This window comes from Alosa sapidissima, chromosome 18, assembly GCF_018492685.1.
Source record: "Alosa sapidissima isolate fAloSap1 chromosome 18, fAloSap1.pri, whole genome shotgun sequence".
Taxonomy (NCBI): domain Eukaryota; kingdom Metazoa; phylum Chordata; class Actinopteri; order Clupeiformes; family Clupeidae; genus Alosa; species Alosa sapidissima.
This window is the reverse complement of record NC_055974.1, coordinates 11,532,127-11,658,328: the sequence shown is the minus strand read 5'-3', so window position 1 is coordinate 11,658,328 and position 126,202 is coordinate 11,532,127. Positions and strand designations below refer to the sequence as shown.

Below are 126,202 nucleotides of genomic sequence, written 5' to 3'. Positions count from 1 at the left end.
TTATTTATCCTCGAAAGTTTGTTGTGGATAGTCCTCATTTTCAGTGATGCCGAGACACAATCCTGCCAAATGTCTCGTGATATGTGAGGAGCTAAACAGACCTGTGTGGGTGTGTTCTTGTGCCGTAGGTGTGCGAGCTGGATATCATATTTAACTTTGAGAAGGCCTACTTTATCTTAGATGAGTTTCTGATGGGAGGTGAAATCCAGGACACTTCCAAAAAGAGTGTGCTGAAGGCCATCGAACAAGCAGACCTGCTACAAGAGGTGTGTGTATAAACAAAGGTCAAAAACTCAGTTTTCATATGTGTGGGACACATTAAAGGGGTGTGTATCTAAGAGTGGTAAAGCCATAAGTGTGTTCAGGAGAATGTGTATACATGGATGTGCTATACAAATAAATTGACGTTGACGTTGACGTTGACATAGTCATAGTGTTAGAGCACTACAGGAAACTCTTGTGTCTGTGCTGACGTGTGAGGACATGCTTGAGACGACGTTGACATTGACATAGTCATAGTGTTAGAGCACTACAGGAAACTCTTGTGTCTGTGCTGACGTGTGAGGACATGCTTGAGACGACGTTGACATTGACATAGTCATAGTGTTAGAGCACTACAGGAAACTCTTGTGTCTGTGCTGACGTGTGAGGACATGCTTGAGACGACGTTGACATTGACATAGTCATAGTGTTAGAGCACTACAGGAAACTCTTGTGTCTGTGCTGACGTGTGAGGACATGCTTGAGACAATTTCCTCCTACTATTCCCCCTCCCACAGATGCTGATTTCATGGCATACTGTGGTTGCTAAGCCGCATCTCTGCTGCCATACGTAATCAATGGGATCAGGGGCTGGGTGTTCGTGAGACTTTGTGTGACCACACTGAGACCGCGTCACTTCCTTGTCTCTGTCTTCCTCCCCAACAGGAGGACGAGTCTCCCAGGAGCGTGCTGGAGGAGATGGGCCTGGCGTAATATCTGCCGGCAACGCAAGGGGTACAAGCGGTGGACTTGACGTGTCTGTGCTGAACTTGAGAGGACTGAAACCTTGTCACACGGACGGAGAGAGATGGGGCGTTTAGCACTGGAGTATGTGGTGAGGAAGGGTTGGAAAGGGAAAGGGATGGTGAGGGTAGGGGGGGAGGGTAGGGGGGTGGGGGATTGAGTGATTGTAATTAGGCTCTTTTGATGCTACTGAGTTGGGCATGTGATTGTATTTTCAGCCTTTTGTCTTCATCCTGCTCGGCCGTGGGCTAGACAGCGTTGTGTCTGTGAAATCATGTTGCTGATATCCCCAAGCGCCACTTTGATTAAAATACTCTCTCGGAAATGCTCTTATCATAAGTCCAAATCATTTTTTTTTTTCTTTTTTTTTTTACGTGTTATTTAAGAGACAGACGGTGAAAACATATTTTGTCAATAAGAATCAGCTGTGAAGCTGAACAGCAGCAAAGTGCTGCATGCATTCAACCAACGCCTCTGCAAAAGACGAGCTTTTCCGCTTCTGTTACCCAGGTCATCACCTACAGTTCATTAGAATGACTCATAATTGATAATGAAGATTGTAATTTTCACCGCCTCTCAGGAAAATAAATGGAAATGCTACACTCTCCTGACATTTTCATTTTTTTTTTTTTGCTATTTTCTACAAGGGCAGATAGGAAATATTTGAACACTTTATTGTTGTTTTGGACCAGATTTGAGCCAGCCACCATTCTGTCAGCTTCTGAGGTTTTCATGGGATGTAATTGTTTTCTTTTCATCTTTGGGTTTCCATGTTATTATTAAGACATTTCCTTTCCTTAAGATGTCCTGCTGATGTTCTCTTGAAAGGGATGGACTGTTTTTAGTGATGCACTACTGAAATAAACAAGAGGACTTATTTCTCACATTTTCCCCTTCATTCCAGAGATGTATGTTTCCTGCTATGAAGAAGGATACAAAAAGAGGTTTAATATAGAAAAAGGGAACAGTTATATGTGAGACAATGATGTTTGGTACTGAGTGTGTTGTAATCAGATTCTATTAATTGAATACTCTAGTAATTTCCGAATAAAATAAAAAAGAATTAAAAACAAAAAAGCTTCCTTAAAAGTGGAATATTTTGAGTACAGTTTGATAAAATTTGTTTGTCTGTCTGAGTTTGAGATTAAATGAATAAGATTGTGATTCAGCATGTTGGCATGTTGTGTCAGTGTGCAGTCAGATAAAGTAGGTGTGTGTGTTCGTGTGTGTGTGAGAGAGAGAGTGAGATTTTATAAAGAAATAAATCATACGTTCAATGTAAGCACTGCGTCTTTGCATTTTTATTAAATATGGATTATTCTGTGGTGTTACTGAAATGGCTCCCCACCTTTTTCTTACTGGCATTTATTAGCCACACAAACAGGCTTGTTAGTATATTGTTTGGCCTCAGAGATTGGTCGACGACAGATGCATTGTTGGGAAATGTCTTTGTTGTGTGTGTGTGTGTGTGTGTGTGTGTATGCATGAGTGTGAACAGCAGAGATAGGGGGAGCATGCAAGTGAGGGAAAAAATGAGAGAGAGAAAGATGAGAGAAAGAGAGAATAAGAGAGTGATGGAGAGAGAAAGAGAGAGTGATTGAGCATGTAAGTGGATGAGTCACCAGCAGTCCTTTGTGACAGTGGTGCAGTGAAGCCGACTGCAGTCAGCGTGTGTGCTGAAGAACAGAAAAGGAGAAAGTGTGAGGGATGAATGAGATCCAGCCGACGCCGTCTATCTGTCTATAAGTTAGAACATCACCGTGAGTGTTTAGACGAAGGATGAAAAAGGACGTGGGGGGGGGGGGTTTGGTTCAAAGGCACATGTCTGAACAAGTGCAAAGGAGTCATTTGACTTGATTGGTCATGTACTTTAATGGATGTTAAGAGTGCCTGTGTGGGTATATACTTTAGAAAATGATTTTTCATTTTTTTTTCACGTTGAATCATTGTAGCAGCATTTTCTGGTCAATTTTGTGCCTTGAAAAGAAAATGGGGGAGAAAAATGGAAGGAAGAAAATTATACGAAAGGGTAGTAATCATCACCATTTTTGATTGATGTCAACCGCAAAGCTGGAGTGATATGAACGAGAGAGAACATAGGTCACTCATCTAAAAATAAGTCCAGGTGGAGGCTTGGCATCGACAGACCGCTTATCACCCCTTTCAGCCTCCCATCCCTCCGCCTGTACATTTCTTCCTCTTCTTTCTTCTACTCCTGTCTGGCTCGCCATTCATCAAAGAGAGCTGCTCTCTTCCACTCCCCATCTGACCCCCAGAACTGCCATTGTGAGGACATAACTGGGCCTCTTTAGTTGGTGTTCAAATAAATATATAAATAAATAATGAGTAGACTTGTATTATCCCAGGGTAGATACTGAGATGATATGCTAAATAGTTATGACACTTGTTAATAGAGGGTCATTCACTAGATATGTGTTTTATATATAAATGTTTCATATTCATTTGTTTTAAATGTGATGTCACATTGTACAGCATTGAGGTCAGTTAAACATTCAATCCCTTTTTTTTTTTTAAAGCAAGAGCATCTGAATGTCCTCTCAAGGAGGATGGGGTAGCTCTGCGGGCCGGGAGACAACTTGAATTGGTTTTCTCCTCTGCCGTCCTCCATGCCAATGCACCCCACCCCCCTCCACAGAGAGCCGGCATTTCAGCGGCCAAACTGTTGCCCTGAAGTCTGAAGTGCTGCCAAGTTCCTGCACCCCCCCCCCCCCCCCCCCCCTCACGTGGCCTAACCATCCCCTCGAACTCTGCATACATTTTTAATGAAATGTTTTCATAGCCGGTAATGCATTATCCCTGCAAGGCACCACCTCTTACAGCATAGCACTCAGTCAGCCAGAATAGGGGACATCCTCTTTTCTCGTATACTGCACCACTTCCCCTTGTATTTCTATTTTTGTGTTTTATTTATTCATTATTCTTTTGTAATTGCGTTATGCTTTCTCTGGGTTTGCGTTTCCATAAGGTCACTCATTGATGGCAATGCGACGCAAGAATGCCCCCGTCCCCATCCCCACCCCCTTTCTCTCTCTCTCTCTCTCTCTCTCTCTCTCTCTCTCTCTCTCCATGCCTCTGTATGTTTTCCTCCCTAATGAGCCATTTAAACCACTCAACACTCCCATCAGTATCCCTGAGATCAGACCACACCCACCCACCACAGCCTCAGCACAACATTTCTTGTGGGTTTCCGCAGAATCGTTTGCAAAAGGCTGTTGGGCTTTGAGTCATGTGGCATGTAAGACAAGATCAATATCAGATGCTGAGCACAGAGGAGCACTTTGAATTTCACTCTTGATTCCATTTGAACACGAGGTCTAGATGTTGTACTCTCTTTCTTTCTTTCTTTCTTTCTCGTTCCATTTCTCTCCGTTTCTCCCAGGCTGTCTGTCTATGTTTGAATAAACAGCCATAACCACAGTGTATCTGGTGAGGTACAGAAGTTAATATCAGTACAGCAGGTGTTGTGTAGAGCAGGTCTCAGAAGTTAGTATCAGTACAGCAAGTGTTGTGTAGAGCAGGTCTCAGTTGTTGTCTTCATTTATCAGCAGATCTTCTGTGTGTCGTGCCTGTGTTATACATTAGAATTAGATACCCTCCAAGTGAATTTGACAGGTACTCTGTGCAGAAACAGTGCCAGTGTAAGTGATTGTGACAGAGCAGCGTGTGTGTGTGTGTGTGTGTGGGTGGGAGTAAGGGAGGAGGCTGGGTGTTCTGCAGTAGAGAGAGATGACTCACACCTTAACCATGTGACTCATGATTCACTGCACTGTGGGCTGTGCTCCTCTCATCAACCCCTTTCTCCTCTCGCCTTATCTACTCTCTCTGTTTCTCTCTCTTTCTCTCTCTCTCCTCCCCTCCATCTAACCAACAGGCATTTTCTCCCTTGCTGTGCGTCCTTTCCCCTCTGCTATGTCTCTGTCTCTCTCTAGATGTTCTGCCTGTCATAATCCTACTCTGTTAGTATCCTCATATCCTTTCTCTTCTCTCCATCTCTCTCTGCACCTACTCTCTTTCTCTTGTCCCTATAGAAGCTTAAACATATGATGCATATGATGTCTCCCTTAATTCCATAACTAGTGGAGTTTAAGGCCCTGGTTCTGCACCTGAGGGATAGCAACAACCACCACAATGGTTTCTTTGTTGTTGTTTGTTTTGGGTTTGTTTTATTATTCATTCATTATTTGTAGACTTGCCATGTGATTGCTGGTGCCAGAAGACAAGTTGTGTAAGACCGTGACTCAAACATTAAGTATTTTCATGTGTGGAAACCATTGAGAGACATCCTGTTTTGGAAGTCAGAAGTTTGGGATCATCTGTTCGAAATCATGCTTGTTTTTGCTAGTCATTGACTAGAGGATATACAGTGGGCAGTGCTTCGATTTGGCCAGCTTCACTCGCGGTCCGCGCGTGGGATCACGCGGTATCACGCGACTTTAATTTGTATTTTTCCAGTGAGACGCTGCAACAACCCAAACAACCGGTAGATGGCTCAAGTGAGCAGGGTGTCTCGTAAAAAGAAATGGAGCCTGGAAAACCCTACACAGACTTCACTACAGACTTTAGCAGACTGGTTTAGAAATAATGTAATAGCCAGAAATATGCCTGCCCTGCCCTAATAAAGAAATATTTGGTTAACTGCGAGTGAATCCCGTTTGCAGCCGTAGAGACGCAGGACAAATTAAACATTCTGGTTTTCTCCGAGTGCAACGATGATAGACAGACATCATTTGGACAAAATATAGAGTATTAACCTCCGTTGCTCAGCCAAATGCCTTCCTGTTACGTCCTGTTATCACGGAGTTACAGGCGATAAACGATTTTTGATGGTCACAAGTTTACTTCATTAGGGACTGTTCGTTATTTATTTAAGGGGCTACCGGAGGAGTTTTGGGAGCATTAGTCCAAAAAGACGTGACCCTCCCTCGCCAGCAATACTACATTTTTCTATGACCCTCCAAAGTGATTATGAAAAAATCACTGTCAACTTTTTCCGGGTTTATCGCCTACTGTATTTTAACATTTTCACATATTTGGCCATAAGCCGTTTATCATAGGCTATATCACGAAACCAAACTACAAAGGCGAACACTTTAACAGGGGGAATTAATTGGTTCTCCCGAGGCTTTTGCAAGTCAGCATCTTCGACGGTAGTCTATTAAAAATATAAGTTTTCGATGTCCCAAACGGAGAGCCATACTTTATTGTTTTTAACGATCTCTATGCTACTCACAAAAATGTAGGCATGGGGACATGATGAAGTAGGTTATCCAACTGTCGTGTGTTAAATTATTGTGATTACGAGCCAGTGGTTTTCAAACATTATGCGTGACTCGGACATCTAACTAAATGCAACAGGCTCATATCGTCCTCGCATTCGCAAAATGAGGACCAGTGTTTTGTCAAATTGCAAATAGCTATTCGTTTTAACTATTTTTTATGATAGTAGCCTATACAAAAAGCACTTCATACTATCTTAATCTTGGAATATGGGGAGGGAAGTGGCGCGTCTGCAGTCAGCCAAATATGAATGTAATTCTGCGGCATAAAGCATGTAATTGTTTATTGTACAGAAAAATAAAAATGACATGTCAAGCAGTCAATTGACTACATTGCAGTCAAGAAGTAGGGCAAATTAATTTACGAAACCAAAACGTGGGTCATAGTTGTCTAAGCCTCTATTGCGTAGCCTGTTAAAAACGTCGCCAGATAGTATTAAATCGGCAACAACATTGTTTTCTGCAGAAGCCTACCCAAGGCTACAGATTAATTCTGAACAGTTATTTCTCTACTGGCTCAATTATCACACCACTGTTTTGATTTGCGTAGTTGCGTTAACCCCAACACTGACAATAATGTAGACAGCAAATTTCGATTTCGATTTTCGTAGTCAAGCCTTAAGCCATACCCAAGTAGCCTAAATCGAGGTAATGTTTAATTATGCATGATTTATTTTGTTATTGAATTCGTAGGCTGGGATTACTCTCGGCAACAATTATGTAAGGGACGGCAGGCAGAGCGATGTACAGTGGCAGAGCGACGCACAGTGGCTGAAAGTGGTACTAAAGCTTCACGCAGCTTCACGCCGCGTAATGCGCGAATGAAGTGGTCATTTGAAAGCGATGCCCACTGTACATGTATGTAGCATAACAACAGTTTAGTTCAAATATTGTAAAAAAACAAACCAACAGCAAACCCTATTATGGTTCAAGCACTTCATGGACACCATAAGAATATGAAGGCATGGCCACATAGTGTTTGCACCTCCTTGTATGATAACACGGCTAAATGAAAAGAGCTACTTTCATTTCTCATAGACATTTGTGGTATGATTTTGAATTTCATTGTAAACTCAACTTCCTTTTGTCAAAATCATATTTCTACTTGATTAAGGTCCAGGCTTGGCCTTTTCAAAGCCCATTTCCTCTGTCACGACTCTGACTGTTCCTACATGTATGATAGAGTGGTATGTGCTTAAACTCATTACATTAGCTTGTGAATATCTGACATACTCTGAATTTCCTGTCATAATGCAGAATTCACAGATCTGTCATTAGTAAGTAAATGATAAGTCGTCTAAATACAAAATACAGCCATAAACTGCAGTAAGTTACCTCCAAACATATATAGTTACATATACATAGTTATAACTAATACATCTATTGGTAGAATTTCTGCCTACAGCCCAGTTGGTAAAGGTTAGTTAAAGGTCAGCAAGACTGGGGTGTTTAAAAGACCATATATAAAAAATAATTTGAAGAAAACTAGTTGCTAAATTAGAAACTACACATACATGTTAAAATGGGTGCATCCAGACATATTGTATATCTTTCGAACTACAGTATATGCAAGAAGGCCTTGGATAGTCCTAAAGCCTCCAAACAACTTTCTATATCATATGGCTAGAAGAAGCTTTGATTGAAGTGTTTGAAAACTTTTTTTTATTTTGGTACAAGAATTGGGAAGTCTTATTCTTTGAGGTGGACAGAAACAAATCTCTTCTTCTGAAAGCCAACCCCATCTGTATTCTGTGACAGGGTCAAATGGCTTTTTTGGTTTGTTTGTTTGGGCTTTTCGCCTAGGACAGTGAAGAGTGACAGGAAGTGAGTGAGAGAGAGAGATGGGGTGGGTTCGGGAACCCGTGGGCACTTGGACCCTAACATGGTATGGATGCTGAGGGCAGTTGTGCCACACAGGCTTGTGCAAAATTCCAGAATTGAATTGAAACTGGCTCTTAAATTCCAATTCAATTGAGGTAGCAAACAGGAAGCAGAATTGCAATTCGAATTGTGCACAACCCTGGTGCCACAGCATCCCCGAAACGGTCAAATGGCTTTGAGAAACCTCACCGCGTTCCCCTGCTGTCTTTGTATGTTACACTCTGGGGCTCTGACAGAGGAACCGTGGTGATTATTCCTCCCTGCTGCTCATCAGCCCAAGTGCTCTCTGTCTCATTAGCTGAGTCTGCCCCCCCCCCGCCCTGGGATCTTAGTTAGCTCTCTGCCTCTCCTCTGATCTGCAGCTTAACATGTGATTACCTCAGTAAACTCTGTGTGATAAACCCATGATCCACCCATATCATCTCCACTGCATGTGAGTGTGAAAGATAGAAAAGAAGAAAGAAAGACAGAGAGAGAAAAAGAAAGAACGAGCCTTAGAGCTTAGGGATATCAGAACAGCCAACAAGTGAGAGGAAAATCTACCGAGCACACAATTAGTGAAAGACAAGATGGGGCATTGATCTGCCAGAGCCGTAGACAGTCAGCTGGCCTAACAGCTTTATTTGACAGGGGCTGAACAGCCCCGGGATTGCAGGGGATTTCCTAACAGAGTTCTGCTGTTGGAACTGGTCTGAAATGACTGAACTTATTTGACAATGGCTTCAGGGTTGACTGGCTTTTACAATTGAGCATCGCAGAGTAGGTGTCAAGCTGGGTTTCCCCACCCATGGTGATCAAGCAAATGTGGTGTTTGGAAATTGTCAGCATTACAGTGCATGCAAAGCAATGCAATGTGTGTTGCTATTACCACTGTTAACTATGGTGGGAAATCTATCTAGCCTAGTGAAAGTGATGTGCAGAGTAGCAAAAGCTCCATGTATATGATTGTTGAAGTTGAAGGATGTTGGTGCTGAGTGTATGTAAGTATCACCCACTATGTAAGTTCACAACCAGCGTGGTTTCCCAGAAAGGAATAAAAAAAAAAACAATCTTAATAAAAAATAGTCAATTTTATTTATTTCTCTCTGTGTAGCAAAACTAGTCATCAACATGCGATTATTTACATCCAGCAAACGCATGTTTATTACGATAAATACAAGATACATCTAGAAACGACATAAACAACATGAGTTTCCTCATACAAGACTTGACAGGTTTTACTCAGGTACGCTAGTCATTGTCTTATTTTTTTATACTTTTTTTGCAATGCTCATAATGTCTTCAAAGAAGCAACACATTTTTTTTGTTGTTTTGATGCAAGTACACATAAACGTGCAGACACTTTTGTTCTGCTTCAAGTCATGCTTTCGTCCCCTTCTCCCCCTTTCTGTCTGTCTTTGCAATTACTTTCCAGAGAATTCTCATTAATGAAAAAAACAGTAAATTAATCAAAAATTAAAACAGAACATCCTCACTTCCCCCTCGACCTACTCTCTGATGCTCTGTTACTTAGTTGACAATAAATCGGTCACTTTTGAGTTAAGATGGTTGTTTACAGTGCCCCCATGTTAGGTATTCCTAGTATGCCAAATGCAATGAGTTTGTTGAATTGGTTCAGTGATTCAATCAAATTAAACACAAGTAGCATTTTTACCTACTGTGTCTTCTATAACTGGGGATAAAACCATTTTCCGGCATCGTTTTAGAGTTGGATTGTCAATGCTACTTTTCAATTGAACACACATGTGGTGACCATTTAGTCTTTTGGTTTGTTTACTATGAACATGACAATGATGCACCTCACAGAGACATAAATATTAACATTTGGGATAAAATATGTATACATTCCTGTTAATCTCACAGTAGGCTCATATATTTCCTCGCTAATCAAGAGAAAGTATACCTTAAGTATTAAGCGTACCTACAGGCAAAAGTATTGGATCTGGGGCAAGGTATCTTTTGAGCCTTGTGATTTAGCTGTCAATATATTTCTAGTTTTCCTTGAAGTTTTTCACAACTGCTGGAATGCTTAAAAGTCTTGGAATGTGTCTTGTTTGGTAAACCAGGAGAAAGCTATACTAAAAACCACCTGCTTGAAAAATATTCAAGCTGTTGTGGTGAACTGAATAAGAAAACATTTATTTCATTAATATTATTTGTCATTACTCTGATTAGCTTAGCTTGAAGGCATATGCTTCTGATTTTCTTTGTCTTGGTACACAAGCCACTTGTGGTGGAACCATTGTTTCTCTGAAAATACTATCAGTTTTTTAAAACTATTATTGAAAACAATGTCTTACAATTTATTTGCTTTGCCTTTTTCTTTACTTTGCAAATCTGTAAAGCATTTTGTGATGGCATATGGCCAAATTATAGCCATTGTATTATGCTGCATATCCCACTTAATGTTGCATACTGAAGTGGAATCCTGGGGCACATGAACAACTTTCCTTTGGGAAAACTTAATTCTATGTCTATTTGAGTTCATCATCTGCATGGCCTATAGTTTTCCGTGCTTTCCAGCACAAGGTGACATCTGATGGCATAAATGCTATTCCTTATAAAGGGGGAAGAGTTATATGGTAAGGCAATAAACTTCTCTAATACTCAACACAGTTTCATTTTCATAAAGGTCTTGGAATGTATGAATGCCATTTGCAGTATATTATTGTATTTTTTATTTTATTTTATAAACAACTTAAAAATGTATAGGAAAATATGAAATCAATACTGCTCAGACAAAGCAATAAAAAAGTTCAACCCTATGTACAAGAATGAGTGTGAGAGTGTGTGTGACATAATGTAACTAGCAGAATACTTCAATTTCAAGAACAGCTGAACAAGACTTCTTGTTAAGAGTTAAGGTCCAATATATTCAGCCTATGTTCCTGCATTATGGCACCTTGATCAGGCATTAACCTGTTCACTTCATTAAAACAAAATATATGTCTTTTAAACTCAAAAGCTCTTTGCAGGATTGAAAACAAGTCATGTTTGTCTGACTTTTGGATCAAAGAAGTAACCGTCTCACTGTCCAAACTGTCCAAAACTAATCAAAACATTTAACACATATAAGGCTTACTTTGGATAGAATTCCTTCATGGTCGGTTGTTACAAAGGAGGTACCGACTAAATCAGGGTCATTTGGTGAAAATGTAGCTCCTGGATGGGACATACAGCCGAAGATGGACACTGCTTGGGTAACGCTCTTTCTGAACAGTCTCTCACAAGAGCAGGAAAGTGACGATGAAGATTCCAGTTCATTTTTGCCGTGTACCTTTTTTTTGTTGTTCTGTGTGCACCTCTTCAACAAGACAGAAGCTTTCTCTCTTTCTCGTCTGTCTACCTAGAGAGGTAGAGGATATAAGTCAGTGAGATGGACATATGGCTAGCGTGGCTATCACCATTGTCATTGAATGGAGATATAAGTAAAGTGCAACTAATTGAGAGATTTTACTCACCACACAGGTTAGTTTGTCGTTCAGATCAAAATGCTTAAATTAACAAGGGATTCATATTTTTAAAAATTCTGCTAAAAAAAACGGCATATGTCTGTGTGGGGAAAACAGTCTCATTTTCATCGCTCCTCTTGATTATCTCTTAACCATCTCTCTTTCTCTCTTCCTCTTCCTCTCTTCCTTCTTTCATTCGTCTCGGCTCCCTTCACTGAAACATCCGGGGACGTTTCAGGAAGACCTTTTCGATGAAGTTCTCGAGCTCTTCGTCGCTGTCCTGCTCGGAGGGCCTCCTTTGACCGTAGTAGTCCTGGCCACGGGTCACTAGAGACGCTGGGGGCGGGTAATAGAAGGCCGACCGATGACGCACAGGCGAGCGGGGCTTGGGCATGGGCACGGCGGCGAATGTCCGAGGATGGGGCACAATGTAGTTGGGGAAGTAGAGGTTTCGCTGTAGGGTGGCTGGCGTGCGTAGTCGTGGCTGGGCCCAGGTGCGGTACCTGCGCTTTGGGGTGAAATCAAAGTCATAGTCCAGGGAGTTTCCCAGGAGGTTGTTGAAGGCATAGGAGGGCTTGGCGTAATAGCGAGGCTTGGGTTTGGGTGGAGGGAAGTAGATGGGGTAGTAGCCAGGGTAGGTTTTTTGGTAAAACGGATAAGGGGGATAGGCTCGAAATGGCTGCTTCTGCGGCTTCAGCCAGAAGTCTTGCTTGTTGGGCTTCATTACGGCTCTGTCTTTGAACCAGGACTTGAACGGGCTGGACATGGGCGGAGGCTGTTTGACCGGCGTGGGGAAACGGGGAGCCGGCGCCACGGGAGCAGGGGCTGGGGGCGCCATGAGAGGCCGTTGCCACGTCAACGTCTCCGGGGCGTCCTTCTTCTTCTTCTTCTCAACGTCACTGATGATGTCCACCACGTCATCCGCCGGCAGATGGAGCTTGCTGGAGATCTCGATCAGCTTGTCGATGGTTTGCGGGTCAATGTCGTCGTCGTCCAGGTCCTCCTCTTCGTCCGAACGCTTGTCCTCTACCGCGTTCATCCCCAGGGTGTTTTTCTTCCTATGGTCCTGAGACTTCCGTCCATCTTGTTTCATCATGTACTGCAGCAACATGTCGGAGGCGATGTCGGCGAGCTTCTCCTCTTCAGCTTTGGCCCTCTGTGCCTCTGCCGCCTGCCTCCGCACCTCCTCCTGCTCCGCCTTGGCCCGAGCCTCTTCCTCCTCAGGACTTATGGCCTCCTCCTCCTCTTCCTCCACCTCTTCCTCCGCAGGGTTAGAGAGGTTATCGCCAAAGTCGTCCATGAAGTTACCGCCGCGGTATGCTGGCCGATTCTTGGCTTTGGGCTGCTCCGCCTCCTGCTGCTGTTTCCACTTCAGCTTCTTCTTGGACAGGCCCAGATTGTAGCCCCTGAACCCTTTGGGCCGAATATCGTTGTCTGTGTAGTCGTCGCTGTCGGGGTCGGTCAAGTGTCCTCGGCTCTCTCTGTGGCCTGTTTTCTCGGCGCTATGGCTCTCCGTGGTGGTGCTGTAGCTCTGGAACTCTGCCAGCATGTTCTGCAGGTTCTTCACCTCCTCTGGACTCAGCTGCTCCTCCTCCTCCTCCTCCTCCTCGTTGCCTTCTGGGTCATCACCAAATTTGATTGGCTCGTCTTTCGGCCCCTCCTCCGCTGGCTTTGGCTTCAGAGGCACCGTCTGACTGGTGGTGCGGCTCGTCACCTTCTCCGTCAGCCGCTCCTCCTCCTCCTCTGCCCTCTTCCTCTCCTCCTCCTCCTCCCTCTCGCGCTCCTCCCTGCCCTGAGCTGCCGCGGCGGCCATGACGAGCTCCAGCTCCTGCCGTCCGTCTCTGTCACGGTCCGAACCCTGCAGATCCCGCTCTTCCTCCTCCTCTCCCTCCTCCTCCTCCTCCTCTTCTTTGCTGCTCTCCTGCCCTCTCTTGACCTCCAGGCCCTCCTCTGCGCTCCTCCCCTGTCCGAGCTCCTCGGCTCCCTCACTGGTCCTCTCCCCCTGGGGCTTGTTGAGAGCCTCCAGGAGGACAGCTGCTAATGTCTTGGGGTCGACGTCTTTGAAGAGTTCATCTTCCTCTTCCTCCTCCTCATTCGGACCCTGTTCGTCTTCCCCCAGTCTGAGGGGCAGTGGTGGCTGAGCGAGGTCTCGGAAAGGCCCATTGTGGTCACTTATGGCCTGCCTGTCTGGGTTAATGGGACTGCACTGGGTGAACTTTGATGAGAGACTGAGCAAAACTAACAGAAGAAAAGAATGGGCACTTGATGTGTTTTGACACCGGACCATGACCATGCAAAATCAGGGGTTTAGGGCTCAGAGTGATGTTGCTGTGAGAGAGAGAGAGAGAGAGAGAGAGAGAGAGAGAGAGAAGGGGGGCAGAGGGACAGAAAGAGAGACATGGAGGAGGAAAGAAAAGAAAAGGAGTTAATCAAAAGGATTTCTTGCCTTTGTGCCACATAGTGACAGCGCATCTATGTCCATCATTTAAAAGAGCAAAGTCTATTCAACACTTTCCTGTTTCATGTTCACATGAAAAACATAAAAACAACGACAAGAATTCAATGCCATAATGTCAGATAGACTAAATATGCACAAAACACATATGCAGAGTGGGCAGCAAAAGGGACAGTCAATAAAATTCTTCAGAAATAGCATCGCAAAAACACCTAGACAGGTTTATCCCAATGACGTGACTAATGTTGTACTTTCGCTCACTTTTTGTACTTTTGCTCACAAACTTGTTGCGCATTCTTCAGTAAACAACAGCTTGCAATGTATGCTTTCGACACCGTGAGCTGATTTAATTTAAGCCACTTAATTGGTTTTTCTGCTCGAGCTCGTGTGTGAGCGCGCTAAGCAGCCTCCAGCATGTGAGCTAGAGACACGCGGAGCAGTGCAAACGAAGAGGAGAAAAATGCATAAGGGTGAGCCCACGCGCGGGGGTAGAAATATAAATGTCACGGCGTAATTTACATAATTCGGTGACCAAGGTAACAGTGAAAGTTTTAAGGGTAAATTAATTACTATGCGGTAAGTCACATTTCAACGCCACCAAGACATTTCAGAATAAAGGGATCAAGTGGATTGTGTTTATGAGACGGTTTAAACACTAATGCCCATGCAATTGCTTTAGTGGAGGAGCAAAAGCGATCCATCCCTGTGTAATATCCCTTCATTTATTGTTCAAGGCAATATCTGAGCCATCGTTCTAGAAAGGGTTCCATCAATTAAAGATTATGAATAAATAGCCTAATCAACAGGAGGTGCCAAACCAAGCGCATCGGCATGGTTGGGTATCTTGCCGATGTCGACATTCACCTGAACATGGAAATAACAAGCTGCCGTGGCAATATGACCCTGCATGGATCACAAGTAACTAGTTCATCAAAAGCATAAAGCATCTAGTTCTTCTTACATATTGTTTTAATTGGACTATAAACGGATTTCAATGAAGATGAAACTTCACATGGTGCTGTATAGCCTATTCAATTCATAGTACAAAGTTTTCCACGAGAAAATGTATATTTTACTTAAGTGATCAATATTCTTAAGACTGCATTTCTCACCGATATTACCCTACGCTTCCATCACTGGATGGATGTTTTATCTTTATTGAATTCTTTGATCTAAATACATTATCCGAGGTATTATCTCCAAAGCACATTGTAATCCGCTTTTTAGAAACCTGGCTTCCTCGCAATCTTGTAGGACCTACAGCTACTCATCTACAGGGCTGGAATCGTGATCTGTCTGAACATAGCCACTCATAAATCCAACCAATCTTCATCTAGGCTCTTCATTTACTAGATAGCCTACATAACTCAAATCTCAATTAATTGGCTGTTTCCCAATTCTCCCGAATCTCAAATAATTGGTTGTTTACGTTTATTTCACGTCATCTCGGACTTTCTTTATAATTGGATATGCAGTTGTTATTTTTATGATGAGGCGCCATGGTGACGATACAAAAGAATACAGGGAGGGGTAGAGAGGTGGATGATGTTGTTGATTATTAAAGATCGTTCAGATCATCGCCACAAATATAGCACACCATAAATTGTGGAATCTGTTTTATCATCTGTACCCTATTATTACTTGGATACATAACAGGAATGCATCCTGTTCCTAACAAATACCAGTAACAAAACTTAATTTTACCATTATCGGGATGTATAACCATAAAGTTCCTATTCATAAGAGTTTGTGGTAGAAAATAAGTTAAGACTTACCACAGACCAGTTGAGGGACAGCGCTGTCCGATATGTTTGGATATTTTTTTTTGCCTCTTCTGTATAGTTTCAATTCTTTATTTCGGACTGTAGCCTTATGAACCAGCTGCGATGATGCAGTCAAATATGAAGAAGTTATTGTCCCTGTCTTGTTTTCATAGACGCCGTTGTCTTCTCACGGCCCTAAGATATTTTCAGTACCTTGGCCAGCTCCTGCTTTATATGGCGGTCTTCCTCTAACCACGTGACGTTACGTCAGACAGCCACATTGACGTAAGCTTCTCCATTGATAAGAATTTGCTTGTCGATCGAACGACGTGTGTTCGCTACGCTGCAGTGCCCAGATGAATGAACGGAAGCAGGATGAATGAAATAGTATTTTTTTCACAGGAGGGAGTAGGAGAGAGAAAACATTACAGACAGGACATAGGATAGGTTTTTCCAGATGCAGCTGTGCATGATATGCTGAAACTCCCCAGCACACACAGTCAACCCATAAACTAGAATGCCCATAGCCTAAACAGATTTGTCAGTCGTTGTCAGCCTGACAACCGAGGAGAAGGCTAGAAAAACAAGGTTGATTTCGCTCAGATGGTTTAGAGTTCTAGTAGCCTAGGCTATAGGCTAATATAAGATCACATCACAATCAGCAACATCCAGTAGCCTATGCGCGTGCATGTGTCTCCGTGCAGACCTATGGAATGTTGCTGCCTCGTCATACTAAAGCCTTTCCCCATCAGTGATGTGGATATTCCCTTTATCAGAAATACCAAACCCATTTATGTTATTTCACAAAGTATTTGGCTATGTCTAATATTTTGCGCTCTTTCATATCTTGGTCAATAATTCCGGCTTTTAATGAGGCTATCCAGAATGTCCAGAAAATGTATTAGCCTATAACATGTCAGCCGATGGATTTGTATTTGACCTGTGACTTCAGAGTTTTGCAGATTGCTGAATTAAGGAAATGAACATATAAATAGGCTTTCACATCAGAGAAATACCGCACATTATCTACTTCCAAGGGCAGGCGCATCCAAATCAGCAAACAGCATATTTCGATTGCTGTCTGGTCATTTAGCTAGGCCTACGTCAGGTCCATCAATGTAGGCTAATGTAGTCTAATGTCCCAATATGATGACACGCAGGATAGGCACACTGTGACCTCACTGAGAGTTTGGTGGCGGCATCATTAGTGGTGTAATAGGCCTACAGCCCACATCATACTGTGACAGCATGTTGAAAGCCTGTCGACTTGGGTGAGATTTTCAGACACAGACCTTCAGCTTTGATGGGCATTGTAGCCTATAGCCTAATGCAGACTGATGGCCGACGAAATCAATGAAAAACAAACCAAAATGGCCATTTCTGATGTTCATGTTGCGCGGGATACGGTGATATTGAATTCGGTGACAGAATTGTTTGTATTTTCTTCCTCTTTGACTAGCAACGACTTTCCTTCATAAATGTCAAGACGTAGTCTACCCTCTGGAAAGAAACACATAAAATGAAATCATAATTGCACTTGATTGTGGGTGGTGATAGGGGCGCCTTTGACTTGATTAAACACTGAGGGTGTCTGTGTTGGAGTTTGCGCTGCAGAGAGAAAGAAAACTAGTGAGAGAAACATGTAGGCCTAGCCATGTTTAATTGTTTCTGTGTTCATGAGACCAGGGCCACGGTTCAGATGGCCAAGGTCTAACCAGGTGTTTGAAATGTCAGATTCTCTATAGGCTGTCACATAGCCTTTTGTGTCAGTTTTTAGGGGTCATTCCCAAGGTGTGAGTGACTCACTTCACCTGTCTCATATGTCTTTGCTTAAATAGAAAAGGGGCCTTAACAACAACAAAACAGGTATAAAAGATATCTAGCCTAAGTTTATCGCAAACTATTGAACGAATGGATTCATTAGGGCAAAATATTATTAACCCAACAATTTATAAAATGCAAAGCTTAGGCCACTTAAAGGTCAACACAACTTAAAGGCTAACATAACAACGACAAGTCTCCAGCAATTTAGCCTATGAACTACTGGCCGCTCGGAATAGCCTATGCCTTGAGCATTCAGTGACGCACGTCGCAATGTATCTGATTTCCGTATCTGAGCTAATACTGCTTTTTTGGCCGAAAGCACTGCATGCGTCCCGAGAAAGCTGACAGCTTCTGCACCAGGCTGTACTCAATTGCGGATGCAGGATGTGGCAGTCTGTCAGCAGCCGCGAAAAAATACATCGATCAACGTCTATCCCGGAGTTGATATGTGTGGACAACCTAAGTATTAGGCTATAAGCATATTCTGACTTTTTATTATTAAGCTTTGTGTTAGGAGGACCTCAGATAGCTCTCGCTATCAGTTGCTCAGACAAGTGGTGTGTATTTACAAAAAGAGGCTGTCTGTGATTGGCCAGTCACACATCCCTTCTAACCGGCTGTGTTTCATTCATAAAAACTGCGAGGGGACGGCGGCCCTGCTTGAAAAAAGGAAAAGACCTGACATGCTGAAAGATGACACGCAAAAGCAGTAGGCTACATAGTAGCATATAGACTAATTGTTCGCATGTTTTGATCGCCAACGTAGGTTTAAGCAATAAAGCACGACAGAGGAGGTTTGGTAAGGATGCCTAGCCTACACGGCCGTGGTGCGGTGTAGACACGAGGCCATCGGGCCTTAGATAGCCTAACTACAGGCGTGGATTTGGGCTTTATTTTACCAAATCCACGGCCGCGAGTGCCTACTAGGTTATACTACAACCATTCTACCACCAAATCGAGTTTAAATACATAATTTCATTTCATTTAATCCCCCCCCAAAAAAAGAAAGAAGTTCCAATCTTAGTCTGGTCGTCTCCTGCTGCCAAGCAGAATATCACTCGAGTGTCAAACTCAGTGAGAAAGACTGCATGTGCGTGCACACAATTTGTGTACCCTATTTCTTGTCTATATGCCATTGCTTTACATGCTAAATTGAACATTCATCGTACTCCATGCATTGATATCAGAACATTAACTAATCTATATTTGAATGAGCATAATTGTTTAAGATAATCATCAGGAAAACCATCCCATCCTCGAGAGAGCAGCGTTAGTGTTCCATGCGTAAGGCCGATGGTGAAGACTGATCGTTTGAGGTCCCAGATTTGACTCGGAGTTAATGAGTCGAGTTGTGCTGTGTTGGGGCTCTCCCTCGATCAATCTCCTACGCCCCTCAACATTTTAGCTCTGCGCTCCGTGTGAGGGCGCACTATTAAATTAGCCAATTTATAATCGAGGCAGACAACAAACCGTGGGAGGGTTGCCCTTAGTTCGGAAATGAGGCAGAAGCTTATCCACCCACATGCCTTGTCAGTGGATTGGTGCAGGGGTAGCACGCATACATGTATATCCTCCTCAGGTTATTGGGAAATACACTGTATGAGGATCTATACATGAGAATGTAACATAGTATAGCCTATTTTGCTCACAATACAGCTGCATAGGCCTATTCATTCAGTTTATCCTAACGAAAGTAATTGAGATGCAAGATAATTCAGTGATATGAGCTAGTCAGTCTTTGCAGACAGTTAATGCAGATGATGTTGATTATGTGGGATTTACTATACCTTTGCTATGTGCTCTCACCTCACTCTAAGGCACAGATGGTGCTTGGTGATTGGACACATTCTGTAAACAACACATTTCAGCATAACAAATAACAAACATGGCTTCTATTACGGTTTTCATGTCTAGTATTCCAATGACTGTCTCTTTTATCAACAAAGCATGTGTAGGTAGCCTAGGCTATGAATGGTGAGTGTCAGCTACGTGTTCAGATCTGGTGGAGTAGATTGTCATTATCTGCTCCAGCACAGCAGATGGGGAGTAATTTGAGGTCAATTCAATGTGCTTAATTTTCTAGGATGAGTCATAGCCTCGTCATCAGTAGCAGAACAAGACGAGTTTACAGAGGGCTGTTTGCTTGCGTGAATGCGCGCGCGCGTGTGTGTGTTTGTGTGTGTGTGTGTGCGTGCGTGCGTGTGTGTGTTGTGTGAGCAATTACCTGTGTGCATGTGTCTGTCACACTGAAAAAGGATAAACACGATACACTGGCACTAAACCAATTTTATTATCATGGAGATTTATAGGTCTCCTTGGTCATTAGGACCTTGGGAAAACCAAGGAAAGTTTTCACTCTTGGCCTCTGACAGAGCTAACTGCCACACAAGGAAAATGGAAGCAAGAGTGCCGTTGATTGTACTGTATATACTACATTTGCATTTTCATGTATTTGTACATTTGCCAGATGTTTTTTATTCAAAGCGACTTAGAGCAATAGAATAACATTTACATACTCTCTTCTGGAGACACTTATAGAGGAAATATATGTCAACACAGAGCCCACCACAACCACCATCAGTACTATTGCCTGTTTTCATCACAACAGATCCACAAAGTCAGGTTAACATGGTAGAAAAAACATACGAATGCTAGTCTTAAGCATGAAAACACATAGTCTTCTTGGACATGAAAGGGAAATTAATTTGGATTATTTCTTTCCTTGACCAAAATTAGTCTGATGGTATGGTATGCATTAGCCTACAGTGTATGATCAGCCAATTTACACAGCATGTTGTAGCTTAATATTTATCTTTTGCAGATTGACATATCTGTTGCCATGTGACGTAATTTTACACAACAGCAATAATGATAAAATGTTTTCTATCTAATTTGACTGATTTAGCAAAACTAGTGTTTTACAAATTGTAGGCAATATTTTGTGAAAATGATACAAATGTGGTAATGTATCAAGATGAAGAGAATCCTGACCTCCAAATCTTTCATTCATACCAGCCTGGTACCCCTGATTTCTTGTCCTTTTGACTGGCAGCATGTTTACCATCTTAGTAAAGATTAGCCCCGGGGCAGTTGTTGTTGAGCAGAGGCTAATGTTCTCACACCAGCTGCTAATTTGTCTGATGTGTCACTTGCGTCACAAGGACAGTGATAAACTGCACTTGTTTAGAGCTGTGTCCTTTTGCAGCTAAGGACTTTACTCCTCCCCATCAGTGGGGATCAGATCAAACAGATCATCATGCAGACACGAAATAAAGCCAAAACATATTAATCACAGAATTCAGGGGATGAATATCACTGATGGATATACTTTATCCACAGAAACACGATGGTCTCTACATTTGCTTCAGTGTTTTCTTTCATTTCGTGTTTTGGTTCCTCTTTGCCCCAAAGTCTTATAAGTAATCTAAATTGGTAAAAAGGGATTTTTTGAAAGATTGACCAGATTTAGCACTTTGTGCCTATCCTCCCTGGGTCTCCTGTAACATCCTGACTGAAGCTCGATTGTAAAACACTTGGATAACAGTATTGGGAAAATTAATAATGTAAATGTAATCACAGATTCAGTATTGTTATATTTGACTACCCCCCCCCCCCCATCCTTCTGTCTTTCTGTACTTCTTTCTCTGCCTTTTGCTTTTACCTTTTTATTTTTCTTACATTCTTTCCTTTTAATTTGATGCATTCACCTTCAATCTTATCTTGTCCTTCAACATATCAAACACATGACATGACTTTCTACCCCTTTCAGTCCACATTACGTTTTTCTTGTGTTAAATCCCCTTCTATGATTAGCAGATTTTACAAAAGCCTATTTTGCTAGATGTGAAGCCCAATGAGTGTAAATAGTGGGGAGAGGGGGTTTCAATTGGAAAGCCTTCCCCCCAGGCTAGAGAGTGATGAGGGGAGGGAGAGGGTGCCGTGGACTGTGACGATGGCAGAGAGAGAGAGAGGGGGGAAGCTCTGTAGTGGAAGTGATGAATGAAAAGTGAAGTGTAATTCAGAAAAGAGATAAATCCAGGCTGCGTGTGCAAATATATACAGGCACACAGACACACTGATTCACACAGTCTCCCTCTTTGTTCTTTCTCCAAAACATACACCCACACACACACACCCACATACACACACACACATCATCATCATCAAAGTGTTAAACTCCTAAAGGAAAATTAGGCTTCTAGGTTTATACTGTACATAGTTCTATACCATACCAAAGAGATATCACCTTGAGCATCCATATTGATACTGGGGGGGGGGGGGGGGACGTAATGAACAATGTTTGAATGTTAAAAGGAATGAAATGCCCGCACTCTGCTAAAACTCCCATATATTTATATATAAGTGTTGCAATGTTTCGACCCGGCTGGGTCTTCCTCAGGCAAAATCACTGCTACAACACTGCACACTTCTACAACTACTCAATGTTTGAATGTTCAAATCTTTCTGTTTAATATTTGTGATTTGTGATTTTTGCGTCTTCATCCAAATCAGTGTGAGTATGAGCAGCCGCCCTTCGCCCTGCTCTGTCTGCACTGGTGTGCCATTCACTCACTGTGCTCCGTTTGAATACTGATGTTATTGAACCTGACGATTTACTGCTTTGTTTGGTACAGTGGAACTGCTGGACTCTCCCACACAGCTTCACCCTCCACTGCACTCGCGTGGGCGTGCGGAGGAAGTGGCAGGATTAGAGGAGATGAGGGGGAGAGAGAGGGGGAGGGGAGGGGGAGGGGGCGATGGAGAAATGGCCACAACAGTGCCAGAAGAGGGCTGCAACGTTTGTCACTGTCAGCTCCTATCCTCTGGTGCAGATGCACCAGACACACACACATTCATGCGTATACGCACACACACACACACACACACACACACACACATGCGTATACGCACGCACGCACGCACACACACACACACACACACACACACACACACACACATGCGTATATGCGCACACACACACACACACACACACACACACACACACAGTCATGCGTATACGCACACACGCGTGCACACACACACACTCACACACGCACATGCATGCACACATGCTCATGCATGCACACACGCTCATGCACACACACTTAGCCTTAGATATTAACATTTCAGAGGATCTTCACATGCCTTCCATTACCAACGATTGTAATAACCATGAATCGTCATGAAATATTTATTTTCAGCTCTGTGCCTGATGTGTGAGTGTGTGTGAGAGAAGGTTGAGGGTGTGTGTGTGTGTGTTGGGGTGGGGGGTTGGGTTATGGCTTTGGGTTTCTGAGCATGTCAGTTTGTGTGTGTAGGTTTATGTGTCTTTCTTTGGTGCATCATCCATGAGCTGTTCATTTTTGTTTCAGCTAAGAAGAACAAACACACAGTTCTGGTCTAAGACTGAGGGACCTGAGTAGCTTTGAGGTTCTGCTGTGATATTCTGTTGTGAGGTATGTAGTGTTGGCTAATAAACTTTGCTCCTGGTAATTCAATTTTGGGCCCTGCAACTCCATGGTAAGGTCTGAGACAGTGGTCCTAATATGATGGTTTCCTCTAACGGCCCACATGCCACAGGTTAGGATGAGATCATGTGGGCTGTCTGGGTCAAACTAATTTGAGGTAAGAGGTGTTTTCGCAGAAAGGAGAGAGAGAGGGAAGGGGAGAGACTTGTAAAGACGAACAAAGCATCAGGAAGAACGGGGGAAAGACAAGCAAAGGGGAACAGGAAGATGAAAGGCTAGATAAAATGACCGGAGAATAATACCGAAAAAAACAAAAAAAAAACAGGGATGTTCAGGAATGAGAGACTCGTTTCGGGCTAGAACAAGAGAAAAGAGAAGAAATGGAAAGAAATTGCTAGGAGAGAGAAAGAAAGGATGAGGGAGAAACAGAGAGAGAGAGAGAGAAAGCGAGAGGGAGAGAGAAAGAGGGAGGGAGGGAGAGAGAGGGAGGGAGGGAGGTGTGCGGATCCCCGGGGGCAGTATGACTCACTCTCTGCAGCCTGCTCGTGCGTCACTGGCGCGGGCCTGGAGGAGGAGATAGGGGAGAGGTCTGCATTTAATTACCACTGCCAATTTATACTCACTGTAGTGACACACACACACGCACACACACACACACACACACACACACACACACACACAATCAATGATCAGATGGAGACCACACGCCCATCATCAACATACACACACCCATACGCACCCACAATCCAGTCTCCAGGCAGCCACACACACAAAGCACATCCAATCTGATGTAATGAGCCGATAAGCAGGGACTTGGGGGTCATGTATGTGCCGTTAAATGCCACATCTAGAACAGCCAGGCTCGAGTGTTTGCACAAAAGCATTCAAAGCAGGGACGTGGACACCCAGACGGAAGGGAATCAATCAATATGACATCAGCGACAATAAGCAGACATTCCAATGGGCAAAAGCGCAGTATCTAATGTGTGTGTGTGTGTGTGTGTGTGTGTGTGTGCGTCTGTGTGTGTTTGTGTGTGTGTCTGTGTGGTATTGTCAAATCACATCTCATGCTCACAAATGTGCTAAGGGAGAAATGGCAAATTGTCATTGTGGCAGTGGTTGATCGTTTTGCATGTTATGAATACATGTTAGCCGAACCAGATTCATCATCAGTGGCAATCATATGCTCCTTCTACATGAAGACAACATATCATTGTGACTAAATTCTGATGTGTGTTGACAGCAGAGTTTGTGGTGCTGGAAAAAGATTGTTGATATTTGAGCCAATCGAATTACAACCCACCCCCTCCAATCACCTGAAGCAATGTTTTGATTGGCTAAAATTGTTAATGGTTTGGTCAGAGCTACTAAATTTGTCTCCCATTGACAGAGCCAGGACTGTGGACTTGTAAGCATGAGATGTGATTGTCATTCATATGAGCTTGAACGATTATTTTTTGTTGTTATGGTTATCGTTTATAGGCTAGTGACAAATGGTCAGAAAGGGCTTTAGTTTTTGAGATACCCCTACCGGACGTAGAACTAAACCCAACAATGTTTTTCCTCATCTCTAAGGTCTCCCATATATGAAATGGATTCTTGGCTAAAATATTTTACTGCTAAGATTGTTAAATTAACAGATATTGTTATACACCCCAAAACCAAAAAATGACTAAAATATAGCCTGTCCGTATTGGAGTTAAGGCATATAAATTAGTGCAAATCAATCACACAAGCTCTGAGAACTTTGAAACTTGGTAAGTTTATAGTCAGGAAGTTGCTTTACCTACTAGAAAAGACTGGATGTGAATATCTTGATGTATGGAATGAATAGAGACATGTAAACATACACCTAAAATAAGCGGATATGCAAAAAAATAATATCTATGCAGAATGTTTTCATTTACTTTGTAGCTGCTTTACCAGGGATTATCATAGAAACACATATGATGGCTTATGGGAAAGGTGGGGTTGTTCTGAATCCAACAATACCAAATATGTAAATATAGTATGACGAATCAGGGTGTTCTGTCACTCAATGTATGAGGTGTCCAAAATGAAAGAAAATGTAACACTGGCAAAATACAGTCTTAAGTCCAAATCACATTATCAGTGGTGAGAAGTATGTTGACAAATTCATTGTACTGCAAGGTAAGTTACATAAGGCGGTGGTTCTCAAAGTGGGGTCCGGGGACTCCTTGGGGTCTGCGACCCATAGCCAAGGGGTCCGCAAAATAATTTGCTTGAAATTATAAAGTTGAGTTTTATCATTTAAAATAGATAGATAGATTTATATCTATGGATGATGCCCCTTTTCACCCATAAAACAAGCAAATTGTGTCTATTTGCTCCTACCCACATTTAACTTCACTTAGGTCATGAAAAACCATTCCTACTACTGCTTAGCTTGGCTTTGTTAGCCAGCTAGCTGATGAATGTGTAGGACACAACTTCAGAGAATACAAATTACATGCTTAATTGTTAGGGGTCCTCAGAATCAAAAACATTGAGAACCCCTGACATAAGGTAAGTGCTGCTCTATATTTACATTTAATAATGATACATTTCATATGTCCCAGTATTAAACAATTCATATAAAACACAGATCCAATTGAATCAGGTTAACATTGGGATGGAACATCTTTATTAAAATATTTATATTCACTTGAATTTTGTTTTGGTCAAGTCATTACTGAATAATGGAAAATAATATTGTTAGCTTGTCTGTCCAGACAAGCAGTGGACAGTAGAGCCTACACTGCTTACTTCACCCCTAAGTAGCTAAACAGTTAGTTGTAGAAACTACTTTCCCTAGCTAAGAAAGTACTTAGCCCTCTGACCGATGTTGCATGTGTAATTCAACTTGATTTGCATTTCAATGAAAATTCTGAAATGTATGTAATTTTTTCTTTTCACTAGTCTTTTGAATTATGGAGAATGTCTTACAGACATTGGATCCAAAGCCCCAAAGTAGAAGGCCTCCAACGCATACTTACCCTTGCTCAGCAGAGAGAGAGATGGTGATGTCCATAAAACTCTGGCTCCATATACAGATGATATCTCCTCCAAAATCAAAGTTTCATATCATGTATCATGCAGCGAACTACTGCAGTAAGACAAAAATCAGTGAGCAGCAGCAAGTTGCAAATGTTGAGAGTGAGAGCACATCTGCACCAAGAAGGCTGAGTAGGGTTGAAACAACATCATTTCAAATACTGAGAGATTGTTTCATTTGTGGGAAGGCCAGCTCTAGATCAGAGCCTCTGACAGCCATTTCGACTGGTACAGGGGCAATGTAAATTATAGGCCAAGTATACTTGCGTATACAAGGAATTTGGCATTTATCCCATCCGTGAATTAGTGAACACACAGTGAACACAATTAGGTGAAGCACACACTAACCCGGAGCAGTGAGCTGCCTTATTACAGCGGCGCTCGGGGAGCAGTGAGGGGTTAGGTGCCTTGCTCAAGGGCACCATGGATGTGGGCATGGGAGAGCAGTGAGGGGTTAGGTGCCTTGCTCAAGGGCACCATGGATGTGGGCATGGGAGAGCAGTGAGGGGTTAGGTGCCTTGCTCAAGGGCACCATGGATGTGGGCATGGGAGAGCAGTGAGGGGTTAGGTGCCTTGCTCAAGGGCACCATGGATGTGGGCATGGGAGAGCAGTGAGGGGTTAGGTGCCTTGCTCAAGGGCACCGTGGATGTGGGCATGGGAGATGGGAGAGCAGTGCTCAACCACTTCCCCCGCCTTTTTTCCTTTTTTTTCCCTTCTGGGTCGGGGGATCGAACCGGTAACTCTTCGGTTACAAGCCCGAACCCCTAACCAGTAGGCCACGGCTGTCCCCAGTACCAGAGACAAGGTCCTTCGGGCAGCTTCTGACAGGCTTGATCTTTCATGCCCAGATCTCTTTGCATATCATGCCAAATACCATAAAATGTGCCTTGCACACTACATCTCTAAATGAAATATAACAGAAGCCATAGAAAAGAATAAAAAAGCAGACCAATGTCTATAACAAAGCCTTTATTAAGCTCACTGAAGACATTGATAAAACAGTATTGTCCAAAGATATGAAAGTGAGGACTCAATTCTTTGACTGATAGCTATGACAACATACTAAAGACCATTGCTGAGCAAGAAGGTGTGTCCATAGTTCAACACAAGAAATATAGATCCTGGAAACTAAAGGAAAAGCTGATACAGCATTACAAAGACAGGCTTGCATTTGTTCCACGTCCAAGACTGTCAGATCTGATCTGCTCAGATAGTATGACCATATTGTGGACTGAGGGAAGCTGCTAAACTCACAGAAATAACAGTAGACTGAGACTACACTTCCACAGACAAGTCAGAGTCTTTCCGAAATCCAAATATTACACAGGGCTGCAGACATATTGAGAAAAAGCATGGATCAGGTAGAGCATGACAGTGAGTAATATGTCAGCAGTGACTGTCTATTATGTTTCCAATGCAGCAAGTATGTACCCAACATCCTGTATGACTTTGTGAACTGGTGTGTTGATTAACATGCCCACAGAAATTACCAAACATGTGATGATAACCCAGCTTCAAAGAAGAATCTGTGTGTTCGCAATTTGTTATGATCTCATTGAACAGAGCTGTCACATCCATACGCCAATCACACTGGGACTTCCCATTTTGATACATCATGAGTTTGGTAGTAAGACAGTCATCAATGAGCTCAGTGCAATGGGACACTGTGTTTCCTATACAGAAGTTAGGCACTTCTCACATCTGTTGCAGCAGACCAGATATCAAGGACAGAGAGTGGTGTCTACATCCCAACTGGCCCCACTGGAGTTGCTGAACATGGAATCACACCCTGGATGTGAAGCGTAAAAGAATGGACAAAATGTACCTGTAAAGTTTATCTCCATTCATATCAAACGTGTTTAAGGTGGTGAGGGACCTCTGAACCTGAGGGAACCTGTGCTAGGCATTTATCTGCTGTGGAGACTTGGCCTCTTTGAAACACAACAGACGTCATAGCATGAGTTGTACACTTCCCATTCAGGGTGTCTTCATTTTGGTAAAAGTTGTTGATGGCTGCATCAACAATTCCATGTTCAGCAACTCAAGTGAGAACAGTTGGGATGTAGACACGACTGTCCTTGATCTTGCCTTACCTTATGTTCTCCATTCGCGAGGTGCCTCAAGCATCCACAGGTTTCTCGCCGTTTGAGTTGTTGTACGGTAGAAGACCACGAGGTCTGTTAGACTTAGCCAGAGAGGCATGGGAACAACAGCCAACATGACACACCACGGTGATAGAACATGTGGAGAGGATGCACCAGCGGATGAGTCAACTGTGGCCGATGGTAAGAGAGCACATGCTAAAAGCTCAGGAGGAACAAGCTAGGCTGTATAACAGGGGTGCACAGGTGAGGGAGTTCAGTCCAGGGGACAAAGTGTTAATCCTCATTCCCACTCAAGAGTGTAAATTCCTAGCTAAGTGGCATGGGCCATACGAGGTGATCGAAAAGCTGGGCCCTGTCAACTATAGAGTGAGGCAGCTGGGGAGAAGACAGAGCAGTCAGATATATCATATCAATCTGATGAAAAGGTGGCATGAACACAATCAGGTCGATGCACAGGCACTGTTAACTCACCAGCCTACATCCGGACCTCCGCAAGTTCCCATGGGCGAGCAACTGGCGCCACATCAAGTCCAAGACCTGACCCAGTTGCTGTGCCGGTACCATGACGTTTTCTCCGACAAACCGGGAAGGACGACGGTCGTGGCCCACGCCATCATCACGGAGCCGGGGAAAAAGGTACGACTTAAACCTTACAGAATTCCAGAAGCCAGGAGAGAAGCCATCCGGGAGGAGGTTAAGGCAATGTTGAAGATGGGGGTAATAGAGGAATCTCATAGTGCCTGGAGCAGTCCAATTGTCATTGTACCCAAACCTGATGGGACGTTAAGATTCTGCAATGACTTTCGAAAACTTAACAAGATCTCAGCATTTGACTCTTATCCGATGCCCAGAGTAGATGAGCTGCTAGAAAGATTGGGACCTGCCAGGTTCATCAGCACCTTAGATCTTACTCGTGGGTACTGGCAGGTGCCACTCACAGACCAGGCTAAGGAAAAAACCGCCTTTGCAACACCTGATGGGCTGTTCCAGTACAAAGTGTTACCATTTGACATTCATGGGGCTCCCGCCTGTTTCCAAAGGCTAATGGATAAGGTCCTTAGACCTCACAGAAATTATGCTGCAGCGTATTTGGACGATATAGTCCTTCATAGCACTGATTGGCAGACTCACCTGCAGCACTTGGAGGCCGTTCTGGGGGAGCTGAGAGATGCAGGGTTGACGGCTAAAGCATCAAAGTGCCACCTTGGGCTAGAAGAAACAGACTACCTGGGCTACACAGTTGGAAGAGGACGTGTACGGCCACAAGCATCTAAGGTGGGGGCTATTACCACATGGCCACGGCCGGGCACAAAGCGACAGGTACGAATATTTCTGGGTCTTGTTGGATATTATCGTCAGTTTGTGCCCAACTTTGCTTCTCTAGCAGCTCCTCTTTTCGAGTTGACCAAGAAGGTTGGGAAGAGCCGCCTACAGTGGACCGAAGAGGCAGAGGAGGCCTTCGGGAAGCTGAAGGATGCCCTCTGCAGGGAACCTGTCCTGGCAACGGTGGATTTTTCTTTGCCTTTTGTCTTACAGACAGATGCTTCTGCGGTGGGACTAGGGGCTGTCCTGTCTCAGGTAAAAGATGGAGTGGAACAACCGATTACGTACATCAGCCGTAAACTGTTAAAGCATGAGAAAAACTATGCAACAGTGGAAAAAGAATGTCTTGCCATAAAGTGGGCTATAGACAAGCTGAAATATGACTTGATCAGAAGGGAATTTGCATTAGTTACTGATCATGCACCGTTGAAATGGATGTCTGTCAAAAGACAGAAACTCTCGAATAACCCGTTGATTCTTGGAGCTGCAAAATTACAGGTTCAAGGTGGAACACAGAGCAGGCAAGCAACAGGGGAATGCAGACGCTCTGTCGCCAAGATCGGAGTGCCTGTGGTCCGTTTCCCCCAGGAATGGCCTGAAGTTGAGGGGGAAGGTATGTGGTACCCTAAGCTGCTCTTGTTGTCCCACTAGGGTCCCCTTGGGTAAGGTCGTGGATGGTGTGTACTTCACCAGGGCTATGCTGGAAGGGCACTAGGACCCTGGGGAGGTGCTCTGAAGACTGGGGACATCAGCACATCCACTAATTGGAGTCCAGCTGCAAATTGTTAGATTGGCTCTGAACAGCACCTGAAAAGACCTGTTTATAGAGAGACAAAGGGGGAAGCAGGGTGGTGGAAGTAAAAACCCATACAGCTTGTGTCCTTCTTTTAAGGCAGGACGTTGTCTGTTTAAAGTGTGATTGTTTGTGCCCAGGAATTTTGAAGAGTGGAGTGGACTGCAAATCAGCCAAGAGGGCCCGTCCACCTTCCAGACTCGAGACCCAAAGAAGATCGAAGAAGTTTTTGTTGCATTTTGACTACCTCAGTTTGAGACTTTATAAGTTAATAAACGAAACCGTCTGCTGGAAATCACTCTCCTTGTGTCTGTGGATCCCTGGGAGTTCACAGTTGTCATAGCTAGCAGTCAAAGAGTTGAGAGTCCTCACTTTCATACCTTTGGCCAATACTGTTTTATCAATGTCTTCAGTGAGCTTAATAAAGGCTTTGTTATAGACATTGGTCTGCTTTTTTATTCTTTTCTATGGCTTCTGCTATATTTAATTTAGAGATGTAGTGCAAGGCATTTTATGGTATTTGGTATCATATACAAAGAGATCTGGGCATGAAAGAATTCGAAGATGTACATCTTCATCAAGCCTTTCAGAAGATGCCCGAAGGACCTGGTCTCTGGTACTTGCGACTGTTCCAGTTGAAATTGCTGTCAGAGGTTCTGGTTTAGAGCTGGCCTTCCCACAAATGAAACAATCTCTCCGTATTTGAAATGATGTTGTATCAGCCCTACTCAGCCTTCTTGGTGCAGATGTGCTCTCACTCTCAACATTTGCAACTTGCTGCTGCTCACTATTTTTTACTTACTGCAATAGTTCGCTCTACATGATACATGATATGAAACTTTGATTTTGGAGGAGATATCATCTGTATATGGAGCCAGAGTTTTATGGACATCACCATCTCTCTCTCTGCTGAGCAAGGGTAAGTATGCGTTGGAGGCCTTCTACTTTGGGGTTTTGGACATAGGGATCTTCTTCTTGCCCTTTTCAAAATGTTTCCCATAAGCTTTGGATCCAATGTCTGTAAGACATTCTCCATAATTCAAGAGACTAGTGAAAAGGAAAAATTATATACATTTCAGAATTTTCATTGAAATGCAAATCAAGTTGAATTACACATGCAACATTAGTCAGGGGGCTAAGTACTTTCTTAGCTAGGGAAAGTAGTTTCTACAACTAACTGTTTAGCTAGTAAGCAGTGTAGGCTCTACTGTCCACTGCTGACTGGACAGACACAAGCTAACAATATTATTTTTCATTATTCAGTAATGACTTGACCAAAACAAAATTCAAGTGAATGTAAATATTTTAATAAAGGTGTTCCATTCCAATGTTAACCTGATTCAATTGGATCTGTGTTTCATATGAAATGTATCATTATTAAATGTAAATATAGATCAGCTCTTACCTTGCAGTAACAATGAATTTGTCAACATTCTTCTCACCACTGATAATGTGATTTGGACTTGAGACTGTATTTTGCCAGTGTTCTGTTTTCTTTCATTTTGGACACCTCATACATTGAGTGACAGAACACCCTAATTTGTCATACTATATTTACATATTTGGTATTGTTGGATTCAGTACAACCCCACCTTTCCAACAAGCCATCATATGGTCATATACCATAATCCCTGGTAAAGCAGCCACAAAGTAAATTAAAACATTCTGCATAGATATTCATTTTTTGCATGTCTGCTTATTTTAGGTATGTGTTTACATGTCTCTATTTCTTCCATACATCAAGATATTCACATCCAGTCATTTCTATTAGGTAAGAGCTTGTGTGATTGATCTGCACTAGTTTATATGCCTAAACTCCCATACAGACAGGCTATATTTTAGTCTTTTTTTGGTTTTGGGGTGTATAACAATATCTGTTAATTTAACAATCTTAGCAGTAAAATATTTTTAGCCAAGAATCCATTTCATATATGGGAGACCTTAGAGATGAGGAAAAACATTGTTGGGTTTAGTTCTACCTCCAGTAGGGGTATCTCAAAAATGTGGGGCCATTGTCACTAGCCTATAGTTATCATTATCTAATGGCCCTTAAGTCAAGTCAAGTCATTTTTATTTACAAAACAATCAAGCAATGGTGTGTGAATGGCCCTTAAGAATCAAACAAGTCTTTGAAAAGCAGAATAGGAAGCTGAACAAGATTCCACTCTGCCCATGTCAGTAGGCAGGACTATAGTGCATGAAGTCAGTTGTCTGAAAAATGGAAGAAAACTTGAAGTTTGTCCAATTGGATTTTGTGGCTGTTGCCTCTTGGCTTTTAAGGGTAAAGAGGTACCATAGCCATGACCGTAATACTAATATTTCCAACAGGCTCTTCTTTCTATTTCTCTCCTGCCCAGACAGTATATGTCTCTTTTTCTTTTCTCTGCCCTTCTAATGACCTCAAATGGATAATAATTTGGCCAGTTGACCATCTCATCTGTGCTTCATTCTGCGACCAGACATGTTTCCAGATAAATGAAAGATAGAAAGACAAATGAGGAGGAGTGTGTGTGTGTGTGTGTGTGTGTGTGTGTGTGTTTTTCTCTTCCAGCTGAATTTATCATACCACTCTTCATCTCTTCTTCTTCTCTCTTTTTCTTAACCTCTTTCTGTCCCTTTTTCTCCTCCCAATCTCCTATTCATGGCTTCTTGTCTGTGGTCCTGTCCATCACTGTTTGTCATACGAGCCCTGTGTCCTTTCCATCTTCCTCTTTCTTGCTATAATCAAGTTAAGTGCCCATAGTCCACGTCTGTGTGCAGTAGACCATAAGCCTGCTAAGATAGAAAGAGAGAGAGAGGGAAGAGAGGGGGGGGGGGGGGTTAGGGGAGGGTGAAGATATTTATTTATTAGCTAAATAATTCTGATAATAGCTCCATAGACTGAGAATACAAGTGTGTGTGTGTCTGTGTGTGTCTGTGTGTCTGTGTGTGTGTGTGTGTGTGTGTTTATTGTACATTGTGTGTTATTTCACACAAATGTTGTTATCCGTTTAAATGGTATCCTAATGGCAAGAAATTGTCACTGGATATGACAACAATTGGAGGGTAAAGTTCATATCACAAATGCTTACCTTGATAAGGTGGTGACACGATGGCAGGGAATAAGCCCATTTAAATATGAAATGAGACACCTTAACTACTATTTGTAGCTATTCAATGTTTTTTATTTTATGTTTTGGGTTGGGTTAAATGCAGAGACCAAATTTCCCTCACGGGATCAAAAAAGTATATATACTTATCTTTATTCGAACCTCACTTACTTTACTGTAATATCATTTGGTGTAACACCTTTCCGAGCTATCTCTATAAATTACAATTACTTCAAAAGAAAGTTATTCGCACCATCTCCTGGTCACATTTCAGAGACCATACTGGTCCTCTCTTTGAGAGCTCAGCAGAGGCGGACATCCCGGGTTCAGAAAGTAAAAGTCCTGCCAAGTATTTGATCCAACCATTTAGTAAACCAGCTCTTCCTAATTAGCAGCCAGGTAGATCAGATAATTAGTGATATCACCTGTGTTAAGTGCACAGGTAGAAAGAATATATGGCAGGGCTTTTACTCTCTGGAACCGGGATGTGTGTCTCTGGAGCTCAGGTGTATTAAAGCTTGCCGACCTGAATATCTTCCTAAACGTATGTACTGTCTATCAGGTTATAAACCAATCCAATGCTTGTCTGTGTGTACTTGTTCCTATCTGCAGTCCCCTGCATAGACACAACACCAGAAAGAAACTCCTTATTAAGGGGGAAAAAACGGAAACACAAAAACAAGCAAGATATGAATAAAAACACATCTTATCGAATCAAAGTTAATTATTTCAATAGTTTAATTTGAACTTGGCTGAATTGGCTGTGATAATGATGGTGACAACAGATTCTTCATCAGAACATCCTCATGTAGCCTGGGAGAACCCAGATGAACTTCAAATTGAGATTTGAGAAGTGGTCTGGTGTTAACCAGGCTATCCTCCATGATGATTGAGAACTTGGAATGAAATTAGACAATCACCTGACATTCACCAGGCTAGATCTTTAGCCTACATTATTAAACAAAATAATCTAGGCTACTCATAAGTGAGTTATCTGGTTTTGTATTCGGCAGTGAAAATGTTTTAGATTTGTGAACAGAAAATAAATAATGGTTTAAATTATATTATTGCATATTGCAAGTTATGAAAATAGGTAAAATGTTTTTTTGTTGGATGTAAGGAACTAAAGCTCTCTTCAAGTCCTATGGCCGACCAAAGGATGTACACCCTATTAATAAGCAAATAAACATTATATTTCAATACATTAAAAAGGAAAAATACTTGTACTTCTGAATACTTAAGTACCGGTATTGAATCTGACTTAGCAACTTTCACTTGTATTGGAGTAATATTTGTGTATCTTTACTTTCACTTAAATAAAGGAATTGTGTACTTCGTCCACCTCTGCCGAATACAGCAGGTTGGCCATCATTCCAGAATGAAAGAATATTTGCGGTATCATGGGCCACAATAAATGTCTGATATGGAACCGCAAGTGAATGTCAGCCTCAAATGTCAGATACAGACACCTCTGATTAAGGAAAAAGGTTGACATTAACAAGTTACACACAAATAGTTGAAATGAAGGCTGGAAAGAAAACACACACACACACACACACACACACACATGTACACATGCAGAGAGAGAGTGAGCTTTTTTACCATCTTCTCTTCTATTAAAACTCTTTCTTCTCTCCATGTCTGCCAGACACATCAATGTTCATTTGTAAAGATGAACTGTTTACATACATCCTGCAGATACATTTTTCATTCACAGAATCCTCCTTATTTTTTTATCCTTTTCATTGCAAAATCTTTTCTCTGCCTTCGTTTTCCCTGTGAAAGCAAAACAAGTCTATTTAGATCCCAGGTGAGATCTAAACTGAGGCAGCTGCGTCATTAAAACATTCAAGCAGCAATTAGGGCCAATTACTACCAGTAATTACGAATGCATATACTTTCAGGAAGTGCAGCTATTATTAATTGCCAACTTGGTCAGAGTACTTGGAACCACAGTTTGTGTCGTCTCAGTACAACAATAAAGCCTAATGTCCATCAACAGGAATCCTAGTTACCTCTGATACCTTCTTTTATTAAAGTAAACAGATTTTTTTATTACATCATCTTTTTTTTATTACACATTCTATTACACCGTTTACATACTTCATACTATGCATAGCATATTTGATTATCAGGAGCTATTTTGAAATGCCATATCTTGAATGTTCAGAAATCTCATGAACACATACAAATGTTCTTTTGTTCTTTGACTCATAGTGACAGCCTGCCTCACCAAATACATAGCTGTCCTTACTGGGTGAAAAATAGCTTAATTCAATGTTCTTGAATGTGCCACACTCTACCCAGCATCCCCTGGGACTAATGGCACTTGTTCCTGTTCCTGAGCTTCTTCCTGTGATCCTGTGATTAACACTGTAACCGCTGCCATGCTGAACTTATTGTGCCATTGCTAAGCAGAGAGGAAATGGTAGAGTAGTGGCTTGGCATTGTGGGGTGGGAATGACATAGGGAGGTTAAAGCCTGAGTTAACCCTTACGGGAATGTAAGAAATTGATCGAATTGATCTAAAGAGTATCTGGGTTCATTGAATTTTAGAACCTTACATTGTTGCGGAACAGAATCTTCTGTTAGAATATTCAAAAATCCCCTGCTGAAGGGTTAAAGCATCTTTAGAACAATGAGCAAAGCCTGAGAAGTTGTACAAGTAGAATATAAGGAAGCTGGCTAAAACGAAAGTAAATAGAGGTAAATACAAAAGACTAGCATTGTACTAGCCACACAAAAATGAATGTGACCTGCAGAACTAGCTTGACAGGATGTGGTTGAGTAAATGAGAGTGAACCTGATGGGTTTGAGGTCAGACTGAAGTGTCCTCATAACAGCAGGGCGTAATGCACATGCTCCAATGTCCTCTGTTTGGTCTGTGTGTTTGGTGTGTCCATTAGTCACTTGTTTCAGTGATGTCTGGCCTTGTACTGCTTTTTCTGTAGACATTTTGTCAGAAAAGAGAAAGAAAGAAAGAAAGAAAGAAAGAAGAGCAATAGTTTCTCTGTGTAGAGGAGTGTAAACGTTCAATGAAAACTCTTTGCTTTTTAAATGATTATATATATTATAAATGTAGATTACATATTTTAAATCTTTTTCAGAAAATTGATTTGACAAAGTCCTATAATATCCTTATTTGGTGTGCATCCCTTTCACTTGACTACTTTTCACTGACATGAGAATAAACCTTTATTTGTGGAATGTCCCTCAAATTTGAAGTGATACGGCTGTTATGGCCTTTGTATGAGGTAAGTAGTTTTATTTCTGCAATTAGACCTAATGTATTGTATTCATGAATCTTAGTTTTAGAGAGAAAAAAAAACAGTGGGAAACTGCTCATCTCCGATGCAAAATGGCGGATACTTCCAACGACAGGACTGGAACAAAGAACAAATTTGCACAGTGAATGAGTTATCATTATTGTCATCATCACCATCAAAAGTATAATCATTACAGAGGCAGAGGCGCTCTGTCATTTCTCTCGGTGCGTCACTGAAAATGCCAGGAAGTGAGTTAATTTGGGGTACAGATAAAACAGGAAATAGGCTACAAGTGTTGAATCACACTGTCCTTTATTCAGCTCTCCATCACAACAAAACAACACTAAACCTGCTCCCAGAGGTGACAAAAAACCCCACAGAGCTCCTAGAATCGATCTCTCAGAGAATGCAGCAGCCTGCAAGCTCTCTGTGCTGGTGCCTCCGGCAGATTTTCAATGACAAACACACCATCCTCTCCCCTATTACTTGCCATTGTACTTTTCTGCGCCCCCCCCCCCCCCCCCTTTTCCCTGCTGTGTATATACCTCTTAGAAGCTATTATGTCTATGAGTCATAGCACTGCATTTCATTACTGTCTTGACCAATAGAAATGGCTCTATACTGCCAACTAGTGGCTGCTTGATAAAAATATCCTTCATTGTTCTCCCAGCACACACACACACACACACACACACACACATCATAAGGATTCATTCATAAAACTGAGACATTCCATCACAGCATGAATGTTTTTTTTGCCAGGAGTATTTTCCTCATTTAACGGACAGATTGTGGATTTGAAACGTGTTTTGTATTTTAGTGCAGAGACGATATTTTCCTTTGATATTTTCTGCTGGTTTTCTTTAGCTGTCATGTCTTACACTTTGAAAATATTGCATTTTCTAAATGTTTTATCAGTAATGTAATTGCAAGCGTTTGCTGAATTAAGATGATAACAACATGAGGAAATGTATTTCATGAAGCAAACTGATCACTTCAATGTTTTTTTCCCCTTTGATGCACTATAATCACTACAATCTTTGGAGCTCTCTCCTCTGCAAGTTTAATAAGCTCAGTGCAAGCTCAGAACTGGTGCAGCGTGGTAATTAATTTAAGCGGAAGCCATTACCAACAAAAATAGGATTAATAAAATTAAAAAAAACATTCAGAAAATAATTGAAGTGAGACTTTTCTTTTGCAATGCAAAGTGCTTTATAATTTAAAATACTCAACATTATTCTCCTTATTCGCATCATCATCAATTTCGCCGTCATTTAATGTATACGATGTGTGAGAAGCATTCATAAAACCATTCTGAAAAACAGTAGCCAAAACACTGAAATGTTCACTACTATACTACTATTATTTTTGCACAACACTGTCCAGTGGATTTGGACACCAGGTGTCTACCCAGTGCCTTGTGAAAAATCCTGTCGGCTCTGACATGGGCAGAGACCGAGATGTACAATTACAGGACATATAAATTATATATTAACCCAACTCGACATGTTTTATTGCTCCTGTACTGAGGTCAGATGCCTCTACGTATCTAGTCTTAATCAGCATGAGTTAACAATTTATGAAAATGACTGGTAGAGTTCTGTGGTTAAATAACAGCACAGTGTAATGTAAATATATTTGGTCACAGGAGAATGTTTGACATTGTGTGTGTGTGTGTCGAGAGGACGCTTTCATAGCAATTCTGTTTCATCACCAAATGGGGGAGCTACAGGGTGATGGATGAGAATTTCACTTCTGCACAGCACCAGGCACGACAACGCAAGAAATGGTTTAATCGATAATTAAGCCATCAATCAATCTGACAAAAGATTAATTTGTGAGAACGAGCCGAGGCAGAGGGTGATTTGCTCACTCATTAGCCTCTCATTTAGGGTGAGATATAAACTGTCAGTAGAGGCAGGTTTTGATATTCCTCAAGGATCCTGTGAATTTGTATGAGGTAAATCAAAAACTGATATATTAAATATTGTATATTTGTTATTGCCTTATATTGGACACCTAATCTAGCATATCGGACAGAATAATATCCCCATGCATTCTGGAAGGCTGACATACTAGGCAATGGTACACTGAAGGGGTTGGGATGGTTCCAATAGGCAAGTTCAACGGGTTCAGTCCACAGTAAAACACAGTGCCAAGACTACAGCAGGTGTCTGCGGTCAGAGGGCCTTATGCGTTGTGTTGCGGAGAGGGAGAGCTCTACAGCACTCAACAGTCCTTAGGTGTGAAGCAGCCCTAGAATCACCATTGAAGACTGACACTGACTCCCACTAGCACATACTGAATGTGTGAAGATCCCCCTTCAGACAGCCACAACTTTTCCTCAGCACCAGACTTGAGACATTTGAGACTGAGAACTCATAGACTAATGGCCAAGTCAACATGTTTTTTTGTTTTTTTTTAAATGGACTTTGCTGAACCCCTTGAAACTCATGCCGGTAGAAGACTGCCAAGCTCGTATTGGGAAGGAAACTGTCCAAAGAAACTGAAAATTATTGTCTCAAGACTAAGGTTCATGGCTGTGTAAAACTATGTGCCCTGGTGCCCTTGAAGACAGGATGTGACCTAAATTTGTGATCATATTGTCCATATGAGTATGACCATTATTAAGTTTTGCTCACTTCTCACACACCCTAATCACCCATAGACTCAGGGTGACAGACAATGAGTATATGGTTTAAGCAGTATTTTCAAATACAGACTTGGCATTACTATCAGTTATCATGCTTGGCCCATGCTGCGGTGTCTTTATGTAGTGTCATTAAGGGAATGGTATATACAGCTCTGGAAATTATTAGGAGACCACTACTGCACATTTTTTGATGTCATGTCCTGGTTGTTGAGTGACATTCGAATGAGTTGACGGTCATATTCAAAATTATGAGACCACTGCAAATTTGAATATGACCGTCAGCTCATTTGAATGTCACTCAGAAACTGTAGGATGACTTTAGAAAACTGCAGTGGTCTCTTAAATTTTCCAGAGCTGTATATATTGTATGTCATGTTAACATGATGTCCATGTTAAGGACATCAGATGGGAGCAGACATCTGACATTCTGAGATCTCCCTAAGTGGGAGTAATGATGAGCAAAGAGAGTGTGTGTGTGTGTGTGTGTGTGTGTGTGAGGGGGTTAAGAAGGATAAGATAGATGTTGAAATAAACAGAACAGATAGGATAATGGCTGTCAGAATATAAAAAAACAGCAGGTTCATTTGAAAAATATGTGAGTGGCCTAGGGGAGAATATGCACTTGAGGACCATTTTTGTTTGTACCAATGGCCAGATTCTGCAGTGACTGATCTCATCGTCCCTTTTCCATTTAGTCAGTAGCCCCTCTGTGATGTTTCCTTTTAGAAAGCCAATTAAAGTACAGCGCTGTGGAAAACAGGTAGCAGTCTCACCATCTCCATTTCACAACATTAACCTTCCCTAACCTATTCCATCTCTGCTCCTATCTAATCTGAACCATCACAACACAAACATAAGACAGCATTTCATACGCATGGAATCTTTATTTCCATTGTAATCATTTTGATTTCGGAGTACACAGCAGCGTTGCCCAATAGTGAGGGTCATCTGCTCTCAAGTCATTGCTATGCATGAGGTACCAATTACATTTTAACATCACATACACTCCCAAGTCCTCATTTAAAGACATTTCCGCCAACTGTGACGTTAAAATCTTCAATAGACTGGCTTTATTTATTTTTTATTATGTATGGATATCTCATTCAAACATAAAAATGAATATAAAATTCTTTGGTTTATAAAGAATAATGCATATGATCTGATTTTATCGTATTGCGAATCAAGTTTACCAGAAACTTAATTAGTAAAGGCTACTACAGTATTTAACAGTATTTTGTTGCATCAACATCAGTTGTTTGCAAATCCCTCCACCCCACTAATTTGGAAAAAAGGGAGGTGTTTATTCTTAAATTGTATTTACTTTCTTTTTATCAATAGTCATACGCTCTTTTTTGATCTCCCCTTTCATCACTCTTGAAGGCATATGCACATGCAAATCCAAATACACACAGACACAAACACACACACACACACACACACACACACACACACAGGCACACACACACACAGTCACATGCACACTCAGTCACATGCACGCACACCCGCACGCACACACACACACACACACACACACACTCAGTCACATGCACGCACACACACACGCATGCGCTCACATACATGTGCACACACACACACACACACTCAATCCCCCCCCCCCCCCCCCCTCTCATTACAAATCTCTTTCCAGAAACAGCTGCTCCCACTTCTCCCAGCACTCCTGCACCCCTGTCTCAGTCTGGCAGAACGTCCTGAGGCTCTCATACAACGAGCCGTGCATGTACACGTGCATCGCCACTGTGCCCCTCAGCTCCGCCCTGACCTTCTCCAGGTTGGCCAGCAGCGCCCCGCACGCCAGGCCCTGGTCCGTGCCGTACAGGTCGATGTTGAGTCGCAGCGCCCCCCCGTTGAATGTCACAGGGTACGGCGGCGTGTAGAAACTCACAAACGCCGGCTTCTCAGGTGGCCCGCCCACAAACCACGCGAGGTTCCGCCTCCTCAGCACCGCTAGGTTGCTTTCTATTGGCTGCAGGGGCTGCCAGTCCTGGATGATTGCACCACCAGGCAGCTGTAGCCTGGAGACGATGTCTGGTTCCAGCAGGATGGTCCGGAGTTGCTGCTCCGTCTCCAGGGCCAGGTGTGTGCCGCCCGACCCGCCCGCTCCTTCATTTGACATCAGCTTCGCCTTCAGCGCCGAGATAAAGCCATCAAAACTCTCTGTCTCTCCAGATAAAGACAGAATAGCCTGAGAGGAACACCAGGAAATACGAATTAGGAGGGGGGAGGGGGGTGGGGGGTGGAATGACAGAACATCAATCAGACACAAAGAATAAGGTAATAACACTGCGAGAAGAACATGGAGAAGAGGAACATGGAGAAGAGGAACATGGAGAAGAAGAACATGGAGAAGAGGAACATGGAGAAGAGGATGGAGGGATGGAGGGAAGGAGGGAGAATAGTGTGAGAGCCAATTACACAGAATGGAGGGTAGAAAAGTGTCAGGAGTGAGAGGAAAAGTGTGAACAAGTGCACGCCGTAGGAACATAAAGGAGTAGGAAGGGAAGGGGGACAACATAATTACAAGGTCTTTGAAGTGCTTGTCACAATGGGAATAGGTGTGTGGTATATAATGGCCTTTGTTGGCTTTCTAGTTTTCCCAGTTTAATCTAAACTTTCAAGTTAATTAAAATAGAGGCTTTCCTGCTGTAATGGGACTGTATGCAAACTTTATATACAGTGAATTTCTGATCTTCTTTGCATTCTTTGCATATTGTCTCTAATAAAATTAATTTCCATTCATTCAAGCCACAGCAACATAGAGTAGCTATATGGTACAAATAACATGTGTGTCTATTAAATAAACATGAAGATGGCACACATATAATTAAAAAAAAAACTGTCAGTGACAGTGTCATAAAGTTTAGATAATGGTGGGTGGCCTATACTGTATCCTATACTGTGTATCTTTGTATTGAACTATGTAATAAGACTCTACTTTTTAAAAGGGAACATAAGTGAAAGTAATAGAATTTAAATTAACTTTTATGTGGTTGAATAATTCAAAATTATGTTAAGGATCTTATTTTTTGAACATTGACAACACTGTTGCATTCATGCACACATAGTCTGGTATTCATTGTCGCTTGTGACAAGATTTGTATATGGTTTTACAGAGTATGTATCCTTTGTGTGATATTGTTGGTGTAAAACTATGTTTGTTTATAATGTAGTTTTCATAATGTTCATCAATGAAAATAAAATAAAACGAATGGACATCAGTACAAGACGTAGGCTGAACATTTTGTCCAATGTATGGGTAAATAAACAACAGAACATTTTTTTCAATGTATGGGTAAATGAACAGTTGAACATTTTGTCCAATGTATGGGTAAATTAACAATTGAACATTTTGTCCAATGTATGGGTAAATGAACAACAGAATTTTTTTTTCAATGTGTGGGTAAATGAACAGTTGAACATTTTGTCCAATGTATGGGTAAATGAACAGCTGAACATTTTGTCCAATGTGGATGTTGTAAAGTAGCAGTCAGCTGACCACTCTCCAGAAGGAGGCGTTCACCCCTCCTTTCACACCGGAGAGGCCCCTCTGATAGGTGAAAATCAGTGCAATGCAAAAGTGAGAAAAAGGAAAATAACACCTTTTAACACAAAACATAATATTACAAAAGTGAGGAAAAGAAAATAATACCTTTTAAAAACAAATAACATTACAAACTGTGATGAATGTTTGCACTCGTCTAAGAGGCTTCATATAGTTTTTCAACTCTATCTAGTCACATTTGTTACACACCCTCATATAACATTAACATCTTCTTGCTCAGATGAAACACAAACAAAGGCGTCTGTCAAATCCCATAACCATAACCATAACATGATGATGGTACTCACCCTCCTGGCCAACAGTCGAAACTTGGACAGTTTCTCCGGTCCTGGATCGTCTCCTCGGGTCAAGTGCTTCACCTTGATGCTGGGGTAGAGCTTCTTCATGTAGCTATCAGCAAATGCCTGGATGACCCCTGCCACTCCATGGCCTCTCTCGCTGGGACAGACCCGTAAGCCCTCCACCACCACTGTCTGACCATCATCCACCACTATCCCAGACTCTAATGCCACCTGTTTATGAGGGTATACACATGTTATAGATGCACATGGTTACTACTATTGGTATTTAAAAAAAGATTATACATACAAAGAGTATATTATATTAAATAATAATATTAATGAAATAAATGCAATTAAAACCTAAACCCCTTTCAGAGGTCCCTTGAAGAACTTTACTTTCCTAGAGGAACCTCTCTGAAAAGTTTCCTACAAAGTGGCAGTACTGAGGAGGCCTAACATGTTTCTTGAGGCTCTTATACTTCTAAGGGAAAACCTTTAATAATTTTTCCTATAGCCTCACATTACCTAACAGTAGAGCAAACCCAAGGTCAATCTCTCACCAGTTTGCCTGCTCTCCTGGCCAGTATGACCACTCGGTCAGGTTCGTCCATCCACTCATGATATCGGTGGGGTAGGTAGTCATTTCCCCTGTATATGTCCTGTGATATGGACATGACATCATCATAATCTTCGGGTCTTGCCAGCCAAAACGTCAGACCGTCATTTTCACCCACATAACCCGGCTCCATGTTTTCTCTGTGATCAGGTAGACTAGTTAACGATAACCGAGACAAAAAAAGACTTGGAGAAAAAATGCCTTTGCTGTGATGGAAAGTGTTAACAAATCAGGCAGCATAGCTGAAACATTTAGAGAAAAGTAACTTAGTTGCAAGAATAGAAAAATAGAAGTGATGGAACATATAGGCCCGTGTAAACAAAAAGAAAGAAATCAGACAATCTTGGCAAAAGAGAGTGAATGAAGTCGAGTTCAATCCTTAGCCAATTTAGATTTTAAGATTTGGTATGAAAGGTTTTTCGTTCTTCAGTTTCCTTACCATTCAAACAAGAACTGATTCAGAATTCATTCATTATAGCCTACTTACCATTCAAACAAGAACAGTCAGAATCAAAAGGTGCCACGAAAGTCCGCCTGCTGGTCACTTCCTTCCTCATGACGTGGTAGAAAACATATGACTGACCTGCTCCGGACGAAGTTCCATCAGCAAGGGGATCACAGGGAGCTGCATTGGCATAACTAACTTTGGATTTGGGTTGGCGTGCGAAATGCAGCCTATATTTCTTATGTGAATGATTGAAAGAAGGCATTAACGTTATCTATAGGGCCTGATGTAGCCTACACATAAGACAACAGAAAACCCTTGCATTGTATAGCCTAGGCCAAACATTCCAGTCCTTGATGACTTGGAAGCATCCATGCACATTTTTCATCACTTGATAGTTTGCCTTTCAATACTGCGTGTACAAAGCAAATCCAAGTTTCTGTAGCCCATTTTCATGGACTACAGTACTGTATCGCCACCTTGCGTAGAAATCGGAAACCCGCCCGTGTGTGGAGTTAAATGCTCTTAATGGGGAGTAGCCTAACTGTGCTTTGTATACTGAAAGCAAAAGTTATGAGAAACACGAAGAACAATTGCCAAACAATTGCCTTCTGCATCATTTTTTTCTTCAGACACAACACCACCAAAATCCAAAAACAAAGTTGTGCGGTACACCACACTTAAAAATCAAAAGCTTTTTTTTTTATTATTGTATATAGGTCCACTATTAGACTGTAGGCTACACATAATGCATAGTTGAAGTGAGCCATAAGTGATACATATGCAAGTAAAAATGGAATCCAGAAGCAACAGAGTGACCTATGTAAAAAAAAAAAACATCTGGACTGAGTCCATTGAACACATCTCATAAAATAGGAATAGGCCTAAATAGCACCTAAACTACCTGTAAAAAGTGTAATATGTGTTATATTATTCACCAGTATGTAGCTGGTCATTGCCACTATCAAAGTTGAACGATAACACGATTTAATTATATTCAAAGCAATCTTCATTTTGTCTACATTATTTAAAAATGACTGGATACAGTCTACATAAAGCAATTGTGCGATGTTCATCTCATAGCATAATTATACAGAGTAATGTAAATAGACCTATGTCACATTTACATTTTGCATTGATTTATTTACATTGTGCATACATGTACGTGGATGTGGTTTGCATGTGCATTCCTAGTGTGCAACTAAGTCATTGAAAATCTTTGTACTGTTTTCACATTCACAGAAGTATATTTTGTAATGTTTCTTTATAGGTTCCTCCTTTGTCTGTGGAGGAGAATGGTCTTCAAATCTTCCTTGGGAGGGATCCTGGGCTCTAGGTTTGTGGTCTCCCTTGGTAGGACTTCCACAGCCGACCATAGTACAGGTCCTGTTTAATTTTGGCGTACAGTTTAGATGGGTCAAATCCTTGAGAGGGGTTTGGCTGGGCAAAGCTCTCAGAATGTGCCTGCAGGAATGGTGTGAAGAGAGAATTCACTCAGTAAAGTAAAACAGAATTATAATTTCAATCCCACCCCAGATGAGATTAATTACACTCTTAACAAATGTGTTGTCCCTATCTGGACACAAAGATGTGTTAAAAAAAAAAAAAACAGAGCAAGTTGTGTTGTTTTCAATGCAAGTTGTGTTATTTTCAACACATATTGTGTAACATAAAAAAAGGAAACGGCACAAACTGGACACAGAAATGTGATAAAAACAACGCAAGGTGTGTTGTTTTCAACACATTTGTTTAAGACTGTCTATATTGTTATACTAAGTAGTATGCAATTCTCACTGACGACAGGTGAGTGAAGGTTGTGAAAGTGCCTTCAATGCGGAATCAATGTTCTCTTGCGAGCTTAAGATCTGTATCACACTCATTCTTGCTGTCTTGCTTCATGGAAAATTATGAGATTACTTTTCGAGGTGTCATCTTAATTTAGCCGTTGAATAAAAGGCTTGACTATCTAGACTTAACCACATGTTGCCGTCACAAAAGAAACAAAACAGGAAATGAGATGCTTGAGCCTCGGTGTGGTTTCCAGCTGCCAAGGTAACCAATAGACCAAAGAACACGATAAGGATATTTTTACACAATGTAGACGTGTTCTCTCAGTGTTTGAGGTGTACCTCATCTGACTCTTACCTCTGATTCTGACCGTGGCTCTGCACTCTGTATCTGAAATGAGTTTGCCCTGGAAAAAGAAGCGTATATTCTATTATCCTATTAAATATTTTTGTTTGTGTGTGTGTGCGTGTGTGTGTGTGTGTGCGTGTGTGTGTGACAGTAATACCTTCTGTTTTTCCTCCAGCAAAAGAATATGAACATGCTCAAAATGAGGAGAGCAAGAAAGCTGCCTCCAACCAGTAATGCCCAATGTCTCACAAGCCTTTGGTCATCCCCTGTAGATTTCTCTTGTGTCAGTGCTATGGAGAAAGAGAGAGAGAGAGAGAGATGGGATGACAGCACTAAGGAGGTACCCAATTCGTTGAGAACTGATGAAAGGGGTCCTCATGTTCCAGGTCAAAACAACACAGCTGCATAGAGACAGCATTCTAGAGCTACCGCTACCACAGACACCTCACATGTTCTACACAGAGAATATCAGCTACTGCCCTTAAACTGGCGCTTTCTTTCTTTCAACCGCAACAGACTCAGACTCTTTTATACATCAATCAATCCTTTTGTTAAACCAGCAACATTAAAATCTAGTGCAATATTTATCCATGGATGCAATGTTGAAAGTTTGGATGTATTGATAGCCTCTTTGTAATATATGTATGCTTTGTCTTCTGTCATGATTGATACTATCTTTTGTGGCTATGTCTCATGTTTGTCTGTTGATGCTTTATGTCCTACATGTATGTATGTATTGTTTCTGTACTTTGTATGCTGTCCTCCTATACTTAAATGAGCAGCCCAGGGATGCAAAAAGAATTTCAGCACAAATTGACAAATAAAGTTGTATCATATTGTAGCGTATTGTAGACACAACTTTTCCCATGATATGTCTGTGTTTCAGACACTCTGCCCATTATACTGTGTGTCTGTGTTTCAGACACTCTGCCCATTATACTGTGTGTCTGTGTTTCAGACACTCTGCCCATGATATGTCTGTGTTTCAGACACTCTGCCCATTATACTGTGTGTCTGTGTTTCAGACACTCTGCCCATTATACTGTGTGTCTGTGTTTCAGACACTCTGCCCATGATATGTCTGTGTTTCAGACACTCTGCCCATGATGTGTCTGTGTTTCAGACACTCTGCCCATGATGTGTCTGCGTTTCAGACACTTTGCCCATTATACTGTATGTGTTTCTATAACACTTAAAGAGCAGTAGCACATTAAACAGCCAACTTAGGTACTAGCAAATTACCATCAAGTATTGATTTGACGAGGGGGGGGGGGAGCATCTTATTCTTAAGACATAAGCAGTGAATGAAACTCTCCTGTGATGAGTCCCATTTGTTTTCCGTTTCCCTTCATTTCCCCTTTTAGCTCTAGTTTGGCTAAGCTGCCAAATAACCAAGGTAGGGGGAAAAAGGTGTAGGTTTGAAAGTGGCCATGTCACAACTTTCGACACTGCTGTCCTGATGTGCATCAGTTGTATGGCACTACTAAGCTCACATAGCTGCACTAAGGACTCCTTTTCAAAATAGATAGGACTCTCAAAGTATTCCTCGATAATTACATATGTATTTTTATATTATTGTTTTAACTTAATGTTTTATTCTTCAGTCAACAGGATACCTAGTTATAGAAAAGAAACAAACATGATGGTCTGATTAGAGACACTTAACCAGTGAAGACTGGGCCAGAGTTGAGTTAGGCTTCCAGGAATAGAGGTTTGAGAAGATATTATCTAATACACCCAAATGTGTCACAATGTGTAGTGTCACAATGCTTTGATAGTCTAACCACTCTCTACTCTCCACCCAGCTGATCCCAAGCCAGTGGGGTTGGCCCTTACGAGCTCGAGTCCCCTAAAGCTTTCCCCTTGTTAACGGGAGCTTTTCTTTGGCATCGTTGTCTTGGTGCTTTGCTTGGTGCATTTCAGGCTCCGGGCTTTGCATCGCACCTTCAGAAAATCTCTATTGACACTAACAATAACAATAAATAAAACTGAATTGAAATGAATTCATGCCGTCCCATGAACTAAACAGCCACCACCAGGTGGGAAGAAGGAGTTGTTTTGTACCTTGGGTGTCGTTGTTTTTGCTGATGTCTATGCAGCTGTCCAGTGTCCCTGAGGGGAAGGTGTTGAACACACAGCAGAAGATATTGGTCTCATTCATCACCCCGTTCTTCAGCCTCAAGGTGGTCTTGTTGGGGGTGGATTTGTCATCTAAGAGCTCCACCTGGTCTTTGTACTGGTCAGGGATATGGGAGCCATGTTCAGGGTGAAAAGTCCCTACATTTGTTCTGTTAGGGCTGATGCCCTTCTCCCAGCTTGTCTGAACCACTTTCATATTCCCAGATAGGACACAGCTCAGGACCATGGCTGTTTCTTCTTTTGTAAGAGCAATGAATATCCCCTTGTTTGATATTCCTGTCGAAAAAAGTGGATTAAAAATGGCTTAGGCACATGCACTGATTGGTGTTGAGGGGATCTCCATAATTCCAACTGTTAATGAGAGTTAATGATGACTTTTTGGCTCTCATTAACAATTGGATCAGTTGATGAAGTGATTTTCTGTGAAAATGAAATGTCAAATTCTGTCGGTTAGCAATAGAGAATATCCTGACACCTGTTGTTGATGTGCTGACCACATGCATTGCCCTGACCTACTTACAAGCCTGTTACACTTAAAATACCACTTCCTGACACTTTTTTGGTTGGCACATGGTTTGTAAAGGAAGAGAAATATTTTGTTCACATTTCACTTAAACATATTTTTTTTTTTCAGATTTAATATGAAGATAATTATATGTACCAATTATTTGTCTGTTGATCTGATATTTTAGACTGAGATGAACAAAACTAAAAGGGACCAGCCTTTATAGGATGCCTAGACCCCTTTGTATTGATTTCAATATATAATATGTATTTTCTGTGACTTACATGTATACCATCATGAATGTTACTTTATTGACTTTTAGTTTTGTTGTTTCTGTATTATGAGTTCTGTCCATCACTAGTAGTAGGCTTTAAAGTAATTACATGAGGTAGGCTAATGGCCTTAGGTTGTGACTTTTTTTTATAGGCTTAACTTATCAAGTATTCTACCTAAAATAACATATTTCAAATAAATAAACCAGAGACCATGTAATAAATAAGGAACTTGAACAACCCTATTTTGTTTAAAAGGGCAAAATGGAAGGTTTTAATGTATTCAACGTGTATGCAGTTTTCACCAGAATGCATGTCATTTTATTTTGCACGGATTGGCATAAAATGTTGTCGACCTTGCTACGCTCTGAGCCAAGTTCGTGCAAAAGGCTTTGTGGTTGTTATTCCGCTGTTGATCAAATGATGGCCCACCCAAACCCTTCTGTCAAGGTCTAATGCAACTAAATGAAACTAAATGCAACAAAATTAAAGTCAGATAAAAATGTTCCTACTTCCCCCCCTACAAGTCTAACACAATATTCCACTATATTTGTACTATACTATATTAACCACAACTGAGATAAAGGACCATGAATTTGACAAAACATGTAGGCCTACTCATGGGCGGATTATGAACTTTCGGGCCCCAGGGCCCAGATGTATTAAGGGCCCCCCACTAATTGTCGTATATGTGGGAGGGGGGGTTTGGGGGTCTAAAAAATCAGAATTATTTTAATTTGTTTGATGTGATTTCCTGTATTCTGGTGCAATTTAGGGACGGCCAATACTAAATTCAATCAGATTCATAGCCTACATCCTGATTTGTTGATATTGAGGCAATGATTCCATGCAAAGGCTTGGGCTTCAAGGCCCCTGACCCCTTGGGCCCCTGGGCCTGGGCCCGGTAGGCCCGTGCAGTAATCCATCCCTGGGCCTACTAGAATCACTGACTTCATCTTTACGCTTAATTTCTTCACAAATGGAAAAAAATATATCCAGAAGTTGTAAGTAACTACTATCAATTAGCACATATTTAATAGTAAATAAAGGATTAATATGACAATGTATTTAATACAGTTATCCTCCTGAATTTCATATGGTCATTTTTATGTCAAATTTGTGACACCTTATGACTTCGCCGTAAAACAATGTGTCCACAGAAGAGTGTTTGATCACTTATAAATAATGAAATTCAACATGTTTAGCATCAACTTGCCTGTTCTAAAATCATTGTAAACCATGGCCTCTTGGGGCTTACTACATTTAAAAAAATGTTTACTACCTAGCAAGATTTCATAAATTAAACACAACAACAAAAATTAAGTTAAGTTATAGAAAACAATCGTTTTCCACCAAGCAATAGTTCTTCTGTTGCCAAACAACACACATTTGCAGTAACACAGTTTGGCACAGTAATTTTTATGTAATTTTACAATGGCGTTGAAAATGACCAATCAAATAAAATGGCTGCAGATATCTAAACTTTTTGTGAAAATAATGTCCAATTTGTTTCCCTCCCGACATACATTTCGTTTTGCATCATGGCCGCATTAGACTTTGAACGTGCATTATCTTTCTGATACCAGAACTCTGTGTCGTCCATTATCCCTTACACATGTGCTTTAATTTGTCATAGCATGCATTTTATTCATCATTTTTCATTTGGCATGTTTTGTAATTGTAATTAGACTACTTCATCACAGGTGTTTAGCCTATCTTTGAATAATCTGGCTTCTAATATGGGGGCAATGGCAATATGACTGCCATCATCATATGTGACCTAAAGCTAATTTAAGAACTTGGCAAAATTATTTTATTCATTTGGTGACACAAGCAATTCTAATGTGTGTCCGCACATGCTGCCAGGGCAGCCTACTGATTAGCGCTTCGGACTTGTAACCGGACTTGTAACTTGAGGGTTGCCGGCACCTAACCCCTCACTGCTCCCCGAGCGCCGCTGTAGCAGGCAGCTCACTGCGTCGGGATTAGTGTGTGCTTCACCTCACTGTGTATTCACTGTGTGCTGAGTGTGTTTTACTAATTCACGTTTTGGGATAAATGCAGAGACCAAATGTCCCTCACGGGATCAAAATATATACTTACTGAAGTAAGTCCACGTGCAGACATATGTGTGTATGTGTAAGTAACTTCCTTCAAAGTAACACACTTTTCAAATATAACCTCTAAATCATAGGTTCTCAAAGTGCGGACCGGGGGCCAATGGCGGTCCGCGGAAACATTTCTGGCGGCCCGCGATAACATCTGATAACATCTGTAAAACTGTTAAAACTGTACAACTGTACTGTGTGCTTTGAAAATAATGAATCTCCGTTTAGTGGTGTTTCGTGGCCGTCAGGTTTTCCTGTGGTGCTTTGGTAGCTGGAATTGGCCCTGAATAAGGCCTATGCTGATAAGAAGCAAGGCACACTGAGACTGTTTGTTCTAAATAAGTTTGTACTTGAAATGGACTGCAACCAGAACTGTTATATCCCAAATTTGTCTGTTGAGGGTAGAGAACCCCAGGGATTGTGTGTGCATTGCGATTTTTCTTTTTTGCATGTCATTAAAATGATTACAAATGGGATTTTTTTTCCAGGTTTTTTTTTTTCTTTTTCTCCCCCGGCCCCTTTGGCGGCCCTCAGTTCAATGTTGGGTTCCTGAATTGGCCCTCACCAATCAAAACTTTGAGAACCCCTGCTCTAAATTATTTTATGGTGGGTTATGGTATTGTATGTGTTGCAGAAGAACCTCCGTCTGGTATAAACCTCTGTTCACAAGGTGAGTTTCCTTCAGCGCACAACTATAAATGAGCTCTATGGGAATGTATTAAGGTGGTCAAATCAGCGTGATTGCCTGATAAAGAATGACTTCACTGCCCCATCCACTCATTATTCAACCTATTTATGCTTGATTGCACCCTGCTTTGTGTCAGTGAACAGAGCAAATACAGCAACCCCTGCCTATGTGTGCTGTTGATCTGCTGATCCAGTTCTACACTGCTGCCATTGAATCTGTCCTGTGCACATAATTATGACAATGGGATTCAGAAGTGCCATGAAACAAGAGAGGAACAGCAACAGCAAGTAGTAATGTTAGCAGAAAAAAACGCTGGGACCTCCTCAGCTCCCTCTCCAGGACTTGTACTTCTCAAGATCCAGGAAGTGTGCAGGGAGCATCATTAAAGATTCTACATTTCCTGGACAGGTTTCCTATTGACATCACCCTAGATTGCTGACCATATTTCATTACTTGACAGGCTGCCATTTTTCTTATACCAGAATATAATCAGAAGATCTGAAGTCTGGTGGCCACTCAACACATATCATTTCTTATGCATGAGCATACTTAAATAATAAATATCTCATTCTATTTCACAGTATTAATTTGTATTCATGATGTGTGTATGTTATTTATGCTACAATCAGCTCAATTTAAGAGGAAAATGCATTCTGGGCTGGGCTGGTGTTTTAGCTGGCAGAATGACTCATCAACATATTCTATTAATTCTTGGTAAAACATGGTGTTATGTAATATATAAATCTCATAAATATTGGCCAGCTACCATAGTTTGTGCAACAGACATCATTATCAAATATAATGATGGTTACCACAGTTCATATTTTTTATTTATAAGTGTAAGCAGGGGTGTAGTGCTTTCATTGCAAAATTGTGGGGCCCAGTTCAAAGTGGCAAAGCTTTTGCACACCTCTTTTTTGGGGATAGGTGCGTCGGAGATGACCATAGGTCGTCGATCAGTGGCTTAGAAGAGATCCCACACACTGTCCATTCCGCATGCAAATATTTATTAGAATATAACACAACGTTTCGGTCTCAGACCTTCATCAGGTAAATTTCATTATTTAAGTGATAAAAGGTCTAAGACCGAAATGTTGTGTTATATTCTAATAAATATTTGCATGCGGAATGGACAGTGTGCGGGATCTCTTCTAAAATTGTGGGGCCAGAATCAACTATAGGCACATTTCTCAATGTGCTCAAGGAGTGTTGAACTGTTTACATCAAAACTATTAAGTGAAATACTAAAATAACGTAATGGCATTCAACTTTACAAACCAAGATAAAATCATTTTTTAGTCCCTAAAGGTTGTCGTCAAAGGGTTAGGCAGCACATTGATAAAAAATTGTGTAGCTTGCAATTTTGCACCTCGGAATGATGAACAGTTCTACTGCAAAACATGTTCTATAGCTATCAAGATCCCTCTTATTTAATGTATTGATTATGAATGGTTAAGGACCATAATTTACAACAGTGATATCCAAAAATGACCTAGTTATGTCCATTTGTAATGCAATGTTATAAATATCAGATCTTTATGCAAGCAGGCCATTCTACTGATAATGTTGTCATCATTAATCATTAAATCATTAATTATTGCAAAAGCAATACAATAGCAAACATGTCAAACCCTTCTCCATGTTGTTCTATGACAAGAGCAATACTGTCTACATTCTTAGGTTTGAGCTGGCTTGTGCTGTCTAAGGACTGGATCAGTGGCATATCATACCTGTGTGTGGGAAGACGAGACACATCAGGGCACAGAAGAACGAGTGTCTGGGTGTCAATCTATAAGCCATTTTGATGTGTTTGTCTTCTCTCTGCTTCTCCTCTACTGCTCTGGTTTACTGTCCACCTTTTCTTCTTTTATAGACTTGTTGGATTCCGGTGGCCTACTCCATTAATAGAGCTTTCTGTTGCTTTGCCTTAGTTTCAGTTCTTACGACTTGTTCTACTCTGATCGCTGTCTCCGCGGAAAGGAAGTGAACCATACAGACAGATGTTGCTTTGCCTTAGTTTCAGTTCTTACGACTTGTTCTACTCTGATTGCTGTCTCCGCGGAAAGGAAGTGAACCATACAGACAGATGTTGCTTTGCCTTAGTTTCAGTTCTTACGACTTGTTCTACTCTGATCGCTGTCTCCGCTGAAAGGAAGTGAACCATACAGACAGATGTAGGCTACAGTAGACTACTTTTTTCCATTCCACCTCTCTTTCTCTTTACGTGTTACCACAAACAGACACACACATAAACACACATACACACACTCTCTCTCACACACACACTCTCTCTCTCTCCCTCTGTCTCTCTCTCTCCCTCTCTTTCTCTTGCTTGCTTATGGGTTATACTAGTCTATTTTAAAAACTAAAAAAAAATTCTTTAAGCATTTACATAAAGAAAACAACTCACTGAATCAAAAGCAAAAGCTATCACTTTTAAAACAGGATGAAGCTTAGCATTTGTACAGCAGAGGGCAGTACTGAGACATTTTGAATCTCAAGATGTGTCAGAGCAGGTTGAATAAACATTGGATATTTATAGATAGGTTCACTGCTTCAGAGAAGCTCGTGGTTGTCAGGATTGTCCCACATTGCTTGATCTCTAACTGACAGGGCAACACCTGCAGATGTCCGGCAACCAAACCCCAGAGTCATTTAAAAAGGGCTTGTGCACATGTGCATAACTATGAGGTCGTACTGTCCTCGTTTGCCTTCTAAATGTAGGTTGCTTTAGCTCTTGTGTTTGTTGCATACCCGAATCCGGTTACATAAAATTCAAACTTCACAGGAAAAGAGTAATATTAGGTCTCAGCCCAGTTTGAAATCTTTCCCCTTTAATTCTTCTGGAAAGCCTTTTTAGAATCGTTATAAACTGCTGCAGTTAGACCAGCGGTTTCCACAAGGCCTGCCAGTGTGGTTGTAAGTATAGATCAGTAAATAGCTTCCACAAGTTGACAGCAACCAACAGCAAATCACTATATGGAACCATTCACAACGGAACTCCTGTGCCTGATGTCTTTCGTATGCCCTGTGACTCTGACATACCACACATCCCTGTCTAGGGTTCCAGGGCAGAATACCAAGGACATTTGAAAAACCTTCTCACTTCTGCTCTGGCTAATGACATGGGCTTATACCTACTGCCTTGTCATAAGCCTTTCACCCCTTGCCCTCCCTCTCCCTTTACAACCCCCCCCCCCGGGTTTGTCCTTCCTGCCCCCCCTGCTTCTGTGCCTCTGTGCATGTCCTTTCAGTTGATGATCCAACTCATCCTCCCCCCTTCAAATCCTTAAAGATGAATGCACACATTCTCTCTCTCTCTGTCACACACACACACATATATATACTGACTCATTGTGGATATATTTTTTCTTTGTTTTTCTTTTCTGTTGTCAAATGCTGTATCTTCACACACACACACACACACATATATATATATATATATATATATATATATATATATATATATATATATATATATATACCTTTGAGGATGAGTACTCTTAATGATGCCCCTTGTGTTCATGACTAAACTCATCCTTCCCCTTCAATTCATGTTCTTTAAAGAGGAACAGAAAAGTACTGACTCACTGAACATGTCAGCCTGTGTATATATATATGTGCACGTGCCTGCCCACACGCACACACACGCATACACACACACGCACTGCATATTTATTTTCTTCTGCTCTCATCATCTTAAATCTCCCTTGCATTATCATGTACAGTGGCATTATTTGATGAATGTTCCAGCCATAAAGGCTGAAAACGGGGGACAGAGAGAAAGTGGAATAGGTTCAATATTCTTTGTGTTCTGCATTTCTCATAGTAGGTCACTTTGACATTAAAAACATACTCCTACCTCATGACCCTGTATGATATCCGTCCCAACCATTGATAATGTAAGGCACCAGGGTTGATATCACTTCTTGTCGTTTGTTTTGCGTCAAATGCCATTGGCGTCATTGATTAGGGTAGCCTTTGTGTCTCCTGACTCTGCCACTGTTTCTGTATGGTTATCTATCCTTTGTTGTTGTGTATTTAAACCCTGGATAATTATTTGTCAAGTCAGAGACGCATATTCTGGACTGCATTGTGCTTTGTGTGTGCCTCTCTCCTGTATACAGCCAAATTAAACTCTGCATCTTGATTGTACTTCTCTGTGACTGGATCTCGTGTCTCATGGTATGCCATATTTTTACCAACATGTTTTTGTAAGACTATTGTGAGACTTTTGACTATTGTATTGTAAGACTACACAATATTTTTGTCAAATTCTCATAAACCTCTTGTCTGTTTCCATCTGGTAGAATACAGTAAATGATAACGTTGAATTGCGACAAAGTATTGCAAGAACACCTCCACATAATTGCGGTGTTGAAATTGACACAAAATGTGTTGTCCCTGAGCACACACAGAAATGTCATTTTAACACATCTTTTTTTAGAGTGTAGCCCTTCAAATAGCACCCATATCAAACACACAAAGTGAGGATCCTTGTGCACTAGGAGATTCATTAAATTGTAATCGTATTTGTGACATGGTGATGCAGCAAATGTGTTCGCGTTCGTGACCTCTTAAAAGATTTTTACATGCTGATGCACTTGCGCTATGTATGCCGTGGCACACAACATGAATCACAATCTGTGGTGACGCAATCTTGGAGACTTGGTCTATGTGTGTGTGTGTGTGTGCTTGTGTGCATGTGCAAGCGCATGTGCATGCAAGACCTATGTTCATTCTCTGAAGTGGGAAAAAAACCCGCAAAGGTTGAGTTATGTAACACACACCCCCCCCCCCCCCCACCATCATTTCACTGCTCTTTCTGTCCGATGCATTGGCATGTGCTTGGCATGAAAGCCTTGGGCTAGTACAGAGCCAGCTGGCGATTCTATGCCAGCTTTAGCCGTGCGCCCTCTTCCCTAAATCCATCCCACGCCCCTCCCCCTGCGGTCCCGACCTCCCAATTACTGCTCTACCCATCACTTGTTCACCCATCCCCCCCTGCTCTCAAGTCAGAGGGGAGGAGGTTGGGAAAATTCCACTAGGACATTGTCTAGTCCATTGGCATTACACAACCTTGAATAGTGAATGGCATCAGTTGATTATGTGCAAGGCAGATGCACTAGGTACGGTAAGGAGAACAGACTCCTGTTTCATTGAAAGAAAATTCAGTTGGGGGGTGCTATCACACTCCTGAAGGGACATAAAATATGCTGTGAAAAAGCTGAGCGAAGGTTGAGCACAAGTTTAGTTCCATCTCAAGGATTTTACAGGTACAACAAAATACCAACAACAGTGAAATACAAGAGGCAGTAACTTGACTCGGCGTTGTAAAAGGATTCTAGGAGTGACTTGTAATAGTAGCCCTGAATGGTGCGACCGTGACTGGCATCATGTGTCTACTTTACTTTGAACCGAGAAGTCACCCTAACCTTTCTTCTTTCCAAAACAGACTTTAGGCAAAGCCCATACAAAAGATCAGCCATTGAAATGGAGCAGACATAGCAGTGTTGTGCAGCTGTGGGGTCATTTCTGAAGTCTCTCATATTCTAAATGAATTCTAGTTAACCCAGCCATTCATTCCCAGCATAAGGCCTCAGCTGTGTCTCTAAATGTGTCCAGTGTCTGAGAACAATGTCTAGTCACTCTCTTTTAGGAAGCAATTAGTATATTCAGTCTTAATGAGTGTGATTGCTTGCCAGGATATTAACAACTGTTGCCCCTTAACCCCAATCAAAACACATAGAAGACTCGTATTTACTGAGAATAGCTCCAAAGCTTTACCCATCCCACTCCGGGAGGTCATCTCCTCACATTGACTTCTTAAATTCCAATTTTGTTTTAGCAAAAGCAACAGGAGGGTGCCATTTATGTCATATGACTATCTATCTGACACCTGATCTGCTTGTCAACTGTGAATGAATCCCTAAATAAAGCTCCCTCACCCACCTGCCATACTTCATGCCCCTTTACCTCCTACCTAACGAAAATCTTCTCCAGTGCTATCCGTGAGATTAAAAGTACTTCCTGTAATTGGCAGCTGTCGGATGGGTCTTTCCGGCACCAAATTCCCATCACCGTATCAGCTTCTGCCAGTGCAGCGTACACTACACAATACAGGCCTGATGCTAGCCATCAAAGCTATTTGGTTTCCTGTGCAGCCCACATTTAAACCATGTACTGCTGTGACAACAGGCTTTTAGTATCTCTGTTCAGTGGATTAGAAGGGATCCATTAAAAGCCCTTACGTGGGACTGGCATCCAAGTGGAATGCCGTGCTGCTGTTTGCAGGAAATCTATTTAGAATGCATTGACCATGTAGTGCAGCAAGCACATTTACCTTGTTTTGCCATGTGATCTCTTCAACCACCATACCCTTCCTCACATTTACCTTGTTTTGCCTTGTGATCTCTTCAACCACCATACCCTTCCTCACATTGAGGTTTGGACTGAATTGCACACAGCATTTGCAGCATCATGGAGCTGCTTTTGTTGTATTTGGTGTAAGGCATGTAGAACTTAGAAAGAGATAGCCTAGCTAGCTAGCGCTTTGAGTACTCAGAGGAGTGGAAAAGTGCTATAAAAATGCAGTATGTTTACCATTCACCATATTATGGACAAACCACCGCAGATAAGAAAAAAAGATTCATATGCACACCTAGGAAATAAAACAGAAGACTCACTATCATGGCCAAAGGAATTATAACCCCCAAAATAAAAAACAACCTCCTTTGTTCTTCGAGATAGTTTCTTGTCTTTTGGGGGGGATGGAATGGGGTTGATCTCATTTATTATTGGGTGGCGCAGCACAATACACAATTTGGTTACACACACAAAGTTTTTGTATTACTACGAAACTAGCTTGTTAGTTTGTTATGTTTTTTTCCACCATTTTAAGAACCTCTATTCAGTTATTTATACATGGAAGGATCTAGTTAGCTATACACATTTAAAACTATCAGGAAAACTCTTTATCTGCCACAAGGGTTTTAGCAAACACTTCCAAGCCATTCTTTTATCACAACATACAAAATGAATACAGAAACCATGCTTTTGATGCCTCAGAGCACAACCAGTGAAGGCAGATGAATAGTGAAAAATATATTTCCAGTTACAAACCTCCCTCTTCACTAAAGATCTGGGTTGTAAGAGGTGGATGTATCATGTTTTTTTTTTTTTTTTTGATGGAAAAGTGATTTAGTGCCAATATATATCAACAATAAACAGCCAATTATCCAGCTAACAACTATCTGTTTATACAGAATTTTCAGAGAAAACAGTGGCAGACTGTCAAGATCCAATTCAGATATTCTTAAAATGTTTACTTTTTTAACATAAATTATAGCACACTAAATAGTGTAAAATATAGCTGATAGCTGGATACTTTCAACTACAGTATACGGATAACTTGTGCATTATGTTTTTATGTTTGACCGCTAAAAATCAATGTATAGCCAGAGGCATAAGATGTCCTAATATATCTCTCTGTTTAATGTTGATCAATCTTGAGGCCTCCATCAATAACAATATGTGTCCATATGTCAGTTTCAATGGTGGCTGCAAGGACAGCTGCTTTTCAGCTGTTGCTTTATGTCTTATGTCAGTATTACAAATATAGGGTCTCATTTACTAACCCTGCTACGAGCATTTCATACATTGATTTCAAAAAGTTGGAATGTAACATTTTGACTCTAAAAAGATTGTGGATAAGTCTCATGACAGAATCATAATGCCTTGCCAAATGTTAGTGAATGAGACCATCAAACAGAGGTGTTCCCTCAAGAAAAGGAGGGAAAAATACTCCCAAAAAATGTCAAAATCATCATAGAAATTGAGAAGTGAAAATCTAAAAACTATCAAAACAAATTTGTAGGTTTATGTAAGTTTTTGAATTAATAGATTTGATTCTGATTTATATGTATCCAATTGTTTTTTGTATTTTACAAAAAAAAAAAAATCATGTATAATTGTACTTAAAATTTGTCTCGCAGTTTGCAATGGCTTACATAAGTATTTCTTTCCAAATGAGGAGAATGTTATTAATATCAAGCCTCAATGATATCTAATAATATCTAATATCGACACATCTGCATTTGTTACCTTTGACTATAACAATCATCCACCCTACAACCCAACTGGCTCTAACAATTTGTTCTTATAGCGCCATAGAGTTTTGACCTTTCCGATTTGCTCTGCTGTAATATGAGTATGCGTGTCTGTGTGTGCACATGTGTTTCTCTTTGTGTGTGTGTGTGTGTGTGTGTGTGTGTGTGTGTGTGTGTGTGTGTGTGTGTGTGTGTGTGGGGGGGGGGGGGGGGGGGGGGGGGGGGGGTCAGACTGAAAGCAACTATGTATGATTGCCTCTGAGTCTGTGTTAACCATACAATGAGGTTGTGCATTATATATTCTGTATACATATTAAACATATGTGGAAGTTGCATTCACAGTAAATGCATTTAACATACATAAGTGCTAAGTTTCAAGACATTTTTCATAGTTCCAAAAACATAAAATGCTGTCATGTTTTGTTGCATTTTGAGTTTTTCTTAGGAAAGCATAGCAACCTTAAATAAATGTTCCCTTTCTACGCATGGAAAGCTCTCTTCCACTTGCATAAAGCCAGTTCCTGGTTTAAAGTAATAGTCTAACATCCCAAGCATGCACCTGTTTGTATCAACTAAAGCGAAAATAAGGACATTTTTGAAAATAGCAGAAAATGAAATGAAAAGAGAATAATAAAGAAACAATTCACACAGTAAGAAGCCTAAATTGTCAAAGTCCACTCTGCTGAAGCGCTAAAATTAACTTATGCATATTTTCATGCTGTCCTGTTAGACTGTTTACTAGTTCAAAAATATCTCTTTGTTCACACACATTAGCAAAATTGAAGTTTTTTGATCTGTGCTAACACTACTAAAACTAATCTTTACACATACTAAACTAATTTCCACACATATAAATCAGTGTCTGCTTAATATGTTGGTGCTTTTTTACAATGTCTATTTTTGAACACATTTATAGATAAATGTATGGAGGTTTAAAGTCAGCCTATAAAGACAAAGGTATGTTAAGATTTTTACAATTGCATCACTATAACAATATGACTATGCAAGCAATACAAACAATGAAGAAAGAAATTATCACTAAATCTACTTTTTAAACAGCCATGGTTCTAAGGTCCTACAGCTTTTAGACAAAATGTGTTTCATGAATGCAATGTGGCTAGGTTTACATCAGGTCTCATGTTGAATGTATGATTATTTTATTTCTGTGTTTATTTGTAAGTAAATACTTAACTTAAGTAAGTAAATACTTATCCTTTCATTTGGAATATTTTTCCTCTAAGATCCTCTAAAATGTACCTGTCCCCAGTATTTGCTGAGGAAGACACACACACACACACACACACACACACACGCACGCACGCACACACGCACACAAACACCCACACCCAAACACAAACACACACACACAGATGGAACTGCCTGCATGAGCCTATTTAAGTACTAATTACAGTTCATTTTGCTTGATGTAAACCTAACCACATGTGTGATTTTTACCCCTTCAAATCCCTCGAACCCACAAAGCATATTGCATCAAAGTGAAGAAAAGAACACATCTCATACAACATTCATGGATTGAAAGTTTTTTTAAAATTTGTGTATTTAAAATAGTTTTTTTATGTTTCACAACCATTTCTGTAAAATTAATAAATAAAAAACAACATTTTACTCAGTCTTCAAATCACCACTTGAGAATAAGCGGCCAGATGGGGTTATAAAAATATCTAAAAATAAATGAAACAATGTTTTGAAATAACCAAAATGCCTTTGAATGGCATTGTAACTGTATTCATCCCCTTGATTGGCATTTGGCTGTGAGTTCTACTCAAAGTCCGAACACATTTTTGACATATTACTGTTTTAACTTGACAATTTTACTACTTAATGCATTCATCTACAAAAACCGAGACATAAAACCAGCTATGTCTCATATTCTGTGTTCATACTTGAGTGGTAGGAGAAGGACTAGAACTTGACAGCTGAAGCCCTATCAAGGGAATGGGCACCATGAAAAACATTAACCTTTCTCAAACACACCAGGCCTTGCCTCTGAGGGGCTTACCATGTGCTGATCCAGGTTATTTTTTTCCATAAAACCCATGTCTGGGACAGTCAATAGATAACGCTCATTCAGACCTTGGTCATTATGTTGGACCCTTGAGAATGGATTTTTTACACCCTAAAATTTATAGTAATGACCATGTCTATGAATAAGCTTAATGGCTTCTCTACAGGAGTTAACACCACCTGTTTCAGTCAGTTTAAAGAAAAAAAAAACTGGTTTCAGGCACATTTTATCAAACCATTCAATTCTTAACAAAAACCCATTTTTATAGTAATAAAAAAGGGCTTTTTGTTAAAAAAATGACAATAGGCTTGAAAGCATCTGAGACTTTGGTATGACTTGAGAGGATTGACCCCATAACATACCTGTGTTAAAGTTGATGCTATCTAGATAACAAATTTCACTCTTTTTACTTCTTCATGATTTCATCTAGAGAGTTGAAATTGTGTAATAGAGTACTCAGTGAACGAGTATCTCTACAATCACCTGAGTTTTCTTCTGACTGTATGGTATATAGAAGAACCACGGTATAATGACCACTGTCCTTTGCAACATTTTGAGGATGATGCATTTCTCATGGGACCATCTGTGCTTTGGGTAACACAACTGGAGAATTGTATTTTCAAAACTGCCCTCACAATGGAAGTCTCTGAGAGAGCACATTGGGAGACAATTTTGGAATAGGGCAAAGTGAGGTATCAAGTTAAACATATTCGCAGTCCAATAAGGCCATATCCTGTTTTGAAAAGGTGGGTCTGCCCCATGTATAATGTTTGTAACATAATTGTCTTACTAACTACCAGTTGTGTTTTGGTCCATGTCACAGAAACCTAGCATGTAAAGATTTCCAGCATTAACAAAAAGAGTTAATGAGACAAACATAACAATAACTCATTTAGGCCATTCTTCAAACAAACAGAGATATGCTGAAGAGGAAGCATTGTAAAATTGCAGCATTGCAATGCAGCATTTGTATACTGATTTAGGTTCAGGGTCATCATTCATCTTTTTGATAATGTAAACTAAAGTTATCAAATTAGTGCTTTTCGTCAGCATTCCGCTAACAGCATATGTCTTTGACATCACTATTTTAGTCAGAACACACATTGACAATAAACTTCAAAGAAATTAAAATTATAGATAAGACCTATCTTCAGTTAGTCATCTCGTAACAAAAAGGCATGGGTCAGATTGCATGGAACAGCTATGTGAATACCTCTCAAATGTGCAATTCCCTCCTATGTCACTTGTGTGACATTTACAATACCATACAACCATTTTAACTCAATAAAATAAAACAGAACAATGGTCCCTTTTCCCCTCTTGCTCCCCTACTTGCCTAGTTTCCGTTTCCTCTATATTGGTAAAGTGTGCATTAGATCATCATGCCAGAGGAGACCTTTTAGTCAAACAGGTGACTGACTGGGAAACCTGAGTCTGGGGGAGACAATAGGTCCTGAATAAAATAGATCCTGTATAGTTAAGCTGCAACATCTGAAACTGAAACTAACCCTTGGCATATGAGGTGAACACCAGTGTGGTGTGTGTGTGTGTGTGTGTGTGTGTGTGTGTGTGTGTGTGTGTGTGTGTGTGTGTGTGCGCGCGTGCGTGCGTGCAATATGTCCTTGCTGACTCTCTCTGGAAGCCAACTGAAGTGTCTCAGTGGTGGTGCTAAAGACACTTCTCCCAATAAAAGAGCCTGAACTGCCCAATTAATTTAGTATGACCTCAATCATTTACAGTAACTCCAAACTGTGCTCTCATTAGCAAAGTGGGAACATGATCAGAAGGCTGTTCTCTCCAGTTACCAGCAGCTCAAAAAATACCCCCCCCCCTCCTTCCCCATGGCCCTTCCCTCTCTAGGAGCTCTCTAAAGAAAGCAGTGACATAAATGACAGATGCCTCCTGCATGTAGAGCGACACAGCAAGACTATTAATATCCTCTCAACACATCCTCTCAATCAGTCAGATTTAGCTGCAGCTGTAGCACACATCTGCTGATCTGGCCACCAATAAGTAGGAGAACCCCCACGGAATGAGAGAGGCTATTCAGAGCTATTGCTATTTGTTTAGCAAGTCAGCTGATGACAGGAGGCATGCAAACAATGTGAACATTATACAATATACAAAAGAAAAGAAAAAGTGAATGTATATAAGCAGGGAAATGTAGCTAACTAATACGACAAAACTACCTAGACAAGATGTTTTAAAACAATTCTAAAGGATTCAACCAAAACATGGTTTACACCACTAAATTTGTTACAAGGGCATCATCAGTGCCTTCAGGACATGCACACACACTTATTTCAACAATCTTACCGCAATACTTCCCTCTCCATCAAGCAAATATTCGTTACTCTCTTTGTTGTAGCTACATTACCAGGGACACCATGGCATATTGCAAATATATCAGGCTAAAGCTGTTAATGTTAGCTGCAGTTTACAATACATCATAGACCCTAATTGTATTAATATTATTATGACATGGCTTACAGACATAACTCTATTTAGATGACTCTAACCAAACACTGATTGAGATTAAAAAAAAAAACTTTTCCATGCATGTATCTGGTTGCTGACCAGAAAACTAGTTCCAACTGCGGCTGACCAGATAATCCATGATGGGAAATTGGCAGAGAAGACATTGTCCAACTGGAATTTCATGCAATGCAATACAACTGTAATGGTTTGCCTCTTTTCCAAACCCACAAACAACACACATTCTGAAAAGGTGCTGGGGATTACCTAATATTCAATATTCAGTCATTCCCACATCTCCAGAGCAGTGTTTGGTTCTGACTACAGGGTAACAGTAAGACGACATACCACTTGAAAAACAAAGGGGGGGGGGGGGGGGGGGAGGGGTCAGAAACAAACCAGTCCTACTGTACAGATCCGTAGGCTTTGGGAGTATGGCTCTATGGACTGGGGACCTTTAAAAGCACAAGAATCCATTCACAGATTTGGACAGAAACGTAGACCATCTCTGACAGAACACAAATTTTTATAAATTTGAAGTCAAACATGACCTTCCACTGCACACAATTTGTGTACAATTGGAGGACGGCAATCCATTATGGCCACTGTGCAGTGCAACACCCATCTTTCCACCTTTACTAATAGATCAATGGTGCCATTTTAAACCAGATAATACAGACAGCAGTATAGGTCCCCAACAAGTCATTACACAGTTGAATTTCAAATGACCTGATAGCACAATACATTTGTGAAAAGCAAAATGGCCTGAATGGATGCCGGGAACAGTGATCCTTATGTAGAGTAATGATGATCTATTTTATTTTTGGACCAATTTAGAAGATTCATGACTTTAGAGGTGTGTTTTTTAGGAATTCAGAAGCATAGGTTCTATGGCAAGGGTTGGAGAAGGTAAAGGGTAAGGCAGAATGGGGTTGTGGGTCTGTCAAAAAAGAGGAAGAGAAGAATAGAAGAGGGTATCTTTAGGGATATAAGGGTATAGAGGAAGAGGGTATCTTTAGGGATATAAGGATGGATGATGGCCAGGAGGTGCCTTCTCGGTGGGTTGCTTCATTTTCTTCATCTAGTGCAATCCATTTGCTCTCGAAAAAAAAAGAAGAAAATCCAGCCACAGACTGTGGCATCTTCGTTTTTTGGGATTCTATGACTGAGTGAGTCTATCCAGTAGTGTCAGGGCTAGAGGGCACTTTGTAATTTGATGACACTCCTCTCAAGAAGATTTAATGTTCATCTGGGATTTCCTTTTTCAAGGATCTTCAAGGCTTGACATAAACCAGGGATTAAATTTGTGTGTGTGTTATCGTTTGTTCCGTCATTATATCCTTCTTGTTTGCTGTTTAAGCTCGTTTTCCATTTCAGGCATATTCAAAATCCCCCTTGGTTCCCCACGTGATTTGGTCATGTTCAAGTTTAAGTAGGTGGGAATGAATGGACATTTTTCTAAAGACAGTTCAGCCTCTCAACTAGAGCTATGGTGAGTTTGAGTTCTTGTCAAATGAAAAAGACAATTCTTCACTGTTCCTTCTGCCTTAGTGATGTACTCTTCACAGAGTAAAAAAAAAAGAACAGCCAGTTTTCCAGTCATTTGTGTGTTGTTGAGACACTGGTGTTGCTCTGGTCATTGCAACTGAAAATGCTATACTATTCTTGAGAAAGTGTGTGGCTCTAATTTTGAAATGGGAATAAACTGACCAGTTCAAAGGGAAAGCTTGCATACTTGAGTGGTCTATTTATATGTCGAGTTGCTTGGACACTAAATGTACATCATCAGTGTGTTTTGTTTGTTTGTTATTTGGATTTCTCATTTGCAGCAAGTCTAAAAGAATTGTATGATAATAATGGATTTTGTGTAAGAAAATGTAGAACATAATATCTGTAGGTCTAAATGATATTGAAACACACTTGGGATTCATTCAAATGCTTGCTAGCAATCTTTGAGCGGACACTAATACTAAACATCATACAGCTTCATGAGTGCATACCTACAATAAATATATTATCTCTTATTTATATATCTTGCATTAAAACTCAAATAATTACAAATAACATAGTTGTGATACTGCTGAGTATCCATGTACGTATATGCAAATTGGATTTTAAGGTAAAAGAATTCCCAATTTCAATTTGCATATTCAACATTAGTACATTGGTTAATTAATTATGAGCACCCGCAGTATAGTCCCCCTGTGGCGATAACATCATTCAAATGGGAATTTGTAGAAGCAGCACAGATTTCAGGAATTTGGTCAAACTTTTTCCCCAATAAATATTAGGCTTAAATCTTTGTGTTTTCCATAAAGGGACAATTTTCACATGGATTCAGCTGTTCTTTATTAAAAGTTTGCTGTCTTTATCTTGACTATATTTTCCCTCTTTTAAAGGTAGCAGCTGCGATGCCAATAGATCTTAGAGTGGTTGCTCTCTGCTAACCAACTCAAAATTTTTAGTACTGAGCACAGAATTCCGTGATGATTTTCATAAAGTGCTGTAAGAGTTGTGCAGATTTGTTTGCAACTCAGTATATGTATTTAAACATATACCATATCACTACATATATTTATAGGTATGTACACAATGGGTTAGGTAAATTAAGTACCCTACATTAGCTTTCCCAAGAGCTTTGTTGCATTACAAGCTAGATTGACAAGAACACTATTAAGTTCCCAAACAATGTTCAAGTATCTCATGGCCGCGTTCTTGTTATATATTGCTGTTGTGGCTGTTGTTTTTAAAAGGTTTCACTTCAGTTTGGCCTCAGGTAAGGGAGTCATCAATGTTAGCAGGGGTTCTTTAAGGTTCACAGGGATAAGGGGTATCTATTGGTGTTGATACTGGTATGCTTATATAATATCAGACTCAACCACACACTGCTCTGTGTACTCCTTCACCAGCTCAACGGCAAGTGTGTCACGACAAAAATCACACACTGGCTTCCACAGTGGTGGATCCAGGAACACCTGGCACATGACGTGGCCTTTCAGGGTGCTTGTGTGTCGCCTCAGGTGGCTCAGGAATTGCTGCAGAACCAGTGACAGATCCTTCCCAAACATGTCAATGTTAAGGTAATACCATTCGTCAGCCGTCAGTCCGGGCACCCGGAAGGGGAAGGTGCAGAGGCTGGCAACAGAGGGACTGTTGGCATCATCCACCATCCAATCGATGTCTTTCTTCAGCAGGATGGCCATGTTGCTTGGCAATGGCTTGAAAGGCTGCCAATCCTGGACAATGGTTGCATTGGGAAGGACGTTACGCATCAGACTTGAGCTCAGGAAGAGCTGGCATACCTCAGATGGGTCCAGACGAACTGACGCATGGGGAGGGGTGAGGCCATCTGCTGGGCTGCCCACGCTGGGGCCCATTTCAGCCAAGCGCAACTTGAGGTCTTCAGCTCGAAAGCGAACCAGAAGGATTCCCTTTTGGAGTTGGGGGAAAGTTTGAACAATATAATAATGTTAGTAGTGGACGTATAAATTAAAATTCAAACATATCCTCTGAACAGTAATTAGTGTCATCACTGAGGAATAAAAGAAACAAACAAATATCAATGAAAACTGCAATCAGGCCGAGTTGTCGGACAGGGTGTGAGCATTTATTCAGTCATCGTCCATACCTGTTTGGTGATTAAACGGTACTTCTGGAATTCTTTTGGGCCAAGCTGGTCATCACGGGTCAGACGGCTGACTTTAACATCAGGGTACTTGGACTTAACCATCTGGGAGCAGAATCGAAGCAGCACACCTGCCACACCCTTCCCTCTCTCCTGAGGGGCCACACGTAGGCCTTCCACTAGCATCGTATCCCCATCATCAATAACAAACACTGACTCCAGAGCAATCTGGCGAAAAACGAGAGATGTCAAAGTAGTACACCACTATTTATGGCAGGCTGCTGTAGCTCTGGAAAAAATAAGAGACCACTAAACATTTTTCTGATGCCATCCCACAGTTGCTGAGTGACATTCACATGAGTTGACGGTCATATTCAAATTGCAGGTCTCTTAATTTTTAATATGACCGTCAACTCATTCGAATGTCACTCAGCAACTGTAGGATGACATCAGAAAAATGTGTAGTGGTCTCTTAATTTTTTCCAGAGCTGTATTTTGTTCTAATACATAGGGGTGAAGAGCATCTAACCACAAATAATTTCACCACTGATATGAAGCTTTTTGGGAGAATTTACTTCATGGATGTTCTCCTTGAGCATGTGTTTTCTGTGCAGTAGCAGTCAACCTTAATATTCTACAAGTCTGTCATTTCCTTTTGTTACATATACTTTTTAATATGTAATATATAATGTTTTCAGCAGTTAGCTATGAGCACATGTTTTCCTGTGAAGGAGAGCCCTCACAGATCCCAGGTACAGCATGAGGTATGTGTTGCAACTGTCACCAGCCAATTGTGCATGGCTGCTGTTTCCTGTTGTAGTATTATTCAGTAGGTTTGGTTGCCAGCTGCTGTGGGAAGTCCCCAACCAATAGCACAAGGGATTAAACCTACCCTCTTTTCCTGTGTATTGCTTTAAATTAAATAATATAATATAATAATATAAAATATAATATAATATAATAATATAAAATATAATATAATATAATAATATGGGACAGGGATCAAACCCAGGTCTCAGGATTGACAAGCTAGTTTCCTGTGATACCAAATAAGGATGCAGACTTAAGCGCTGAGATGGTGCATGGTGCAGTTATAAAAAATAAGTTTATACCAAAAAATAAAAGTAGAATCCAAAATAAACATTCAAGGCCTCCGGGCCTCCTGGCCTCTTTGTACACGGGATTGTTTGTGGCTCCCGTGAGGCTGCAGGCTTGCCTCATATGGGAGAACTGCGGAGCCCTATCGAGAGGAAGACAGGAGAAGACCAAAGGCTCAAGTAACATGGTCAAACACAGAAGCTTGGCAGTTTCAAAATGTGAGGGTAATTTAGGTAATGGGATTACTGTATTCCACTTATCGAATTTGTGCGCAGTGGCGCTCTTGCACAAGTCAAGGTGAAGAGTGTAGCTGAACTACAGGTCCATTAGGTAAAGAGATTTCTTCTTGATGAATCCCTGCCTGCTTGTGCAGATTAAAGGTGGCTAGAATCACCTTTGGCTGGTGAGTAGCCATTGAGAGTTGTGACAGAAAGAGTCTATGTAGTCTGTAGTCTATGGGCAAGGTTAAAGTCCATAAAATTCTCCACTGCACCAGAATCTATCAAAGCCTGGAAAGTGCATCGCTGCTCTCCCAACCTCAGTGACAGGAAGAAGGAGGATCAGGAGAAGTTGCCCCCATCACAGCCCTCCATTGGCATAACTGGGCTGGCCTTCTCCCATTAGCTCAGGACAAGAATAACGTAAATGGTCTTTCTTACCACAGTAAATATTTCCTTTATGGTGCAGTTCCACTTGGATTGAGGTAAGTTGGTCACTCCAACTTGTACATTTATATTTATTTATTTAGCGTACAGTTTTATCCAAAGTGACTTACAAAATAAGGAATACAATTCAAGCTACACTGCACTCCACCTTAGGTAACAATTAATAATACCAAAATAAATACTACTAACAGAGGATGAGAATGCAGGAGGTTAAGTACTAGTCAAAGTGTAGTCGAAGGAGATAGTGGTAGAAGAAGGAGTGAAGTGCATAGTAAGTGCATGGTAAGTGCATGTTAAGTGCATGTCAGGTGCATGTCAGGTGTATTGGGTTGTTGGATGTGTTTAAAGAGGAGGCGCTCTCAGAAGGAGGTGGGTCTTCAATACCTTCTTGAAGAAAGAAAGGGAATGCCGATAGCCAAATTGCAGGGCACTGCAAGCTATGCTAAGTGCGCATTTCTCTCTGTTACAAGTTTGTTTACTATCAAAATAACTTGGAGGAGGTGAGTCTTCAATACCTTCTTGAAGAAAGAAAGGGATGCACTTTTGGTTCCACCAATGGGGACCAACAAGTGAGAATAGTCTGAAATGCTGTATGTGTGGGGTGGCAGTGCCAGATGACGTTCTTTGGAGGAAAGCAGTGGCCGAGAGGTCACATAAGCGTTGATGAAAACATTTAAGTCAGTTGGAGCAGATCCAGGAATCACTTTCTAGGCAAGCATTAATGAGTTGAATTTGATGTAGGTGGCTAAGGGTAGCATTGTTGATGTTGTGATGTATAGTTTGTTCGGCTGGGAAGTCTGCTGCATGTTGGGTTTCTTGTTGTGCCCTTAGCAGGGAGAGACAGAGAGGGACATGTAGTAAGACTACTACATGTTGGAGGCTTGGTAGCACCCTTACCCAGGAGGACCGAGAACTGAGTACTAATAGTTGCCATTTTGTCAGTGAAGCAAAGAATGAAGTCGCTCATAAAGGCCCAGTAACCTCAGAGTTGTGGGATTTAAACACCCGGTTGAGGAGAAGTAACAGGCAGTAAGCCTTGTTCCAGCTCAAAAGTAAAAAAAAAAACTACAATGAGTCAGGAAAGCCATGATATGTTTGGAGAGCTGGAAACCGTTGCTCAACACTTGAAGACTGGTGAGAAGTGGAAGTGAGGCAGTTGAGTGCAAAGCAGCATGTGGAAGTAGATGGAGCAAGAGTTGAAGAAGGTTGGGGCGCCACGCTCTGTGCAGCTTGCAGCAGCTGCTGGAGCACTTGCTCATATCTGGTAACTACTCCATGTAACATAATGAGGGCCTGTCCATGTTTCACAACAGCCATGACACAAGCAAAATGTGCAATAGAGCTAGGAATTACAGAGGAGGTCCCTGCTGAGTAACAAATGGCTCGGCCACCGAAAAAGGATGTAGACTGAAGCACAGAGACGGTTAAATACAGCTACTGTAAAGATGGTTATGTTGCTGATCGGATCAGAAACAACCACAGCCACTAAGAGGATTGACTAAAGAATTTGTTGGTATTTGTTGGCATTTATTGGTGCCCGCATCAAGGTGCTTACATTTTTTTTTAGGTTATGTTACTGATCGGATCATTAAAGGTATCCAATGCAGTTTTGGATTCTAGGGCTCCCCCTGGAGTCGTGGAGTATTATTATTTTACCTTGCCATTGTAAATACTTCTTACGGCTAGGTGCGCAATTCTTTCTGTTACAAGTTCGTTTACCATCAAAATAACTTTGAAGCTGTTATATTGAAGTAAAAAGCTTGCAAAAAGACACATTTAATGACCATAACAACAGAGAGGATTGACTGAAGAATTTGTTGGTATTGTTGGTATTTGTTGATTAATTCTGGAACAAGGGTTTGTCTGGTTATGTTGCTGATCAAATTATACACATTTGTTGTTAGAGAACCCATCATGGATGTGGAGACGGGTGTCTCTGAAATGCCAGTTACTACTAGCCTAGAAATCTAGATGCACCCTAGTGGCAGCAAATGTAATTTGCAGCCAGGGTAGTCTAGCAACTCTCCATTGGCTTGCGAGCTGGAAAAATTAAACTTCGATCAGGCCAATCACATCGTGTATAGAGTTGGTGGGTGGACTTAACATAATGATGGCACAGTTGCAACGGTTCCGCGTGAATTCCCTGCTACTTGAAAACAAAGAAGATGGACGCTGCTGCTGGCAAGCAGCACAACATGAGTTAAGCTTTTAAGTTGGCAAAGGTTTGATCAACACGAGTTAAGCTTTTAAGTTGGCAAAAGTTTGATCAACTAGCCAACTAGCTCCGCTGGTGGAAAAACGCATAGGACTCATGAGTTGTAGCGCTATCCTATTGCGTGCAGAGGGAATTTGAAAGACAACCTTTTATCCGGCCCCTCGGATTGAGCACTGCGAATGGTGAGTTCCCAGACCCTACATCTTGATGTGAGTCTGGCTCGTTACTACTGGTGAACCTTCCAGAGGTGTTGCGAGCCTAATTCAACAAAATACAGACAAAGGAAAATGCCTGCTTGATAAGACCAATGGAATGCTCACGAAGGCTGCTCTGTTGGTGATGCTGTTCTTTGTGCACGAAGGTTGCTTGGTTTGCCTTGGTTGGGCATTCAGGCTACCAGCAGCATGTGGTACCATAAAGGAGGGCCATTTTGTATCCTGGGTACAACATGCAGCGTGTTTTCAACTGCTGGCAGCCAACTGTGCATTGTCGTTTTACCCTGTCATGTTGTGTAATGTTAAATAGGCTTGGTTGTTGATTGGCCACAATGGGAAATATCCTACCTACAGCACAAGGTATTTAACACCTCTCCTGGGCATATCTGTGTAATACATTTTGGGCTTAAGAGGGCTGGATAGGCCGAACTATCAAAAGCTACCAGAGTCTAACCTTCTTCAAAACCTGTTTGGTGCAGCAGCAACTAGGCAGGGTGAGAGGGTGTGGACTGGGGCCTAGCCTGCTTCTTCCATCTCTGGCCAGCTGGGGAATCTAGAGGATTAGTGGCATTGAAGACTGGGATAGCCTCCACCATACACACTCTCCTAGGCTGGTGGCAGACTAGCTAGGATGGGACTGAGAGTCTGAAGACCCTTGGCAGCCAGACAGATGGGCTTCTTTTTGGACTTTTTCTTTTTCCCCTTTTGGCAAAGACTCGTTTTAAATGTCTATTTATAAGTAAAAACACTTTTAAAGCAGAACCTCTGACTCCTGGCACCATTGAAGGATAAAATGTTCTCCCTAGTGGTGGATGGTGAAAGAGGTGGTGGCACTAGCGCTCCCTACCTGTGAGAATTTGTTACATGAAGAAGTCTGTTGTCACAAGATGTTCTGGAAGTTGGCATGCTGGCATACTTTGACATACATTGCAAGATCTTTTGGATTTTGATTTCCCTAAAGCCTGCATCAACGGGACATGAGTATTACTTAAGAAGCCATACTTAGAAGTTTTTAAACCTACAGGGCATTAGTATGGCTAAAGACAGCATATGGAAAGCCAACAGAAATGTGCCTAAGTATAGCTGCAGAGCCAGGCAGGATTGACATTTGGTCATGGTTGTTTTGGGGAAGTCTCTCAATAATGCTAGCTTGTATCTTGACGTGTTTTCTGTGGTTTTCTCTGATATTGTCAGATTTTTCCACCTTTTGTGAATAAGGAGAACACAATTGAACTAAGTTGAAAGCCCTGCCTGCACCTTTGCTATTGGAGGGGATTTTCCACAGCATAGCCTTCTATAGGTAAGGGATAATGAGCAACATAGCATTCAGGAAGCAAAAAGTTATGCACATTCAAAGTGGTTGTGACTCAGCTAAGTAGAATCTAAGTCCATTATTTTATGCTACCTTAATGTTATGTTGCCCATTATATCTTTAAGTGATACAGCCATTACACATTCACAAATTCAGTGTTTAGAGTCATTTATGAATATTTCCCAAGGATTTCAAAATTATTTTGAGGATTTAAGCATTTCACCATGACAATAGATGTCTTACCACTTTGCCCTGCTTGCGTGCCAGAATGACAGTGCGGTTGGTGTCAGCGAGCCAGGATTGGTAGCGGGTGGGCAGGTAGTCCAACCCACCATAGATATCCTGACTCATAGCCATGATATCATCAAAGTCATCCTCTGTTGCCACGGTGAACTGGAGTTCCGTCTGAGGTGGTGCCTCAGGGAGCTGGGTGCGTGGAAGGCTGTTCTCGATCTTCATCTTTACATAGAAAAAGAAATAAAGAGACATACATTTACATTTATTCATTTAGCAGACGCTTTTATCCAAAGCGTCTTTCAGCAAGAGAATAACATTCAAGCTAGACAAAGATGAGACAAACACAAATATGTCATCAAGATACTCAGTAAATTAGCAATACCAGCGATGGGAAATGGTAGCTGCTTATTTACAAGCTTCTGGCAGATTGGCACAGGCTGACGGGACTTGCAGGAGTATACTCCCCACCCCACCCCACCCCCAGCTCTGGTGCCAGCCCCTAATCCCTACAGAACGTTGGAGCAGGCTGAGGTGGGCTTGAGGGGGGTAATTTTCTGTTGCCACCCCCTAATCCCTATAGAAAATCCCCCCCCCCCCTCCACCTCATCTCAGCCCGCTCAACACAGGCTTCCCTTTGGAAAACAAACACATTTTTCTTGGTGGGAAAAGAATGAGTGAGTTGGGGCGAGGGTATTGGGTTGGATCTGGAAAGGTGGCGAATCACTGATGGGAGCAGGCACGCATGCCATAATCTGTCCTATGTGAAACACCACCAGCCTTACCAGAGAAAACATTGTCTGCTCTCTCAGCATGAAATACAGCACGTTCCCTAGTAGTTTTCCATCACTGGGTCCCCTCAGACATTTCAGCATGACAACACTCCTTTTTTTTTGCTTGTGAAATATCTTATGTAATAACAATGGAAAATAATAAAAATAATATTCACATGCACATAACCATATACCCAGCAGACACATACTGCAATAAACTATTTTTTTAATTTTCATGTGGAATAGCTTCCTTTATGCATGTGAGGTGTTAAGGTTTTGTCCTGTTTTGTATTTTTTGAGAATGGTAATACAATTGTTAAGGTTTTCTGTTCATCTGCAACGGGGTAGCTTTTATTAAATGAGAAACGTACTAAGAAAAACACATGTGCAGGCCTGGGAAGAAAACAAAGTTTGACAGTCAGCTTGACTGTCACCTTCTCAAAATAGAACACTTCCACTTTTGATCTATATTGACTCCAAAAATAGATTTAAGCCCATAGCTGAGTTTTCATTCAAACTAGGACACTGAAGGTGATGCTGATGTAGACAGCCTCTTCATTACTCTGATGTTATTCCATTAGTGCAGACTTCCAAACAAGTCTGAATCATGATCTTTCCATTGAGAGGGATCGATGGCTGTCTGTTTCCTATGCTAATTGATGCTGTTGTCTTTCCAGCTCTCTGTGACTTCTGGCTGGCCAATGTGACCCACTGTAACTTCTATTACTTTTAAACATGAACACCAGGTTTATAAAGTTCTCAAAATATAGTAGTTATCCATTTCTTATAGCAAACACTGCCTGTTGAACAGCAATGTTCAAGCATCAAGTATAATGATTTAGTTATGTTTCAGAGCAGAATATTTTAAGATATTTGAAATGTCATGCTAAACAGAAACATGCTGAAAGGGATTACAAATATAGAAAGACGTTTTCCATAATTGAATATTAACGTAAGATGTCAAATCTGTGACATGTAGAATTTAACTAAGCTGGAATGACACAGTATAAAGGCTGTGGGCCTTCACTGTGCTAAACAAAGAATAAAGCTTCATGACTGAAAAGACAGAAGGACTAAATAAAAATGTGAGGTCATTAACTGTAACTTATGTAAGTATGTTTCTACTATCAGGGTAAGCTGAATTACATCCCGGAAGATGGAAATTTAAAAAGCAGATTTACAATACCATCACGTCATTTGAGAAACAGCTCACATGTGAAGTCATTCAGTGAGTCATTTCCCCCAAGTACTTTGAAACTACTGGTATGGTAGTACTATTGAACTGGAGTGCTTGCTGTGCACATGTGACTTTCAGAATAGCAGGTGCAAAGCTGTAATAAGAACTTAATCAGAACATGTTATATATATATATATATATATATATATATGCTGCTTAGATGGCATAAATGCACAAAGGTGTCCAAAACACTATGGAATAGGACTCATTTGGCCCCATGAATGATTCTTGCTGTAGTGTGCTTCAATGCAAAAACTCATACAGGCCAATAGGCATGTTAGTACACAGAAAAGAACACATCAACACCATGCACGGGGTGCAAGCGATAGAATTCCAAACACAGGATATTCCCTCTCTGTCAAAGCAGGGATTATGGAGACTTTGATCCGTTTTATATAATTCAGGAGACTTTATGGCAGATGTGTAATGGATGGAGTGGATATTCGCAGGACTGTTTAGAAGTCCAAAACTGTTTTAGAAATGTCATGTGCATAAGAGCAATGGGGCAAACCTAGCTACTATCACTTCTTTGATGCATTTTGTTTAATACAACCTTAAAACCACTCTGCTTTCTTAATCCTAATGAAAACACCATTAACAGGATGAAATGCAGCATGATAACACTGCTAATATTACATTTTATTGTTGTTTTGAAATCTCACAGATTGCCAGGATGCTGAGTGCCTACATAAACATGACCTAATGCAAATGGTAAACTTCAGTCATGTCAGCAGATGGGATGACTCATGCTTAAATTTCAGTTTTCATTTTATTTTTTGTTTTGAAAAGAATGGGGGCGGTGCTCCAGCACTGCTATTCAGACATGTTTCACTGTTTCCGTTATGGTTTTGAAATTTCACAAAAGGACCTAACATGATCCTGATTTAAAATGACTTTGAATATGACTTTTGAGTTTGTGATATATGTATTATCTACCGGTAGTAACTGAGGTTAAGAGAATTTGGAAATGCAGATCTAGCCTGGCAATGCCTGTTCACAGCTCAAATTTTGCTAGGGTTAGTCTGGGACTGATGTTTGCAAAATGAAACAAAAAAAATCAGTATTTGATTGAAATTTTGTTACAACAATGGCAACAGTGTTAGACACAGACGAATTGAGACAAACAGTAATAGCAATGTTAGGAAACACTGAAACAGTGTTAGACTCAAACGAATTGAGAAATTTCCACCTGGGCACTGGGGGCAATACAAATTTGTTAAATTATTCCAAAACCAAAGACGTTGTCTTTTTTAAGAATGTTTCTTGGGCTTTATGTACATGACAGTTGAGAATGAGGAGTGGGACAGGAATATGGGGTGGGATTAGACTGGGAAATGACTGAGAGTCAGAATCGCACCTGCCTGGACACAAAGACCTTGTTGCCTGGCTGTTGATGTGGTTAGGGGATAGATGCTTGCACCATTTGTGCTGATGTGGGAAATACAGAAATAGTCAATGCCAGTTGGTTAAATGCTAGTCCAATGGTTTAATTAAACTGATGCATACATCCAGGATGCAATGAATGGAAACAGTCAAAATGGAGCAAGGCCAGACCCTATTCACAAAGTGAATTCTGTACACTTATCAGGTAAATAAAACGGAATCCAGAAGGGATGACAAAAATCCATCAGTAAAGCCTCCAGTGACTGTTTTTGTAATGTCTGAAAATAGGAAATATCTCTTGATAGTATTTCATTTAATTTATTTATTTATCCTTTATTTTACCAGGAGAGTCCCATTGAGATCATAATCTGTTTTTCAAAGGACCCCTGGGAGAGCAAACATGTACATGTAACATAACAAAATAAAAAAAATACAAATATAAGACAAAAGGGGAGAAGGTTATCGGAAACAGATGCAGTGATCTGACTTGATTAGGTCGAATAACTGTTGACTTGATTAGGTCGAGTAACTGTAACTGTGGAAAAAAATAGAGAGCTTGGATTCTTTTTATAGGAGGCACCAGGGGGCAGAGTAGCTGAAAGCCATCTTTCCAAAATCTGTAGCTGTGCACGGTATAGGAGCAGGGTGCTATTGGAATTGTACTTATTGTGGTTCCAGATTAGCAGGCTATAGAAAGATAGCAGGGTAGTTTACCAGTGATAGATTTGTAGATTAAAACAATCTTATTTCTTTACCTTGAAAGGAACAGCTAATTTGCCAGAAAGCATGATAGACATGATGAGTATGGCAGTCAAGGACATGTGATTGGCTGCAGGCCCTTACTGATGCTCCGCCTGAATGCATCCTTTAGAGTAGAGGAAGACTGAATTCAATTTTAGAAGAAGGCTTCATACAATTTTAATGCTGCCCCAAAGATAAGATATTTATTTACACTGTATTTACATACAGTGATGACATCTCAAAGCTTATTCTTGCACTCCCAAGCACACTTGGCTTATTCATTCTCTGATGCAGTTTTCACATTGGTCCATAACCTTGTCCTCTGCAGTGGTCATTGCTCAGGTTATTGAAATCAACACCAGGCTATATTCACCTTCATGATGCTTTATATCTGCATCCTGTTATTTATGTCCTGTACATTAGCCTGGTCACGGTTTTGCATTGTTGTGATATCTCTGTCACATTTAGGAAAGCTCATAATATCAATTGCCACAATCTGCTGAAAATTGTGTATTGCAAATCGCATATTCAGGTCCCAAAGATTCGACAAGACATGCTTTCACTACATATGATAGGAGATGCTGGTGATGCGGGTTGTTTAGTAAATCCATTGCACTTATTTTTTTAATGTGTGTGGATTTGCTTTGCATGCATGATTGCTGAGTCCACAGTGTTTCACCCCATGACTTTACATTAGGCTACTCAAATAACACAATATAAATGCAGCTGTCCCACAATCATTAATTATACTGTCTTTGATCTTTCATTCACAGACAGATAGACCCACACAATACTAAACAGAGGTTAACGTTTGAAGGGGGTTAGGGAGCATGGATTTGCGTGATAAAATATGAGCATATGAGAAGAAATTAAAGGGGAACATTGCTCATTAGAGAATACCAACGGTCAACTTAACTGTCAGCTCCGAATGTCGTGCTTTTCTTTAATCAGAATGCATGGGTGACATCGTGACGACATTGCACAGTGGCTACAGACATTTATCTATTCGCTGGCACGTGCGTCAGTATGTACGCATGCGCACGCACACATAATTCAGTAGTTTGTAGATGTGTGTGGTGTATGGTTTGAATGCACACAGTACACGTGAGTGTTACGGTCCAACAACTTCAAACATTATTCTTGTAGATGGTTGTCACACGAGCCGCAACCAATCCAATCAGGGAATCCACAGTAGACGAGTCTGTTTCGATAGCACAACGGGGTTTTCGTGACCTCTCTGAATCACGGGGGCCTTGTTTTCTAAAGCTTAGGTAGATTGTTTTTTTATGGTTTACGGTCCCATTTCAAGTCACGTGACAAAGCATTTTTAGATGGAGAACGTGACTATATCGTATGATCTTTGAGAGAGGCTTTAGCTTATTAACCAAGAACCAGCCACAATCAGCCCCATCCCGATCAATCACCCACAACCTAAAATCCAAAGACTGAAGCGATGCAAAATAAATGCCATTTAGCTCATCTCAAAGTCGTATAGAGGGCAATGCTCTCCATCTTTTGCGTCACCATGCGGAATGTCCTTCTTCTGAAGGATACCCTACTTTTTAAGCAATGTACGTCAGCTTAAGCGCACACACTACCATACCGCAAAAGCGCCAGGAGCGTGCGCAGACAGTAGCCTATCATGTCTTCGGATGTGCAGCTGGCCATAGCAACTTAAACAATGAGTGCTGCCTTCGTTTTCCAGGCACTTGCTTTTATTGCTTTTCAATTTGACCACTGTTATATTACATCTTTCTGAGATTGAGCCTATATAAATAAATAGAAAACAACTGCACAAAATAAATGTGTTGTCAACGTCGTTGTGGTCTGTAGCCTATGGGAACCTGGAGATGACAGCAACTGACTCCGGAAAAGATCCGGACCGGTCCCCCCTCTCACCCACCCTCCCCCATTGCGCATTATCCTTGTGCTAGAAATAACGTTCTCGACATTCTCAGACCTATAGTTTCTAAAAAAGCATTTAACACAAAGTTCATTCATAAGTCTGACTCGTGGTAGTAGCGTCACGTCAATTAGGTACGAACCCTTAGTTGTGGAACAACATAGACTTTCTCTTTATGACAGGGCATCGTTTGCAAAATGATAAATCGTGGTGAGGACTTATTTCAATTTGGTGGAATACTATAATGCGAAGATAGGCTATAAACCAAGGCTAATTTAAGACATAGACGCGTGTTTCTGATTCCGCGAATTTAAACAGGCTATTGACAATGTGAAATATGACTTAAATCGCTTGTGTGTCCATTCATTTATGTAGAGGCACCAAATCTTGACAAAATGGCCGTATAAGATGGGTGGGGGTGGGGGTTGAGAATATCAAATAAATGTTTATCTAGCCTCACTCACGTAATGACAATAAAAAAATCCGTCACTTACAGTAGCACAACGTTATACGAGAATATTAACATTTCACATTAAAATGTTAGAACGACACAATCACATCGTTTTAGGCTACTCTATTGTTTGCCACCGCAAGGCATTGCTGAATTTGCTGCATATCCAAAACATAAGAATACATTCTATGTATACTGCACCATAGTGACTTTGTGTAAGAAAACTCTGGCACGTACCTTTCAGGACAGATGTCTCTTGTGCTGGGATTTTTGGACAGGTGCCTCACACAAATACAAATGTCTAGGATGACTCTCAGCTATTGCAGGTACCGGTTTGGACTCCGCATCTCAATATAAGACATTACCATTTGGCCCCTCCCTGAAACCCCTCCCCTTAATAGTAGGCCTATGTGAGCCCGTAGAATATAAACTCTTCTGTCTCTCTCGGTCAGTGGATCTTCTGGCCAATCGATTTCCGTTTCGGAAATGAAAATTAACAAAACAAAAACGAGGGATTATTTTATTTCCGTTTTAAAATACAAAATCGAAAAACGAGAATCAAGTCGTTCTCCGTTTTCCTAATCGGTTTCAAAACATCAAAATACAAATATCGAAATTAGTCTTAAATTTCGACGGTCATTATTCAAAGAAGCCTAGTCTACCCAGAAGCTCGCTTGGTCTTAGTCTTAGGCTAACTTGGTAAAAATAGGCTACCTGTTAGATATGGCGGCCTTGGAAAGTGTTGCGAGGGATATAGAAGAGATGGTTAAAAAGGATATGTCTTATGCAGAAATCCCAAACACTTTAACAAATAACTTTGGTTCACAAAGAGGTTACTCTGAGAGGACCATCCTACGATTTTGCACCCAGCATAAATAGGCATCCACTAACTCGGGACCACCTGGAAACTGAGGTGGCGCAGTTTGCGAGGTAGCCTAGGCCCTAGGTGATGCCAGGCCTACTGCGGTCACGTAGCCTATACTGTATGCAATCATTTTACTAATTTTACTTTGATGTATTTATTAGGTTGGTCCAACATACAGTACCTCAGAATTATTGGCACCTCTGCTAAAGTTGATGCCAGTAGAAAAATGAGGAAATATCCAACTTATAGCCTAAGGACACCTGGTTTGATGCTCAGATTTGATGCTCAGATGCTTGATTTGATGGTAATTTTGATACCATAGATTTAATAGAGACCCAGTCAGACCAATAGTATGAAAAATCAGGAACAGAGTTTATTTACAATGATGTGCATCAAGGGAGGTTCCAGGCTTCCAGGCTGACGGGAGATGGCGTTGGTCATCCCATCTCACGTGGACTACACTGAATCAGACCCTGATTAGTGGCAACCTGGCAATCCGGAGCAGATAGCTACTGACGCAGCCATGCAGAACAGTGAAACACTGCAAAGTCATAATATTCCTGCTTATCTCTAAATACAGTCACACACAGATATACACAGGGACAGTACAGATATCATACAGTCATTACATAGAATCATACTTTTAGTATCAAAGTGACTCACTAATGAGAAATGCAGAACATTAAACCACATATTGGAATATTGGACATGCACTGTAAAAAATACAACTTGCCTTTAGTACTGCCAAATAACTTTTCTGACTAAACAGAACTCAAATAATCAAATAGTGTAGTAAAACTCATTATAACAAGTTTTCACAACTAATTTGGGAATTTCACCTAACAAACTTAAGAAACTGAGTTGACTCAACTTGCATAATTAAGTATCTATAAGAGAGAAGTTTCCCAAAGTTCACTGAACTTCTTAGTCAAGTTGGCGCAAGCGCATTGTTTCCTAACGTATCAAGGCGACCTGTGGGCTGCAGCTTGAATTTGTCAGGAGGACAGAAGCCAGTCACCTTCCCTACCTGTACGCAGCGTGGAGCAAATGACAACAGCATTGTCAAAGGTAAGTAAGGCATTTAGTTTTATCCAATATCCAATTGTTATGATAGTCAGTCTAGTTAGCAGCTATCACTAGCTAACGTTAGTGATGTCTAGTTATGACTGTGAATGGTAGAAGCTTGCAATGTTCTGGGAAGACATAACCGGTAATGCTGAACAAGGATGTTCCTAAAACATTCACTTTCAGGAACAATTTTGTGTAAAATGGATGTCAGCAAGGAACGTTCTTGGAAATAGTGTGGTGTTGTTGAAATAGTGGCTATTAGGCTAAGCTAGCCTGCTAGCTAATCTTAGTAGCTTAATTCCACAACTAGTGATAGCCGTAGCTGCTACAGCTCAATTATCAGTATAATTGTCTGGTTAGCTATTTCCCTGTTTTGCTGAAAACATGTATGTTCTTAAAATATTCACCTTTATAGAAAGACCTTTGTATTGGATGCCAGCGAGGATAGCTAGCTCACTGTGGAGTAAGCTAAACCCCTGATTAAACCTCACTCCCGCCCAAAGTTTTTAGCAATGTCTTGCAACTGCTGCTACTTGATCTGCAGAGGCGCTGCATATAGGTTGAAAAAAAATAAATGGAAATGTAATTTTTTAATGCAACATATGTCAATAGAATGCAGGCACATAAAACAATGGCAACCCCACATTCGCCGATCGCGCTCCCTTAAAAAATGCTTGATCAGAGCCAACAAATGGACAAGTTATAGCTTCTACGTAAATGTCCTCCAAGATGTTTAAAAAAGTCCACTGCACTACAAACCTATATAAAAAATAATAATTTTCTACTCTTGTTTGTTGTTGCAGACTCTTCTGTTGCAATGCAATGTAAGGAGTGTCCATTTTCTCACCCGGATGTAGAGACCCTCCTGACCCATTACAGGCTTCATCACGGTCACCAGGGAAAAAGCTGGCTCTGCCTCCACCCCAAGTGCATGTGCATCTTTAAGACTTCAGGTAAGCTTACATTAAAATTTAATTTGGCACGGTACCATGCAAAAGACAAATCACCTCAGGTCGAAACTACATTCAGTTATCAATAGTGTACATTCCAATGTGATTGTAGTGCAGTGGACTTTTTTAAACATCTTGGAGGACATTTACGTCGTGGTGAAGCTATAACTTGTCCATTTGTAGGCTGCGACCATAGCATTGGCAATGTACAAAACTTTGCAACACACAAAAGTAGGACACACTTCACATTTAGGGAACTCGAAAATGCAGTAGGTGCACCAGTTAATGATGAACTCAACGTGTTTTAAAATGTATGCAAATTATCGCATATTTTATTAGATACTGCCTAATTTGCATATGTAAACACTAAATTACAGAAAACTTGTAATACATTATTTTCTCATATTAATGTAAGTAATCTACTGGGAAAGTTGCATAGTGATATCTGCTAGTTAAAAATGTTACCCTATTCACCTGTAGTGTCTCGCCTTAAGTAAAAAAAGAATTAAGAAGACATCTGAGCTGCACCAGCATTCCTCTCCTTCTCTTTACATTTCCTGTCCTGGCCTGGTTGCACCAGATGGTCGCTAAAAGGCACACAAGCAGAGAACCATTGTCTTTTAATTTATTTTTTTGCAAATTTAGTGATGTAGTTCTGTGCTTTTTCACCAAGGATGCAGATGCTGAGGAGGACTAGAGGCATGAAAATTGGAATCTTGACCGTCATTGAAGATGACCTCGCCATGAAAGCGCCAGACACTGTCACCAATATCGCCATCGTCCTGGAAGAGACTGTTGTTCTACAGGACATCAAGGATCTTCTATCTGCACTGGCCTACCTATGCGGACTCCTGCATGACATGGGGTGCCAATACTTATGACCCCTGTATTTTAAGGAAGAACATTTATTTATTTATTTATGATTATTATCATTATTCATTCACAAAGAAAATTGGTGTCCTTAAATGTTGGATATTCCCTCATTTTTTAACTTAAGGCATTAAGATCAATTTCTAAAAGATGATTTAATATTCCTCTTTTTAGTCAGCGTTAGCAGAGGTGCTAATAATTCTGTAGAGTACTGTAGGTCAGGGGTGTTCAAACTGGCTAAAAATAAAAATATTGTTTGATCTATTTGGATTTTTGAGTTGTTATTTAGACTTGTTTTTTCTTGTTAGAGTCAATGTATTAGTTGGAATTTATATATATTTTCAAGTTGGGAGCATTTGTTGATTCAACTTGATTATCTAAGTTATTTACTGTCAAGTAAAATTTACTCAAAAAAGCTAGTGAAATGTGTTGACTTGTTTTTTTAAGTTGGAAGAACTTTTGATTCAACTTGAATTTTTGAGTTGCCAACCTAATGTAAGTCCACCTTACTCACAATACTAAGTTTGCATTACTAGATATTTCAAGTTGGGAGCATTTGTTGATTTAACTTGATTATTTGAGTTCTTCACTGTCAAGTTGAAATTACTCAAAAAAGCTAGTGAAATGTGTTGACTTGTTTTTTTAAGTAAACGCAGAGAGTTTTTTTTTACAGTGCATAATGCAGAACATTAAACCATATATTGGAATATTGGACATAATGTTCTATTCCACTTTCTCTCAGATTAGATTATATTAGATTAGATTCAACTTTATTGTCATTGTGCAGAGTACAACAGAGACAATGAAATGCAGTTTGTGTCTAACCAGAAGAAAAGATATAGTGCAGTGTAGACAGTAGTATACAGTTATTTTCAGAAGGTGGTTTAGAGTAGTATAAATTAAATATAAGTATGTGCAGTGTATTAGCAGTAACCTTATAAGAGCAGAATAAATATGGCTGTAATATGAACAATGTATGAACATCATGTACAGATATGTGCAATGTAGTGGCAGTATACATTATAGTAGTAAGAACAATATAGATATATGCAGTGTATTAACAGAATAGAGCGGTAGCAGTAAACAAATAGACACTATGGATGATTGATGCTCATTGAGCTCAATGCAAATCAAACCAGAATAGGCTAACTGAAATAAAACCATGCCAATCTGTATGGTGAAGGGTATGTGATGATGTGGAGCTATTTTAATTCCAAAGGCCAGGAGAACTTTATCAGGATGCATAGTATACTGGATCCATGAAATAACTGGCCTTTAAAAATAAAAATCTACCTGCCTCTATGGGAATGTAACATAGGGGTGCCAATACTTATGACCCTATTTTAAGGAAGAAAATGTAGTTATTTATTATACATTAATCATTCACAAAGAAAATTGGTGTCCTTATAGGTTAAATATTTCCTATTTTTTACTTAAGGCATTAAGATAAATTTCCAAAAGATTTACATTCCTCTTTTTAGTCAACTTTAGCAGAGGTGCCAATAATTCTGAGGTACTGTATGTTGGACCAACCTCATAAATACATCAAAGTAAAATGAGTGATTGCATACAGTAGGCATGGTAGGCTACATGACCGCAGGCCTGGCATCCCCTAAGGCCTAGGCTACCTCGCAAACTGCTTTTGCCACCTTAGTTCCCAGGTGGTCCCGAGTTAGTGGATGCCTAATTATGCTGGGTGCAAAATCATCGGATGTTCCTCTCAGAGTAACCTCTTTGTGAACAAAAGTTATTTAAAGTGTTTTCTGCATAAGACATGTCCTTTTTAACCATCTCTTCTATATCCCTCGCAACACTTCCCAAGGCCGCCATATCTAACAGGTAGGCCTATTTACACCAAGTTAGCCTAACGGTACCGATCCACTTGCACGACACTTCATTTTGTCGTGTCGCATAGATGTCGCGCTGCCTCCCCACGTTCAGTCGTGTGTGGGCGTTTTGTTTAAAATGTCAGTTACCAGCTCATACTCAGTTCGTTTTAACGTATCTTAAGTGTTTTTCCACAAATGGACCACAATTTTAGGCATGTACTTAACAGTATACAACACATTAATAGCCTAAACAAACTATGCAAGCCATTTGGAAATCTTGTTTTATTTAAACTACTCAATGCAATCTGAAATCCTCACCAGAAACACCAACAGTCAATATATTCATCCAAATCCTAGTTTCGTTTGTTTTATGGACTACTATCAAAGAGGGAGTTTTTGGAAAAAAGAAGCTTTGTGTACTATGAAGGGCAGTTAGCTGAGTGCAGCAGATGTTTTTTGACATGAGTAGGTCGAAAGGGGAAGTCGCATAATAGATTTATAGCATTTTTAATAGTAAAAAATTATATAAAATCAAAGAGGGAGTTTTTGGAAAAAAGAAGCTTTGTGTACTATGAAGGGCAGTGAGCTGAGTGTAACAGATGTGTTTTAACATGGGTAGGTCGAAAGTGGAAGTCGCATAATAGACTACCTGTTGGAGTGTGAATTCTAGACTTTATTTTTGTAGCCATGTGTTGGGTCATGTGCCCGGAATCACGCCCATGTCCTTATTTGGGCAACTTCCTGCCTTTGTTCAATTCCCTCCAATTTCTCTGTTCACCTGTCTCTCATTTTGTGTTGATTTTGTGGAGTATTTAAACAATGCCCTTTTAGTTCACTTTGTCAGATTGTCACGGTATGTACTGTTTGCTACCTGACTGCCACGTGAGTGAGACTAGAATGAAGCTTTTTAAAGAGAAAAGATTAGTTTCCTGTCTTCCCGGTTTTGAACCCTGCCTGTTTTTGACAAAGTCTTCTGCCTGTCGGTTTTGTATTACTTGCCTGTACCTAGTGATGGCGAGATGAAGCTTCTTGAACCCTTGAAGCTTTTCAGCCAGATGTGTTAAAAAGCGGTTCATTTCTCGAGGCTTCGAATGCACCCGGGGACACCTACAGTACTGGTCAATAAAAATAAAACTGAAGAAAAATTCCAAACACAAAAGCAGCCAAAAATGCGCCATTTGGTCCGATACATTCATACTTAGCCTACACAGGCGTTAAGGAATACAAGCGACCTTTTTCTGTTAAAATATATACTGTTTGTAACAAATGAAGCGTGAGGCGATCTGTGAAAATTAACTTAACACAAGACAAGGTTCGAACTCTGGTCGCTGGATTCTAAGGCTAACACTTTCGCAATGTACCATGGTCTAGCTTTCCTGCAAGAAGTATGGTATGTACTTGTAACAAATAGAGTTAGTGGCGATCTGTAAAAAATTGTTTTAGCCTACTCAAAGGAAGTTTTGAACTCGGGTCGCAAGATTCCTAGACGAACTCCTTACGGAGTGCACCACGTTAAAGTTTTTTGATTCACAAAAAAAATGTGTGAAAATCAATTAAACCTATTAAACAACGCTTCAACAACGGTTCGACGCTTTACATCCTATTGTACACTATTCATTTGGAGAAAATCTTATGTAAGGCCTAATGGTAGTACATTCCAGTGTGACGTTGATACTAGAGAGCAGGGCATTGAATGTGCTTTTGTAACTGATTTTCATGAACAGAGGACATTGAAAGTGCTTTGGTAACTAGTGTTTTTCATGAACAAAGTGCTTTGGTAACTGGGTAGGGTTTTCATGAACAAAGTGTTTTGGTAACTGGGTAGTGTTTTTCATGAACAGAGGACGGTGAAAGTGCTTATGTAACTGGAAGTGATGAGGTGATTCTGATTAACTGTACAGTGCTTGGTGTAACATGGGAGGGGGGCCTTAATTATTTTTATTTAAAAACAGTAGCTGTTCCACAGCCTTTGGGCTTAAACGGTTCCTCTTTTTAGAAACTATTTCTCCAGCCTTTGAAAAAACACGCTCACAAGGCACTGATGAGGCCGGTGTACACAAAAATGTCTTGGCAAGGACAAACAGGTTTGGATACATGGCTTTGCGCGTAAGTCAATATTGAAGTGGATCTTCTAGTCTGTGTAGGTATGGTTCCTTCAGGTATCTCTGAACCTCCACCATAGCATCAGCAGTAGAACTGTGCGTCTGTTTGGTGTGCTGCACAGTGGCATCTAAATGGCGCCACAGTTGACCTAAGGAAAATGGGCAAAAAGGTTATTACATGTAATAATTACACACCAACACGGTCTACACTAAGAACATACCAGAGGAGGTAGAAGGTCTCTCATCGTCCCCAGCTGTTGATGGCTGTGTTGCTAGAGGGGTTGGTGGTGGTGTTTGTTGTGCTATGATGAAAGCACACTCAGCAGCGAGTCTCTTCACCGCCTCATCAGCTTTGGATGGACTGAGGAAGCCCAGTGTTTTGAAGTGTGGGTCCAGCAGAGTTGGCAATGTTAGGATGCTCATGCTTTGAAATTGCTGCAATTTTTCTCGGACCTGCCGATACATGAGTTCTGCCAGCTGTTTGGCCATCTCTGATTTCTTTTGGGGAATTTGTTCCCCAATGGCAAAGTCATTGGGGAACAAAACATTTTCATCAGTGGAATGATTTTGGAGCCACACACCTTCTTCTCTTCTGACAACTCAATAGTGGCCTGATTGAATGGTGAAAGCACACCCAGGCACTCCTCAATGTCAAACAATTCTGCTGACGTCAGTGCCGTGGTGTCAGTCTGCATGGAGGCCATGGCTGCACCCACAGCTTCTCTCTCTGAGTGAAGCCTCTCCAGCATGAGAAATGTGCTGTTCCAGCGGGTGTCAACTTCTTTCATTAACTTCCGTATTGGTCGTCCCAAGTGCTCCTGAATCTGCACAAGTCTTTCCTTTACACAGGACAAAACAATACAAATATCACATATACAGTAAGAGTCAAACAATACAACCTGGTTATATATGATGCCTGAAACAAAGTGCATAGCATGCAACACTAGATATAACATAACATACCTTAGCAGTGGTGCTGCACCTGAACAGATTAACAATCCTTCTACCTTTTGCCTGCAGTTCTGAAAGTCCAACAGTCTGTTCAAGAGCTCTAACCATCAAATTCATACTATGTGCAATGCATACAGTCTGTTTTAGGTTTAGCTCCCTGCCACAGGCAAGCATATTTGCTGCTGCATCTGTTACGAGGCAAGTAACCTTGTGTCTAATGCCCCACTCCTCCATAATAGCAGCTTTGGCTGCTGCCAAGTTCACAGCTGTGTGTGACTGTGGGAAATTACGGACTCCAAGCAATACCGTATTTAGTACATTTCCCTCATTAAGAAAGTGGCAAGTTATGGCCAGGTAAGCATCCATGTTCATAGATGTCCACATGTCAGCAGTGAGGCTCACTGCAGTAGCCTGCTGGACACGAGCCTTAGCCTCCTCTTTAGCCTTCTCGAATCTCTCAGCAACCATGGCCTTCAAAGCCTGAAAAAATAAGGACACTTGTTTAATAAAAGTTTTGAAGATATATTTTGTGAGCAAATGTCAATAATAAAATAGGCTATATACCTGTCTGGTAGGTAGAACATATGTAGGGTTCAATTTGTTTACAAACCCCCTGAAGCCTTCATCCTCGACCAAGGTGAATGGCTGGCTATCCTTCACCACCATATCAACCAAAGCCTCATCTAGCTGTTTTTTTGTGGAATCTAGGACTAAACAACAGGAGGACAAAACAATTTAACAATCACAAAAACAGTATACACAGCATACTTATAATGCCATATAAAGAAAAATGTTGCAAACACACCATGGCTAGTTCCAGGATCCTCTCTTATCTCGTGTAAGGCACGGTAATGCCTCAACATGGAGGAGGTGTTATTATTATAGCCAAGCACCTTGGCACAGATCAAGCATCTCACCTATGGATGACCAAACCCCTTAAATGAAAACATACCAACAACGTGCAGTAAAGTAAAAATAAACAATAAAAAATGCATTATCCATAACGTAGACATGAAACAACAACATACTATTTTATATAGCCTAATGTTAGGAAGGCAATAATATCCTAACCTTACAGGCTATCTACCTTATTGGGAGAAATAAGATCGAAGTGCTCCCAAACGGGTGAATACTTTCTCTTCCTAGCTTGCTCCATCTCAGACAACTCTCTAAACGCACCGCAAAAACCACTGCAAAAAACTCTCAAACGACAACAACCAACCAACGACTAACAACAACCCACGAGTATCATCCGGGTATGGGACATATTTATACTCGGAGCGTCCCGCCTAAAGTGAACCACCAGTCGAAGCAGTGGAGTCAAACGAGGCTTCGAACGTCACATCTGACGTCATATCACCAATACAACTCATGCCTCGATACGGGGCTTTGCTTGGAAGGGCTTGACGTTCTCGACACACGCTTCGGAGCCTCGCTATCAACCGTAACATCACTACCTGTACCTGTCCTTCTGTATCTGTCTGCCTGCCTGCCTGTGTACGAAGCCTGCCTGTACCTGGACTCCGATTTGCCTGCTGGATTGTGAATAAATCCTTTTGATCTGCAATTGATTCCCGTTCTGAGTCGTGACAGTACGATCTGACCAAGATGGAATCAGCAGATCTGAATCAGGTGAAGACTGTGCTGGAGAGGCAAGGAGCGCTTCTCGGTCGACATCAAGCCCAGTTCGAGGCAGTTCAAAGGTCTCTGGAGGCCCTCACAACCAACATCACAGACATGTCTGCCCAGCTGCAGCAGCTTCAACTGGCCCTGGTGCCGTCACCCCAGCCTCAACTGCCGACACCACCCGACCCGTCTGGTAACCCGTTCCGAGAGCCCCGACTGCCAGCCCCTGCACTTTATGCCGGGGAACCAGGAACCTGCAGATCTTTCCTTTCACAATGTTCGTTGGTGTTCCAGCTGCAGCCCGCCATCTTCCCGTCGGATCAATCCCTGGTTGCATATGTCATAACTCTCTTGACGGGCCGTGCAAGAGAGTGGGGAACTGCGGTTTGGGACTCCAGTCTGTCTCAGCTATCAGGCATTCATAGATGAGATGAAGGTCTTCAATCGCTCGGTGCATGGGTGAGAGGCCGCCAGAATGATGTTGCAGATCCGTCAAGGCAAGAGGTCTGCTTCCGACTATGCTATCGACTTCCGCACCCTCGCCACCACCAGTGGCTGGAATCCAGATGCCCAGTATGATGCCTTCCTCTATGGACTCTCTGAGGCCATCAAGGATGAGATCGCCACCCGTGAACTACCTTCCACCTTCGATGACCTCGTTGAGCTGGCCATCCGAGTGGACAAACGCCTGAAGCAGCGCACCGGGGAGCGAGAGTTCCGCCCTCCTCTGAGGTCACCTTCCTCACCCGTCCCTGCCAGTGCCAGCAGACCCCAGTGTACAAGAGCCCATGCAGGTGGACCGTACCCATCTGTCCCCAGCCGAGAGACAGAGAAGAAGGGACACCAATTCTTGCATGTATTGTGGTAAGCCTGGCCATTACTCCGCCCAATGCCCAGCAAAAGGCAACGCTCACCCGTAGAGGGGGGATTACTGGTGAGCGTCACTCTTCTTCATCCCTCTTCTACCGTCCGTACCCTTGTCCCTGCCACGCTCATTACAGGAGCTCATTCCTACCTCGTGTCTGCACTTATTGACTCGGGAGCTGATGGCAATTTCATGGACGCCTCTCTGGCTTCTGAGCTACACCTCGTCTCAGCCAAACTGAAGACACCTCTGGAGGCAAGAGCACTAATCGGAGTAAGGTTCTCCCAGATAACCCATGTCACGCCCCCGGTGAGTCTACTAATTTCCGGCAATCATCAAGAGAACCTAGTGTTCCATATGTTAGACTCACCGACTGCTCCCATTGTCCTTGGCCGGCCCTGGCTGGTAAAGCACAATCCACATATTGATTGGGCTAATAACACCATCCTAGGCTGAAGCCCATTCTGTTTGAATAACTGTCTTAAGAATGCTCTTACCCCCCTGTCTGCAGTCTCACCAGTCACAGATGATTCCATGGATCTGTCTAATGTGCCACCTGAGTACCTGGATCTCAAGGTGTTCCGTGTTCAGTAAAGCCTGTGCAACCTCCCTGCCACCACACCGACCCTATGATCTGGCCATCGATCTTCTACCTGGTACGTCACCTCCTAGGGGCTGTCTTTATTCCTTGTCTCCTCCCGAAACCGAAGCTATGAACAAATACATCAGTAAATCACTAGCTGCCGGTATCATCCGCCCCTCTTCCTCACCTGCTGGTGCCGGGTTTTTCTTCGTAGGGAAGAAGGACGGCGCCCTGCGTCCGTGTATAGACTATAGGGGCCTGAACAACATCACGGTGAAAAACCGCTACCCTCTGCCTCTGATGTCCTCAGCATTTGAGCTGTTGCAGGGGGCCAAGATTTTCAGCAAGTTGGATCCCCGCAGTGCTTACCATCTGGTCCAAGTAAGGGAGGGGGATGAATGGAAGACTGCATTTAATACTCCTTCAGGTCACTATAAGTACTTAGTCATGCCATTTGGTCTCACCAACTGCCCAGCCGTGTTCCAGGGTCTGATTAACGATGTCCTGAGGGATATGCTTAACAAGTTTGTTTTTGTTTATCTAGATGACATTTTAATGTCCGTAGTGTCCTGCAGCGCCTTTTGGAGAAGCTCACTCCCACTGAGCGCAACTACAACATTGGAGACAGAGAGCTATTGGCAGTAAAAGCCCTAGAGGAGTGGCGTCATTGGCTGGAGGGTGCTAAGGAGTCATTTTTAGTTTGGATGGATCATAAGAATCTGGAGTATCTCCGTTCGGCTAAGCGTTTAAACCCCAGGCAATCTCGTTGGTCTCTGTTTTTCTCCCGGTTTAACTTTTGTCTGTCCTACCGACCAGGATCCAAGAATGGTAAACCGGATGCCCTGTCTAGTCAGTTCCCGGATTTGGATCCTGCTCCTGCACCTAGCACCATCCTGTCTCCACAGTGCCTTATAGGAGCTGCTAGATGGGATATTGAGACCATTGTCCGTACAGCCCTGTCTGGTGAGACCGGCCCCAGTGCCCTCCTAACTGTCTTTTTGTACCACAATCTGTCCGTCCCCAGGTCCTGCAATGGGGTCACTCATCCAAGCTGGCCTGTCACCCGGGTGTCAGACGTACCACTGCGTTAATCAAGCAACGCTTCTGGTGGCCTGCTATGGAGGGGAGTGTGCGTGAGTTTGTGGAGGCCTGTTTTGTGTGTGCCCGGAATAAACCATCAAACCAACCACCTAACGGCTTACTGCAACCCTTACCAGTACCCAGGAGACCCTGGTCCCACATCGCCCTAGACTTTGTCACTGGTTTGCCACCTTCTCACGGTAACACAACTATCCTCACCATTGTTGACCGCTTTTACAAATCTGTGCACTTAGTCCCCTTACCCAAGCTACCCTCTGCCAAAGAGACCGCTGACTTACTCGTGCAGCATGTTTTCAGGCTACACGGGATCCCAGTGGATGTGGTCTCAGACAGAGGTCCTCAGTTCACTTCTAATTTTTGGCGTGCTTTTTGCAACCTTCTCGGTGCTAAAGTCAGTCTGTCCTCAGGTTTTCATTAGGGGTCGACCAATTATCGGCCTGGCCGATTATCAGGGCCGATATTTAGCATTTTTATAATAATCGGTATCGGTCATTTTTTCCACCGATAAGCCGATATTGAAATGGATAAAGAATGAAAGGCGCTACTTTGTCTGTAAAGCGTCTCTCACTCCCTGCATTTGCTACTCTGTGGTCAAGAGCATTGTCCCGCCCACTACACCATCTGATTTGTTAGTTAGCACGAATGCAGCCAATCAGGATCGAAGACTGAACACAGACAAAGTTTAGGATTCTAACTGAGGCAGACTGTAGACTGGGCTTCAGCTGTAGCCTACGGAGCTATTTTTCAAAGGTAAGGAAGGTAGCCTATATTGCTGAAGTTGCAATGAATCACAATCATCTACACTGAAGTTACAAAAACACCACTTTGTAAGCTATTGTCTCTTTGATCCGGATCAATAAGTAAAGCACCCACTTCCTTCATTTAGCGAATTCCCGATTGATGCACGTTACTGATGCTGTTTACTAGTTAGCCTACAAACTCGGGTGCTGCGCGTCGGGAGTTCTCTGCCTCAGCCTCTTTCGTTAATTGTGAATAACGGGACACCTCTCAGGACATAGTACAGACAAGTCCTAAATTATGCGATAATGAACGTCAAAAAGTCTAATTGCTCCTTTTTGAAATGAACGGACTGTCAGAAAAGACTACATGCACCCAGGGCCAGCCGTAATTTAATCAGACCTGAACTAAATCGCGTCGTGAGCTGGCTATTAACGTGCTTTTTAGGCTCTCAAAAGTGTAGCTTATAGCCTACACATGGACACAAATCGCATGCTTAAATAGCCTAAGAACTATTTTAAAATGTTTTGTTAAACTATTCAACCATAACACTTGCCATCACGCATGCACCTCTTCCTCTCCCTCTCTCGTGCACTCACACACACGATGGCAAACCATCCTCTTTGTGACAGGTCCCTTAACAAGCACATAGCCCATTGTGTAGGCCTACTCTATGAAAATAATTGCTATCACTCAGCTCCTGGATTAACATGATACACAGGATTTACACTTGCAAGTGATGCAAGTTGATAGACAATTGTGTATCAAAAGAAGAAAGAAATGTTTGCATAATTAAATGCTTTCGAATTAAATGCAGCATATGGCTTTTACTATCTACCCCCCTTTTTGACAACTAACATATCGGTTTCGGACCCGGGCCGCCATTCCACGCTCACAGACCAGAACGAAGGGTCAGGCAGACCGTCGCCGCATCAGGGCTCCCCACTACTCCCAGGGGCAGCGGGTGTGGCTTTCCACGCGCGACCTTCCTCTGAAGGTGACTTCCCCAAAATTGAATTCGCGCTTCATCGGCCCCTACACCATCTCCAAGGTGGTCAATCCCTCAGCGGTTCGCCTGAACCTCCCTCCTGCCCTCCACTGCATCCACCCCACATTCCATGTGTCCCGTGTCAAGCCCTTCTTGTGCAAGCGTCTGGGTCCCAACCCCGACCCCAAACCCCCGCCACCCCCCAGACTCGTTGATGGGTCCGAGGTTTACACAGTCCGCCGCCTGCTCGACGTCCGCCGTCGGGGTCGGGGCCACCAGTACCTGGTGGACTGGGAGGGCTACGGTCCCGAGGAGAGGAGCTGGGTCTCTGCCCGGAACATTGTTGACCCCTCGCTCATCAAAGACTTTCACCGTCAGCACCCTGCTCCTTCCACGGTCAACGCCAGGGGGCGTTGGTAGAGGAGGGGGTACTGTCAGGATTCTTGTATGAACTGTTGTTTTTGTCTCCCCCTACCTGTTGGAGTGTGAATTCTAGACTTTATTTTTGTAGCCATGTGTTGGGTCATGTGCCCGGAATCACGCCCATGTCCTTATTTGGGCAACTTCCTGCTTTTGTTCAATTCCCTCCAATTTCTCTGTTCACCTGTCTCTCATAGAGCAAAAAAAGCTAGCGGGGGCTAATCATAGAAAAAGAAATAGGGAAAATGAGATGGCATGTCAAGAGATGTGACAGTAGTTAAATAAGTGGATGGTGAAAAGCAACAGGTAGGATGTAAAGTGTGACATCTGTGCTTGGAGGCTTGCAAATATTCATGTTAACAGACTAACTAGCGTTTGCTAAGCATATGCCGATTGAAGCATAAACCTATTCCATTAAGATAGCTAGGTGGCTACCAGGCCCGGGGTGAGTGATCGGAAGAATCGGGAGAATTCCCGGTGGGCCGCTTCAGTTTTGGGCCGGTCAAGAAAAAACATATTGACATTTGTCACTATGTCTATCTTCTCTTAAAGGAATTATCCGGATAAAGTAAAATACGTCCATAAAAGTCCATAGGAGTCGATTGCCGAGCGTGGAGTAACACGCTCTGGAAATTCACAATTTCGTCGCCGTTTTTTAAAAAAAAAAAACATAGTCCAGTATTTCTTTCGAAATTGAAATGAAGTTGTATGCAACAGCAAACCCTAGCTTACTAACAGGTTGGAATTCTTTGAATTGTCAGTGATGTCGACTCCAATCGACTCCTATGGACTTTCCCCTAAAGATGGGAGCTGCAGCAGCAACATTTCCGGAAAGGTACTGGCTTAATGAAATTCATTCTGGACTCTCTATCCGACCACATAAAGACCTCAGGATACTTCGGTTTGGCTTTAGGGACCTTCTACTCACTACCACGTAAGTGTAATGTTGTTTGGAACTGTAGAAGAGGTATAAAAATAGCGTTTTGTAGCGGCGAAATTACATGCCCGGGTCACATCCAGGCTAAAGAGTTTTGACTGAAAACGGTACAATCGAACTTTCTCAAAACACAAATGACATGATTTTGATGTCAACTCAACGTATGTACTCCCAATCATCCGTAAATTGTTCTAAAGTGCATTTTACTCCGGATAATTCCTTTAAAGTAGGATACTCACGTTCCACAATCTATGCCTGGCACTGCAGTGTCTGCATGGGTTGTAGGCTACCATGTGAGGGAGTTCTCCCCTCCCAAAAAGAGTTGGTTGGGTCCATATTAGTCAGGGGGCCTATATGGTTTCTGTGGGTTTGAAATGTTAATTTTTGGAGAGTGGTTGGACTGTCTGTAGAGGTCATTGAACATGGAGAAAAATGATGTCTCCATTTTTTTACCTGTTTCAACCCTATTTTTTTTTTATTGTATATTTCACTGTAATTAACACCATACATTTCGCCTAAATCACATGTTGAATAAAGTTCACAAAACAGTTATTTTTAACAGTATGATTGTGTGTCAGTATTATGATTGTATGTCAAACAATTAGAGATAAGATCAATAACCAATCAGTTTCACCAAATACACATACTCCATTGCTGAAGGATAGCAAAAACATAACAGAATCACAGATGAGACCTCAAACAACATTTAATTCATTTACATATACACAACATATTAGATCTCACCTTCACAATTTCCTCATCAAAATCTACAACTAGTCTACTAGACCCTATTCCTACACACCTTTTTAAGACTGCTCTCCCCTTCCTGGATAATGTTTTGCTCTTGATTATAAATAATTCAATGCTATCAGGGCATGTACCGCAGTCGTTTAAGACATCTGTTATTAAGCCCTCCCTCAAAAAAACGATCAATAAAGTATCTATCTACAGTACCCTTCAAAATGATTAGCACCTCTGCTAAAGTTGACTAAAAAGAGGAATATAAAATCATCTTTTGGAAATTGATCTCAATGCCTTAAGTGAAAAAATGAGGAAATATCCAACCTTTAAAGGAGAATTCCGGTGTGATTTTAACCTAAAGTGTGTTGAAACATGATACCGAGTGTGAACGTATGTCTCATAGCTCATCTCGGCTTGTCCCCTGCACTCAGAAATCTGGCACTAGTTAGCCGATGCTACCAACAGTTTTCCGATGGGGGTGCCTCGGGCATCGGCCTAGCCATGCAAATAAATCACTGTTTTACACCATTTATGAGGATCAAAGTAGCTCCATACTTCATTGGTAGACTTCCGAGGGCCTTGACATTTAAAACGAGACAGACCTCTGCATCACCTCCTGTTTGGTATCATTGTAATAGTCTCAGTACAAGGATTGTAATGATTTGATTGTGAGAATGTTTGGAACATTCTATAACTGATATTTCTGATATATAAGATATCTCTCCTCATGTTCTTCAGATAGGTGTGAGTAGTTGTGTCTGATGCCAAGTGGAGAACCAACCATGTTGGCTTGTTTTGGTGCCAAATTTCTTCCTTTGTTTAACCCAGGGGATTGTTTTTAAATAAACGATCACCGCATCCAAACAATATATTCTAATCCATAATAAAGATTGAAAAAAATATATATATTGCCTCATAATTGCTCATAAACTCATCATAAAATCAAATGACTGCAAGTCCGCTTCCTGTCACCATAGCAGCAGCTAGTCTGAACGAGGTCTTGGTGAGGTGTGGAGCTGAGCGATTGACAGCAGCAGAAAAGAAATTGCCTAAATTAACCAACTTATCCCACGGAAGAAAGTAATTTGGATAGTGTTGCAACAACATCGGCAACATCTGCTGAGCTGAGTGGTGTAGCTAATGCTAGCTGCAGCAGAGTGGCACCGATGCACCACCACCGGCAACTCAAACTTGCACTACATATTCTTCTACTGATGATGATGATGATGATTATAATGTTGATCTAAGTGAAACACTGTCGAAGTCCGCACTGGTGCTTGTGGTGCTGCTACGGACACCATTTCAGTAGCAGAAGCTTTGGGTGCAAACAAAACCAGTAACGTGAGTAGCCCTAACACGATACCTAGCACTACAGTTATCAGTGACGACCCTGCGTTCCCCAAAAATGCAGATAAACCACTCAGAAGATTCACGGTTGAACATTATTACATGACCATGAAAAATGGGAGAAAAAATACACAGAAAATGTTCGTCTCTACACATACAGAGCTTCACTCTCTCTCACCCACACAGACAGACTCTCATACATAGCCTACTTTCAAAGGTTTTTACTACTGTTTTTTGATTGTCATCTATGGCAATATCATGTATAAAAACTCATGTATTTGAGTATGCCTCCCTCAGCGTCCCATTATTACAGAAAAAAGTGTGTTTTAGTTTTAGGGTTGTGGTGTGGTGTGTGTGTGTGTGTGTGTGTGTGTGTGTGTGTGGGGGGGGGGGGGGGGGGGGTGCTCAAAGGGGCCTCGGGATCCTTTGCCTTGGGCCTCAAAGTGTCCAGGTCCGCCCCTGGTTTAACCCATACAAAAGTGATTAACTTGCATTGTAAGAAGAAGAACTAGAACATGGAGAACTGTGCCATGGCCTATAGACTATTTTTACCCTCTCTGCTTGTAACAGAATAAACCTGATTCCTGAGTTTTCCTGAAGTTTGCCAGTCTAAGATTAATATTAAGTAATTATTCACCACAATTCCTTTCATGGAGGTTCCAACCGCAGAGATAATATACTTTTGTCACCAGTAGCGGCTCCTGGGTTGACAAATAGGCGGGGCAGAGTCTGTTGAACTCCACAGTTAGAGATTGTAGTACTCTGCAGAGAGTAGTGCGCTCAGCTGAACGTACTATAAGAACTCAACTCCCTGCTCTACAAGATATCTATTCCAGAAGAGTACTCCTAAGAGCCCAAAAGATTCTGAAGGACTCTTCTCATCCTAACAATGGATTATTCCTACCGCTGAAATCAAGAAGACGCCTATGTAGTCACAAAGCCAGAACTGAGAGACTCAGGAGAAGTTTTTATCCCCAGGCCATCCGAACTCTGAACTCACACTATACTGACTTTGCACACATTCACTCCTCAGCACTCTCAAACATTTCCCAACTCTGAACTCACACTATACTGACTTTGCACTCATTCACTCCTCAGCACTCATGACCCCCCCCCCCCCCCACACACACACACACCCACACACACCTACAAGACTTTTAGCACTTTTACACTTTTACATCCCTCTCCCTATGCTACAGACCTTTTATTTATTTTCTTATTTCATCACACGTCAAAACACACACACACACACCACACACACACACACACACACACATATCTGACTTTCTCCAACTTTTGCACACTTTTTATTTATTATTTTTGATTTCTCCTCCATCTACCCATGTCCTTGATTGCCTAGCCTTTCTTCCCCCCCACCCCACCCCACCCCCATCCCCAACACACACACTTACATCATCACTGTCATCACTTCACATACATACAGCACTCCTCTACATACTTGCTGCACACTGCCCCCCCCACCCCCCACATACACAGCACATTGTCTTCAGGATCTTCTCCAACACACATCCTCTACATACTTACAGCACACTACACACACACTACACACACACACACACACACACAGTCACTGCTCCACTCCCGCCCACACACACATCTTCACTCACATACATTACATACAGTACTCTGCTTGCAATAGTAAGTCCCTGACCCCCCCCCCCCCCCCCCCCCCCCCCAACACACACACTTACATCATCACTGTCATCACTTCACATACATACAGCACACTGCTTGCTACAGTAAGCCTCCTCTACATATTTGCTGCACACTGCCCCCCCCCCCCCCCCCCCAACATACACAGCACATTGTCTTCAGGATCTTCTCCAACACACATCCTCTACATACTTACAGCACACTGCCCCCACCTACCCACCTACACACTACACACACACACACACACACAGTCACTGCTCCACTCCCCTCCCGCCCACACACACATCTTCACTGTCATCACTCACATACATTACATACAGTACTCTGCTTGCAATAGTAAGTCCCTGCCCCCCCCCCCCCCCCCTACATACACAGCACATTATTTCATCAGGAAGCTTCTCCAACACACATCCCCAACATACTTACAGCACACTGCCCCCCCCCCCCTCAATACACAGCACATTGTCTCATGAGGAAGCTTCTCCAACACACATATTGCACACTGCCCTCTCCCCACATACACAGCACACTATCCCATCTCCCCTGTCATCCCCCCAACACACACACCAAGACCCCTGGCAGTTGGGTTAGCCCCTTGAGCCGTGGATCTGCCCAAGGTTTCTTCCTTGGTAAGGGAGTTTTTCCTTGCCCCTGTTGCTCTTGGGTGCTCCTTGTTGGTGCCCCCCACCCAATCCCAATCCTCCCCCACCTTTTTTATGCAGCCCTTGCCACTTAATCTACTAAACCCCTCTTCTACTGCACTTTTTACCCCCCCCCCATTAATGCACAAATAGGCTGACACCAGACATAATTTCACTGCATTTCTTACTTCCAGTAACTATATGCATGTGACAATAAACTTCCTTGTATCCTTGTATCCTTGTATCCTTGTTGATCAAGTTTAGAAAAAAAAATTGGCATAGTTCCAGGTCACCGGCAGCTGGATGCACAAGGGCGGTCCACGGAGATTTTGTTCATTTTTACGACTCTTTCTTTCTATGGCTAGGCTATGAGCGAAATCTGGGGAATGGAATTCCATAATGTTACCACTTGCGTACCGTTTTGTTCATGTATTATTAACCTATGTTAGCCTACTTAATGTTATTTTATTCATAAGAAGTGAAGTTTAAAATGTTGAGATTCCAGACAAATAAAAGCTACAATGTAGGTACTGGTAATCAGCTCATTAGCTCAGATCAGTGGAGAACTACTTTGGGGGAAAAACTCAAGTTGCGAAATCAAAATTCCACTAGAGCTCCAAGTGTAGGCTTCACGCCGCCTTACACCACTCAGCTCTCATAGTCAAGTTTAAGTTGTTTATTGTCATGTAGGCCTAGCCTACTCATAAAAGAAATTATAAGTAACGAAATTATTGTGTTCATGAGCCAGCTCAACTTTAAAAAGTAAATTAAAAGTAGGCTATTCATTAAAAAGGTAAATATTCTGTGTGTATGAATGAGTGCTTGCGTGTCCACCGTGGTTTGTATAGAAATTAATATTAAGTGACACATACACTTAAAAGGGCAGTTTTTTTCAAGAGCTCCTTGGGGAATGATTTGGAAAATTTGAGGAAGCTTGAACTATCAAATAGGATGGCGACAGACAAATGGCCAGTGAATGAAAATCTGTCGGTGGCGGTAACTATGATTGTCACACACTTCATAGGCAATTTGCGCAAAGTTACAAGCGGTCCTGCGCTTATCCTGGACACCGGTATGTTTTGCACAAAGGCACAGGACATCACGTAGGCCTATCGTTCTCATGTTGGCCACAAACTTGTCTGTAACCCTGTGTGCCTCCACTGCATCGATTGCTCTTTTCTGCAGCTGTGCATAGAGCACATCTCCACGGGGCATGATCTTAGAACAGGTCTAAGGAATAAAAACTCGGGATCTAAGAGCATTCGAGAAAACCCTTTAGCCTCTCTAACTGAGATTGTATTAAAATCTCCAGATGTTTCAATTATTTCGAAACACTCCAAAATAAGCTTTTAAATCTTTTCGGAGATCTTGTGAAAAAAGTGGAGAAACTATAAAAAATCCGAGAAGAAGACACGCACTGAGGATGCTGCTGACGCAGCCTTTTCCATCACCAGGTTCAATTGATGTGCATAGCAATTAGGGTAGGCTACACGTCTTGCACTTTCTTACGCACTCCACCAGATGCTCCTCTCATGACACTAGCCCCATCAAATGTCTGTGCAATCAGCCTTACTTTATCTGTGTCACTCTCAGGTGAACAAACTCGTACATGATTTCGCACTTACAGTGTAGCCCTCATCGAGTTGTGCTGCAATATTAGCTTTCCCCAGCATGGCTAATTTGCACAACTCAGATGCTAGCCTCATGTTTTTTGCCTTCTCTGAAAAATGTTTCATGTCACACACACCTACACTAGCCTACTCCAAACATCCCCTTGTCCCCCAGAAGATCGGAAAAGCAGGCATGGAAAACAGAACATTTTATTGCGTTCAGGACAACCAGAGCTTCTTATCAGACATATGGCCTACCACGAACGTGAAAATGTCCGATTAAATGACCGACTCTTGTCCTTTGTTTGTTGGTATACGATGTTAATGTCGGGCTGATCAGGTCCTAGGTCTTTGATAGCTAAGTTAACTACAAACTCAAGTCTTTCGAATAAGTAAGAGAAACTCCACACTATTGCACACACGCTGTTCACTCGCCATTTTTCAACTGTCTGCCTGACCTCACAAACTTCGTGCGGACTAATACAGTAGGCATAGGCTACTACCTACAGTAGGCAGTAAGTTCTGACGTCGTATAGGGTGGGCAGTGGCATGATCTGCCCACCCGACCTTCTACTAACCGCGCTCTAGCTGCAGTTCCATTATCGGTCGACAGATTTACATAGACAAACAGCAGGCGCTGTTCAATTTCTTCAGGGCAGTGACGTCACTGCCCTACCAGAAATGAAATGTAACGTTACAGTAGGCCTACAACAACTACGGATATGATCAACGAGATCTTTGCGATCTTTGCGAAATTTCTTTGCAAATCATACAAAAATGTAACATGATTGCCACTGATTACAATAATAAACAAACAACATTTTATTTTAAAAAAATATTTTGTGGATCTACTTTTCTAGTGGATGAATCTTTAGTAGGGCTCTGCCCCTCCTGCCCAAGTGAACGAGCCGCGTCTGTTTGTCGCTAATTCGGAGACGCCGCAGTTTTTCCTCATCGTTCTGGTGACAGCTCCCAGGTAAGGACGCTTTTTAATCTGCGTTTCTTTTGGTACTGAACGAAGGTATATATCTGTAAATCCGGGCGGTTCCTGCTAACCACAGTTTGGAACGAGGGCGTTAAGATATTGGAAAAGGCATTCTGAGTGAGTGAAGACATTTTTTGGCAAAACCGTAAGTGTAATAGTGGACACAAATTAACTTGTGCTTCCCCGATTTTGGCAAAACGTCGCACAAGACGAATTAATCCATATCTTGTAAATGGCCCGACATGTGTTGGATTGAAACCCAATCCAAATTAGGGAGCCTCTTTAGTGGATATAAAGAGTAAATGGGTTAGCGAGCTTGCTAGGCAGCTTAATATTAAACACGGTGGTATAAGTGTGCAACCTATTTTTCGCGGTAATAGGGAACGTTGACCAGGTCCCAAGAAACTACGTAGTTTAAGCCCATTTTGTTTGCAGAACATTCATTCCTTCAAAACCAAACAGAATATTAGACAGAACTTGGCGCTGCTGTTTTTGTTTTTATCACCAAGAGCGTATGAGCGGCTAGAATCCAAAGTGTTAAAGGAACACTCCACCCATTTGCATTAGGCTTTGCATTGTTAGAAACCCAGTCATACTTTTGAATGGTCATGCAACACTCTCTCATTTCCCCGAGACGGGAGAAATTCACCTCTTTACACTTCCTCCCACAATGATGCAAAAATCGTAATTTTGCGTCATTGTCGGAGGAAGTGTAAGAGGGGTGGATTTCTGTTGAGACTACAAGCGCTAGTTCCCACCCTTTCAACCCCGCCCATAGGGGGTTGGACCTAATGCGCTAACAGACCTATCACAGATCAGTGCCAGTGCTTTTGAATTCACTGGCAGAGAGCTGCAGAGACCTACAGAAAACATGGCCGAAGGTACCGAATACGCAGACGGATGGAATATGGAGGACTGGGATTTTGAAGAAGATATGGTAGAAAAGGATGTTCGTGGCTATCTTTATGAGCCACAATATAGCGACGAGCAGCTGAGGGCTATGGAGGAACAGGAGGCGGCTGAAGCTGCTGCCACAGCAGCCGAGGCAGACGACCTGCCTGCCGCGGAACGAGGAGCCCGCAATGGCTCGAGCTGGGGCGAATTGGTGGTGCCTGTGGTCTAACTGTGCGCCAATGGACACAGAACGAGTCTGTCTGCTGCCGAGAATTCCAGCGATGCCAATTTCTTCTGGATGAAATCACGGATTCGGAGGATGACACAGACGTGTGTGTTGTTGATCACCCGAGTTTCGCACCCCATATGGATAGTGGCGTCCTGGAGACCTACTTTAGGATACCTAAGGTCAACTGGAAACGGCAGCCAAAGCCTACAGGGCCAAATGGACGTCTTTCTGTAAAGTAAGTTTATTTTCTTTGTTACTATGTCAAGGAGTAATCTTGCTAACACGCTAACGTGGCATGTTCATTGCACAAATAGCTTGCAGTTATGCTCAATATTTTGTCCAGACAATTTCTTCTAACAGCCTACCAGCACTTTTTTGAGTGGGTCCTACAAGGAGAGAGATTGGGCAGAGGTCGTCATGTCGTGTTACCTGCTTGTGTCGTGCTGGCTATCCGCCAGAAATACCCAGCTCCAGACGGCCAGTACTGCGGGCACCAAGAAGCGGAGGACGCTCGAGGAGCTATAGTTGTATTGTGTATATATACATATATATCTATATCTATCTATCTATATATATATATATATATATATATATATATAGTCATTGTTTGTATATTGTCATTCAACAGTTGTATTGTTTGTATATTATAGTTATTTAATTAAATGCTTAAAATGTACGTTGTTGTAGTTCTTTCTTAGTAGTGTTGCTCCAAGTGTATTCGAGTTATTGAACGACCAACATTTCAAAACTGGAACTACCTAGCTACTGTTGCCTCAGATGACAACAGAATGGTGGTCATGTAGTGAATGTGACCGGCATAATTCACCTTTGTTATTAAGTGTGGTTCTACACACCGTTTATATTAAACACAGCACTTTGTTCTGTCTGTAGTTACTTCATGTAAGTATAACTGTTCAGGGATCGTGGTCCCTTTAAATGTTATGAATGTGTGATGACATGTAGCCCCATGCCTGTTTTGTTGCTGGACAGCGCCATTTTAGTTTTCAGTGTTTTTCTTATGAAAATAAACGACACACGCATTTGTGTGCTCAACGTGAGAAATTGTCTCTTGCGATTTACTGCAATTTCCACACTGGTGACCCCGACGTTAGTCTGCTGGACGTATCCAGAGACACGACACGACCATGACCGCGAACACTGTTACCCTCAAACTCCCCGAATTCTGGGAATCGTCGGTGTTGGCATGGTTTGCCCAGACTGAAGCGCAGTTCGCGTTGCGTGAGATCACTGCGGATACAACAAAGTACTACTACGTTGTGTCGGCTCTCGGAAATTCAACAGCATCCAGAGTAGTGAGTCTTCTTAAAAATCCTCCGGCAACTGAGAAGTATATAGCACTCAAAGCCCACCTGTTGAAAACTTTTGAACTGTCAGACGCTGAGAGAGCCAGCAGGCTTTTCTCCCTTCAAGGACTGGGTGACAGCAAACCATCTGAGCTCATGGACCGTATGCTGGATCTCTTGGGTGAGCACAGACCCGATTTTCTTTTTATCCAACTTTTTCTGCGTCAGCTGCCTTCCCAAGTCAGGGCTGCACTAGCCAACACCACAATCACTGACAGTCGGAGGCTGGCTGAAGAGGCTGACAAATTCTTCCTGGCAAGTCAGGGATATTGTGTGGCCGCGCTTTTTCCCGCACACATCGCTCCTGTGACGCTGGACGACTCCACACTCATCGCTGCAACCACTTCTCGTCGGCAGCAGTCTTCTGGCCCCCAACAGTCTTCAGGCTTGTGTTTTTATCATGGCAAGTTTGGACCCAAGGCTAACAAATGTCGTTCGCCGTGCAGTTTCGGCGGGTCGGGAAATGCCAGGGCCGGCGCTCAGTAGTGGCCATGAGTGTCGGCCGCGTAGGCAGGCTGCTTTTCATCCGTGACAGCATCTCCGGACGACGTTTCCTGTGCGACACGGGAGCACAGAGGAGCGTCCTGCCTGCATCCCGTTTGGACATGGTGACTGACAGCCACGGCCCCCCTATGGAAGCTGCCAATGGTAGCCCCATCCGCACATATGGAACGAGGTACGTTGAATTGTGTTTCGGAGGACAGCGGTTTGGCTGGGACTTTGTTACAGCAAAGGTTGCCGTTCCCCTACTGTCCCATCAAAGGTGGAGGCAGTAACAAAGTTCCCACGCCCGCTCACTGTCAAATCCCTGCAGGAGTTCCTCGGCATGGTGAATTTTTACCACCGCTTCATCCCTCGAGCTGCTCAGCTTATGCAGCCCTTGCACGAGGCCTTGAAAGGTAACCCCAAGCACCTTGTGGACTGGTCAGAGAGCAGGGACAAGGCTTTTGCTGCCACTAAGGCAGCCCTGGCGAATGCCACCATGCTGGCGCATCCTTCTTCAACAGCCTCCATCGCCATCACCTCGGACGCCTCGGACTACGCTGTCGGTGCTGTCTACGAGCAGTGGGTAGGCGGGGCCTGGCAGCCGCTGGCTTTCTTTAACCGTCAGCTGCGTCCCAGCGAGCGTAAGTACAGCACTTTCGACCAGGAGCTGCTTGGTCTCTACCTCGCCATCAGACATTTTCGTTCCCTGCTGGAAGGTCGACACTTCACTGCTTTTGTGGACCACAAGCCACTGACTTTTGCCATGGCCAAGGTGGCTGAGCCGTGGACCGCCCGCCAGCAACGCCATCTGTCCTACATTTCAGATTTCACTACAGACTCGCAACATGTTGCTGGTAAGAACAACTACGTGGCGGACTGCCCATCACGGGCTGTGGCGGGGGCAGTCCATCTTTGCTTTGATTACCACCGCATGTCAGCAGATCAGACCACAGACCCGGACGTGCAACTCCTGAGGACCTCAACTACAGGGCTGCAGATCGAGGACGTGGTTTTTGGAGATGCTGGCACCACGCTCCTGTGTGACGTCTCCACAGGCAGTCCTCGGCCAATCGTTCCCACAGGATGGAGACGACAAGTTTTTGATGCCATCCATGGTCTCTCCCACCCAGGTTCGAAAGCGTCACAGAGACTGGTTGCAGCAAAGTTTGTCTGGCACGGCCTCAAGAAGGACGTTAGGGACTGGACTAACACCTGTGTTGAGTGCCAACGGGCCAAAGTACACCGTCACACTAAAGCCCCACTAGAGTTGTTCCCGGTTCCAGAGAGACGTTTTGACCATGTGAATGTAGATCTGGTCGGCCCTCTGCCATCTTCTCACGGTTTCACATACCTGTTAACCATGGTTGACAGGACCACCCGCTGGCCTGAGGCTGTGCCACTGACGTCTGTGGCGACTGTTGAGATGACACGGGCATTTATCGGAACCTGGGTTGCTCGTTTCGGCACCCCTTCGGATATATCCTCTGACCGAGGCGCGCAGTTCACGTCTGAGCTGTGGAATGCTGTCGCACAGAGCCTCGGGGTGAAACTCCACCGCACGACTGCATATCACCCGCAGGCTAACGGACTCTGTGAACGTTTTCATAGGTCAATGAAGGCTGCCCTGCGTGCCAGCCTCAAAGACAGCAACTGGGTCGACAAACTCCCGTGGGTGATGCTGGGCATCAGGACCGCGCCAAAGGAGGACTTACAGTCCTCATCTGCCGAACTTGTTTATGGACAGCCGCTGCGGGTCCCAGGGGATTTTGTCCCTAGCACCACGGTTCCTTGGTCTGCTACTCTCCAGCGGTCAACTCTATTGGACAATGTGAGGCTTTTCGCACCTGTCCCTACTTCCCGTCATGGCCTCCCTCAGTCGCACATTCCCACTGGGCTTCAGACGGCTGATTATGTTTTCATTCGCCACGATGCCCACAGAGGACCGCTACGCCCGCCCTACGAGGGCCCATTCCGTGTTTTGGAGGCAGGAGACAAACATTTTGTGGTGGACATGGGCGGCAAACCGGAGCGACCCTCCATTGACCGCCTCAAACCGGCTCACTTGGATGTGGCCAGGCCCGTTGACCTGGCCCAGCCCCCACGACGCGGACGGCCTCCAGCTCTGCCCCCACCCCCTACTCCCCTCTCTCCCAAGCCTCCCTCATGCCATGCCCCACACCCGTGTCATGACGGGACACCTGCCGCAGTTGGGTCTCATCGACCTCCGGTACAGCACAGCCGTTGTGGACGGTTAATACGCCCACCTCCCCGTTGACTGTTGATTGTACTTCTGATATGGTGAATTCTGGGGGGACGTGTGTAGTGAATGTGACCGGCCTAATTCACCTTTGTTATTAAGTGTGGTTCTACACACCGTTTATATTAAACACAGCACTTTGTTCTGTCTGTAGTTACTTCATGTAAGTATAACTGTTCAGGGATCGTGGTCCCTTTAAATGTTATGAATGTGTGATGACGTGTAGCCCCATGCCTGTTTTGTTGCTGGACAGCGCCATTTTAGTTTTCAGTGTTTTTCTTATGAAAATAAACGACACACGCATTTGTGTGCTCAACGTGAGAAATTGTCTCTTGCGATTTACTGCAATTTCCACAGTCATACCTATAATTTCTATAAATTATGAAGTATTACAAGTATACATTGCATTATAAGCTTGTTGCATATCAGTTACCTCCTTCCAAGTTTATGATGCTAAACTTTGTTGAAGGCAGACAGGAGAGCACGAGTGACATTTTGTTTTTAATTCACAAAGAAAGAATTGTGTCATGAACATCAAAACACACAAACAAAATTATCCACACTTTAGAGGTATTGACCCTGTTATTGAGTATGTATAGTAAGGTGCTCAATGGCAGTGCAAACAGGTAAGGTAGTGCAAGGATAAGGTCAAAAGACCATAAAAGACAAAGACATAAGACATGGTAATATTACAAAATATTTGTGAGGAATGGGTTAATGTAGAGCTGACGTCTCAGAAGCGGCTCTTGAATGATGATGTTGCAGCTTTCTTTGACGGCTTTGGGACAGGGGCAATGTTAGGTGGAAAAGGAGGTTGTGGTTGGGTGAGTGAAGCGGTTGAGTCCTTGAATGTTATGTTTGGGTTGCGTCTGTTTTCTATGACCTTCTCAATTAGTGTCTGGATGAACTTGGTGGTGTGTGGCTTATAGATTTTCTTGACTATCCATTGCTTTGACTTTTTGCAGAAGACCTGCTTGACGCGTGGTTCTCCTATAAATGACAAGGATTATAATGATTACACAGATGCCTGAATAAAGATTTGACTAGTAGATGTCTCTCCACAGGAATAGAATGAACTTTTCAGCAAAGTATGCATTTTGAATTAGCTGTGAACATGCTACTTATGGTTATTTTAGTATTTAGAGTACATGAAAACACACCTGGGAGTTTTGTAGGAGAAGGCCTGGCATTTAGGGAGGTACTTCAGGAGAGCTCTGTGAAAGATCTCCAGAGGCCCTGTGTGAAAAGGAGAATATATAGTACTAATTAAACATGTTCAATAGGATACGTTCAAAACATGTGGGTATAAAGGGTGTCAGTTCTTACCAGTATGTTTGAAGAGGGCCATCTTCTGAAGCCTTTTATCAAAGACGAGTGACGTCAGGTCCTGATATGCCACCGAGTCCTTCTTCAGCCACATCCTCTTCTTCTGCTCCTCAGCTGTTAGAGGAGCATGGTCACAGTGATGCCGCTTTCCATCTGTGTCAGTCCATCGATGTTCATTGAGCACATGGTGTGGAATGCACTTCCACCTGTTTTGTAGTGCCTTTCATCCGTTTCTCCAACTTCAAGGGTGCTGGCACTGGTATCAAGGCCAGGTGTACTTGGGCATGGTGACTATAAAACAAACGAGGTTTCTTTTCAAACTATATTCCACTAATTTAAATCAGACAGTAGTCTTAGATATACTAAAGATAGGTGTAGTGGTGAAATAAGAGGTGTAGGCTAAACTGCAGTCAGGAAAAGCGCTACTGGATGTTTTTTTTTTTTTTTTTTTTGTTTTTTTTTAATACATAAGACATTCAGAATATATGATAATGGTGAAGATTACTGTTTACAAGTGGTATGGCTACTAGTAGTAGATAGTTCCTTGAGTGCATACACACTATTAGGAAGTGCATTGAATGTATTGAGTGGTGGATAAACTATCAAGAGGTGGATAAACTATTTCTGAAATTCAGCGGTTTTCACAAGCGCGGGTCTCTTCACTCCTAATGGGTTCTTCTGCCTTGAAATGTAGACTGCACACCGTCAGATGTTTTAGTGGCTTCAATGGCTGTGTCCTCTCCGAACTTCGGGTTATTGATAGCCCGTAGCCACTTTTTGCACAACTCCAACTCTTTGGGTAATCTATGAAAATTTACTCCCGTGTATTTTCCTTGTGCTGGCTGAACATCCCGGTAACATGCAAGTGCACACCATTTCGAAACACAAACGAGGAGTAATTCACTAATGAGTTCGCAAACTAAGTCTTCACTAGAAATGGTTTGAAATGATTTCCAGGTAGCATAGAGTGGAGCTCAACGCTCGAGCCTTGGTTGACAGATTATGGGCGGAGTTGAACAATTGAGTTCGACAGTGGGAGTGGCCTGCTAAGCTGAGCATTGCAATGCACTATGGGGATTGTTGTCTGCAATCCACAAGCACTAAAAAGTCATTTTCTGCCTTTTCTCGGTCAAGAAGGCACCAAATTAGAAATGTATGCTACTATTCTACTACATATATGACCCACTTTCAATACATATTTATGTCTCCACTGGTGGAATGTCCCTTTAAGCTAACACTAGTCTTGTTTTGTTTTTGAGTAGATGTGTTGTTTTGTTGATGAAACCAGGATTCATGTCGTAATAACCTTTTTCAAGTGTGCAAACATAGCATAAGCTCAAGAGAGCATGGTTAAGCCTCTTTTAAGTACGCCTGAGCTAACTAGCTGCCACTAAGGGCGTCTAGATGTCTTTGTCTATGAGCTACATGATGAAAAGGCTTGACTAAACTTCTTCTTTTTGTTTTTTAAGCAGGAAAATCTTCCTGCAGCCCGTTTAAGTTGTCCTCCAGCTCCATGGAGCCGTGTGCGTCCTTGTGTGTCTACTAACAGTATGAATGAATGCGCGCGTGGGCCGGCCCTGTGTGTGTGATTGAATTTTTTTTTTAATCTTTTATTTCTTTATATAATATGTGTTTGTTTCCATTTTTTGTTTCAAGTCCTTCTGTTTTGAAATGTATGGGTGAGGAATTGTTGCAAGTTTATAATCTTATCAGGATCAAGGACTTCAATACCTTTATTTTATGTTCCATAGTATCAAGTAGTTTTTTCTTTTCCTGTAACTTTTATTTCCCAGCTGAAATGGATTGCTGTTTAAGATGTTTTAGGCCTACTTGATGAGATACAATTTATTTTAAGTCTGATCTACTGATTCCTATTTTTTTTCTTCAGAAACAACATTTATTTTGTCTTTCATTCTTTTAAATCTTCAATTTTTATTTTATGCTTTTCTTGCCTTTAAGTTTCACCCAACTATGAAACAGGATTATCTGAAATGCTGAATGTTGAAATTATGCTCTCTTTGTCTTTCTTTGGTCAAAAGTTTTCAAACATTTGCTGTATGTTATCTCACCACCTTTTTTTTTACCACCAATGTATTCTAATTCTATACCCAACCCCCCAGCCTCTCCCCCATGGACACAAAGGAGCTTCACTGGGGAGATAAGAATCTGAGAGAGCCATTTTTCTTTCCTTTATTTATTTTGTCTTTTGAGGGACACCTTTTGGGGTTTAACATTTTAAGACAGATTTTTATTTTTTGCTTGTATGCCAATGGGAAATGTTTGCTACATGTTTACGCCTTGTTTTATGTGGGCAAATATTCAATTGAGTGGATTCATACCCACAACTGGAGTTCTTTATGTTTGAAATTACCTTTTATTTGTTTTTAGTTTAGTATTTTCTTTTCCTTCATTCATATTGGGATCAGAATTTGTTATAGTTAAGAAACTATAAAAAGGGGGAGATAGATGGTATTGACTTGAAATACTTTCTTCCCTAAGTTTTACCTTAGGGAAGAAAGTATGTGGCAGAACCAACTGCCATGACTCTGGAAGCAACAAAACTGGACTGACTGGAAGCAACGAAAGGGGGTGCCGAAAGCAGCCTTGCACTCCCACATCATCAAAGACACTCATGGCACATTGTTGACCACAATTACTTTCACCCTGAAAGCAGGAAAGTGCAAAAGCACATGTTACAAGTTTCTTTCTAAGACCTGTGTTGAGCAACAGACTCAGACCAGCATTATAGATGATGATGATGATCTGGAGCAATAGGACTAGGCAGAATGTGACTGCAAGTCCAGTAAGTGACCAGGTTCCAGTCAAAGAGGAGGAACTAAGTAGCAATCCTCAGACCCAGATGATTGAAGCTATGCCTGAGCCTAGGTACCCTTCTAGAGAGAGGAGGAGGCCAGCCTATCTCCATGATTATGTTTCTCAACAGGCATCTGATGAGGAAACTGATCAGGTACAGATTAACATAGATTACTTTTATAGAGTAACATGTAACATACCTGTAACTTTCACAGAAGCTATAACCTCAGACAGATCAAAAGAGTGGGGTGCTGCAATGGATGATATTAGGGAATCTTGGTCTAGCGACCCGCGTCACACGTATAGGGAAATAACTACGTTGCTCAGACCTTAAACCCCCTAATCTGGATGTGTGCAGAGGACGTGACAGTCAGGATGTTTGAACTTGGGGTGAATGAAAAGCCAAAGGGGCGGCCAGCTTACCTTTCCGTTGGGCCACCTCGCTCTTGCCTCTCCAAGGCGTCCAGCTTGCGCTTTGATGTCCACCGTGCGGGAAACCCCCACGGTGATGCAGGACGGAAACGAACGAACAAACAAACAAACAAACGAACGAGCCCCAAACGAAAACCAGATCAGACCAGCATCAGATTCTTATATTTTCTAGTGAGCTAAGGATGCCCAGGAAACAGTCACTCACTCACTCCCCTGGACAAGGTATCTGCAATCACATTGTCTCTTCCTGCCACATGTTTCACAACCAGGTTATAGGGCTGTAGAACAAGACTCCAGCGAAAAACCCTCTGATTTGAGCCCTGAAATCTCTCCAAAAAGGTCAGAGGGTTGTGGTCCGTGTACACAACCACGTCTCCACCTCCCGACAGATAGACTTCAAAATGTTTAACCGCTAGGACCAGGCCTAAAGCTTCCTTTTCAATAGTAAGCTTTCTGGTGGACGTTGAGCTTTTTGGAGAAGTACGCAACAGGCCGATCTACCCCAGACCCGTCTGCCTGAAGCAATACAGCCCCAACCCCCACATCACAGGCATCTACCGCCAACTTAAAGGGTGTATCAAAATCAGGAGCAGTGAGGACAGGCTCACATGCCAGTATAGCCTTTACCTGGTCAAGGGCCGTTTGACATTGGTCGGTCCACGTATACTTGACCCCCTTACTCAACAGATTTGTCAAGGGAGTGGTGACGGCTGAACAAATTTACGATAAAATCCACACATTCCCAAGATTCTCATCAGCTGACGCCGTGTCTGAGGAACAGGGAAATTTACAATTGCCTGTATTTTGGCGGTCTTTGGCAACACTGCCCCGTAACCAACCCGATGCCCCAGATCTGTAAACTGACCCTTCCCCAGCTCACATTTTGGAAGATCTCTTTCCACATCGGCTCTTTGTGTATTAATTCATACGAGTCAGCTAGAATTCCTGCTCTTCGAACATCTTTAACCTCTTTATCACTTAAGTGTACTTCAATGTGTGGTGGAATGCTGATTTTAAATTGGACGAGTGCTTTTAACTCGCTATATGTGAACACCTCAGTACCTTTTAACCATCGCTCAAATGCGGCCTCTTGTTGTCTAATAAGGTCCAAATAAGTCTGTCCTGGTTTTCGTCTTAACGATCTGAACCTTTGCCTATGAAATTCTGGGACTACTTCATATGCAAGCAGTACTGCTTGTTTTACTTCATTATAATCAGAACTAGCTACGGCATCGAGAGTAGCATAGGCTTCTTGCGCCTTACCAGTAAATGAGCTCTGAACTAAAATAGGCCATCTGTCTTCTGGCCACTGCAACTCTCTTGCTATTTTCTCAAATGCATCAAAAAACACCTCCACTTCATCGGAATTAAATTTAGGCATGAGTTTTAGGCAATCTGAAAAATTAAACCTACCCTCATGTTGTCTTTGTCGCTGATTATCTGCTGATGTAGCCTTTGAACGTTCTAGGTCGATTTTGGCTAAATCTACTTTTGTCTGCTGCTCCAACTTCGCTAGCTCCACCTGGGTTCGACTATTTATTTGAGCTATTTCCAGTTGTGTTTTCTTATCTTGTGAAGCTAAGCTATGGAGGCCAAGTTCTGATATTATAAAATCGACCATCTCCATTTTCTTTAGATTACTGTTAATTTCCAGTTCCTGGTATTCAGCTACCTTTATCAGCTGTGGCTTAGTAAGTCGAATCCAGTCATTGCGAGTTAGGTCACGTTGAAAAAAAATTTCTGGCTCAAACGGCGTCGGATCCATAGCTGCCCAGGCCAAATGCTCCACAGGCGTATGCTATTTTCACAATGGGATAGCGCCGCAATTTTTTCTGAAGTATCACACATAAAACACTACGACCACACGACGCCTCATGCCAATCCTCAATGAAACCAATTGCACACACAACCAAACATTAAACAAACACAACACTTTCTTCCCGGGAAGAGAAAAGGACGAGCCCTCACTTATTAGGGAATCTTGGTCTAGTGACCCGCGTCACACGTCTAGGGAAATAACTACGTTGCTCAGACCTTAAACCCCCTAATCTGGATGTGTGCAGAGGACGTGACAGTCAGGATGTTTGAACTTGGGGTGAATGAAAAGCCAAAGGGGCGGCCAGCTTAGCTTTCCGTCGGGCCACCTCGCTCTTGCCTCTCCAAGGCGTCCAGCTCGCGCTTTGTCCACCGTGCGGGAAACCCCCACGGTGATGCAGGACGGAAACGAACAAACAAACAAACAAACAAACAAACGAACGAGCCCCAAACGAAAACCAAACCACCACTAAACCCCAAAAGGAATATAAATCCAAGTTCATATATCGCACGGCGAAGCAGCTGAGAGGTTCACGGCATCGGCCCAGCAGCTGTCACCAGTTCTCCGAGCCTCTCCCGATTGACTGCCATTCCGCACGTCTTAAGATAAGACCGGAAGTAGCTGGCGCCCCTTGTGGATGGAGGATGCTTGTGTACGTGACAGTGGGCTGTCTGCTCTTGTGTAGGTCTGAGCAACCCCCGATACATAACAATGAGGAGATGCAGTCACTTAGAGAGAATAACACATTTAGCCTGAGTAGCTTGCCTGAGGGTAAGAAAGCAGTGGGGGGTAGATGGGTTTATGCGATCAAGAACAACATAGATGGATCTGAAAAGTGCAAAGCATTTGTAGATTATGAGGAGACATTTCCCCCTACAGCTAACTTGACGAGTATCCGAGTGATAATACAAAAAGCAGCGCAAGAAAACCTGATTCTGCACCAAATGGACGTTAAAACTGCTTACCTGAACGCACCCATAGACCAAGCAATTTACATAGAGCAGCCAGAGGGCTATGAGGTAAAATCTGACACAAATGAAAAATTGGTTTGTAAATTAGAAAGATCACTGTATGGGCTAAAGCAATCTGGCAGAAATTGGGACAAGGTGCTACATGAGTACTTAACCAAAAAACATTTTGAGCAGAATCAAGCTGACCACTGTGTTTACACATGGGAAACAGAAAGTGAAAAAGTGATAATTGTAATATGGGTTGATGATTTGATGATTGCTGCAAGTGATGAAAATGTTCTCAGAGATGTGAAGGACATGTTTACAGAAACATTCAAAATGAAGGACTTGGGCCAACTAAGGCATTTTTTGGGTATTGATTTTAACCAGAGTGACAACTGTGTGAGAATGTCACAAACAAAATATGTGGGAAAAATATTGGAAAGGTTTAACATGCAGGATTGCAAACCTAGATCGACACCCTGTGAACAGAAATTAGACTATACTAATGTAACCCTTTTTTTTCCCCCCCCTATGTCTCAACATATACTGGAGTCACATTCATAAACAGACTAAACATAAACAGGATCCTAGGTTCTCAATTTGCTGGACTTACCGTCTACCATTTAAGTTAGGGAATAGTAACACTAGTAGAAAAAGGTAGAAGGAAAAAAAAAATGTCAATAGAATAATTAACTGTTGCGGTGCCTCCACTGAAGAATTACTATACCAGTGCCCTGATATAAATGTGTAAATCCTCAGAAATGTAAAGTGACTTCTACCTGTATGGCTTATCCTAAATGAAATACTATGCAACCATGTAAGGGGACTTGAAACATAAAACATTTATTGTACCCTTTATCTTTTAACTTTTAGAATTCAGTTTAATATGACATAAGAAAATAATATGGCAAAAAGTTTAAACCCTTTTTAAAAGTTCAATCACTATCTTTCAATTAAGTTTTAATGAATTATATTGTAGCCTTTCCTACAGCATACTTCTAAATAGTAATGTATGGTAATTCAATTCAATAATAATTCGAAATCTATGCAATACCAGTTAGTTTACATTAATTAAACTTTTACCCTGAACAATGCTACATGAAATACACCATAATACTGCCAATGACAATTCGTGTTACTCAATATGTGTCTTTGTTGCACAACAAGTGAAAGTTCAAATAGGCCTATTAGTTAAAATAGTACCATATGACACTAAACCAAGCGCTTGGATTTGAAACTAACGTTGGGGCCCAGTCGTCACGTTGGTGCACATAATGTATAATCCAAGGAATGTCAGTAATCCATGTTAGTAAAGAAACGATTAACGCAGGCTGCTTTTACACAGTCCCATGTCGCTATCTTTCCTTGGCTTCACTTTGGTACTCACGCAACCTCGAACTGCTGCAAAATGGCGTGACCTCACACGCTGGCCAGTAGAACGAAGTCCCAGCAAGCGTTTGGTATAGCTGGTTGAGCAGGCTACCTCAGCTTCACTCGTTGTCTGTCCGTTGCTTTCCTCACACACACACGGGAACGGTAGTCTCTGGCGAACCACAGTCCAGGCACACAGCAAGTCAGCTATTTAACTAGCCTCAGCTTCAAGTTAGCCTCAGAACTGAGTGGTAATGGAGACCACGCTGTTGCCGTTGGTCGAAGAGAAACAGTCTTAACTTCGATATAAAACCGAACTTGTTAGACTAAAATGCATAAACAACCAACTAGCTTTTAGAGTTATTAACTGTATACAATATTTGGGCCGAACATCACAGTTTCAAGTCTCCAAACATTAGTTCTCCTCCCGAGTAGAAACGTAGCTGCTGCTTCACTTCCTCTAGAGGAAAAATCAGAGCTTCCTCCCTCCAGCGGAAACTATTATTTTTACCTAAAAAGGTAATCTAATGTCCTATTGATCTCTAGCCAACCACCATGAACAACATGAATTAGAGATTGGTTTAATCATAGAAAGAAAATATATATCTAGTGCAATTAACTGCTAGAAAACTAAATTAGGGGATTCTGGGAAATTGAGTCCTACACCTTAAATGTAGAGAAATAGGGAAATAGTGAAACGGGTCCAGTAACACATATTTCTAAAGGGTCCTACACTAATGATCCCGAAAAGATGACTGATGTGAAAAAATATAGAGGCAGTGGGAAGCCTCATCTATCTGACCATCTGTACTAGACCTGATATAAGTTTTGTGGTAAGCAAACTGGCACAGTATTTCACAGAGCCTACTGTTGAGCAATGGGCCACAGTTAAACATGTACTGAGGTATCTTAAAGGTACAATTGACAAAGAGATGTGTTACCTGATACAACTTTAAAATAGCAAGGTGACCACTAAAACTACAGCAGGCGACTAGGCTAATTAAAACAAACAAAATAAATAGGCTACTTTAAGGGCGTAGCCAGAAATTATAATTAAGGTGTGCCTGTGAGATTTTTTGGTGGCATCAACCCAGTACAAGTGAGGGGCGCATATGACCGGTGGAACGCAAATGACCTGTAAATGTAAACACTATAGGCTACTGTATATCAGTGCTCTCAAAATGAACGTGAATGCGTAATGACAATCAAAAACCGCACGTTAAAATATGCTAGGCCTACTCGCAAGAATAATTCTTCAGAGGCTGCACCATATAATTCATTTTAAAACGTAAATGTAGATCTAATTAGAAAAAATAATAATCCATAAAGCTATTTTAAGTTAGAATAAAAAACTTAGAATGCAATGCCTATTTTAGAGATTGGTTTTTATTGTAGGTCTAAATCAACACGTGAACTAGGCTTTGCTTGCTTAGCAAACTGTGTAACCGATAGGCCGAAGTAGCCTGAGCTATTAATACTTGGGAAAATATCCTTTGAACAGACATCAGGAACCACGATCAGTGAGGAACAGAAGTTACCTCCACTTACTTTACTCCTAATTTGCTGTGCAAACAGTCATTTCAGGGTCTCCGATGACGCCTCCATAATGCGCACTGGCTGCGTTTTGAGGCTAGTGCAAGACGGCGGGGCTTGGATTTAAATATTGCCAATAAAAAGTAGACAGTAAACAGTACACGTGTAGACAGTGTAAGCGGTAAACAGTGGGCCAGTGGACAGTCAGTACACAAACATTGTTATTGGAGTTCGTGGAAGTGGAGGAGAGGGTGGAGAGGGAGACTATGCAGAGAAGTCCATCTTTCCTCTTCCCTTTAGTGAAGCATTGAAGAGTTGTATGGCCCTGGGGACAAATGACTTCCTTAGTCTGTCAGTTGTGCATGGCAGTGAGCATAGTCTCCAGCTGGTCAAGCTCTTCTGCTTTGTGATAGTGCTGTGGAGTGGATGACAGTCATTGTCCAAAATGATCAGTTTGTTCAGGGACCTTTTGTCTGATATTGAGGTGATGCACTCCAGTTCAGCTCCCACAACAGTACCAGCTTTCCTTATCAGCCTGCCCAGACGCCCAGCGTCCCTTTTCTTAGTGCTTCCTCTCCAGCATACCACAGCATATAAGAGGACGCTGGCAACAACAGACTGGTAAAACATCCAGAGGAGCTTGCTGCATTGAAGGACTGCAGCTTCCAGCCGCAGAAGTACAGCCTGCTCTGCCCTTTCTTGTAGAGTGCTTGAGTGTTGGCTGACCAGTCCAGTTTATTGTCCATGTTGTCTCCTTGGTCTTTGCAGTTGAGTTGTAGGTGGTTGAGATTGCATCATTGCACAAAGTCCTCCACCAGGCTCCTGTACTCCTCCTCATGCCCATCCCTGATACACCCCACAATTGCAGTATCGTCCAAAAACTTCGGCATGTGGCATGGCTGTGTTGTAGCAGAAGTCAGACGTGTACAGGGTGAACAGGACTGGAGAGAGCACTGTTCCATGTGGAGCTCTGGTGCTGCTGATCACAGTGTCAGAGAGGCAGATCTTTGGTCTGTAATCCAGGATACTAGGTGAGCATCCCATCCCACACCCATTTGCAATAGCTTGTCACCCAGCCTGGTGTTAAAAGCACTGGAGAAGTCAAAGAACATGATTCTCACAGCACTTTTCGCCTTGTGCAGGTGATAATGCGTCCTGTGCAGGAGATATGTGATGGCATCATCCATGCCCATTTTCTCCTGGTATGCAAACTAGCGGGTCTAGTGCATGACGTACCTGGGGTCTGAGTATCCCCAACACCAGTCGCTCCATGGTCTTCATCACGTTTGATATTAGAGCAGCGTTTCTCAAACTGTGGGTCGCAACCCACTACTGGGACGCGGAGACCCACTACTGGGTCGCGGAGACATGCCAGGTGAAGTGGAAAACAGGTGTTTTTTTATTTATTTTTTTATCTGTAGCCTGGGCCCAGGTAGCACCCGATGCACAATGGACGCACTGTGTTTTTCACAGGGAAGCGCTCGTGTCAAGGCAGCTTAATTAGTCCCGACCTATATGACATTTTGAACGTTGTTGTGAGAGTGGTGAATTTCATCAAAACCCGGCCCTTAAAAGCGCGTCTATTCTCCACTTTGCGAAGAGATGGTAGCTTACTAAAAGGCTGTACTGTTTCACAGCGAGGCAAGGTGGCTTTCCCGAGGTAAAGTGCTGTCGCGCGTGTTTGAGCTCCGAGTCGCCTCTTCTTGGAGGAAGAGCGCATGTTTGAATCTGCAAGCACGTTCACTAATGAACATTTCTTGACGAAGCTGGCCTATCTTAGCGATATATTTAATATATCTTAGCGATACATTTGAGTTAAATGTCCAGTTACAAGGCAAAGACAAGCACCTACCTCACCTAGCAAATAAGATTACTACATTCTCAAAAAAAACTTGAGTATGGGACAGGCGCCTCGATCGCGACAGTACTATGCGATTTCTGAGCGAAATCGCTGAAACGTCTGATTGGGAGCCACTCTTGTGATCCCATGTATTAAACAGTAGGCCTACATCACATCCCTGCAAAGTTTATTTCAAAAATATTTCCCAACCAGCAGTGCTCAGTATGACTGGATTATGGATCCATTTAATGCAGCATGTTGGTATTTCATTGGAAATATTGTACAATGCTGTAAAATGGCCTATGCTTCCTAATATGTTGCTGGAAAACAGAAATATGTGTGTTATGTATTTATTTATTATTATCTGCAGCACCAGCTGATTTTAACTCTGTTGAATTATTTCAATAAATTTGACAAGTTTAAGCTTGACCTACCACTTTCTTAGAGCGATGAGGGACAGGTGGGGCTCGAGAATGCCCCCTTGATCAAAGTGGGGAATGAAAGAAAAAGTTTGAGAACCACTGATCTAGTTTGTTAACTACCACAGTCACGAGTTGGGTCTCGATAGTCTGTCATTTTTAAAAAGTGGGTCCCCAGAAAAAAAGTTTGAGAAACACTGTATTAGAGTGACCAGACTGTAGTCATTGAGCTCACTAGGATGTGGCTTCTTGGGGACAGGGATGAGACATGATGTCTTCCACAGTGTTGGGACTCTTCCAAGACGGAGACTCAGGTTGAAGATGTGCTTCAGTGACTCCCCCAGTTCAGCAGCACAGACCCTGAGCTCTAACTTCACCTGCCGTGATGATGGGGGGGGTGACTGGTGGCTGGTGACCAGAGTCAGTGTAGCCACATTGTTCGTTGTCACCTTGTGGGGCAGGGGTGCATCCGCCCTTGATGATGGGGGTGCGTGTTGCACTGAGTGTGAGGGGGGAGGTGTGAGTTGGGCAGGCAAGCAAGCAAGAGCAGTGTCTGAGTCAGCAGGGGGTGGTGGACAGACAGGGGCGTAGATTTGCGTGGGGACCGAAGGACGTGTCCACACCAATGTCAAATTACGACTGAAATGTCCCCACCAATATTCAGGTTGAAATGGGGGAAAAAGCGCTCACATGCGCTACACAAAGAGTTAAATCTATTTCTCACTTCAGTGCTGCGGATCATCTCGTACAGATCTTGTAATGTGCAGTAGCCTATAAGGGTAAATCGCGCTGATTTGAAGTTACCTATAATAGGCCTAACTACCAGTGAGCCGCAGTCTCCTGCGCAGCATGGCGCAGCGCTTCAGCTTCACTTCACTACAAGGCATATGAAGTGCGTCCAAATTCACCCATTCTTCTCTGTTGAACTCCTCGAGAAGTAGGCTACTCATCACACGTGTCACATGAAAGAGCCTTTTCTCAGCTTTTAAACGGTGCTAGCTAGCCACTATTTGCTGTGATAAACAGTTCGTGAGAAAAATAACTTCTAGATTTAATAATTATTCTCTGCGCCCATCTCAACATCCATTCATCTTGGTGGAATAGCGTAGGCCTACACACTCTTCACGCAACACGTGACAAACCATATATCAGAATAAACAGAAGACCTTACCGAACACAACGGTGTAATGCATTCTCGTGTATAGTTAGCTGTTCTAGAGTAATCCGGTTTTGAAATAAATTGTAGCAAAATTCAACATGGTCTTTCGGCTTTAAGCATTTCTTAAAACTGAGCTGTGCTTACATCGCCTAGATATCTGTAAATATTAGAATCAGAGAATATACAGGCAGCTCACGGTTAAGAGTTTGTCAATGTAGCCTTAATGATTTCTTTTCACAAAATGCTAAGCGTGTATTTAAGGTTCTTAAAACTGAGCTGTGCTTAAAAGGGTCAATGATTTCATAACAGACCAAATAGAAAATACATGTTAAATGTTAAATATAGCCTACATATCTATACATATTAAAATCAGATTATGTAGGCTACACAGTATAGTAAGATCAAGTTGGACAGTAGCATATCTTAATCATGGATAGTAGTTGGACAGTAGCACATTTTAATAATTTTATATATCTATAGTGGCTGGTGAAAGAGTTGAGTTTGGTGGTGATGGTGGGGGGGGGGGGGGTTAGTGTGTCCCCACCAAAGCTCAGACCAAACCTACGCCCTTGTGGACAGACCACTGCTGTTGGAGCTGAGGCAGGGCAGTCAAACCTGTCAACCCCCAAAACAGAAAAAGTTGGGACGTTGTGTCAAATGCAAACTAGATGTACTGCATAGCGGTACAAAATATGACCACCACTCAGTCCTGTACATCCGTTCCACGAAAATAAATCACACTAATCAATTTGTCTCCATCTTTTACTCCATCCCCCACTCTTGAAACTTTTGTGTATGCTTGTTTGGCATGTCTTTATGTGTGTGTGCTGCTGCACAGAAAGTAGCCTACTGGCGCTGCAAAGGTGAATAGATTGTAGAATAGCCAAAAAAGTTGTAGCATTGTTATAAAACCTTTAAAATCTCTAAACAATCACAAGTAGGGCAGTACATCACATTTCATCCATTGCAACTGGATTGATGAACGGTCACTTAAATTAAGTACCAGTAGTCTGAAACGAAATGCAGTGCAAATAACGGACATGTCCAAATGGGCCTTCATGAAATATGTCGCTAGACTGTTCATACACATTTTAACGGGCCAAGTTGAAGAGCTGTTGTCCGTTATTGTTCGTGCAAATATAGGCTGATTTATGTTCCCTTGCATTGTGTAACTGAGGTCCATGGCTAGTCTGGCTTTCACCAGACCAAGCTCAATCTTTTAAGAAATCAAAAAATAAATCGCCGGCAGATCAGGCTGGGTTCACCCAGCCTAGTCCATGGTAGGCGCCCAATATTGTTTAATTTTCCGATTTAGATATGCTCTGGCTATTCTAAATGCAAAAATGCATCAGGGAGTTATGACAAAACTGTAACTAACAAACTAGATGCTAATAGAAAGCTGTTAGCTTCCCTAAGCTACAGGTATAAGGTAGGCCTATTTACAACATAAATAGGCTATGCTGGCGACACAAATAAAATCTCCTTTGGAAGATTTTGGCCCCCGGGGACCAAACGAAATTTTTCCGTAAAAGTCTAGTGGAGCTACATACCCACCAAATTTCATGTGCCCCGGTGTTTTGGTGTCCCGGGTATCGTTGACCAAAAACTCAGGAAGTAGATGACGGGGAAAAAAAGGGAAAAAAAAAAACGTTGACAATCCCTATATGACCGCTTCGCTAGCTTTGCGGAAAAATTTCGTTTCGTCCCCGGGGGCCACTCCCCCCGCCGTGCTGGGCCCCCCGAACCGCAAAAAAAAAACAGTTTTTCCTAAATAACTACCTGAACCGTGGCACTGAGGATGAAGAATCTTTTATGGTATGTTGGTCTCAAGGGCCCACATCAACCTGGCCCATAATCACTCATTTGTGATTTGCACCCCCCCCCCCCCCGTAAAAAATTAAAATGCAATATTATTCTGCTTTAATTGCCCCTATCTTCAGTTAAGATGTTCAGAACTGCACCAAATTTTATGTGTATGATTGACCTGGCATTCTCTGGGGGTATGCCAAGTTTCGTAGAATTTCATCCATGGGGGGGTCTAAAAAAAATTAGGTTATGTGTACATTTAGTCACTCATTGGCCTGATGGCGGTGCACACATATACACATGCACACACACACAGACACTCAAATACTATCGGTATTAGAACGGCCGATACATAATTACAAATTCAGTAGGATTAAAAGAAAGCCAAAATAAATATTCATCATCATCATGGCTGCATTTCCAGTATTGGCGATAAGTAGTCGTTTGTCCACTAGATGGCGAATCGTTGCAGTGAGACGTAATTTTGTTGGAAGTTAAAAGTGGGTTGGAAAAACAATGGACGCTTCCTACAAGGACTGTACCGCAGAGAACGTCTAATAAGGATAGGACGATGTTCACATGAAATGTAATTCCCATTTCTTCTTGAAGCCGAAATAAATCTGAGGATGTTTATCGGACATGCTTGGTTTTTACTGCAGGTACGTTAATCTTATAATATCAATAAGGACCTAGGTAATGTTACCGTTAGCATTGGTTGAGTGATGGAGGCCAATTTGATTGATTGCATTTGTAGAAAACTATAAATGCGGTTATACCAAGCAAATTGATAGCAGCACTGTAATTGTATCTTTCGACTGTCATTTGTTGCACGTGCTACAAAAATCATTCCGTGCAATCAGGGCTTGAAAACGAAATTATTTTTCAAACGTTCCGTTCCGAACGGTTCAGGTAGGCCTATGTTTAACGTTTTCGTTCTTGCATGCGTTCCGCCACCAACATATCGGTCCTGAACCGGTTCGGAACGCAAAATATCGTTCGTTCTTAAAGTTCCGGCAGTGTTTGGCGGGCCTATCAAGTCTATTTTTGTGGACTTTACCTTAGAATAGACGTACTCATTATTTCCCCTTGATTTAGCCTATACCGTAGCTATGCCCAAAAATAATAAATCACAGGCGGCATCCAAAAACATTCAGATGGGCTATCCATCCCATAGCCTACAGACTTACTGTAGGCCTAACCTATGCCTATAAATAATTTCTTATCAAAAATATTTCTGGATACGTGCTAAACTCCTTACCTGGTTGTAGCCTAAGTTTTATCCATGGAGATCTTCAAAGGCTTGCGCTATAATTCCAACCCTGTTTATAAACGAACCTGTCTGTTGCTGACAAGGCCCGTTTAACTCTTCTACATAGAATAGGCTATAATTGCGCAAACATTTCAAATCCCGACTTTAAAACGACAAGGCGTGGACAGGCAAAATAGGCTATTACGCATAGGCTACAAACAATTTCCAAATCAGTTTGAGTAGCCTACGCTACGAGCTGGCCTAAGATCCGAAGTGGCAGACGGATAGGTTACATTACAACAGCAAGACAAAATATACACATTTGGACCAAAGGTCCATTTATTCGTTTTTTTTTTTTTTTTTCAAACTGTTCGCCTACAATCAAACAAGTAGAACACTTTGGTATCTGAAGTGCGCTCTGTGCTGTTTCGTCACATTTAAAGCACAACAGTGACAAACTGTGAGCGCAATGCGCTTCTAAAAGCAAGTTCACAAAAATCAGTTAAAGAGATTACAATTAGGCTACTTGGCCGTCAATAATGATAAAATAAAATAATTCTATCTGCATTGGCTTAATAACAAAAAATAGGCAGATATAAGGCAAAAGTTAGACAGTGCAGTCACATTCGTTTTCAAAATAGGGCCTAGGCCTACGGCAACATTAGGCTACAGAAATAAAATTACCACAGTGACACACTCTGTG

The 126,202-nt window shown here is 42.0% G+C and overlaps 6 protein-coding genes and 2 long non-coding RNA genes across 13 annotated transcripts in view; 4 read left to right on the top strand and 4 right to left on the bottom strand.

Annotated features, from left to right (window-relative positions):
• ap1s1 (adaptor related protein complex 1 subunit sigma 1) overlaps positions 1-2,287 on the top strand; it is an 8,651-nt gene extending 6,364 nt beyond the window's left edge. For 2 of the 3 annotated variants that reach the window (XM_042069866.1, XM_042069864.1), the window contains 3 exons: positions 129-266; positions 928-1,096; positions 1,224-2,287. In XM_042069866.1, the coding sequence (XP_041925800.1) occupies positions 129-266; positions 928-975 (186 nt within the window). In that variant the 3' untranslated portion in view covers positions 976-1,096; positions 1,224-2,287. The remainder of the gene's footprint in view (positions 1-128; positions 267-927; positions 1,097-1,223) is intronic. The other variant, XM_042069865.1, reaches the window with a different exon arrangement.
• A 6,951-nt stretch (positions 2,288-9,238) lies between these two features.
• On the bottom strand, positions 9,239-16,935 carry vgf (VGF nerve growth factor inducible). The gene is made up of 4 exons (XM_042069862.1): positions 15,866-16,935; positions 11,645-13,963; positions 10,350-11,529; positions 9,239-10,275 (listed from the first exon to the last, which is right to left on the bottom strand). The coding sequence occupies exon 2, from the start codon at positions 13,926-13,928 to the stop codon at positions 11,847-11,849; it is 2,082 nt and encodes a 693-aa protein (XP_041925796.1). The 5' UTR covers positions 13,929-13,963; positions 15,866-16,935; the 3' UTR covers positions 9,239-10,275; positions 10,350-11,529; positions 11,645-11,846.
• Positions 16,936-38,429: 21,494 nt separating this feature from the next.
• LOC121690476 lies at positions 38,430-63,549 on the top strand. Its single transcript, XR_006025079.1, has 4 exons — positions 38,430-38,440; positions 42,667-42,674; positions 56,510-56,515; positions 63,476-63,549. It is a non-coding gene; the product is annotated as an uncharacterized LOC121690476 (long non-coding RNA).
• Positions 40,983-44,828, bottom strand: nat16l (N-acetyltransferase 16, like). 4 transcript variants are annotated; one of them, XM_042071061.1, is made up of 4 exons: positions 44,394-44,828; positions 43,851-43,949; positions 43,297-43,521; positions 40,983-41,632 (listed from the first exon to the last, which is right to left on the bottom strand). In XM_042071061.1, exons 1-4 carry the CDS (start codon positions 44,394-44,396, stop codon positions 41,060-41,062), a joined length of 900 nt encoding a protein of 299 aa, XP_041926995.1. In that variant the 5' UTR covers positions 44,397-44,828; the 3' UTR covers positions 40,983-41,059. The 4 variants fall into 4 exon arrangements, with proteins under 4 accessions (XP_041926995.1, XP_041926994.1, XP_041926993.1 ...); XM_042071060.1 differs by having other exon boundaries at positions 43,851-44,061; positions 44,490-44,827; XM_042071059.1 differs by having other exon boundaries at positions 43,851-44,046; positions 44,394-44,826.
• Positions 45,032-54,194, bottom strand: si:ch211-196f2.6 (immunoglobulin domain-containing protein). The gene is made up of 5 exons (XM_042071062.1): positions 53,930-54,194; positions 48,552-48,902; positions 46,645-46,777; positions 46,497-46,545; positions 45,032-45,815 (listed from the first exon to the last, which is right to left on the bottom strand). The coding sequence occupies exons 1-5, from the start codon at positions 53,997-53,999 to the stop codon at positions 45,684-45,686; spliced, it is 735 nt and encodes a 244-aa protein (XP_041926996.1). The 5' UTR covers positions 54,000-54,194; the 3' UTR covers positions 45,032-45,683.
• On the bottom strand, positions 60,496-80,999 carry nat16 (N-acetyltransferase 16). The gene is made up of 4 exons (XM_042071056.1): positions 80,898-80,999; positions 74,182-74,397; positions 68,437-68,661; positions 60,496-68,239 (listed from the first exon to the last, which is right to left on the bottom strand). Exons 2-4 carry the CDS (start codon positions 74,395-74,397, stop codon positions 67,667-67,669), a joined length of 1,014 nt encoding a protein of 337 aa, XP_041926990.1. The 5' UTR covers positions 80,898-80,999; the 3' UTR covers positions 60,496-67,666.
• Positions 81,000-82,239: 1,240 nt separating this feature from the next.
• Positions 82,240-85,078, top strand: LOC121690475. The gene is made up of 3 exons (XR_006025078.1): positions 82,240-82,593; positions 83,397-83,546; positions 84,217-85,078. It is a non-coding gene; the product is annotated as an uncharacterized LOC121690475 (long non-coding RNA).
• A 7,177-nt stretch (positions 85,079-92,255) lies between these two features.
• Positions 92,256-95,616, top strand: LOC121690215. Its single transcript, XM_042070643.1, has 3 exons — positions 92,256-93,010; positions 93,394-93,445; positions 95,107-95,616. The coding sequence occupies exons 1-3, from the start codon at positions 92,274-92,276 to the stop codon at positions 95,614-95,616; spliced, it is 1,299 nt and encodes a 432-aa protein (XP_041926577.1). The 5' UTR covers positions 92,256-92,273.
• Positions 95,617-126,202: the final 30,586 nt, after the last annotated feature.

What these genes read in the sequence shown, in the direction of transcription:
- vgf (XM_042069862.1), bottom strand. Translation starts at nt 13,928, where the DNA reads ATGGTCATGGTCCGGTGTCAAAACACATCAAGTGCCCATTCTTTTCTT.
- nat16l (XM_042071060.1), bottom strand. Translation starts at nt 44,039, where the DNA reads ATGGAGCCGGGTTATGTGGGTGAAAATGACGGTCTGACGTTTTGGCTG. An exon ending in CCAGGAGAGCAGGCAAACTG is followed by an intron (nt 43,522 to 43,850) that starts GTGAGAGATTGA and finishes CCTCATAAACAG; the next exon opens with GTGGCATTAGAGTCTGGGAT. An exon ending in TTCGACTGTTGGCCAGGAGG is followed by an intron (nt 41,633 to 43,296) that starts GTGAGTACCATC and finishes TGTTCCTCTCAG; the next exon opens with GCTATTCTGTCTTTATCTGG.
- si:ch211-196f2.6 (XM_042071062.1), bottom strand. Translation starts at nt 53,999, where the DNA reads ATGGCTTATAGATTGACACCCAGACACTCGTTCTTCTGTGCCCTGATG. An exon ending in TCTCGTCTTCCCACACACAG is followed by an intron (nt 48,903 to 53,929) that starts GTATGATATGCC and finishes TTTTTTCGACAG; the next exon opens with GAATATCAAACAAGGGGATA. An exon ending in TGCTGGAGGAAAAACAGAAG is followed by an intron (nt 46,546 to 46,644) that starts GTATTACTGTCA and finishes TTCTTTTTCCAG; the next exon opens with GGCAAACTCATTTCAGATAC.
- nat16 (XM_042071056.1), bottom strand. Translation starts at nt 74,397, where the DNA reads ATGAAGATCGAGAACAGCCTTCCACGCACCCAGCTCCCTGAGGCACCA. An exon ending in CACGCAAGCAGGGCAAAGTG is followed by an intron (nt 68,662 to 74,181) that starts GTAAGACATCTA and finishes GTTTTTCGCCAG; the next exon opens with ATTGCTCTGGAGTCAGTGTT. An exon ending in ACCGTTTAATCACCAAACAG is followed by an intron (nt 68,240 to 68,436) that starts GTATGGACGATG and finishes CAACTCCAAAAG; the next exon opens with GGAATCCTTCTGGTTCGCTT.
- LOC121690215 (XM_042070643.1), top strand. Translation starts at nt 92,274, where the DNA reads ATGCTCTTACCCCCCTGTCTGCAGTCTCACCAGTCACAGATGATTCCA. An exon ending in GAGACAGAGAGCTATTGGCA is followed by an intron (nt 93,011 to 93,393) that starts GTAAAAGCCCTA and finishes GTCCGTCCCCAG; the next exon opens with GTCCTGCAATGGGGTCACTC. An exon ending in CTGTCACCCGGGTGTCAGAC is followed by an intron (nt 93,446 to 95,106) that starts GTACCACTGCGT and finishes CCACGCTCACAG; the next exon opens with ACCAGAACGAAGGGTCAGGC.